The following is a 144,179-nucleotide window of genomic DNA, read 5'->3' on the forward strand; positions in this document are numbered from 1 at the left end:
TTTATAGAAGTGACACAGAGCAAGAACTTGCATTCAGTTGTCCAGAGATTTCCATAGACTATCTCATCTGAGTTTAGAAAGAATTATTATCTTGGTTTACAGATAGAAAAACTAAGCCTCAGAGGGATTAGGTAATTTTCCAAAGACAGCATATAAGCAGCTCTGGGATTCAAATTCAGATTTGTCCAAAGCTAGAGTCTTCTTCTGTCCACATTACTTTCCTTATGATAAGCAATATGAGGAAACCTCATTGTAGTAACCTAGTTGTAAGAATAGATGATTCATTTGATTAGGGTTTTAAGTGAACATATGGTGTTTATGATTAAGATCAGTATTTCCAAGGAGGACTACATTCCTTCCAGTGAAGAGTTTGGTCACATTTTGACAAGTGTTATTATTTTTTAGCTAACACAATTTAATACAACCAACCTTTTCTATGAAAAGCAGTGTTCTGATACAGACAAGGTGATCTTTCAAAGACAAATGAGACATTTTAATAATTTCAACATATTGTTTGCACTAAATAACAATATATTCTTGTGATAAAAAATTTCCCTGGATTTCTAGAAAAAAACAAGGAATACTACTATCCCTCATTATATAAACTGTGTGACTTTATGAAATAGAGACCAAGTCATGACATCAGTACTAATACCTTGACTTACATAGGGCACACCTTTCTAGCCAATCTCAGGATTCACACCCATTCATAAACAAGCTTTGATGTGTTACAAGAAAAATCATTAAACTCAGAATTGGAATACCTGGTGCTAGTTTTGGCTTTGTCACTTCCAGTCATTTTTATTTCTGAAAAAAATTTTTCCCACTTTCTCAATCTTACTGCCATCATCTGAAAACTGAGGGAACAAGATGCCCTTATTTCTAAAGTGTTTTTTGGCTCTGATATCTTAAGAACAAAAACAAAGATTAAGAAAACCTTCTGTGAATATAGTGAGGTGGGCACATTAATGCCAAAACTAAACCTTTTCCTGTGGCGTGCTTAGGCATATTAAAAAATAAGAGATACCTGATATAAAACAAGAACAAAACAGAACAACAATAATAACAAAATCTTACAAACAGATCAGATTTATCATTCAGAGTACATTGGAGGACTTTATAATGTATAATTAGACTAAGAGTTGCAAGTATGCAATTATTGCTATGTCTGTATCAATAGCTAATTATGTTACCTATTAGCTCTGTTTACCCATGAGTAAAGCTAATCTACTGATACCAGTCATGGTGAAGAAAAGTGCAGTGTTTACTGAAGGATGCCATGCAAGGGGTCCAATTCCCCACTGGATTAAAAGACTCAAATTCCCCAATGGATTTCAGGGAAAGGTGAGGGAAAGGGTTGTGGGGTGTGTGATCAGCTCACGGCCATTCTTCTGATTGGTTGGTAGTGAGGTAATAGGGAGTCAACGTCATTAACCTTCTGCTTCCAACCAGTCTGGGATCTACATGCTTGTGGACAGCATACAGTTAACTTCTTCCACCTGGTGAAGGTTTCAGTATCTCAAAACGGCTCAAAGGATATAACTCAGAATATTGTCCATAGCCCTTGTGCTAAGTCACTTCAGTCGTTTCTAACTCTGTGAGTCTATGGACCATAGACCACCAGGCTCCTCTGTCCATTGGGATTTTCCAGGCAAGAATACTGGAGTGGGTTGTCAAGCACCCTCCGGGACCTCTTCCCAACCCAGGGATCAAACCAGTGTCTCTTATGTCTCCTGCACTGGCAGATTGGTGCTTTACCACTAGCGCTGCCTGGGAAGCCCCTTGAGGAGGAACCAAAGGTCCCTGATTTTGTTCAATGGCTAAACTATTTGTCTTGCTTGACTGTTTTCCTTTCTTTCTCCATTTTCTTATTTCTCTGATTAAATTTATTCTTTAGAACTCTGGGAAGGCCTAGGAAGCTAAAGTTTTTCTAAAACAAGAGGCAGGCAGAGGTCATGTGGATGGGTGGTCTGTCCTGGGAAGGCCCCATAGGATCCTGCTCCATTAAAGTTATACCAGTATTTTCCAATCTTTTAACTTTTTGATGAATTTAGTAGTTTGTGTGTGTGTACACCTTGACTTACTTGTCATGAAAACAGCTGTGTTCCTAGTAACAAGGAAAGACTAGAAAAATTTAGTTATTTCATATATAGGATAATAATGTTTAGCCTCAATTTAGTTGAGACCTCACCTTAGTTTTTGTTTTTCACTATTTTTAGATATCTTACATATTTAAGGGCTTTTTTGGTGTGTGGCAAATCCGTATAATAAGACTTATCCCTTATAAGCTGAGACTTAAAGACACGGCATTGAAATGAGTAATCACCTGGGAAACTGCATAAACACTGGAAGAAGGAAAGCTGGGAAGGATGAGGGGATGACAGAAGGAAGGGAAAAAAAGATACAGGAACAGAAGATAGAAGGGTTCAGAAAAGGATAAGAAAAAAGAAAGGATGGAAGGAAAAGGAGAGATAGGATAGAGCAAAGAGAAAGGAGAAAGAAGAAAATAGAAAGAAGCATTATTTGGCAGGAAGGTGTAAGTATAATCTACAAGCAAAAATGTCAGCATCTAGAAACCTAAGTATCCCAGCCACATGCCTCTTTCCATTCTTCCCTGTGAATAAAGGAAGCTATAGGCTACAGTGCCTAATATCTAAGATATATAAAGAGCTTCTACAACTCAATAGCAAAAAAAAAAAAAATTCGGTTTTAAAAAATGGATAATGAACTTGAGTAGAACTTTCTCCAAAGAAAACATACGTACGGAGAAAATAATATCTTTGGAAAAGTGAATTTTCTCCCTCAGTTCTCACAAAGAAGTGTATTGAAAGCAGAGAAAACATAGGAAATCTTCAAAATTTTGTCTTAATTTGTTTATTAACCCATTTATTTCCACTGTGAAGACTGGAGTCCACTATCTGAGAATTTTGCATTTACCCAGAAATTTATCCCAACAAAGTTGTGATATGTGCCACCAAATACCCAACACCTTGGAAGCAAAATCTCCTATTCATAAAATTTACTTTATTTCTGTAGACAGACTCTTCTGAAACAAAACCATTCTTAGATTATTTACCTTCATTAAAATCTTATTCTCATTAGAAGAATAAATGACCAAGTGAATGTTTTTGTTAATTTTGTAGTTATGTTTTACTGAAGAACAAACTTAATCACATACCTGAGTTTATTGAGGTGTTATGCTTTAGGAAATATTATAAGATACTTTAGTATTAACAACTCTTTCTTCACTTTGGTGGTAGACTGACAGTTAAGATATAGGTTTTCTGTGGCTGTGCTGTAAGAATGCGCCATCAGGGATGTTAATAACTATTATGCATGGTTTAAGTTAGACACTGTGTGACATCACTGAATCCTCATGATTGCTTTGTTGAAAAGAAGTAACAGGCCCCAAATGGAGTCACTTGTGCTAAAGTGGCACATCAGCAAACCAAAATTTAATACCAAACCTAGTTGCAGTTTCAACCTATTTGGAGGATGTAGCTTAAACAGTCAGTCTGAATTTTCCTGGTCAGCAGGAGTGAAGTAATCTGCCTGACTGACCCCTTTCATCCACCAAAGAAGGATGAGGTAATCCACCTTTTCCTTATTCCTGCTAGCTTCTATATGTAAAAGCTTTCCATTCTGTATGACTCCTTAGAACTCTTTTTTTATTTGCTAGGTGGGATAGTTCCAGATTCACAAATTGTTGAATAAAACCAATTTGATCTTCAAATTTACTAGTTGAATTTTGTTTTAAATGACCTTTGATGTAGATACTCTTAGTTTTTTTTTTTTTTAGATTAAGAAATTATGGCATGAAAATTTTAGGTGATATATTTGAGATCACAAAAGTAAAAACTGCTGCAGCTGAATTTTGAAACCGCATTGTTTGATTTCAGAGTCTATCACTTAATCCCTATGATCATCATTAGCCATTCACAATTTAATCACTTTCCTAGAGCCCAGAATTGCCCTGACTCATTTGAATTAGGCCTAGACACATGACTTGTTCAGTCAAGGAAATGCAAGCAGCCGCGGCACGTGTCACTAGAGTGGTGGAAACTTGTTCATTTCCCTGGGGCATACTCTTCCTATTTTAATAGTGATCTTGGATAAAGGTTAAAATTTAGCTGCTGTCAACTCTGCTCCTTGAGTGACTATAATGGCTTATGTAGGGCAGGCAGCAGAGATGATAGATTAAATTTTTTTTTAAATTTTTTATTTTTACTTTATTTTACTTTATAATACTGATTGATTAAATTTTGTTGCAATAAGCCTCTGAAATTGTGAAGCTGTTTGTACCTTCCATATAGCCTTGTCCATCTTGACTGACCAAACCACTCTGCAACATGTTTTGTTAGAAGAAGAGGAGCTACCAGTAGGAACATCTTGGAGTCTGGAAGAAGAAAAAGTAACAGTGCCTCTCCAAAGGGCAAAGAGGAAGGGAGCACATAGAAATTGTGAGATGAGGAATAAGAAGAAAGATAAGGCAATTGTCAACAAAATGGAACTATGTTCCATTCCAATCTACTAAAATTAGTAGAAATTGCAGGGATCTGAAATCAAGTCAAATGATGAGAGTAGGCAGCTGATGAGGATTACCCTGTTCATGATATTTAGAAGGTGGCTAACAGGTTATAATTTCATAGGATAAATCTGAAACAATTGTGTGATGGGGGCTATATGTTAAACAGACTGTTTCATTCTGTGCAGGAAAAGAATAAAGTTAGAGTTTACAGGTGGGAATGGGTATATGAATAAAGTTTACTCAAAAATTTTAAATTTCGTTATAGAATTTAGATAACCAAACTAGTGTTTGGTATATTTGTGTCCACATGGGCTTATTCAATTTCCCTAACGTTTTAAAATGTAACTGCATAGAAGTTGCTTATCCTCATCTTTAGATATTCCCCTAAGTGCTAGTGAAGGAAGATTTGGACGTTGTGATTTGACATTTCATGAAATTAATCACCTGGAGAAATCATATAATTTAAGCATTTAAGTATTTAAGTTTAACAAGAAAACTCACCTGAAGAGGATAGTCATAGACAAATGTAGCATGTGCTTGAACATCAGATTAGATTGATTTTGCCTGTTGATTGTTGAGAAATCCTTGGGAACAGGGTTACAAATGAATTCACTTTTGTTACTAAGATGACCTTCTTAATGGGTGGTGGCTCAGAGGTTAAAAGGTCTGCCTGCAATGCGGGAGACCTGGGTTCAATCCCTGGGTTGGGAAGATCCCCTGGAGAAGGAAATGGCAGCCCACTACAGTATTCTTGCCTGGAGAATCCCATGGATGGAGGAGCCTGGTGGGCTACAGTCCACGGGGTCGCAAAGAGGTGGACATGACTGAGTGACTTCACTTTCATATAAACAAGACAGAGGACTGATTTATGGAGGGAAAAAACTGAGTATTATGAAAGAATGAAAAAAAATGCAGAACGGACTTTTGATTCTGACTTTGTTGCAAAGTCCAAACTTATTTCTGATCACTGCACAAAGCCCAATAAATTGGGAGATGTTTGCGGAAGGAATAAGGACTTTATTCAGAAATTCAGTAGACTAAGAAGATGGCAAACTAGTGTCCCAAAGAACCATCTTACCCTAGTCAGAATTTAGGCTTCTTTTCTACTAAAAAGGGGAGGGGAGGTGGTTGATCATTGCAGATTTCTTGGTGCAGGGATCCTTTGTTCTTAAAAGCTGTCCACATATGTTCCTACAAACCTCCAACAAGAGAAGTGGTTTTTTTGTTTGTTTGTTTGTTTGTTTTTTTCTGTTCTGAAACTTTTTATTTCTCTCTAAATGGATTTTTAAAAGTCAGAGCCCTGAGAATAGGCTATCCTGTGGTTTCAGGCTATATGCAACATTTTTTCACAAAATTTGTAGAGCCAGCATGACTAAACACAGCCACAGAGCACAAAGGTTAAAGTAAAAGGAACAGATCCAACATGGAGTCAGATTTTCTCTTCTCTGTTTCAATTTGGAAACAATTTACTTAAATTAAAAATGTTTTGATAAAACTCAAAATTAAAAAAAAAAATAGAAATTTGAAAAGCCTCCAGAGGTATGTTGGTCTCATGTAGCAGGTGTGAAATAACCATGGTTATCCATGTACACCCCCAGGAAGAGAGAGATGAAATGTTGACAAACGTGAGCTAAGAATCATTGGTGAACATAATTTTTGTGAATGATAACCAACTGTTTTGGAACTGTGCTTATAATACCCATAAGTGTAGTGCTGGGTTCAGACACAATAGAGAGAAGATGTCTCAGAAAATTTAGAAAGGTCTGGCATAGCGTGACATAATCCCAATGAAGGTCCTATCTGTCAGAAATACTGTATACCTGATCTCTCTGAATACCAGAATCTTACCTCTAATCTTACCTCTAATATTCAGGAAAGGCTCATTCATTGTATGTGCTTAGTGGCTAAGTTGTGTCCGACTCTGTGTGTAGCCCAGAGACTCATGGACTGTAGCCCGCCAGACAGCTCCTCTGTCTATGGGGATTCTCCGGGCAAGAATACTGGAATACTGGAGTGGGTTTCCATGTCCTTCTTCTGTACATTCATTTTATAGTGGTGTAAATTTGGAGAGGTTCTTAAGTTAGGGTTTTATAAAGGTAACTAGCATAGATTAAGAGTGGCTGAACCCTCCCTGTGACTGAAGAAATGAGCACAATTTATTTATACATGTGTTCATACAGTGAAATACAAGATAAATGGTGGGTTCTGAAATGAACCCCTATGGTCTTCTGTATGAAGAGCTAAGAATTCTTAACTACTGATGAATACTGAGTCTGGGTGAGAGTGCATTCTCTTTCTGGGCACTTTATGCTCTTCTTTTTCTGTGAACTGTTCTCTGGAACGTCATCATTTGTCTCATGGTCCTTAGTATTCTGTCTCCATCTTTGGGCTTGATCTATCAGCAACTGCCACATAGGAAATAGTTACAAATCTAAGTGGGTTTCAGAAATAAGTATTTATTTCCCATACATCTCAGAGTCATCTGGGGGAGATGAGCAAACTTCTATCATTGTTTTGTTAGGATTTTTCATCCATAAAGATGCCCTCTAAAAGCAAACTTCCCTCTTCACTTGTGAATGGAAATAGCTAGATGACTTCCCTCTTCACTTGTGAATGGAAATAGCTAGATGATTCTGCAGCTCTCTGTCTCTCTCTCATCTAAGTACTTGTGTCTATATTCTTTTCTTTGTAATAAGCAGTAGGTAATAAGCATGGATGACATTTAAAGTAATAGTTTTCCTCTTTCCTCTCCCTTAATTTACTTCCATCAAAATCTGAGTTCAGGTAAGGTATATGAACAGGTGTTACATATTAGTTACTCTGTATTACCATTTTAGGTGTCTAGAGTAGTGCCTCTGAAATCTTCAAACTAAATGAAATAAAATCATAAAATCACCTGGAATATTATTAAAATGGAAAGTCAGATTCAGTAGGTTGAGATTTGAGTCTGAATACTTTATAAGCATTTAGGTAATACGGATGCAGTCGGTTCACAGAACACAGTTTAAGAAACAAGGATGAAATTTCATTTCACAAAAAATTATAAAGAAATCTGGTTCTTCTGCTTGTCAGATTATCATTCATTTCAGTGTTATACTTTCAGTATATACTTCAGTATTTTAATGTGTCACAAACAAAAGACTCGAGTCCCTAAAAAAGTAATTAAATACTTAATGAGAATGAGTAAACATGTATTGGAGTATGTGCAGAGGAAGTAGTGTATCTATATGTCTCCTCGTTGTCCTCAAATTACAAAATATAGCATTCCTTTCTATTGTGCTTGAAGGAGTCTCTCTAGATGGAAAATACTACTCTCTGCCAGGGTACGATTTTATGAATGAAAAACAGTTGTTTCTACAAAATTTCATTAATTAACATTAGTGACAAAAATTTCTTCTCCTTGGTCATATAAATTGAGAAAACTTTGCATATTCTGCTAAATCTGCATAATTATCCTTTCTCAGAGGATTTCTCAGTTTGAGGTTCATTCTTGTCCTTAGTGAACATGATGTCTCTAGTTTGTTTTATACCTGTGCCCGTCAGAGATGTGGCTGCTCTTATTTCTCTTGTGTTTTCTGTGGTTTCTTCACCTTTTGCATATGACTTAATCTCAGGGTAAAGATAAATCAAAGGTGGGTATAAGACTCTTTGGGGCCTTTCAGATGGTATTTAGAAAATCTTCTCAGTGGAACAAAAAGATGTTTAAAGACTTCAAGGTCATGGCCCTAGAAATCTTATCCCTAAAATAACTATGAGTAAGTGTAGAGAAAACATAATACTTTAATAGAGGGGTATAATCTGATAGATAGAAAACCCACAAAGACTTACTGGCCCAGACTAAAAGGTACTGAGATAGTTCCAATTACATGGAGGTCTCTGGACTCCCAATTTTCTGTGGAATGAAGCAGACTGAGAAAACTACTTAGTGGCAATCATAGGCCATTTCTTACAGTAAAGAAAGAATATGTTAGAGGGAGAAATAAAGAATATTGGAGAACAATGGACTAGGGGGTACTGCCAAGCAGCAGAACAGGGCCCTAATCCAGTAACATTTTCTGCTTGTGGAAGAGGGTGATCCAGTAATGTGTCCAGGTGGAGTTCAGAAATTCCATGAACCAGTGATTTTCATATGCTTGTTATGCTTCTACTTTTAAATAAGCACATCTATTATCATTCTCTGTCTTACCACTGTCTTACCAAAGTATGCTGTTTGTATATCATATAATTTGCTCTGCTAAGTTTAAGGTCTCTGGATCATAGAAACTCTGACCACAGGGATGAAATTTTAGAATCCTTTATACATCTAGTCTGAGAAGATTAGATTCTAGATTTCAATTCTGATGTAGTAATGGGAAATGGCTTTTTGAGGTCCTGGAATAGGAGTGACTATACTTTACACATAGGAGGAATGTGAATAATTTGTGGCCATGAAATACACAGAACAACCAACCATTTAGCTCACAACCAAGAACAATGATGCTACCTGATAAGATAATATATTGTTTTTGTAATATCTCACATGTAGAGGTTGTTTATATGCAACAAGTATAATTACAATAATTTGCATATATCGTGTCTCTGTAACACCAACAAAATGTAAACTCATGGTTGGCATTTGGGAATTTAAAATTTTAAGAGGCATTAGAGTGTTTTACTCTAGTTTCCTTATTCAACTGATGCTTAGCATATTTAGGACCCCACTCCAGTACTCTTGCCTGGAAAATCCCATGGACGGAGGAGCCTGGTAGGCTGCAGTCCATGGGGTCGCTAAGAGTCAGACACAACTGAGCAACTTCACTTTCACTCTTCACTTTCATGCATTGGAGAAGGAAATGGCAACCCACTCCAGTATTCTTGCCTGGAGAATCCCAGGGACAGGGGAGCCTGGCGGGCTGCCGTCTATGGGGTCACAGAGTCGGACAGGACTGAAGTGACTTAGCAGCAGCAGCATATTTAGGGCTTCCCTCATAGCTCAGTTGGTAAAGAATCCACCTGCAATGCAGGAGACCCTGGTTTGATTCCTGGGTTGTGAAGATCTGCTGGAAAAGGGATAGGCTACCCACTCCAGTATTCCTGGGCTTCCCTTCTGGCTCAGCTGTTAAAGAATGTGCCTGCATGTGGGAGACCTGGGTTCAATCCATGGCTTGGAAAGATCCCCTGAAGAAGGGAAAGGCTACCCACTCCAGTGTTCTGACCTGGAGAATTCCATGGACTGTACTGGGTCACAAAGAGTTGGAGGTGGGAGGGGGGGTTCATGTTTGGGAACGCATGTACACCCGTGGTGGATTCATGTCAATGTATGGCAAAACCAATACAGTATTGTAAAGTAAAATAAAGTAAAAAAAAAAAAAAAAAAAAAAAGAGTCGGACATGGCTGAGCGACTTTCACTTTAGCTTGTTTAAATGATTGTTATGTTAATCTGTGTTTATAACAACACCAATGTGTTTAATTCTGAGCCCCATAACATTCTCTCCAACCATTTTCTCTCTCCATCCATCTGCTATCTCTCTAAAAGGCTTCTCTGAATAACAATATCAGAGTATATGAAGTTCATTTCAGAAACATGCTCCACCAAATGCTTACAATTATTTTATGGCAATAAAATTTTTAAACTCCAATGAATGTTTCAAATTTGTAAAAGTCTGGTGAGTAAAATGCTTCTTTATATATATGGTCAAAAGTTAAGACCATTTACCCTTGTAAATAAAACAATTTTCAGCAAAAGTGTATAGCATAATCTTTATTTTCCTACTTTGTAGAAGTTTAGTCTTTTCTTATCCTTTCTGTAAGTGGAAAAATACCATGATAATAGTTTCCTCCTTTAAAATATGAGAGGAACAGGCATTTGTGGGTAAACAGGTGAAAAAAAATATATAGAGTTTTTGAAAGAAGATGTAAATAGAAAGAGGGTTGTACAGTGGGAGGCCTGAAGAAAGATCCCAAGAAAGAAAACTGGGATAAGAGGCAAACAGAGAAAGTGATTCTGAGGGGGAGACCTCAGTTCAGTTGCTCAGTCTTGTCCGACTCTTTGCAACCCCATGGACTGCAGTACGCCAGGCTTTCCAGTCCATCACCAACTCCTAAAACTTGCTCAAACTCTTTCCATTGAGTGGGTGATGCCATCCAACCATCTCACCCCCTGTTGTCCCATTCTCCCACCTCCAATCTTTCCCAGCATCAGGGTCTTTTTCAATAAGTCAGCTCTTTGCATCAGGTGGCTAAAGTATTGGAGTTTCAGCTTCAGCATCAGTCCTTCCAATGAATTTTTAGGACTGATTTCCTTTAGGACTGACTGGTTGGACTCTCAAGAGTCTTCAACACCACAGTTCAAAAGCATCAGTTCTTTAGCACTCAGCTTTCATTATAGTTCAACTCTCACATCCATATATGACTACTGGAAAAACCATAGCCTTGACTATATGGACTTTTGTTGGCAAAGTAATGTCTCTGCTTTTTAATATGTTGTCTAAATTGGTCATAGCTTTTCTTCCAAGAGCAAGTGTCTTTTTAACTTCATAGCTACAGTCACCATTGCAGTGATTTTGGAGTCCCAAAAATGAAGTCTCTCATTGTTTCCATTGTTTGTCCATCTATTTGCCGTGATATGATGGGACTGGATACCATGATCTTAGTTTTCTGAATGTTGACTTTTAAGCCAACTTTTTCACTTTCATCTTTCACTTTCATCAAAAGGCTCTTTAGTTGTTCTTCACTTTCTGCCATAAGGGTGGTGTCATCTGCAAACCTGAGGTTATTGATATTTCTCCTGGCAATTTTGATTCCAGCTTGTGCTTCATCCAGCCCAGCATTTCACATTATATACTGTGCATATAAGTCAAATAAGCAGGGTGACAATATACAACCTTGACATACTCCTTTGGGATCAGTCTGCTGTTCCATGTCCAGTTCTAACTGTTGCTTCTTGACTTGCATACAGGTTTCTCAGGAGGCAGGTAAGGTGGTCTGGTATTCCCATCTCTTTCAGAATTTTCCACAGTTTATTGTGATCCACACAGTCAAAGGCTTTGGCATAGTCAATAAAGCAGAAGTAGATGATTTTCTGAAACTCCCTTGCTTTTTTGATGATCCAATGTATGTTGACAATTTGATCTCTGGTTTCTCTGCCTTTTCTAAATCTAGCTTGAACATCTGGAATTTCATGGTTTATGTACTGTCGAAGCCTTGCTTGGAGAATTTTGAGCATTACTTTACTAGCGTGTGAGATGAGTGCAATTGTGTGGTAGTTTGAACATTATTTGGCATTGCCTTTCTTTGGGATTGGAATGAAAACTGACCTTTTCCAGTCCTGAGGCCACTACTGAGTTTTCCAAATTTGCTGGCATATTGAGTACAGCACTTTTATAGCATCATCTTTCTGTATTTAAAATAGCTCAACTGGAATTCCATCGCCTCCACTAGCTTTGTAGTGATGATTCCTAAGGCCCACTTGACTTCACGTTCTAGAATGTCTGACTCTAGGTGAGTGACCACACCATCGTGGTTATCTGGGTCATTTAGAACTTTTTTGTATAGTTCTTCTGTGTTGCTTGCCACCTCTTCTTAATATCTTCTGGTTCTGTTAGGTCTATACCATTTCTGTCCTTTATTGAGCCCATCTTTGCATGAAATATTCCCTCGGTATTACTGATTTTCTTGAAGAGATCCCTAGCCCTTCCTATTCTATTGTTTTCCTCTCTTTCTTAGCATTGATCATTGAGGCTTTCTTATCTCTCCATGCTGTTCTTTGGAACTCTGCATTCAAATGGGTATATCTTTCCTTCTCTCCTTTGCCTTTAGCTGTTCTTTTCTCAGCTTTTTGTAAGGCCTCCTCAGAAAACCAGTTTGCCTTTCTTTTTCTTGGGGATGGTCTTCACTGCCTCCTGTACAGTGTCACAAACCTCCATCCATAATTCTTCAGGCACTCTGTCTATCAGATCTAATCCCTTGAATCTATTTGTCATGTCCACTGTATCTACCTGTCTTGAACCAAAGACGTTATATAGTTTGGGAAGAAATTTGATGCAGAGAGTAATTACTTCTGCGTGTTTTTATGTTATTTGGTCATTATAACGGGAACATTGATGAGAGAAAAATAAGTGTTATAAACATAGTTCAGATTATTTGTCTTCTGAAAACTACAGAAATTGTTTAGATATTGGGAGTTTCTATTCATAATATAAAAAAAAATCAGTTTCAGAAACATACAGATCCTAGGTACTGATGTAAATTACAGCCTTTAAAATTGTGACTAAACAGAAATGATCAGCTAATTGACACATATAAGAGCCATCAAGAATAAGGTAAAAATACTGCTTTTAAAGGCTGAAATAATTAAATATTATTGAGACCGATTTGCTTGACCTAGGACAGACAGATTCATTCTACACATCAGCACTTGGGTGAATACTATGTAATTGTGCTCTAGTTGGGACTCAAGGTGCCCATTTATTGTGGAAAGTGAAGGTGTTAGCTCAGTCATGTCCAGCTCTCTGTGAGCCCATGGGCTGTAGCTCACCAGTCTCCACTATTCATGCAGTTCTCCAGGCAAGAATATGGGCGTGGATTGCCATTTCCTTCTCCAGGGGACCTTCCCAACCCCGGGATCGAACTCAGGTCTCCCTCATTGCAGGCAGATTCTTTACCATCTGAGTCACATGTAGCTATTAATGAAAAGCTGAAGGTGCATCTTAAAATTAACAGGCTGGCCACATTCTTTTAGAGCCAAGTTTCAAGAGGCTGAAAGTTTTCTGCTGCTTAAAGATTATTCAAAGGAAGTGAACATTAAACATTACTGGGTTTTTACTCCCATTTTATCTCATTAATGTGTTATTTTAATAAGGATTAGATGTTGATTAGCTGTAATGACAGCTAATGATTTTATATACTAAATTTAGGCAGATGTTAAGGAATTTATTCTAAAAAATACCTTCCATTATAAATCTCAGGAGAAGCTAGTGAGAGAAAGTCAGAGCCTTCTGTGTTCACCATGATAATGAATTAATCGTGACCTGGAAAGGCAAAATGATATCTATTGCATATTATTGGCTCAAACACAGGATGGGAATAACAGGTGCTCAGAGCGCTTTAAAATTCTAATGAAAAATAATTTTAGAAGCACTGACAAACTTGAGATGAAAGTTTTCAGAGTGGAACAAAGCAGCCTTTGATTGCCATCATATATTTGTTTTAGAACTAGCAGTGCCTTCATAGATATATTAGTCCAACCCCACCCAGTGAAATTTTCAGCTGATCTGAAGTCACATAGAGCATGTTCAAACTAGATACCAAGTCTGTTTTTCTTTTCCAAATGGTCCGTTTGCTTGTGCAAATTTCTTGGATATTTAATTCAACAAATTCCATTTTGTACCACTTTATGTATTGAGGATTTATGTGAAAGCACAGTAGTGAGTACTGAACCGTAATCCATGTAAAGAAATTCCTTTGCCACTTTAAAAGTCTTCTGAAGACTGAAGTGGAAAACAAAATGGATGGTTAACCATCCAGTACAGGATCAATATTAATATCTTTGAATTTGAAGGTAGCAACAGATGGGGAAACAGTGGAAACAGTGTCAGACTTTATTTCTTTGGGCTCCAAAATCACTGCAGATGGTGACCGCAGCCATGAAATTAAAAGACACTTACTCCTTGGAAGAAAAGTTAGGACCAACCTAGATAGCATATTCAAAAGCAGAGACATTGCTTTGCTGACTAAGGTCCGTCTAGTCAAGGCTATGGTTTTTCCTGTGGTCATGTATGGATGTGAGAGTTGGACTGTGAAGGAGGCTGAGCACTGAAGAATTGATACTTTTAAACTGTGGTGTTGGAGAAGACTCTTGAGAGTCCCTTGGACTGCAAGGAGATCTAACCAGTCCATTCTGAAGGAGATCAGCCCTGGGATTTCTTTGGAAGGAATGATGCTAAAGCTGAAACTCCAGTACTTTGGCCACCTCATGTGAAGAGTTGACTCATTGGAAAAGACTGTGATGCTGGGAGGGATTGGGGGCAGGAGGAGAAGGGGATGACAGAGGATGAGATGGCTGGATGGCATCACTGACTCGATGGACGTGGGTCTGAGTGAACTCCGGGAGTTGGTGATGGACAGGGAGGCCTGGCGTGCTTTGATTCATGGGGTCGCAAAGACTCAGACACGACTGAGTGACTGAACTGAACTGAACTGAACACATATGGTATATCATAACCCCTGTATGGTGGGTCAACTATTGTGAGAAAACTCCAGATCTCCATTGTTTAACCAGTTAAGGCTCAATACTCATTCAGGTCCCATTCTCTGAGGGGTTTGGTGAGTAGTCTTCCTCAAAATGTCTTGCAGGCCCAGGTGCCTCAGTATAGTAGCTTTCCTAATCTACCAGTGTTCAGCATCCTCCACTGGATTAAATGTTGATTGCACACAATGGATAGTGATTTTGAGAGTCACAGAAAAGACTTTAAGGATCAGGGTGTATTACTAAAATACCTTACTTTCACATTCCACTGACTAGTAATTGATCGCATGGTCCCACTGAGCTATTGGGTTGGCCAAAAAATTCATTTGGGTTTTTCCACAGCATCTTACAGAAAAACCCGAATGAAATTTTGATGAACCCAGTACAAAGCAGGATGGGAAATACAGGCCTTTCATTTGATGAGGAAGTAAGTTAGATGGGAGTTTGTCCCTGCCAAATCCCTTTGTCCACTGTAAAAAAAAGTTATCTACTTCCAACGTTTCCCATGTTTCTAGATTCTATTAACACTCTATTGTTGTTGAGTCGCTAAGTTGTTTCCAAGTCTTTGTGATCCCATGGACTGCCCACCAGGCTCTTCTGTCCATGGGATTTCCCAGGCAAGAATACTAGAGTGGGTTGCCATTTGCTTCTCCAGGGGATCTTCCTGACCAAGGATGAAAACCTGAATCTCCTGTATTGGCAGGCAGATTCTTCTTTAATGATGAGCCACCAGGTAAACCCTTAACACTCTATTACTGTTCATGAAATTTTGAATAGTTCAACAGGGAATGTGGGTCATCCTCTTGATAGTAGTTCAGTTCAGTTCAGTGGCCCAGTTGTGTCCAACTCTTTGCGACCCCATGAATCGCAGCACTCCAGGCCTCCCAGTCCATCACCAACTCCCGGAGTTCACCCAAACTCATGTCCATTGAGTCAGTGATGCCATCCAGCCATCTCATCCTCTGTCGTCCCCTTCTCCTCCTGCCCCCAATCCCTCCCAGCATCAGAGTCTTTTCCAATGAGTCAACTCTTCGCATGAGGTGGCCAAAATACTGGAGTTTCAGCTTTAGCATCATTCCTTCCAAAGAAATCCCAGGGCTGATCTCCTTCAGAATGGACTGGTTGGATCTCCTTGCAGTCCAAGGGACTCTCAAGAGTCTTCTCCAACACCACAGTTCAAAAGCATCAATTCTTTGGCACTCAGCCTTCTTCACAGTCCAACTCTCACATCCATACATGACCACAGGAAAAACCATAGCCTTAACTAGACGGACCTTAGTCGGCAAAGTAATGTCTCTGCTTTTGAATATGCTATCTAGGTTGGTCATAACTTTTCTTCCAAGGAGTAAGCGTCTTTTAATTTCATGGCTGCAGTCACCATCTGCACTGATTTTGGAGCCCCCAAAAATAAAGTCTGACACTGTTTCCACTGTTTCCCCATCTATTTCCCATGAAGTGATGGGACCAGATGCCATGATCTTCGTTTTCTGAATGTTGAGCTTTAAGCCGGCTTTTTTGCTCTCCTCTTTCACTTTCATCAAGAGGCTTTTGAGTTCCTCTTCACTTTCTGCCATAAGGGTGGTGTCATCTGCATATCTGAGGTTCTTGATATTTCTCCTGGCAATCTTGATTCCAGCTTGTGTTTCTTCCAGCCCAGCGTTTCTCATGATGTACTCTGCATAGAAGTTAAATAAGCAGGGTGACAATATACAGCCTTGACAGACTCCTTTTCCTATTTGGAACCAGTCTGTTGTTCCATGTCCAGTTCTAACTGTTGCTTCCTGACCTGCATACAGATTTCTCAAGAGGCAGGTTAGGTGGTCTGGTATTCCCGTCTCTTTCAGAACTTTCCACAGTTTATTGTGATCCTCACAGTCAAAGGCTTTGGCATAGTCGATAAAGCAGAAAGAGATGTTTTTCTGGAACTCTCTTGCTTTTTCCATGATCCAGTGGATGTTGGCAATTTGATCTCTGGTTCCTCTGCCTTTTCTAAAACCAGCTTGAACATCAGGGAGTTCACGGTTCACGTATTGCTGAAGCCTGGCTTGGAGAATTTTGAGCATTACTTTACTAGCATGTGAGATGAGTGCAATTGTGTGGTAGTTTGAGCATTCTTTGGCATTGCCTTTCTTTGGGATTGGAATGAAAACTGACCTTTTCCAGTCCTGTGGCCACTGCTGAGTTTTCCAAATTTGCTGGCATATTGAGTGCAGCACTTTCACAGCATCATCTTTCAGGATTCGAAACAGCTCAATGGAAATTCCATCACCTCCCCTAGCTTTGTTCGTAGTGATGCTTTCTAAGGCCCACTTGACTTCACATTCCAGGATGTCTGGCTCTAGATTAGTGATCACATCATCATGATTATCTGGGTCGTGAAGATCTTTTTTGTACAGTTCTTCCGTGTATTCTTGCCACCTCTTCTTAATATCTTCTGCTTCTGTTAGGTCCAGACCATTTCTGTCCTTTATCAAGCCCATCTTTGCATGAAATGTTCCCTTTGTATCTCTAATTTTCTTGAAGAGATCTCTAGTCTTTCCCGTTCTGTTCTTTTCCTCTATTTCTTTGCATTGATCGCTGAAGAAGGCTTTCTGATCTCTTCTTGCTATTCTTTGGAACTCTGCTTTCAGATGCTTGTATCTTTCCTTTTCTCCTTTGCTTTTCACCTCTCTTCTTTTCACAGCTATTTGTAAGGCTTCCCCAGATAGCCATTTTGCTTTTTTGCATTTCTTTTCCATGGGGATGATCTTGATCCCTATCTCCTGTACAATGTCACGAACCTCATTCCATAGTTCATCAGGCACTCTATCTGTCAGATCTAGTCCCTTAAATCTATTTCTCACTTCCACTGTATAATCATAAGGGATTTGATTTAGGTCATACCTGAATGGTCTAGTGGTTTTCCCTACTTTCTTCAATTTGAGTCTGAATTTGGCAATAAGGAGTTCATGATCTGAGCCACAGTCAGCTCCTGGTCTTGTTTTTGTTGACTGTATAGAGCTTCCCCATCTTTGGCGGCAAGTATATAATCAACCTGATTTCGGTGTTGACCATCTGGTGATGTCCAAGTGTAGAGTCTTCTCTTGTGTTGTTGGAAGAGGTTGTTTGCTATGACCAGCACATTTTCTTGGCAAAACTCTATTAGTCTTTGCCCTGCTTCATTCCGCATTCCAAGGCCAAATTTGCCTGTTACTCCAGGTGTTTCTTGACTTCCTACTTTTGCATTCCAGTCCCCTATAATGAAAAGGACATCTTTTTTGGGTGTTAGTTCTAAAAGGTCTTGTAGGTCTTCATAAAACCGTTCAACTTCAGTTTCTTCAGCGTTACTGGTTGGGGGATAGACTTGGATAACTGTGATAGTGAATGGTTTGCCTTGGAGATGAACAAAGATCATTCTGTCATTTTTGAGATGCATCCAAGGACTTCATTTCGAACTCTTTTGTTGATCATGATGGTTACTCCATTTCTTCTGAGGGATTCCTGCCCACAGTAGTAGATATAATGGTCATCTGAGTTAAATTCACCCATTCCAGTCCATTTTAGTTCGCTGATTCCTAGAATGTCGACATTCACCCTTGCCATCTCTTGTTTGACCACTTCCAATTTGCCTTGATTCATGGACCTGACATTCCAGGTTGGGCAAAGATATTGTGTGTGTGTGTGTGTGTGTGTGTGTGTGTGTGTGTGTGTGTGTGTGTGTGCAGAAAGAGGAGCTGTTCAGAAGTCACAGGCCTTTAGCTCTAATTCAGCTGTACCACCTCTTGGCTGTATGATTTTGTGCTTTCATATCACCCCATGTGGAGATAATAACACCAGATCTATCAACCAGATGGCTTGATAATTTTTTTCACTTTTAATAGACTTTATAAGACTAATTTTCGGCTCATAAATAGATTGAGAGTAAAATGAGTTCTTCTGTATCCTCTGACACTCACTCTGCACATGCACACGCATGCGCACACGCACACACACACTCCATCACTATCAACATCTGCCACCAGAATGATACGTTTGTTATAATAGATGAATGTACACTGACACATCATAATCATCTAAAATCCATAGATTACATTAGAGTTCACTCTTGGTATTTTTTTCTATGAGTTTTGATTAACGTTTTGTGATATCTATCCATAATTGTAGAACGATACAGAATAGTTTCACTGCCCTAACGATCCTTTGCAGTCTGCGTATTCATACCTACCTCATCCCTAACTCCTGATCTTCTTTCTTAAGCTGTTCATAGTTTTCATTTCCAAAATGCTGTACGGTGTATTTATACAATATGTAGCCTTTTCGTGTTGACTTCTTTCATTTTGTAAAATGCTGTCAATTTCCTTGGTATCTTTTCATGGTTTGATAGCTCATTTCTTTTCAGTGCTGAATAATATTCCATCCATCACTATTTGTTGATTCATTTATCTACTGGAGGACATCTTGACCACTTACAAGTTTTGGCAATTATGAATAAATATCCATGTGCAGGCTTTTGTACAGATAAGATTTTAGCTGTCTTGAGGTAATATTGAGGAGTGTGATTGCTAGACTGTATAGTAAGATTATAATTAGTTTTGTAAGACACTGCCAAACTGTCTTCCAAGGTGATTGTATCACTTTGCATTCCCACCAGTAATGGATGGGAGTTTGTTTTTTAAGCAGTGATATTTTTCTGACCGCACTAGCAATTTTCTTCCCTTCTACTCCATTGTGTTCCTGCCTCAGATCTCTTTCACTTGAGTGCCCTGCTGTCTGGAAGATTATTTTCCCTAGTTCTTTACATAGTTAGGTTCCTCTCTGTGATGTCACCCTGTATATTTTCTTTGAAACATTTATCAAAGCATTAAAATAAAGTCTGCTAGAATGCAAGTTCTCTAATAAGGAGATAGATATATGGACACTGAATATATAATTTTTAAGTGAATTCATTGAAGGAATACAAACCCATAGCCAGAAGTGTATGTTACTGAAAATATTTGTTTGATCATGTGCAAATTTTGTCCCTTCTCTGGACATTCTCAATTATCAGGTGACGTACAGAGTCCTTCTAAATATAATGTGGTCCTTCTGCTCTTTGTAATTCCCAGGGATCACCTTGAGTAGGTAGGGCCTTTTCTTGTATGGTTTATATAAGAATCATGGGCATAGGTAGTAGCCTACTAAGGAGCCTCTTCAATGAATCTCTTATTAACTGCATTATCCGGGTTTTACTCAAACTTCTCATGAACAGTGGACAAACCAAGAGCTTTTATGTATACTGATGGCTGATTCATGTTGATATTTGGTGGAAACAAACAAAATTCTGTAAAAAATTATTCCTCAATTTAAAAATAAACAAATTTAAAATTAAAAACAAAAGAAATATGAGGCAAAGTTCTGAGGGGAAAAATTCTTTTCCATTATGATTTATTACAGAATTTAATATAGTCCCCTGTGCCATACAATAGGACCTTGTTGTTTATCCATTCTATATGTAATAATTTGCCAACTAAGAGGTTTTTCTTGAAAGAAGGTCAGCCTAACTAGGTGGTATTATGTCTACATCCTATGTTGCTTTGACTTTGACCAATGAGGGTTCACAATCACTCTCTGAAGGATTTGCCCACAAGTGCTACATCCCTGATGTGTATCATCTAATTTACAAATTAAAACCCAACTTACATCTAGGTAGACAAGTTTAAAGAAGTTCAGCTTAAGAAAACCTTAAAAAAAGGTGATTTTTTAAAAATCCATACTTTGTTCTAAAGAAAAGCATGATGAATGCTTTTCAGAGGGCAAAGAATTGTGAAAAAGCATTTGAAAATATTCATGGCATCAGAGAAAAATAGATATCATTTTCTTCTTTTAAGATGTAAATATTTGAGAATAAAGCATTAGAATGAGTGCTCAATATGATGTAATTAGAAAGCCTAGTATTCTTAGTGTCAGCTAAATCTGAGCCTCTGGTTTCCTGTCCTTGAATCCTAAGTGTACAAGGCTGAGGATAAAGGAATTCCTTCCATTTTAAGAGAGATAATACCTAAAATTCAGCAAGTAATTGTGCTAATGTCATAGGCTTATAATTTAGATAACATTGGACCTAATATTATAACTAAATAGAATGCAAAATGTTGAAGTAGCATAACTATTAAATGAGATCTAGTTCTCAAGCATAGATCTCTCTGACCTCAGAGCCTTCGATAGATTCTTCCATTCAATTGCTATCTGTACATTTCTTCTATAGATACATTATCTTATGGAAAGTGAAGTGAATTTATTTCCCTTATTTTGTGCTTGTGGCTTCTGAAGCTCAGAAGTGATGTAAAAACTCTAAGGTCACACTCAAACATAAGTGATTTAGAATTGATTACACTTAATGTCTTTTTCAGTTCAGTTCAGTCTGACTCTTTGCGACCCCATGAACTGCAGCATGCCAGGCCTCCCAGTCCATCACCAACTCCCGGAGTTCAGTCAGACCCACGTCCATCGAGTCAGTGATGCCATCCAGCCATCTCATCCTCGGTCGTCCCCTTCTCCTCCTGCCCCCAATCCCTCCCAGCATCAGAGTCTTTTCCAATGAGTCAACACTTCGCATGAGGTGGCCAAAGTACTGGAGTTTCAACTTTAGCATCATTCCTTCCAAAGAAATCCCAGGGCTGATCTCCTTCAGAATGGACTGGTTAGATCTCCTTGCAGTCCAAGGGACTCTCAAGAGTCTTCTCCAACACCACAGTTCAAAAGCATCAATTCTTCAGTGCTCAGCCTTCTTCACAGTCCAACTCTCACATCCATACATGACCACTGGAAAAACCATAGCTTTGACTAGACAGACCTTAGTCGGAAAAGTCATGTCTGCTTTTGAATATGCTATCTAGGTTAGTCATAACTTTTCTTCCAAGGAGTAAGCGTCTTTTAATTTCATGGCTGCAATCACCGTCTGCAGTGATTTTGGAGCCCCCCCAAAAATAAAGTCTGACACTGTTTCCACTGTTTCCCCATCTATTTCCCATGAAGTGATGGGACCAGATGCCATGATCTTCGTTTTCTGAATGTTGAGCTTTAAGCCACCTTTTTCACTCTCCCGTTTCACTGTCATCAAGAGGCTTTTTAGTTCCTCTTCACTTCCTGCCATAAGGGTGGTGTCATCTGCATATCTGAGGTTCTTGATATTTCTCCTGGCAATCTTGATTCCAGCTTGTGTTTCTTCCAGTCCAGCGTTTCTCATGATATACTCTTTTAAAAAACTTTTTATGTATGTCTTTTTAAAAACTTTTTTATTTGTACTGGGGTATAGCCAATTAGCCTTCCCTGGTGTCTCAGATGCTCATCTCCCATGTTAGCAAAGTAATGCTCAAAATTCTCCAAGCCAGGCTTCAACAGTACATGAAGCTTGAACTTCCAGATATTCAAGCTGGATTTAGAAAAGGCAGAGGAACCAGAGATCAGACTGCCAATATCTGTTGGATCATCAAGAAAGCAAGAGAGTTTGAGAAAAACATCTACTTCTGCTTTATTGACTATGCCAAAGTCTTTGACTGTGTGGATCACAAACTATGGAAAATTCTTGCAGAGACAGGAATACCAGACCACTTGACCTGCCTTGTGAAAAACCTGTATGCCGGTCAAGAAGCAACAGTTAGAACTGGACATGGGACAGCAGACTGGTTCCAAATCAGGAAAGGAGTACGTCAAGGTTGTATATTGTCATACTGTTTATTTAAGTGATATGCAGAGTACATCATGAGAAATGCCAGGCTGGATAAAGCACAAGCTGGAATCAAGACACCAGGAGAAATATCAATAACCTCGGATATGCAGAAGATGCCACCCCTATGGCAGAAAGCAAAGAACTAAAGAGCCTCTTAATGAAAGTGAAAGAGGAGAGTGAAAAAGTTGGCTTAAATCTCAACATTCAGAAAACGAAGATCATGGCATCTGGTCCCATCACTTCATGGGAAATAGATGGGGAAACAATGGAAACAGTGACAGACTTAATTTTTGGGGCTCCAAAATCACTGCAGATGGTGACTGCAGCCATGAAATTAAAAGACACTTACTCCTTGGAAGAAAAACTATGACCAACCTAGACAGCATATTAAAAAGTGGAGACATTACTTTGCCAACAAAGGTCTGTCTAGTGAAAGCTATGGTTTTTCCAGTAGTCATGTATGGATGTGAGAGTTGGAGTATAAGGAAAGCTGAGCACCGAAGAATTGATGCTTTTGAACTGTGATGTTGGAGAAGACTCTTGAGAGTCCCTTGGACTGCAAGGAGATCTAACCAGTCCATCCTAAAGGAGATAAGTCCTGAATATTCATTGGTAGGACTGATGCTGAAGCTGAAACTCCAATACTTTGGCCACCTGATGTGAAGAACTGAGTCATTTGAAAAGACCTTGATGCTGGGAAAGATTGAAAGTGAGAGGAGAAGGGGACGACAGAGGATGAGATGGTTGGATGGCATGACTGACTCGATGAACATGAGTTTGAGTAAGCTCCAGGTGTTGGTGATGGACAGGGAGGCCTGGCGTGCTGCAGTCCATGGTCACAAAGAGTCGGACACAACTGAGTGACTGAACTGGTAGCTCAGATGGTAAGGAATCAGCCTGCAATGAAGGCAACCTGGATTTGAGCCCTGATTTGAAAGACTCCTGGACAAAAGAATGGCTAGCCATTTCATTATTCTTGCCTAGAGAATTCCATGAACAGAAAGCCTGATGGGCTATAGCCCATAGGGTCAGAAAGAGTCGGACATAGCTGAGCAACTAACACTAGTAACTATAGTCAATTGACAATGTTGTGATAGGTTTACGTGGACAGCAAAGGGTTCACCATATCTATACATGTATCCATTCTTCCCCAAACTCCCCTCCCATTCAGGCTGCCATATAACATTGCACAGAGTTCCCTGTGCTACACAGTAGGTCATCCATTTTTAATAGAGCATTGTGTATATATCCATCCCAAAGTCCCTAAAGCTCATGGCTTTGTTTCCATATTTCAGAATGTTTATCTGTAGGTTTGTACCAGATAAAATTCAAAAGGGAATTTTATCTTATCAATTCTCTTCACATGTCTATGAAGACCAGGATCAAGTCTTTAGTTAGTTTTTATAGTGTTTTGTTCATATTATTCTAAAATAGTTGTTTCAAATATTTTTCCATAATAATTAAGAAAAATGAGTTTCACATTAAGAAAAACATTTTTTGTCTTCACAGATTCTATTTCAGTAGTTGTGGATTAGGACCCATAAATCTGCATATTTAACAAGCAGGTGCTTCTGAAATAAGAGGTCTGCAGATGAAATTCTGGGAAGCACTGTTTTTTTAATGCTTGCTATAATATAATTTATGGATTTCATTACAAAATTTCCATTAACTTTAGTTTCTCACTCACTCAGTGAGTCAGTTCTCATTGAAAGTCTCACACAATCATGCTGGATAATGACATTGATAAAATATGTCCTTTATGTTATTGATAATGTTACAAGTTATACTAAATCTTGCTTTATTTTCAACTATTGAATAACTTCCTTCCCAAAGGGAGGGACTACAGGAGCAGAAGCCTTGTGAATTGTGTTGACTCCTGACAATTTAAGTCACTTTTTCAATTTTTGGTTTCTCAGGTAGCTTATATCAAACTCATTCCAGATTTATCTCACTATTTGGTCAAAGGCTTCATCTCCATACAACTGGGCTCCTTATATGTTTCCATTTTTGCAGCCTATTCTTTGACACAGTCATCTATATAACAAGGCTGTTCGAGTCTGATATGTCCTACTTAATTCAAAAAATATCTCAAAAAATATATTAAAAAAGAGTAGAGAATATTTATCTTTTGTTTCTTCTTGACCAAAAACTCTAATGACTTTTTTTGGCTTCAGTAGTTTAATTTGGAAACTGAAACACTATTAAAATAAATGGACATGTCACAGCAGACTTCAAGTTGACTATTGGTTATAACACCTCCAAGGCCATAACTAGGATAACAAGAATTCTACTACTTGTTCCTTGATGTAGTCATTCAATGGATATTTCTGTAATACTCACAATGTTAAGAACGAAAGTAGACATAGAAGAATGAATAGTACCTTTTTTCATAACATTTATAATCTAATGAAGAGATGGATGTTAAACAAGTAATTATAAAAAGTGAAGAGAATATTTGACTCTACAGAAGAACTGACACAACATACACCTCACTGCATAGTCCCAAACATTCTTTCAGACGAAGTGATGGGGAGCTGATGACTGAAGAACTAGGGAGAAATCATCTAGGCAGACAGCATGACGTGGCCTGCAGAACAACTCTGACAGTCTGAGAGGAGAAAGGGTCTACTGTAACTGAAAGAATGGAAGCATTTCTATTTGGTTGAAAGAACTTGAGCAATAAGAGGGAACATTGAATGGAATAGTATCTGATCAAGAAAGGCTATGATAAGGGGCTTGCATTTCATCTAAAGGCCAAGAAGTAACAATTTTTTTTAACAGGACTGTCAACATACACAGATTAACATCCTGGAGAAATCATTTTCAGTGTTCTTTGGAGATGCAATCTGATCAGATTAACAGTGGGGTAGGAGACCATTTACCAGGCTGTGGCAATTGCCCAGGCAGGTTTGGTGGCTGCCTGACCTTGGATATGGCTGGGGAGGCTGGGGAGGAATGGGAGGAGTTGGGACTTACTAAGGGAGTGGAATCTGTAGGATATGGTGTTTGAATGAGTGTTGAGGTGAGGAAGATGGAGTTGCAGTTGCTGGGCTTCCGGTTCTTTAAGGGAAGTATTAACTTGTGCTTATTCTTGCTATTTCAGAAAGACAAGCAAAGTTAAGTCACTCATTCTTCCTGTTTCTCTATCTTCTACCTTAGAGGGCAAGCAAAGCTTTGAATCTTGTCAATCATAACACAAAATCTTCTTTTGAAAAGAGTAGAAGTGTCGGGGAGGAGTTCTGAAACCTGGACAATAGGCCTAAGTTTCCTGAGCCTGAAAATAGCTCTCTTTTCATGGTGGAAAGGGGTAGGTGTTGAATGGATGGAAGTATTCATTTTCCTGTCCCATAGGCACTTAGATGGTGAGGGCTACAGATAACCTGGTAGTCTCTGAAAGATATCCAGGCTAAATCTAGCACACAGTAATAAATATCACTGGAATAGACTCCAAAACTTTCATAAGGGATACATTGCAAACCATTTTTCCCCCCCAGGCAGACATTATATAAGTCTATTGATGACTCTGAGATTCTAGGGTGGAGGAAGAATCTAAAACAATAGCTGCAATGAAACATTTTGCCACCTAATCATGCCTAAAACCAGATTTTTCAAAGGACTTAAAAAGTATAGTCTTGAGGTTTAAAAAGAAGTTAGAAAGGACATTAAACAGTTTGGACTCTGGTTATATTGAAAGGCTAGATATAAAGGCTGTTAGTGCCCACTAGGTACCAGCTCAAGGCTCTGTGCAGTGATTTGACTCTGAGAGCTTCATTCTTTCCATTTGGCAAATAAGCCAAGTGAGGCTCAAAGGTGTTGGATGACTTGGTGCATGGCCACATGCTGGCCGTGGGAGAACACATTTAATGCCAAGTCACTGCGTAATGGCTTTTGAAATGCTTCTCAAAACTAGTGGGGCCTCATCATCAACACCTCTTGACCCAGGGAACAAACCTCCACACAGCAACTGCTCCTCCTTTTAACTTCAGCGCTATGGAGCACTGGTCCAAACTACCCAGTTAATAACCATAACTCTCTGTTGTAATTACCCACACAGTTGGGTGCCTCTTGATAGCCTGTCTCTTATTTTTAAGCCAAAGATTTATCTTCTGTGATATTAAACACAGTTTGCTGGTTAAAGGTAATTCAGTTTCCCTCACAAAAAGCTTCCTTTTATTGTTCAATAAATATTGTGCTTGATTTTCTCCTTTCACATTGGAGAACACATTTCCCCAGGCATTCAAAAGTCAAATGTGTGTTACTTTCTCTGCTGCATTGGTGACTTTATAGACTGTAAGGAGTATGGCTGCTTCTCTAAAGGGCTGGGTTTATACCTATTGGACAGGGTATGCATGGCCCCCGAAATATTTTTATGAGGCCTAGTTCTGTTAATATAAACAGTGTGATTTAAAAATATAATGCAGAATTCATAGGGCCATGTTGAATATAGTGATTTATCAATGAAAAGTGAACGTGAATGTGTAGAGAAGAAATACTTATATGTATATTTTTATGGTCCATTGAATGCATTTAAAGATTCTTCACAGTTCCTGCATCCCTTCTTATTCAGGTCCAAGACCTGTCTTTCTGTTTTTTATTGTCAAATGTGTCATCCCTGGCTAATTTCATCTCTTACCATAAGAAAATGGTAGCAACGCTATAATTACTCAAAATGTCATGGCTCTTCAGGACTTATTTTCTTAAAATAATGTAGATTTAATTTGTGTTTCAGTTCCCTAATTCCTTAAAAAAAAAAAATTGTCCACACCATGTCTTAGTTGTGACATGCGGGATCTTTCAGTTGCAGAATCTTTAGTTGTGGTATGTGAACACTTAGTTGTGGCATGTGGGATCTAGTTCCCTGCCCAGGAATTGAACCCAGGCCCCTTGCATTGGGAACCTGGAGTCTTAGGCACTGACCACCAGGATGCATGTGTGTGAAGTTACTCAGTCGTGTCCAACTCTTTGTGACCCTATGGGCCATAGCCTGCCAGGCTCTTCTGTCCATGGGATTCTCCAGGCAATAATACTGGAGTGGGTTGCCATTTCCACCTCCAGGGGACCTTCCCAACTCAGGGATGGAACCTGCACAGCTCAAGTCTCATGCACTTGGCAGACTGATTCTTTACCACTAGCGCCACCTAGGACTACCAGGAAAATCCCCCTAATTCCTCTTATTTGTTGGTTACACCATTATTCATCATGCTTCATCATCTACCACATTCATTACTCATTGTGCTGCCTCTGAATATTGGCCTAGAGAGTCTCAAAAATTGCTTCTGTGCCTCACTGATGGTGAGCACAAGTGCAAGTCTTACCCAGAGTATACAGTGCCTGTGAATCATAATTAGTTTTCTGATCACGTTAAGCATGTTATTTGGTACTTTATAGTATAACTGTAGAGAAAATTCTTCCAATTGTGTCTCCAGTTGAACTCTGATTTTACTGAATTCTTACATAGATTGTGTTCTGATAGCTCAGTTGGTAAAGAATCTGCCTGCAATGCAATCAAACCAGAAACCCTGGTTCAATTCCTGGGTCAGGAAGATCCGCTGGAGAATGGATAGGCTGCCCACTCCAGTATTCTCGGGGTTCCCTTGTGGCTCAGATGGTAAAGAATCCTTCTGCAATGCAGGAGACCTGGGTTTGATCCCTGGGTTGCGAAGATCTCCTGGAGAAGGGAAAGGCTACCCACTCTAGTATTCTGGGCTGGAGAATTCCAAGGACTCTATAGTCCATGGGGTCCCAAAGAGTTGGACATGACTGAGTGATTTTCACTTTCACTCACTCTCTTGTTCAGTGTTAACTATAATGCTACTTTCTGCATACTGATACCAGTGGGGCAGATAGGCAAGAGTCTGCAGGAGAACAAGAAAAGTGGTCCTAATTGAGCAAGAAATACCTGCCACTCCCTCATTTGACAAAGCATAAGACCAAATTGGGAGAGCAGCTCCCCACAGAATAAATTGGAAGAGAGAATGTTAATCAGAAGAGCCAGTTGACTCTGCTGAGAAGATAGGTGGAGTTATCTTCAGAAACCTGATAGACATGTGGCCTGGAGCCTACTGAGGAAGCATGGCAACCACCTGGGTGCCTATGGCAGGGCACATGCAAGGTGAAAGGAATCCTGGACACAATGCCTGCCACTGCTGGGTGCTATAGACCAGGGGCAACACTGCAGTCAGAATTCAGACCACTGAGAGAGAGTCCTACACAGCACAGGGGGCTTGATCAAGTTCAAGGGCCACATGTGGACCACAAGATGGGACCTGGGAATCTGCATGCTGAATAAGCAGGTGTTTCTGAAATACAGGGTCTTTAGACCACACTGTGGGAAGTACTGTCTTTTAGCACTTACTGGTTTAGAATTTATTCATTTCCTTTCTGTATTTTCCATTTGCCTGATCTTCTCACCAAATCAGTGGCAGACAGTGAGACAAATAAAACATGTTCTCTCATATTTATAGAAAATATTACAACGACTAACAAGTCTGGACTCATTTTCCATTGTGGAGTTGTTTCCTTGGGCTACGTAGCACGGAAAGGGATTGCTGGATCAAAAGGCTTGGGCATTATATTGAATCTCTTACATTTTTGACTTTTCAAAACTGGTTGACCCTATGCTTAAAGGTGGACATAGAAAGTCAGATGAAAAACCTTGGGATCAAGTGGTCCCAGGCTCATGGTGTTCTACCCTGATGGCACTGCCAGCCCCAACTGGTCTTATATCTAAAAGTAGGATCTAGAGAATTTCAAGGAAGGTACCGAAATTGTGAGACCAAAATGGCAATATTGTCCAGGGTATTGAAATTTATTCCAGCCTTCAAAATAATCTACTTTGTGAAATTAGGTAAAGTGTCTTACCTCTCTGAACTATAGATTTCAACACAGCTAAGGAAAGAAAAAAAAATCTTTGACAGTTGTTGAGAAAGGTAAAATGAAATTATCAGTTCAGTTCAGTCACTCAGTCGTGTCCGACACTTTGCGACCCCATGAATCCCAGCACTCCAGGCCTCCCTGTCCATCACCATCTCCCGGAGTTCACTCAGACTCACGTCCATCGAGTCAGTGATACCATCCAGCCATTTCATCCTCGGTCGTCCCCTTATCCTCCTGCCCCTAATCCCTCCCAGCATCAGAGTCTTTTCCAATGAGTCAACACTTCGCATGAGGTGGCCAAAATACTGGAGTTTCAGCTTCAGCATTATTCCTTCCAAAGAAATCCCAGGGCTGATCTCCTTCAGAATGGACTGGTTGGATCTCCTTGCAGTCCAAGGGACTCTCAAGAGTCTTCTCCAACACCACAGTTCAAAAGCATCAATTCTTCAGTGCTCAGCCTTCTTCACAGTCCAACTCTCACATCCATACATGACCACAGGAAAAACCATAGCCTTGACTAGATGGACCTTAGTCGGCAAAGTAATGTCTCTACTTTTGAATATGCTCTCTAGGTTGGTCATAACTGTTCTTCCAAGGAGTAAGCGTCTTTTAATTTCATGGCTGCAGTCACCATCTGCAGTGATTTTGGAGCCCCCCAAAATAAAGTCTGACACTGTTTCCACTGTTTCCCCATCTGTTTCCCATGAAGTGATGGGACCAGATGCCATGATCTTCATTTTCTGAATGTTAAGCTTTAAGCCAACTTTTTCACTCTCCCATTTCACTGTCATCAAGAGGCTTTTTAGTTCCTCTTCACTTTCTGCCATAAGGGTGGTGTCATCTGCATATCTGAGGTTATTGATATTTCTCCCAGCAATCTTGATTCCAGCTTGTGCTTCTTCCAGTCAAGAGTTTCTCATGATGTACTCTGCATAGAAGTTAAATAAGCAGGGTGACAGCCTTGACGTACTCCTTTTCCTATTTGGAACCAGTCTGTTGTTCCATGTCCAGTTCTAACTGTTGCTTCCTGACCTGCATATAGGTCAGGTGGTTTGGTATTCCTATCTCTTTCAGAATTTTCCACAGTTTATTTTGATCCACACAGTCAAAGGCTTTGACATAGTCAATAAAGCAGAAATAGATGTTTTTCTCTAATTCTCTTGCTTTTTCCATGATCCAGCAGATGTTGACAATTTGATCTCTGGTTCCTCTGCCTTTTCTAAAACCAGCTTGAACATCAGGGAGTTCACGGTTCACGTACTGCTGAAGCCTGGCTTGGAGAATTTTGAGCATTACTTTACTCCTTCCTATGTATTCAAAATGTTATTTTCTTCTTACCTAGAAAGCCAAATTCCTTTTTACTTTCTTAGAATCTTTTTCAGTTTTTTTTAATAGTGGAAAAATGATGTCAAGGAAAACTTTGAAGATGAATTTTTGTGCCTCTGGCTTCCTGTTTTTCATTCCCTTTTCTCTTTGGTTCACTGTGCTTTATGTTCTGTTCACTTTTCACCTCAAAATGTGTTCCTTGGGAAGATCCTGAATAATTTATTCACATACTACTATGAAGATGTGCCACTATATTTGCATACACAAGTAACTGATTTGTCACGTGAAGTAAGTGTTTACTGAGTTCCTCTTTACCAGGTATTGTGGTAGACCCTGGATATAAAGTGACAACAGGGCCAGCTTCATGTTCTTTGTGATCTGACCCATCACACAGGGTTCTGTCCTCAAGGGATGCCATGCTTATTTCAGTGTTGAATGCTTGAGATCCTTAATATGTTTTTAATAAGGGACTACATTTTCATTTTGCATTTGACACCACAAATTATGACGTGAATGCTAAGTGTTGATTCCCCAAAGAATCACACTTCTTGCCCTCTAGAAACTTATACAATACACACATATTTAAGATTATAGATCACCAAGAAGTAGACAATATACATATAAAGTTCTAAAAAGGAAGGTATATTATTTGGAATAGATTAAGAGGGCAAAATTAATTTAGACCAAGGAAATTATGAAAGTCTCTCTCAGCATGTAAGCTGAAACTTCAAGAATGAATAAGAATCAGCTATATTAGCAGCTAAAGAAAAAGAGAGAGAGAGAAAGAAAGAAAAAACAACAAACCAACATGTTTACCAGCCTGAGGCTGATAAGAGCTTGACACTTCATGAAACAAATTAATCTGAGATGAGTTTGGAGGAGGACGTAGTGGGTAGATCACACAGAGGTTTTTAGTCCAAAGCTCAGATTTAATGTTTTATGCCAAGAAGAGAAACAAGAGAACGGTATATGTGTGTGTGCACACATATGCATAAGTATGCATGCACACACTGCTGTGAAGTCAGTGCTATGATTCTCAGTGATTCCCTAATGCTATCCTGAATATGGACATGGCTGGATCAGAAGGACCAGTAGGAAGCTGTTGATGTTCTCTGTAAAAGAGGATTCAGAAAAACAGCAGAGTTGTTTAGGAAGACAGCTTGAGATTTCTGCTTTAAAATGAAGCATTGACAATTTTCAAGATTTACTCCTAAACATATGTGTGTTTTAGTTTATTCCTAGGAATCTTTAACGCATCTCTTGTTCTTGATATATGTATCACCTCACCAGGAAGAGTGATATTATAACTCATTTTTAATGCATCCACTAGAATAATGCACTGGTCTAATCTTTATTTTTCCCAATTCTCATAGAATACAGAAAGGAAAAAGATAGTTGTGATAGCTAATTTGTGAGCTTGACCAGGATAAGGGACGCTTAGATAGTTGGTAAAAAAATATTTCTAGGTGTGTCTTAGAGGGTTATTTTTTGAAAGAGATTCAGCATTTGATTCAGTACACTGAGTAAAGAGATCTTCCTCAACAATGTGGGCAGCTATCACGTAATCTGTTGAAGGGCCAGGTAGAACAAAAAGGCAAACAAAGGCCAAATTTCCCCTCTCCATCTTCTTGAACTGAGCCATCTTTTCCTGCTCTTGGACATTGGAGCTCCTGGTTTTCAGGCCTTGGCCCCAGATTGTGAGTTACACCATTGTCTTTCCTGGTTCTTAGGCTTTCTGACACATACTAAATTACATTATCAATTTACCTGGTTCTCCAGCTTGCAGAGGGCACTTCTAATTCTCCATTAGTGAGTGAGCAAATTCCTATAATAAATTTCCACACATATCACCTATTGATTCTATTTCTCCAGAGAACCCTGATTAATGCAACAGAAGAGATAATAGCACATTATCAGAAAGATGTTGAAGTATTTCTCCACTCAAAAATTGAGTAGATGGAAAAGTAACATATAAAACAGCCTCAATTAAAGGTTAAAGACAGTTAAAGGATTCATGTTAGTTAATACCAGGCAAACACATACTTTGGATATTGTATAAGCATATAAATTTATTAGCAGTTAACGTATATGCATATAATCACTATGTGACTTTAAGAAATTTATTCAATCCTTCAAGTATAGGTTACTCAAGTGAAAATTCACATACAAATATTAATATCTTCTTGGGCTCTTTTACTTTGGTAATCTTATCCTTCAGCTCAGCAAGATTTCCTTGGAAGCCACTGATCTTCCTGTGCCTAGCTTATGTGCTACTTCTATTTACCTTTGTAGAGTTCTGGGCTTCCTTCTGAAGAGTTTTGTTTTGCTGTTTTGAAATAACCTGTTTACTAGTCTGCCTCCTCCTCAAGAGTAGATTTCTTGAGGGCTAAGTCAACCAGTAATGCTGAAGGAGCTGACGTTGAAAGGTTCTATGAAGACCTACAAGACCTTTCAGAACTAACACCCAAAGAAGATGTCCTTCTCATTATAGGGGACTGGAAGGCAAAAGTAGGAAGTCAAGAAACACCTGGAGTAACAGGCAAATTGTGAGACTACAGAATGAAGCAGGGCAAAGGCTAATAGAGTTTTGCCAAGAGAACGCACTGGTCATAGAAAACACACTCTTCCAACAACACAAGAGAAGACTCTATACTTGGACATCACCAGATGGTCAACACTGAAATCTGATTATATTCTTTGCAGCCAAAGTTGGAAAAGCTCTATACAGTCAGCAAAAACAAGACCGGGAGCTGACTGTGGCTCAGAGCATGAAATCCTTATTGCCAAATCTAGACTTAAATTGAAGAAAGTAGGGAAAACCACTAGACCATTCAGGTATGACCTAAATCAAATCCCTTATGATTATACAGTGGAAGTGAGAAATAGATTTAAGGGACTAGATTTGATACACAGAGTTCCTGATGAATTATGAATGGAGGTTCGTGACATTGTACAGGAGACAGGGATCAGGACCATCCCCAAGAAAAAGAAATACAAAAAAGCAAAATGGCTGTCTGAGGAGGGCTTACAAATAGCTGTGAAAAGGAGAGAGGTGAAAAGCAAAGGAGAAAAGGAAAGATACAAGCATCTGAATGCAGAGTTCCAAAGAATAGCAAGGAGAGATAAGAAAGACTTCCCCAGTGATCAATGCAAAGAAATAGAGGAAAAGAACAGAATGGGAAAGACTAGAGATCTCTTCAGGAAAATGAGAGATACCAAGGGGACATTTCATGCAAAGATGGGCTCGATAAAGGACAGAAAGGTATGGACCTAACAGAAGCAGAAGATATTAAGAAGAGGTGGCAAGAATACACAGAAGAAATGTACAAGAAAGATCTTCACGACCCAGATAATCACGATGGTGTGATCACTCACCTAGAGCCAGACATCCTGGAATGTGAAGTCAAGTGGGCCTTAGAAAACATCACTACAAACAAAGCTAGTGGAGGTGACGGAATTCCAGTTGAGCTATTTCGAATCCTGAAAGATGATGCTGTGAAAGTGCTGCACTCAATATGCCAGCAAATTTGGAAAACTCAGCAGTGGCCACAGGACTGGAAAAGGTCAGTTTTCATTCCAATCTCAAAAAAAGGCAATGCCAAAGAATGCTCAAACTACCTCACAATTGCACTCATCTCACATGCTAGTAAAGTAATGCTCAAAATTCTCCTAGCCAAGCTTCAGTGATATGTGAATGGTGAACTTCCAGATATTCAAACTGGTTTTAGAAAAGGCAGAGAAACCAGAGATCAAATTGTCAACGTCTGCTGGATCATGGAAAAAGCAAGAGAGTTCCAGAAAAACACCTCTTTCTGCTTTATTGACTATGCCAAAGCCTTTGACTGTGTGGATCACAATAAACTGTGGAAAATTCTGAAAGAGATAGGAATACCAGACCATCTGACCTGCGTCTTGAAAAACCTATATGCAGGTCAGGAAGCAACAGTTAGAACTGGACATGGAACAACAGACTGGTTCCAAATAGGAAAAGGAGAGTGTCAAGGCTGTATATTGTCACCCTGCTTATTTAACTTATATGTAGAGTACATCATGAGAAACGCTGGACTGGAAGAAGCACAAGCTGGAATCAAGATTGCCGGGAGAAATATCAATCACCTCAGATATGCAGATGGCACCACCCTAATGGCAGAAAGTGAAGAGGAACTAAAGAGCCTCTTGATGAAAGTGAAAGAGAGTGAAAAAGTTGGCTTAAAGCTCAATATTCAGAAAACGAAGATCATGGCATCTGGTCCCATCACTTCATGGGAAATAGATGGGGAAACTGGAAACAGTGTCAGACTTTATTTTGGGGGGCTCCAAAATCACTGCAGATGGTGACTGCAGCCATGAAATTAAAAGATGCTTACTCCTTGGAAGAAAAGTTATGACCAACCTAGATAGCATATTCAAAAGCAGAGACATTACTTTGCCAACAAATGTCCATCTAGTCAAGGCTATGGTTTTTCCAGTGGTCATTTGTGGATGTGAGAGTTGGACTGTGAAGAAAGCTGAGCGCCAAAGAATTGATGTGAATAATATCATTGGAAGGACTGATGCTGAAGCTGAAACTCCAGTACTTTGGCCACCTCATGTGAAGAGTTGACTCATTGGAAAAGACCCTGATGCTGGGAGGGATTAGGGGCTGGAGGAGAAGGGGACGACAGAGGATGAGATGGCTGGATGGCATCACCGACTCTATGGACATGAGTTTGAGTAAACTCCAGTAGTGGTGATGGACAGGGAGGCCTGGCATGCTGCGATTCATGGGGTCGCGAAGAGTCAGACACGACTGAGTGACTGAAATGAACTGAATGGAACTTAATCTCTGGATCTAGTACCTTGGACAGTGCCCCATAGTAGCTCTTTATCAACTTGAAGATACTTTGCTCAGTTCAGTTCAGTTCAGTTCAGTCGCTCAGTTGTGTCTGAGTCTTTGCGACCCCATGAATCGCAGCACGCCAGGCACCCCTGTCCATCACCAACTCCCAGAGCTCACCCAGACTCGCGTCCATTGAGTCAGTGATGCCATCCAGCCATCTCATCCTCGGTCGTCCCCTTCTCCTCCTGTCCCCAATCCCTCCCAGCATCAAAGTCTTTTCCAATGAGCCAACTGTTCGCATCAAGTGGCCAAAATACTGGAGTCAGCTTTAGCATCATTCCTTCCAAAGAAATCCCAGGGCTGATCTCCTTCAGAATGGACTGGTTGGATCTCCTTGCAGTCCAAGGGACTCTCAAGAGTCTTCTCCAACACCACAGTTCAAAAGCATCAATTCTTTGGCGCTCAGCCTTCTTCACAGTCTAACTCTCACATCCATACATGACCACTGGAAAAACCATAGCCTTGACTAGACAGACGTCATGTCTAACTCTTTATGACCCCCATGGGCTATAGCCTGCCACCCTCCTCTGTCCGTGAAATTCTCCAGGCAAGAATAGTGGAGTGGGTAGCCATTCCCTTTCCAGTGGATTTCCCAACCCCAGAATTAAACCCAGGGCTTCCACATTGCAGGCAGAGTCTTTCTTTACTGTCTGAGCCACCAGCTATTGCTGAGTGAATGAATGAATGACTTATTTCTACACTGAGGCATTATGCAAATTTTAAATCAGGTAATACACATAAAGATACTCAGAACAGTATCTCAATGACTGTAGTCAATAAATGGCAGTTGATATGGAATGTACACTTCTTAAGCTCTTTATTGCTTTGATTCTGTGTAAGAAGGCTGATTGTAAATCCAAAGAAGTAAAGACTGCACCAATCCATGACACCGAAGTCTGCCAGGAAAGCTGTTCTAAGGAAGGGACATGATTTACGGGACTTAATCCTTTGTAAATATTTATTTCATTGATTTTATCCTCCTTCTGAGTCTCTTAAAAACATGTCCATCAGAGGAGTTGCACATAAGAAACCTTTTATAAGGGTTTCTCAGTCTCTTTGAAAATGGGTAGGATTCTTTGTTGTTTTTACAGATTTTTTTGTCTGAAGAAATTATTAAATGATGAAGCCTACTTCTAATAGGATTCAAAAATATTATTTTTAGTAACATTTTGTTTCTTTTTTATGAATGGAGTATGTTTTAGATTATTCATATAAGAGCAAGGGGAGCATATTTTCTTCCTAGTTGCATTGCTGACTTATTTTACAATCGTAAGCATACTGTGAGCTGCTTCATCTCTCTGGTTCTATAAGCATCTTTACACACATCAAGAAATTTTAATTCTCTTTCTTTCTCTTTTTCTTTTCCCTCTTTTTAGTTATAGTAATGAAGATGAGAATTACAAGACACATTTAAGTTACATTTTAGAGCACTATACTTCTATTTCAGCAATGATAAAATATCTGAGAAAAATATTTATATTGCTTTCTAGAAATTTTTAAGAATTTTATATTTACAACAAAGATCCTTTCTAAATTTCAACCTCTTGGTTAAAAGTTTTTATAACACCCTTTCAAGGCCATTAATGGAGTAATAATACCATTTATTAACTATTTTACTGACAAAATATCAATGAATAAACGTCACATCAGAAGAGCTAAATTTCAAAAAGTTGCATTGGTCTGCAATCTTTTTATTGGCAAAGTGACTTATTTCTTTTTTTGGTCCCATTTAATTTAATGGTAGAATGAAATTTTTTAAAAGTCAACTTAACTTGGAAAGATAGATCAAGATGTAAGGACCCCCTAAAATGTTAAATGTGGATAATACAATTTGATGTCTTATCTTCTTGTCTGCCCCACTAAAGAGCTTCCACGGACGCACAATTCTATATATAATCCATAACAAATGCTCTCTCACAAGGTCAAATCCTAAACAGCCAGTTTTTCACAGCTCACCTCTGCCTATCTGGAAAGGAAAATAGGAAAAATAGCTTTTCTATAATCTAGTTTCTGAGATATTTTCCGTGTGTTTCCCTCTTGGGTTGACTACAATTCTAACTCCATTGTGTGTGAAAATATCTCCATTAGAAGCAGATGTTTCTTTGTAGCCATGGATTCTCTTGCTACCACTATTGAGAATATGACTGCCTGAGGGCTTCAGTGTGGCATCCTGGAGGAAAATCAAAGTTCAAGGCATCATCTCCCAAATCCAACTGTCTTTCCTATTTCATGCCAGTTTTCTTTCCATCACTTTTGAATTAATCAAACTCAAAGGGAACCCTTTATCCATCCTGTGTCTCCGTGATCTCCAGCAATTCTAGATGGGACATTGACGCTAAATTTAACACCATTCCTTGGACAGCTCTAGTACTGGATTTAATACTAGGAAAAGTAAAGCTGGTGGAAACAAGCGTGGAAACCTGCCCTCTACCTCAGAACATGCCATAGTGGGATTAGTATATTTCACAGGGAAAATCCTATTTCAGGGAAGGAGATATTTTGTTTTGTTCATTCTAAAAATTTTTATCATTTATTTATTGAAATATAGTGGATTTACAATATTAGTTTCAGGTATACAGCATACTGATTTTTTTTTTTTACAGTGTATACTCCATTAAAAGCTATTACATGATAATGGATATAATTCCCTATGCTACATAATATATCCTTTTTTTAAAATAAATTTTTATTTTTACTTTATTTTGCTTTACAATACTGTATTGGTTTTGCCATACTTTGACATGAATCAGCCATGGGTGTACATGAGTTTGCAATCCTGAAACCCCCTCCCGCCTCCCACCCCATATCATCTCTCTGGGTATTCCCCATGCACCAGCCTCAAGCATCCTGTATCGAACATAGACTGCTGATTCGTTTCTTACCTGATATTATACATGTTTCAATGCCATTCTCCCAAATCATCCCACCCTCTTCCTCTCCCACAGAGTCCAAAAGTACATTCTATACATCTGTGTCTCTTTTGCTGTCCTGCATACAGGGTTATCATTACCATCTTTCTAAATCCCATATATATGTGTTAGTATACTGTATTGGTGTTTTTCTTTCTGGCTTACTTCACTCTGTATAATCAGCTCCAGTTTCATCCACCTCATTAGAACTGATTCAAATGTATTCTTTTTAATGGCTCAATAATACTCCATTGTGTATATGTACCACTGCTTTCTTATCCATTCATCTGCTGATGGACATCTAGGGTGCTTCCATGTCCTGGCTATTATAAACAGTGCTGCGATGAACATTGGGGTACACGTGTCTCTTTCAATTCTGGTTTCCTCAGTGTGTATGCACAGCAGTGGGATTGCTGGGTCATAAGGCAGTTCTATTTCCAGTTTTTTAAGGAACCTCCACACTGTTCTCCATAGTGTCTGTACTAGTTTGCATTCCCACCAACAGTGGAAGAGGGTTCCCTTTTCTCCACACGCTCTCCAGCATTTATTGCTTGTAGACTTTTGGATCGCTACCATTCTGACTGGTGTGAAATGGTCCCTCATTGTGGTTTTGATTTGCATTTCTCTGATAATGAGTGATGTTGAGCATCTTTTCATGTGTTTGTTAGCCATCCATATGTCTTCTTTGGAGAAATGTCTATTTAGTTCTTTGGCCCATTTTTTGATTGGGTCATTTATTTTTCTGGAATTGAGCTGCATAAGTTGCTTGTATATTTTTGAGATTAGTTGTTTCTCAGTTGCTTCATTTGCTATTATTTTCTCCCATTCAGAAGGCTGTCTTTTCACCTCGCTTATAGTTTCCTTTGTTGTGCAGAAGCTTTTAATTTTAATTAGATCCCATTTGTTTATTTTTGCTCTTATTTCCAGCATTCTGGGAGGTGGGTCATAGAGGATCCTGCTGTGATGTATGTCAGAGAGTGTTTTGCCTATGTTCTCCTCTAGGAGTTTTATAGTTTCTGGTCTTATGGTTAGATCTTTAATCCATTTTGAATTTATTTGTGTGTATGGTGTTAGAAAGTGATCTAGTTTCATTCCTTTACAAGTAGTTGACCAGTTTTCCCAGCACCGCTTGTTAAAGAGATTGTCTTTTCTCCATTGTAGATTCTTGCCTCCTTTGCCGAAGATAAGGTGTCCATATGTGTGTGGATTTATCTCTGGGCTTTCTATTTTGTTCCATTGATCTATATTTCTGTCTTTGTGTCAGTACCATACTGTCTTGATGACTGTGGCTTTGTAGTAGAGCCTGAAGTCAGGCAGGTTGATTCTTCCAGTTCCATTCTTCTTTCTCAAGATTACTTTGGCTATTCGAGGTTTTTTGTATTTCCATACAAATTGTGAAATTATTTGTTCTAGCTCTGTGAAAAATACTGCTGGAAGCTTGATAGGGATTGCATTGAATCTGTAGATTGCTTTGTGTTGTATGCTCATTTTCACTATATTGATTCTTCTGATCCATGAACATGGTATATTTCTCCATCTATTAATGTCCTCTTTGATTTCTTTCACCAGTGTTTTATAATTTTCTATATATAGGTTTTTAGTTTCTTTAGGTAGGTATATTCCTAAGTATTTTATTATTTTCGTTGCAATGGTGGATGGAATTGTTTCCTTAATTTCTTTTTCTACTTTCTCATTATTAGTATATAGGAATGCCAGGGATTTCTGTGCCTTGATTTGATATCCTGCAACTTTACTGTATTCATTGATTAGCTCTAGTAATTTTCTGGTGGAGTCTTTAGGGTTTTCTATGTAGAGGATCATGTCATCTGCAAACAGTGAGAGTTTTACTTCTTCTTTTCCAATTTGGATTCCTTTTATTTCTTTTTCTGCTCTGATTGCTGTGGTCAAAACTTCCAGAACTATGTTGAATAGTAGTGGTGAAAGTGGGCACCCTTGTCTTGTTCCTGACTTTAGGGGAAATGCTTTCAATTTTTTACCATTGAGGATAATGTTTGCTGTGGGTTTGTCATATATAGCTTTTATTATGTTGAGGTACGTTCCTCCTATTCCTGCTTTCTGGAGAGTTTTTTTTTATCATAAATGGATGTTGAATTTTGTTAAAGGCTTTCTCTGCATCTATTGAGATAATCATATGGCTTTTATATTTCAATTTGTTAATGTGGTGAATTACATTGATTGATTTGCAGATATTGAAGAATCCTTGCATCCCTGGAATAAAGCCCACTTGGTCATGGTGTATGATCTTTTTAATGTGTTGTTGGATTCTGATTGCTAGAATTTTGTTAAGGATTTTTGCATCTATGTTCATCAGTGATATTGGCCTGTGGTTTTCTTTTTTTGTGGCATCTTTGTCAGGTTTTAGTATTAGGGTGATGGTGGGCTCATAGAATGAGTTTGGAAGTTTACCTTCCTCTGCAATTTTCTGGAAGAGTTTGAGTAGGATAGGTGTTAGCTCTTCTCTAAATTTTTGGGAGAATGCAGCTGTGAAGCCATCTGGACCTGGGCTTTTGTTTGCTGGAAGATTTCTGATTACAGTTTCAATTTCTGTGCTTGTGATGGGTATGTTAAGTTTTTCTATTTCTTCCAGGTTCAGTTTTGGAAATTTGTACTTTTCTAATAATTTGTCCATTTCTTCCACGTTGTCGATTTTATTGGCATATAATTGCTGATAGTAGTCTCTTATGATCCTTTGTATTTCTGTGTTGTCTGTTGTGATCTCTCCATTTTCATTTCTAATTTTATTGATTTGATTTTTCTCCCTTTGTTTCTTGATGAGCCTGTTTAATGGCTTGTCAATTTTATTTATCCTTTCAAAGAACCAGCTTTTGGCTTTGTTGATTTTTGCTATGGTCTCTTTTGTTTCTTTTGCATTTATTTCTGCCCTAATTTTTAAGATTTCTTTCCTTCTGCTAACTCTGGGGTTCTCCATTTCTTCCTTTTCTAGTTGCTTTAGGTGTAGAAGTAGGTTATTTATTTGACTTTTTTCTTATTTCTTGAGGTATGCTTGTATTGCTGTGAACTTTCCCCTTAGCACTGTTTTTACAGTGTCCCACAGGTTTTGGGTTGTTGTGTTTTCATTCTCATTCATTTCTATGCATATTTTGATTTCTTTTTTGATTTCTTCTGTGATTTGTTGGTTATTCAGAAGCGTGTTGTTCAGCCCCCATATGTTGGAATTTTTAATAGTTTTTCTCCTGTAATTGAGATCTAAACTTAATGCATTATGGTCAGAAAATATGCTTGGAATGATTTCAATGTTTTTGAATTTATCAAGGTTAGATTTATGGCCAGGATGTGATCTATCCTGGAGAAGGTTCCATGAGCACTTGAGAAAAAGGTGAAATTCATTGTTTTGGGGTGAAATGTCCTATAGATATCAATTAGGTCTAACTGGTTTATTGTATCATTTAAAGTTTGCATTCTTTGTTAATTTTCGGTTTAGTTGATCTGTCCATAGATGTGAGTGGGGTATTAAAGTCTCCCACTATTATTGTGTTATTGTTAATTTCCCCATTCATCAGTTCAGTTCAGTCGCTCAGTCGTGTCCGACTCTTTGCGACCCCATGAATCACAGCACGCCAGGCCTCCCTGTCCATCACCAACTCCCGGAGTTCACTCAGACTCATGTCCATTGAGTCAGTGATGCCATCCAGCCATCTTATCCTCTGTCGTCCCCTTCTCCTCCTGCCCCCAATCCCTCCAAGCGTCAGAGTCTTTTCCAATGAGTCAACTCTATGCATGAGGTGGCCAAAGTACTGGAGCTTCAGCTTTAGCATCATTCCTTCCAAAGAAATCCCAGGATTGATCTTCTTCAGAGTGGACTGGTTGGATGTCTTTGCAGGCCAAGGGACTCTCAAGAGTCTTCTCCAACACCACAGTTCAAAAGCATCAATTCTTCGGTGCTCAGCCTTCTTCACAGTCCAACTCTCTCATCCATACATGACTACTGGAAAAACCATAGCCTTGACTAGACGGACCTTAGTCAGCAAAGTAATGTCTCTGCTTTTGAATATGCTATCTAGGTTGGTCATAACTTTTCTTTCAAGGAGTAGGCATCTTTTAATTTTGTGGCTGCAATCACTGTCTGCAGTGATTTTGGAGCCCCCCAAAATAAAGTCTGACACTGATTCCACTGTTTCTCCATCTATTTCCCATGGAATGATGGGGTGGGATGCCATGATCTTCGTTTTCTGAATGTTAAGCTTTAAGCCAACTTTTTCACTCTCCTCTTTTACTTTCATCAAGAGGCTTTTTAGTCCCTCTTCACTTTCTGCCATAAAGGTGGTGTCATCTACATATCTGAGGTTATTGATAGTTCACCCGGCAATCTTGATTCCAGCTTGTGTTTCTTCCAGCCCAGCATTTCTCATGATGTACTCTGCATATAAATTAAATAAGTAGGGTGACAATATACAGCCTTGACATACTCCTTTTCCTATTTGGAACCAGTCTGTTGTTCCATGTCCAGTTCTAACTGTTGCTTCCTGACCTGCATACAGATTTCTCAAGAGGCAGGTTAGGTGGTGTGGTATTCCCATCTCTTTCAGAATTTTCTACAGTTTATTGTGATCCACACAGTCAAAGGCTTTGGCATAATCAATAAAGCAGAAAGAAATATTTTTCTGGAACTCTCTTGCCTTTTCCATGATCCAACGGATGTTGGCAATTTGATCTCTGGTTTCTCTGCCTTTTCTAAAACCAGCTTGGACATCAGCAAGTTTACGGTTCATGTATTTCTGAATCCTAATTTGGAGAATTTTGAGCATTCCTTTACTAGCGTGTGAGATGAGTGCAATTGTGCGGTAGTTTGAGCATTCTTTAGCATTGCCTTTCTTTGGGATTGAAATGAAAACTGACCTTTTCCAGTCCTCCAGCCACTGCTGAGTTTTCCAAATTTGCTGGCATATTGAGTGCAGCACTTTCACAGCATCATCTTTCAGGATTTGAAATAGCTCAACTGGAATTCCGTCACCTCCACTAGCTTTGTTTGTAGTGATGTTTTCTAAGGCCCACTTGACTTCACATTTCAAGATGTCTGGTTCTAGATAAGTGATCACACCATCATGATTATCTGGGTCATGTAGATCCTTTTTATACAGTTCTTCTGTGTATTCTTGCCATCTCTTCTTAATATCTTCTGCTTCTGTTAGGTCCATACCATTTCTGTCTTTTATCAAGCCCATCTTTGCATGAAATGTTCCCTTGATATCTCTAATTTTCTTGATGTGATCTCTAGTCTTTCCCATTCTGTTGTTTTCTTCTATTTCTTTGCACTGATTACTGAAAAAGTCTTTCTTACCTCTTCTTGCTATTCTTTGGAACTCTGCATTCAGATTCTTATATCTTTCTTTTTCTCCTTACTTGTTAGCATTTTTCTTACATATTGCAGTGCTCCTATGTTGGGTGCATATATATTTATAATTGTTATATCTTCTTCTTGGATTGATCGTTTAATCATTATGTAGTGGCCTTCTTTGTCGCTTTTCACAGCCTTTGTTTAAAGTCTATTTTATCGAATATGAGTATTGCTACTCCTGCTTTCTTTTGGTCTCTATTTGCATGGAATATCTTTTTCCAGCCCTTCACTTTCAGTCTGAATGTGTCCCTTGTTTTGAGGTGGGTCTCTTGTAGGCAGCATATATAGGGGTCTTGTTTTTGTATCCATTCAGCCAGTCTTTGTCTTTTTGTTAGGGCATTCAGCCCATTTACGTTTAAGATAATTATTGATAAGTATGATCCCGTTGCCATTTACTTTATTGTTTTGGGTTTGGTTTTATACACACCCTTTTTGTGTTTCTTGTCTAGAGAATTTCCTTTAGCATTTGTTGGAGAGCTGGTTTGGTGGTGCTGAATTCTCTCAGATTTTGCTGGTCTAGAAAGCTTTTGCTTTCTCCTTCATATTTGAATGAGATCCTTGCTGCGTACAGTAATCTGGGCTTTGGGTTATTTTCTTTCATCACTTTAAGTATGTCTTGCCATTCCCTCCTGGCCTGAAGAGTTTCTATTAAAAGATCAGCTGTTATCCTTATGGGAATCCCCTTGATGTGTTATTTGTTGTTTTCCCTTGCTGCTTTTAATATTTGTTCTTTGTGTTTGATTTTTGTTAATTTGTTTAATATGCGTCTTGGGGGTATTTCGCCTTGGGTTTATCCTGTTTGGAACTCTCTGGGTTTCTTGAACTTGGGCGATTATTTCCTTCCCCGTGTTAGGGAAGTTTTAAACTATTATCTCCTCAAGGATTTTCTCATGGTCTTTCTTTTTGTCTTCTTCTTCTGGGACTCCTCTAATTCGAATGTTGGAGCATTTCATATTGTCCTGGAGGTCTCTGAGATTGTCCTCATTTCTTTTAATTCGTTTTTCTTGTTTCCTCTCTGATTCATTTATTTCTACCATTCTATCTTCTATTTCACTAATCCTATCTTCTGCCTCAGTTATTCTACTATTTGTTGCCTCCAGAGTGTTTCTGATCTCATTTATTGCATTATTCATTATATATTGACTCTTTTTCATTTCTTCTAGGTCCTTGTTAAACCTTTCTTGCATCTTCTCAATCCTTGTCTCCAGGCTATTTATCTGCGATTCCATTTTGATTTCAAGATTTTGGATCATTTTCATTATCATTATTCGGAATTCTTTCTCAGGTAGATTGCCTATCTCTTCCTCTTCGGTTTGGTTTGGTGGGCATTTCTCCTGTTCCTTTACCTGCTGAGTATTCCTCTGTCTCTTCATATTGGTTATATTGGTGCGTTTGGGGTGGCCTTTCTGTATTCTGAGAATTTGTGGAGTTCTCTTTATTATGGAGTTTCCTCGCTGTGGGTGGGATTGTATCAGTGGCTTGTCAAGGTTTCTTGGTTAGGGAAGCTTGTGTCGGAGTTCTGGTGGGTGGAGCTGGATTTCTTCTCTCTGGAGTGCAATGAAGTGTCCTGTAATGAGTTATGAGACATCTATGGTTTTGGAGTAACTTGAGCTGCCTCTATATTGAAGCTCAGGGCTGTGTTCCTGTGTTGCTGGAGAATTTGCATGGTATGTCTTGCTCTGGAACTTGTTGGCCCTTGGGTGGTGCTTGGTTTCAGTGTATGTATGGAGGTGTTTGATGAGTTCCTATTGATTAATGTTTCCTGGATTCAGGAGTTTTTTGATGTCCTCAGGCTTTGGACTTAAGCCTCCTGCTTCTGGTTTTCAATTTTTACAGTAGCCTCCAGAGTTCTCCATCTATATAGCACTGATGATAAAACATCTAGGTTAAAGATGAAAAGTTTCTCCACATTGAGGGACACCCAGAGATGTTCACTGAGTTACATGGAGAAGAGAAGAGGGAGGGGGTAGTTTGAGATGACTGGAATGAGATGAGGTGGGATCAAAAGAGGAGCGAGCAAGCTAGCCAGTAATCACTTCCTTATGCACATGCCACAGTCTGGACTGCTCAGAGATGTTCACGGAGTTATACAGGGAAGAGGAGAGGGAGGAAGTAGACAGAGGTGGCCAGGAGGATAAAATAGGGAAATGAAAAGGAGAGAGACAGATCCAGCCAGTAACCAGTTCCCTAAGTGTTCTCCATCATCTGGAACACACAGAGATTTACAGAGTAGGGTAGAGAAGATAAAGGGGAGGGAGGAGACAGAGACAACCTGGTGGAGAAATAGGAGAGTCCAAAGGAGGAGGGAGTGGTCAAGCCAGTAATCTCGCTCTCAGGTAAAATTGGGTACTGAAGATTGGCTTTTTAAATGTACAACATTGACAACAAATACCAAAAAGCAAAGATTAAGAATCTAGAGTAGAGGTTGGATTTTCAAAAATACAATATTAAAGAAAAGAAGAAGAACAAGAAGAAAAAAAAAAGTCATGAGAATTAAACAACAACAACGACAACCACACACAAAAATATATATACGGCATTTGCTTTAAAAATAGGGGTTTTTTTTGAAAAGTAATAGTAGGTTATAAAAATTAAAATTAAAGGAGAAATAGAGGACTTAAAAATTTAAAAAAGTTTTAAGAAAAAGAAAACAGGAAAAAAATCAAACAACATCAAGAACAACAACAAAAAAGAAAATGGTCATAAAAATAGTAAAGATATATCTGGGACTTTCTCTGGTGTTGTGGGCCGTGTGGGGTCACTTCCAAGGCGGTTCCCTCTGTTTAGCTTCTTCTGTTTGCTGGTCTCGTCAGTGTCTGATTTCTGCCCTGACACAAGTGGGGCGGTGGTGGACAATTTTTTTTTTTTTTTTAGGCTCACTTGTTCAGTCGCGCTGTGGGGAGGGAGGGATGCTGCAAACAAATAACACTGGCGTGTGCTCGCAGTGTCTCAACAATGCTGGGCATGCCCCTGTACATGGCGCACAGCACTCAGGCTCTACGTTGCTCTGCTGGGAACCGTCTGAGGCCGGCCCTAGGCTGCATGCACTTCCCCAGTCTAAGCTGCTCAGGCTCGGCTCTCAGGCAGCCCTCACAGACTCAGATTTGCTTGGACCTGCGTTTTGTGCCCTTCCCAGGACCGAGTAGCTCAGGTGTTTTGTGAGTGCGGTCACTGCGACTTATCGCCTTTCCCATCCCTGCTGCTCAGTTTTCTGGGTGTACCGCTGGCGCCCCTTGTCAGGCAGATGGTGAATGTCCAGGACCCCAGGAAGTCTTAGCAAAGAAGCCTGCTTGCAGTTTGGTAGGTAAAGTCTCTCTGGGGCTGCGATTGGCCCCTTCCAGCCCTTACAGCTCTGGCTGCCTGTCACCGGAGAGGGATGGTCTGCAGCCGGTTATTTCTGTTCTGTCCTTTGTTCTGTGCGTGGTCCTGGTGGTGTCTTATGTTAGAGCTTTTCACGTGGTAGCTATCCCACAGTCTGGTATGCTAGCCGAAGTTAGTTCGCTCTGGTTACACTTGGGGCATTCCGGCCAGATTCTTAAAAAGCACTGCAGCCCGTGCCTCCCTGCCCAGCCCCCACTTGCTAGTGGCAGATGCAGGCATCTGCGCTGCTTCTCTGCTGGGAGAGTTACCGTTCAGCTCGTAATCTGTTGGTTTTAATTATTTTTCTCCCCTGTTATGTTGCCCTCTGTGCTTCCAAGGCTCACCACAGACTCGGCAGCGAGAGTGTTTCCTGGTGTTTGGAAACTTCTCTCTTTTTAAGACTCCCTTCCCAGGACGGGACTCCCTTCCTGGGACAGAGCTCCCTCCCTACCTCCCTTGTCTCTTTTTTCATCTTTTATATTTTTCCTACCTGTTTTTGAAGACAATGATCTGTTTTTCTGGGTGCCTGGTGTCCTCTGCCAGCATTCCGAAATTGTTTTGTAGAATTTACTCAGCGTTGAAATGTTCTTTTGATGAATTTGTGGGGGAGAAAGTGGTCTCCCCATCCTATTCCTCCACCATCTTCCATAATATATCCTTGTTGCTATCTATTTTATACACAGTAGTTTGTATCTCTTAATCCCATAACCCTCCTCCCTTTCTTTTCCCCACTAGTAACCACTGGTTTGTTTTTTTCATAGTGTGTCTGTTTCTATCTTACTATGTACATTTGTTTGTATTATTTTTTTACATTCCAAATTGAAATGATCTCACACAGTATTTGTCTTTGTTTGACTTATTTCACTAAGCATAGTATTCTCTAGGCCATTCTTTTTTAATGGGTGAGTAATAATATTTCAGTGTGTGTGTGTGTGTGTGTGTGTGTGTGTGTGGTCTTCTTTATCCACGTGGCTTTTTATAAACAATTTAAGTTGCTTTTATATCTTGGATACTGTAACAGTGCTGCTATGGACATTGGGGTATGTGTATCTTTTTGAATTAGTCTTTTCATTTTTTATTTCTGGATATATACCCTGGAGCGGGTTTGCTGGGTCATATGGTAGTTCTATTTTCAGATTTTGAGGAACTGCCATACTATTTTCTGTATTGGCTGCACCAAATTTACCCTCCCGCTAAGAATGTACATGTGGTACACTTTCTCCACAATATTGTTCTGTACCTGTCTCCAAAGGCAAAACAAATGAATACAAAGATTAACAAATGGGACCTAATTAAACAAGCCTTTTATGCAGCAAAGACAACCTATGGAATAGGAGAATATATTTACAAATAATATGAAGAACAAGAGCTTGATATATAAAATATATAAATTGTTTATACAACTCCAAATAAACTAACAAATACCACAGTTAAAAAATGAGCAGATGACCTAAATAGGCATTTTTCCAAAGAAGACATACAGATGGCCAAGAGGCACATGAAAAGATGCTCAACATCACTAATTATTAGAGATATGTAAATCAAAACTACAATGAGATATCAGCTCACATCAGCAAGAATGACCACCATCAAAAATCTACAAACATTAGATGTTGGAGAGGGTGTGGAGAAAAGGGAACCCTGTTACACTGTTAGTGGGAATGTAAGCTGGTACAGTCATTATAGAGAATAGTATGGAGGTTCTTTAAAAAAGTAAAAATAGAGCTACCATATGATCCATCAACCCACTCATGGCATATATCCTGAGAAAAACATGAGTTGGAAGGATATGTACATCCCAATGTTCATTGCAGCACTTTTATAACAGCTAAGATGTGTAAGCACCTAAATATATATCAACAGATGAATGGATAAAGAATATGTGATACATATATCCAAGAGAATATTACTCAACCATTGAAAAAAAAATAATACCATTTGCAGCAACATGGAGGGACCTGGAGATTATCATACTAGTTCGAGTAAGTCAGACAGACAATAAGTATGATATGGTATTTCTTATATATTGGCTCTAAAAAAAGATACAAATGAACTTTTTAAAAAACAGAAACAACAGAAACAGACTCACAGTCTTAAAGAATGAATTTGTAGTTATGGGGAGTGGGAAAGGAGGGATTGATTGGGAGTTTGATATTGACATGTACACACTGCTATATTATATATTTTACTTTTGGCTGTGCTGGGTCATCATTGCTGTGTACAAGCTTTCCCTAGTTGTGGTAGGTAGGGGCTACTCTTTAGTTGCAGCATGAGCTTTTCTTTGCAGTGCCTTGTCCTGTTGTGGAGCAGGGGTTTCGGGCACACAGGCTTTATTAATTGCAGCACGCAGGCTAAGTAGTTGTGGCTCGCAAGCTTGGGAGTTGTGGCACGTGGGCCAAGTAGTTGTGGTAGGGGGTTTAGTTGCCCTGAGGCATGTGGGTTCTTCCTGGACCAGGGATTGAGCCTCTGTCCCCTGCATTGGGAGGTGGATTTTTAACCACTGGACCACCAGGGAAGTCTCCACACTGCTATATTTAAAATAATCAACAAGGACCTACTGTAAAGAAATAATAATAATAATAGATAAAGGAAAGAAGTCTACAAATAACAAATTTTGGCCAGAGAGAGATACTTTATTTTAAAATTTTATTTATTGAATTATAGTTGATTTACAATGTTGTGTCAATTTCTATTGTACAGAAAAGTGATTCAGTTAAATATATATATACATACACACACACACAATATTTTTCATTATCTTTTCCATTATGGTTTATCACAGGATACTGAATATAGTCCCTGTGCTATACAGTGGGGCCTTGTTGTTTATCCATTCTGTATGTAATAGTTTATATCTGTTAATTGCCAACTCCCAATTCATCTTGCCCCAGCCTCCTTGCCCTCTTGATAACCTCAAGACTCTTTATGTCTCTGGGTCTGTTTCTGCTCTGTAGATACATTCATTGGTGTCATATTTTAGATCCCACATAGAAGGGAAATCATATGATATCTGTTTTTCTCTTCCATATTTACTTGATAATCTCCAAGTCTATCCATGTTCCTGCATACGGCATTATTCCATTCTTTTGATGGCTGAGTGGTATTCCATTGTATATATGTACAACATCTCCTTTATCCATCAATCCATTGATAGAAATTTGGGTTGCTTCCATATCTTGGCTATTGTACACACTGCTGCCATGAACATTAAGGGTGGATGTATCTTTTCAAATTACAGTTTGTTTGGATATAGGCCCAGGAGTGGAATTGCAGGATCATGTCAACTCTATTTTTAGTTTTTTATGGAACCTCTGTACTGCTCCTCATAATAGCTGTACCAATTTACATTCTTATCAAAAGTGTAGGAGGATTCCCATTTCTCTACATCCTCTCTAGCACTTATTGTTTACAGAATTTAAATGATGCCATTTTGACCAGTGTGAGGTGGTATATCGTTGTAGTTTTTAAAAATATTTATTTAAATAAATAAATTTAAATAAGTTTATTTAAAATAAATATGGGTCTTCTTTGCTGAGTGTGGGCTTTCTTTCGTTGCTGCGAGCAGGGGCTACCCTCTAGGTGTGGTGCACAGGCTTCTCATTGCAATGGCTTCTCTTGCTGGGAAGCACAGGCTCTAGGGTGCTTGAGCTTTAGCAGTTGTGGCTCGTGGCTTCTTGAGCACAGGCTTAGTATTTGTGGTACACTGGCTTAGTTGCTTGGCGCCATGTGGGATCTTCTGGGATGAGAGATCGAACCTGTTTCACCTGCATTGGCAGGCAGATTCTTAACCACTGGACCATCAGGAAGGTCCTCTCATTGTAGTTTCGATTTGCATTTCTCTGATAGCAAGGTTGAGCATCTTTTCATGTGTTTCTTGGTCATCTGTATGTCTTCTTTGGAGAAATGTTTATTTTAGTTTTCTATCCATTTCTTTTTCTTTTTTTGTTAATTTTTGCAATATCGTATTTGTTTCTTCCATACAACAACGTGAAATAGCCATATGATACATATATCCCTTCCCTCCGCTCCCCCCATTCTACCCCTCCAGGTCATCACAGAGTGCCAGACTGGGCTCGTTGTGCTACACAGCAACTTACCAGCCATCCATCTTACACAGAATAATGCATATATGTTGACGCAGCTTTCTCCATTCATCCCACTCTCTCCCTCCCCTGCTGTGTCCACAAGTCAATTCTCTACATCTGCGTCTCCACTCCTTCCCTGCAAATACGTTCATCAATACCATTTTTCCACACTCCATATGTGTGCATGCCAAGTTTCCTCAGTCATGTCTGACTCTGTGTAGCCTGCTAGGCTCTTCTGTCCATGGGATTCTACAGGCAAGAATACTGCAGTGAAGCCATGGCCCCCCTTCAGGGGATCTTCCCAACCCAGGGATCAAACCTGCATCTCTTTTGTCTCCTGCACTGGCAGGTGGGTTCTTTACCACTAGTGCCACCTGGGAAGCCCAATGGCAAGATTCCATATATCTGTGTTAATATACTATATTAATTTTTCTCTTACTGACTGACTTCACTCTGTATAACAGGCTCTGGGTTCATCCACCTCACTAGTTCAGTTCAGTTCAGTCACTCAGTCATGAGTTAGATGGCCATCTGTTAATGGACATCTAGGTTGGTTCCATGTCTTGTACATGTGTCCTTTAGAGTTGTGGTTTTCTCAGGGTATATGCCAGTAGCAGGGTTTCTGGGTCCTATGCTAGATGTATTCCTAGTTTTTCCAGAAATGTCCACACTGTCCTCTATAGTGCATGTTAAGTCGCTTCAGTTCAGCTCAGTTCAGTCAGTCGTGTCCGACTCCTTGCGACCCCATGAACTGCAGCACACCAGGCCTTCCTGTCCATCACCAACTCCCAGAGTTCACCCAAACCCACGTCCATTGAGTCGGTGATGCCATCCAGCCATCTCATCCTCTGTTGTCCCCTTCTCCTCCTGCCCCCAATCCCTACCAGCATCAGAATCTTTTCCAATGAGTAAGCTCTTCGCATGAGGTGGCCAAAGTACTGGAGTTTCAGCTTCAGCATCATTCCTTCCAAAGAACATCCAGGACTGACCTCCTTTAGAATGGACTGGTTGGATCTCCTTGCAGTCCAAGGGGCTCTCAAGAATCTTCTCCAACACCACAGTTCAAAAGCATCAATTCTTCGGTGCTCAGCCTTCTTCACAGTCCAACTCTCACATCCATACATCACCACTGGAAAAACCATAGCCTTGACTAGACGGACCTTAGTCGGCAAAGTAATGTCTCTGCTTTTGAATATGCTATCTAGGTTGGTCATAACTTTTTTCCAAGGAGTAAGCGTCTTTTAATTTCATGGCTGCAATCACCATCTGCAGTGATTTGGGAGCCCCCCCAAAATAAAGTCTGACACTGTTTCCACTGTTTCCCCATCTATTTCCCATGAAATGATGGGTAAGTCACTTCACTCATGTCCAAATCTTTGTGACCCTATGGACTGTAACCCATCAGGCTCCTCTGTCCATTGGATTCTCCAGGCAAGAATACTGGAGTGGGTTGCCATTTCCTTCTCCAGGGATCTTCCCAACCCAGGGATTGAACCCATATCTCTTACATCCCTGGCATTAGCAGGCAGGTTCTTTACCACTAGTGCCACCTGGGAATCCCGTCCTCTATAGTGACTGTATCAATTTACATTCCCACCAACATTGCAAGAGGGTTCCCTTTTCTCCACACCCTCTCCAGAATTTATTGTTTGTAGATTTTTTTGATGATGGTCATTCTGACTGGTGTGAGGTAATAGCTCATTGTAGTGTTGATTTCCATTTCTCTATAACTAGTGACGTTGAGCATCTTGTTTACATGTTTATAGGCCATATGTATGTCTTCTTTGGATTCTGTCCATTTTTCAATTGAATTATTATTATTCTTTTGTAGCTGAGTTGTATGGGTTATATGTATATTTCAGGAATAAATGCTTATTGGTCACAACTTTTGCAAACATTTTGTCCCATTCTCTGGGTTGTCTTTCTAGTTTACTTAGCAGTTGGTATTTTCCTCTTTATCTACTTATTCTTTTACTTACCTCTTTTTCTGCTCTTGTATTCTTATGTATTCCCTAGATTGTAAGCTCAGATTTGGGATGCTCAGACTGTCGCAGATTTGGCCAGTGGGAGCTTCTTCAACCTGGCTCTTATTTCTTTTAGATATGTCTTTCTGATTATTTGAAGATTTTCTGTTACCCACAGGAAGATCACGATTCATCCTTCAACAGTCTCAGTTCTGGAATTAACTATTTCTCCAGAGTCTTTGTTTCTGTGTCTAATTTCTAATAGAGATTTTAGATTAGGAATGGTGATTTTGTACCTGGTGGTCTCATTGTTATGTTGACACTGCTCCCAGTTTCAACAGAGACAGGCATAGACGTACACACATACACCCCACACACGTTTCTATGCATCTATCTGTATATCTCTTTGCTGCTGCTGCTGCTAAGTCACTTCAGTCATATCTGACTCTGCGCGACCCCATAGACGGCAGCCCACCAGGCTCCCCCGTCCCTGGGAGTCTCCAGGCAAGAACACTGGAGTGGGTTGCCATTTCCTTCTCCAATGCATGAAAGTGAAAGTGAAGTCACTCAGTCATGTCTGACTCTTAGCGACCCCATGGACTGCAGCTCACCAAGCTCCCCCGTCCATGGGATTTTCCAGGCAAGGGTACTGGAGTGGGCTGTCATTGCCTTCTCCGGTATATCTCTTTACCTTTCTACATTTCAAAACTGCCTATGCTGGTACCTCCAATTCCATTCCAGCACCACAGAATTCATTCTTCTCTTCTCCTTTTCAAATTGTAACACCTTTCCCCAGCAGTGAGAAACCTAAAGCTATACTTGTTACTAGATAATTTCTTATTTTATCAGTCTTGAACACACAAAAAGTAGTTTCAGAATTGCTTACACGTACCACTGAGAAAAACAACTCCGACAAGCATTCACAATTTATTTAGTTCTTTTTGCCTTCAGCCTGAGGGTATGAAATCAAAATACTGGGTACAAAACAGTAATCACTTTTTTCCTTTATCATTTTTTACCTTTGTAATGGGGTTATTGATTTACAATATGCAAGGTTTATGTTTGGATACTATTTTAAAGTTTACCCCCTCTTTGATTTGATTGACTGAATAATTGATCAGACTGTGGGAAATCTTAGCCTCATGCCAAAAGTCATAACTATACAATGAGGTGTATATGCAGAGCCATGCCACTCTCCTCTCTATTATGTACCATTTTCATCCTATTCCTAACATCCCTCCTGTAAGTAACCAGTCTCATTAGTTTCTGACCTATCCTGTTTATTTATTTTGTATAAATGAGCAGATATGTGAAGAAGTCATTTTGACTGTACATTCAGCACTGTTATTTCCATGACTTTCTTCCCCAAGGACATATGATTCTATAGAATTAGTATAGCATTTTATTCATGTGTGAGTTCACTTTGATTCTATACTCTCTTAAGGTATTATAAGCTCTTTTTAATAATTCATGCACAAGTCAACACACTATATATATGTGTGTGCATATTATATATATGATATATGAATATACATATGTATATGATCGCTGAGTTCATGATCATTCTCATCAGCCTGCTTTATTCCTCATTTATTGCATTATTTCTGCCTCATTTTCTAAGCTGATTTGTTTGCTGTGCTTTTACTTCTCTGTGATTGGCATTAGACTGTGTACATTAATAGCAGAGTGCCTTCAGACTCACTCATTGACATTTTTTAACACTGTTTTAAAGTTCAGAAGATACCTATCTTAATCAAAGAGACTGGTATTTCTATTGTACTCTTTTCTCATTTAGAATTGTACTAATCTAGAAAATGCACAATATTTAGGAATGGCTACTCTTTGCATATTTCTCTGATGTCTGTCTTTGACTGCCCTCTGCAACATGCCTACTGGTTTGAGGAAGATTAGAATGGAAAGGGAATAAACTGATAACTGACAGAGCTTCCAGTTTTTTGACCAGAGTTTGTAACCCAGGAATGTTTTTAAGCATATGTGGGCCTTCAACATGAGTAAACGGAGGCTCAGAGAGGAGGGAAATTTCTTCTGGGGTGTTTGTCTTTGTTTGCCAGTTGCTGTTAATCTTGGATGGCATGGACGACATGAATGGTGAAGTGTAACATAAGAGGCAGGGAGGGGAGACACCACAGATTTCCTCCTTGGCCATGTATTGATAGTTCAGATTCCTAGGGCAGGAAAGGAGGAGCTAGGATGGCGCTGGGGGTGAGCAGTGGCAGAGCGTCTGCTGAATTACTTGACTCTCTACTGTTTGACGGACACTATCACCAATTTGTACATCACTGTTCCCTTTATCCAGAATGTTCCCTTCTGGCAGCTGCCTGAGAGATTGTGATGTAATTCCCCCAAACTTGCTGAGAACCTCATCTACAGTCTCAAACTGTGGCAGATTCCTCCACAACAGTAAATAACTCCTTCTTTAATAACATGTCAAATAAAATCTATGACTGTTTTCTTTTAGCAGATGTGAGCAGTATGACTCAAAAAGGTTTATGACTTCTTTAGTCTACAAACTTTATAATGGCTTGGCCAGGATTCACACAGTCACCTTTCTGACTTGACCCTGTTTCACATTAATTGGGACACCTCTATTAGTATCGAATGCATTTTAATTATATGATTTCTCTCCCATCTTCTGTATTATTCTGTAAGCTCCAAAACTTTGGGCTTAATAACTTTTCAAACTGAACAATGTTTCTGAAGCTCCTGAAAGGCTAAGGTGAATCTCCTAACAGTGGTTAGTTTTAAAATGTTTTAGAAACCATTGCTTTCCTTTTCATTATGTCATTTTAAAAAGTTGGAATGCTCAGTTTTCTCTAGTTGATTTCTTCAAGTGTCCTGTGAAAACTATTTACAGAGATTTCAGAAACTCTGTACAAAATTCCTACGACTCTGAATTTACCTCCTGTGTCTGATTGTGTGGGGGCAACATCTTTATTCTCTCTGTCAATCACATTCACCCAACACAATAATCATAAATTTCTTTTTTTAGATTGCCCTCTGCTGTGTATCTGTGTGTGCGTGTATGTGTGTTTCTCTCAAACTGACCATCAAGGTGAAAGTGAAGGTGCGCAGTCGTGTCTGACTCTTTCGACCCAATGGACTGTGCCTACCAGGCTCTTCCGTCCATGGGATTCTCCAGGCAAGAATACTGGAGTGAGTTGCCATTTCCTTCTCCAGGAGATCTTCCCGACTTAGGGATTGAACCCAGGTCTCCCGCATTGTAGGCAGACACTTTACTGTCTGAGCCACCAGGGAAGTATGACCATGGGATACTGACAGTTAGTCTTTGCATCTGACCTTTTACCTGCTGTGCAAAACTTTGGAACAGCTTGATGGCTCCACTCACTGACTACATGGCCTCATGAATTATGGTAATTTGGTAGATTATGAGATGCCTCATGATATATAGTCATTCTTTAAGGGGAAATTCTGGGCACTTCTTCTTGGTTAATTTGGAAATGGAGACCGCATAACTCATGTGGACTTCTTCATTAGGACCAAGACAATGAAAAAGCAGGTGATAAGTAAGAAGTAGGCTGATGCAGTGAAAAGAGCACTGGAATGTGAGCGAAAGGAACTGTATTTCAGCCGGCGTTTTTGTGCTTACCTGGTAGGTAACCTTGACCAGTTTCTACAACGCATCCTATATTTTATTTCTTATCCACAAAATAGAAAAACCTCTACTTTTCCTTCTCCTCACAGATGATGTAAATGTCAAATGAGGTAATACCCAGCAATTTATCATTAACTCATCTATCCATTCTTTCATTTATCCTATGCACATTTATTGAATATCAGCTAAATTCTAGGGCTACTAAAATTTATGAAAAGCCCCTAATCTCAAAATGGAGGAGAAAAAAACAAGTATCAGTAATGTAATAACAGTTTGAACAATTCTATGTAAAAAAGCACTTTTTAAATTTTACTGGCAAATAAATAGAGGTAGTCCCTCTTTTCTTAGAAAATAAAATCACCTCTTATTCAGGCCTACAAGCTGGAAAACTTCAGGGTCATTTTCCTCTCCCTTCTTCCTTATAAACTTTCACACCATCAAATAAGGAAGTCCTATTGAATATTCTTCCTTAACCATTTAAAAGTATATCAGTTTGAGGAGCTTTGGCCTTTCTAGAAACAAGTTTTACTTTTCTCCAAAAGTCCTTCAAAGAGCTGTATTTTGTCTTTGAAATAAAATGTAAGCATTTAAACAGGAATTAAAATCATTTTTGTCTCCCTTCTGTGTGCTGTCAGAGTATCCTATATTTCCTCATCTATTTCTATTGCTTCATCCCCAAATAATATGTAAGCTCTTTGAGGGAACATGCCTGTATTTTTATTGTTGCATTTCTGACAACCAGCCTCTTTTTGTACTGTAGTATATATTTACTAAATCCTTGTTGCAAGAATGAGTCCCCCGCCACTTTTTTTCAGTCAAAATGTTCCTGAGGTGTGTTGGATTAACGTGACTTCCTATTCTGTCGTCACCCTATTACATCTCTCTTGGTGGCTGGAATTCAACCCCTGGGAAGAATAACATGGTTCAGTGATACGTTATTTTAAATAGCTTGATACTTTCAGGTACATAATCTGTATATTGCTATCATACCAACCAGGAGATGAGACATCTTTTATAAGGTTTTATATACCTTATATGATGTGTATGTGTGCGCTCAGTCGTGTCCAACTCTTTGCAACCGCATGGACTGTAGTTCGCCAGGCTCCTCTCTCCATGGGATTTTTCAGTCAAGAATACAGGAGTGGTTGTTGCCATTTGCTTCTCCAGGGGATCGTCCCCACCCAGAGATGGACCGCTCATCTCTTGCATTGACAGACGGATTCTTTACCACTAGCGCCACCAGGTGGACAGCTTGAAGAAGATTAATTTGTGAAAGTACATTAGCTTTCAAAGGCTATGAAATTTTAAGGCTCTATGATGAGATACTTTGTTCATGTGATATATGTTAGAAATATGACTCAAATGTGACCCATAGAATTTGTTCACCTAGTGATTTTTGTCAATTTTACATTTGTCCATGTCCATATTGTCTGATTCCATGGTTTTATTCCCAGATATTCTTCTAATATATGTAAAAATATGCATTGCTAATCTAAACAAGGACATGATGAGTCAGGATATACAATAACTTTATTGATTTTTTAAGGTGTTGCTCTGTAATGTATTTTACAATTTAAAAGCACCTTGCCACCACATGCTAAGCCAGCTGCCCTATGCCAATAAAGACCAAGTTAAGAAAATTGAACAGAATTATTAAACTGCTGAAATATGCAAGGGCAATATCACTACGCTGTCTTTGTGCTGCATTAAGTGAAGTGTAGCTATTTTCAATGTCTAGAACTGTTTGGCTTTCAGTCATTGTGAACCATCCCAAATGATTAAGCATTTCTTTTGCTAACTGGGTGATATCGGAGAGGGAAACTTTAGTTTTTTCCTTCCCTTTTTCTACTTTTTAAAGTCAGTACCTCTTCTTAGGATCCTTGTTTCTTGGTAACACTCTTCCTCTTGTAACCTTGCCACCTGAGTGACTTGAGTCTTTCTCTGTCCTTTCATTTACCCTCGGCATTTTGTTACCATAAGACTTGCTGTGTTTATGGAATTATTTAACTGCCACTCTTTATCACTAGAACGCTAGGTCCTTGAGGGTAGGCAATGTATCTTTCTCAGTTTTATTTATTTATAGCAAATTCAGTGTATTGCTCAGTGAAAGTCATTGTGAGATTTGGGGCATGGAGAGAGCAGCAGATTATCATTTGGGGGACCCTACAAAATCTGAACAAAATGCATCGAATTGTTTACTTGTCAACATTGTTTGACACACAAATGATACAGTGATTATTAAAATAGAATAAATGCAGGTTAATTATTTTTCCAAGTTGATGCTTATCTTTTGAAGAAGATAGTTACATTTTATGTCATATTGCTTTTGTGTCAATATTAATAAAAAACACGTTTTGTGTTTTTTAACACATAGGAAGTTCACACAATAGTGTGATTTAGCCACTTACTAACTGTGCAATCTGGAGACAATAAATTTATCATCATCCCACCCTCTGAGAGATTATCTTAAGGCCAATTTGCAAATAAAAATAAATAGCAATAGAGAAATATTTATGCTGTTATAATTAGAGCTTGGGCAACATTTCTTATATAAATAATTTAACTTAAGCTTCACAACAAGCTCATGATTTTGGTATTATTCACATTTTAAAGGTATCTAAACTGAACTATAGAACAGTTAGGTGACTTTCCTGGATATAAACAGCAAGTGGCAGTCAGGATGAGACCTTGCTGTGTGACTTCACAATCATTAGCTCTGACCTACATGTCAAGTAAGTAAACTACATTGTAGATTATTAATAAATGGTGACCAATAGTATGGGATTCCCAGGTAAAGAATCCTCCTGCCAATACAGGAGTCATGGGTTCGATCCCTGGGACGGGAAGATCCTATGGAGGAAGAAATGGCACTCCACTCCCATATTCTTGCCTGGGAAATCCCATGGACAGAGGAGCCTCGCGTGCTACAGTCCATGGGGTCGCAAAGAGGCAGACACTACTGAGCACACACACACACACACAATATTATTACTGTACATCTATAGCTGTTGAAAAGTAGACAATATTTTCACTGGCTTTACCTTTAGCCATAAGCCATTACTTACAGGTTTTAAGTAAAAATCCACTATCTCCTATGAACTTCCTTCATCAACTGGTGAGATGCATGGGTAAAGAGTGATATCATTCTAAAGATATTGGAGTGAAATCAGAGGTTACAGGGTTTTTGACTGATTCTACCAAAAATTCCTGAATTTTTATCCAGTCCACTGACTCAAGGCAGAAAATGCATTGTATTGAAATTAGTCATCCATCAGTGTGGGAATATTCATGTTTGAATTGTTCTGAGGCACAAAATCCTTTGTCCTTCTTTTCAACCTCATTTTACATGCTTGAACATAAGCCATTTTTGTTGACAGAATTCAGAGCTCTTATGGCAACTGCCTAATTATTCAAGGTAGATGACCTTGACATTGATCAATATCCAATGAGTTATTAAAAACTAAGCAATGATTGGTGACAGAAAGGGCAACTATAATTTACACTTAAGATATCTGAATTATAAATGCAATTGCAGTGACTTGGCATCATTCCTTAAGTTCTTAGGAGGAGTGTTAAAGGATATGTTAAAGATTAGCCTATAAAGGTTTACACGCATGTGAGCTTGAGGGATCCAAGAGATATTAAAGAAGTTTGCATTTTTTGCACTTAACCCAAACTCTCAAATCAGTTATGAAAAGCAGGTAGTGTATGACTTTCAAATAAGTAGCATCGTGGCTTGTCATTTTTCACTGATCAAGTTCAACTCTTGCAGCATGGACAAACACATGAACTAAGAGAGAGGAGATACCGGTTTAATTTTGTGATCTAGCCACATGTATGTGACTTTGGACAAGTTAATTCTTTTGTAGATAACTAGTCCCTTCTGAGAAGTGAAGTTATTTTCTGGATGTTCAGGATCTTTTTATTCTGTAGCAAAATTTGCAAATCTCTCAAGTCTTGTAGGAAGGGTAGAAGCAAACTTTCATCTCTTGTTTCCAGACAAATACATCCTATGATGTCCAGGGTAGAATTGAGCTCATTGTTAAGTGTTCCCTCTTAATGAGGAACACTTTTGAAAGCTTAGGGACACTTTGCAGATAAATTGTTTAGCCAAGCATATTGTACATAATGGGGGATTCCCTTTGTCACAGGAGAGACATGATGAACGCAAATTGAACTCAATGAACGAATAGTGATTGAAGACAGTTAACTATATCACATTCTCGCTCAGACTGGATATTCCCAACACTGAAAGAGAGAATTGAAATGGAAAGACAGAAACAATCTCTCTTTGAAAGAGATAAAAAATCTATTGAAAGAGAGAAACAACTGGATTGCTTCCTATTTCACACCAACCACATGAGGTCAGTTTTTTTATTCCACTTTATGAATAAGGAACCCAATGGTCAGAGATTCAGTTATATTTCTGTGGTTTGTAACTCTTGAGACAAAAACTCAATCTTCTGAAACCAATTCCAGTACTTTTCCTAAAGTACTATACTGTATTTTTCTTCCTACTATTTCTATTATCATTTAAATATTGAGAGAGCTTCCTGGCATATTCTAGCCACTTCATAATTAACATAGTTATTAGTTCACTGAAGTACGCTCATAAGTAAAGTCATTCCTTACAGTTCCTTTATAATTTAAAGAGAATCTTTTTAAAAAAATTCCCACATCTATTTCTGATATTCATGGAGAAGATATGTCTGTCACTATTTCCATTGTTTCCCCATCTATTTGCCATGAAGTGATAGATTACTTTTTTAAAGCTAAACAAATAATTTTCATTACAGTTCTGGTTAAAAATAAGCAGTGGTCTAATTTTCTAGATCATATCTTTTCTCTCTTCCCTTTCCTACATTGTCTCATTTTAGATTCGAGATTCTTCCAATATAGTCCTGAGGTATTTATACTCTCTTGAATTTGGGCAATGTAGTTGCCAACTATGTGTAAATTTAATAAAAAGAGCCAGTAGATTTCTTTAGATTTGGGAGAGCCCTTCCATTTTATCTGCATGTATATTTATTAAGTAAAGTTTTATTTCATTATGTTTTTAACTTTTGTTTCTGTTACAATTATTCTTGTTTCCATTTGAGAAGAAAACAAGAAATCTTATGTTGGCTCTTCACTTTCAGTTTTTTTATTGTTCTTTATTTTCATACTCAATCATTTTAAGAGTTTATTATAAGTATTAAATCTATCCTTCACATTCTGATTTAATTTTCAACCCAATTACCTTTGGTATTTACTAACTTTAATGCAGATTTTCATCTTGATATTTGAGTTTGACTTTTAAAAATTTCCCATTCATCCTTTTAATCTCTTCATATCCCCTTTCACCTCCACCTGCTGACTTTTTAAAATCCAGCTTTTTATTTGCTTATGAATTTCTGTATGTTACAGTTGTAATAAATAACTTTCAATGGTTTGTTTTTCATCTGAACCTGTAGGCTATTTCCTTTCTCTTTATTTACACCTTTTTTTTTTTCACTAGTTACATATAACTAAGAGCAAGCAAACACAGTCCCAAGTAGATGTCCCTATAGACCTAGGTTTGACAAAACATGAACCTTGTAAGTTGCCCTTGACCCCATGTTTGCGTCGTATCCCATTCTCAAGTAGAAAGATGAATGATAAGACATAGGGCTTCTAGCCCCAAGTTTAATGTTTTGCATACAGACGAGCTTTTATGTAGTCAAATAGTGTGAGTTAAAAGACATAATTAACAATAACCTCTAGTGTTAACAGTAAGCATTTAGTATGCCTCTATCATTAACTGCCAATCTGAGATTTGTCTATTAAGTTGAAGGCAGAGATGTGGAAAAGATTGAACAATGAATTATCTCTTGAATAGTAGTTCTGGAAGATAACTCTGCTATCAATATATAACAGTAAATACTTAGGCTTTCATTGCTACCTTTGTTGCCCTTTCAATTATAAATGTCTTCCTTTGTGATTATTACTAAGTAGATCGCCCTTCAGAAATAATGTAAATAGGGTTGACAAGACTTATGCAAAGTTGTTTTCCCTCAAGTAGAACACTCTACCATATGTCTCCGAGATAACAGCTATTGAAATGTACATAAGTTAATTGACTATGGGCTTTGTCCTCATGGCTAATTTGCAGACACACAGATGAGACAAAGTTTTCAATTTTGCCTGAAAGTTAAAGTCACTCAGTTGTGTTCAACTCTTTGCAACCCCATGGCCTATAGAGTCCATGGAGTTCTCCAGGCCAGAATACTGGAGTGGGTAGCCTTTCCCTTCTCCAGGGGATCTTCCCAACACAGGAATCGAACCCCGGTCTCCTGCATTGTAGACTGATTCTTTACCAGCTGAGCCACAAGGGAATTTTGCCTAAACTCACATAATTAGTCCACCTAAAATGACAGTGTCTATTTCCTTAAGGGAGATACTTGTCAAAAATCCCTTGATACTAAATCTACATTTATATCCCATAGTTAAAATCTTTTAAGATCTCTTATGCAAGAAAAAGGAAGCAATATATTTTTTCTAAAATTCTCCTAAAGGTAGATTTCAATTATCTTTACTATCTAAGTCTTATCACAATATATTCATCCTTTTGTCAATTAGAACTTGTTAGGTAAAAGACACCAAAGACCAGGTACACCAAAAAATGTTTAACGGGCTTTAATGGCGAAGCGCTCCCGGGAGGGGTTCCTGGTCCCAAACGGGGCAGGTCGAGGAAATCCGCGCCCTGACCACGATGGAAGTTTGTTTATACATGCACGTTGCGAGGGATGGCTGGGCTAGCGGATGGGCGTTGGGATACGCTGCTGGTTCATGGCGTCGCGAGCTGATAGGTTTCTCTATGCGGCTGGGGCGGGGCGGCTTTAGCTGGTGGAGTGAGCTGTCATTGGTCCCTGGCATCTGGGAGGATCCTCTGTTAGGGACTTTCTCGCCGGCGGGAGGGAGAGGAGGGGCGGCCCATCATGGCCCCCAGGGTCCGACCTTACAGAACTTAGTTACAATCTTGAGAAATGGCTACTTTTCATAGCTACTTTTAAAATCTAGGAAATCTCTGAATTATAAACAGGGTAATGTAGCAGAAAGAATCCAGACTTTAGAATCACTCAGATTATGTTAGATAGGTTCAAATAAGACTTCTGCTATTTATCTATTTTTTGAGATTTTTGAACTTCTGCTATTTATTAGCTCTGAAGTCTTGGTCAAACCATTGAACATCTCTGGGACTTAGTTACTTTGCATTGTAGAAGAAGAAGAAGGAAAAAGGAGGAGAAAGAAGATGAGAAAGAGGAGGAGGGAGGAGATAGGAGGGAAAGAGAAATAATTCAAATTTCAGGATAGTGGTTATTGGAAATTGTATGTGAAAAGAGACTGGCACACGGAGTAGTTTCTTATTTTAATAAAAAGCAGCACAGAGAAAACACATCTGCATGATTCTTAAGGCAACACAGTGGAGCAGTTCAGACCACTTGAATCAGAATCCCACTTTCCCATGTAATAGTGTGACTTTGGGCAAGACACTCAAACACTCTCCACTCAAACACTCTTTTATACAAATGAGGAGAGTCACAATAACTATCTTGTTGCATCAGGAAGCTGGATTAATTTTTGGTGAAACACATAGTAGGTCTTCCTTAAATCTTTACTAATTTTTCCTAACAGTGAGAAATTCCTTTCTATACTAGGCAGAGATAAAAAGTGTCAATCAGATCATTGATTTCTTATCTTAGGAAACTAATATTTGTCACTTAGGTGGTGTTTTCCAAAATTGCAGATCACTAGCAGAAAAGTTTTAAAACATATACTTCAGTATGAGCTCGTTTTAGGATTTTTTTTTTTTTTCCCCTAGGTTCTGTCTTATGAACTGTATGACATTTTGAACAAGTTGCTTAACCTTAGACGCAGTCTCGTTTCCCAGAATGGTCTCAATGACAGTACTCACGTCACAGAACTGCTTTTGAGGATAAAGGAATACAATGGAGTTAACCTAGTATGGGCAGTGTTGCGCTATAGAACACTCATAAAATGAGACTAACAACAATACAAAGGATGAGATTAACAGGGGGAAAATGTCATAGATTATTATTCCTATTTTATTTTCCTAACAGTAAAACTATACGTTGGGTCCAATGAACTGATTTGCTTAAAATCAAATGAGTGGTGGATTATAGTAGAAATGGAACGCCTCTTTGTCACACTTTAAGACTCTACGCAACCTCTTAGTTTTAGTAAAAAATAAGTATAACCACCGTAAAAAGTAGTTTTGAAGACTAAAGTAATCACATTTTCCAAAGCTGGATAAAATAGCTGGAAAAAGACCAGCAGTGTATCATTGTTAAAGTCGTTCTAATGATATTTTGAGATACAATTAGCCTTCCGTGACAATTTTATAAGACACCAGACATGACATTTATCCTTTTATATTCTTAACAGTGATAGAAATAGACAAGTCTGCTCTTGTTTCTGATGTTTCTCTATCATAATGAGGAAGAAACTGAGGCTCAGAGAGTTTAAGAAACTTCCTTAGCAAAGTCAGATCTACCTGACTCAGAACTCCAGAATGTCTCCACTATTTAATCCTCATGCAAGATTAAAAATAAGTAAATTCAGTTAGCCTCCCTTCCAGGTCTAGCAAAAAAAGATCACTTTGAAATGGTTCCTGAGTGTTTCTCCCCCCCGCCCCCTCCCCCATTAAGGATTCTAAGGGATATAATGGTTTGAAACCCCTTTGTCACTTAACATTTCGAATACACTAACAGATGGCTTCTCCCAACTCTAGGCAGATGATGGTTCAGAAATAAGTGGTATTGGGAGATTTCTTGGGAACGCTCAGGGACAGGAAAGACAGCTGTCACGGAATATCTTAATTACAGCATTTACAAAGTTCTAATTAATGTAATGGTACTTTTATGATTATATTAATGTTATGACCATCAGGGTGTTTGTTGCTGAACTCATTTGGCAAGATATTTTGGAACTCATTACATATTTTAAGGCTAACAACTGTTATATGAGCTTGAGGATCTTTTGCTTGCCAATAGAAAGAAAAAAACAAAAATTACTTTATAGCTAACTATATAACTGAAAAATGTATTTTTTAAAGTGTTTTGCTTAAAATATTTGAAAAGGATAGACATTTATATATTACACAATTAAAAAAAAAACATGATAGAATATATTGGAGAAAGAACAGTGCCTTTAGAGGCTAGATGCTTGTGCCATATACTGGCTGTATGACACTGGGCAAGTCATTTCATTTTCCTGGGTTTGTTTCTTTTACAATGAAATGGGGATGATACCAAAATTATCTACTTTTATTGGTTGTTATAAGAACAATTTATAATGTTTAATTTGTAGGGATTTTTTATATAAGGAGTTGTAAATTCTATCTGAATCTCTCAGTGGAAGCTAGATGAAACTAAAATGAACATTTTGAATACCAAATGCCTCTTCTACTCACACAAATACATTATGGCTTTTTAAAAAAAAAATTGTTGCTTTTTTTGTTGTTATTTGTGATACATATATGAGGTGAATAAGAAGAGTCTTAAATTACAGTTGAATTTGAAACCTGCCTCTGGTATGCAACGTGATCCAGGACAGGCAGATTTCCTATCCTCTCTGAATGATAATTCCTTTTTAGAAAAGTGATTTGCCTAACTGCCAGATATAGGGCACTATTGTGAAAACAAAATGAGTTAAGCAGGTGATAAAGCATCTACACATAGATACATTCTCTCTTTCAGATACATTTTAACAGATGTTGTTTAGTTGCTAAGTCTTGTTTGATTCTTTTGTGATTCCGTGGACTACAGCCCACCAAGCTCCTGTGTCCATGGCATTTCCCAGGCAAGAATACTGGAATGGGTTGCCATTCCCTTTTCCAGGGGATCTTCCTGACCTGGGGGTTGCACCTGGACCTCCTGCCTTGCAGACAGATTATTTTTTGTTCAGTCACCAGGGAAACCCTGGGCTGAGAAAAACCTGACTGATTTAGGAAACTAAATACTATAGCTTCCATCATGAAGCTCAAGAGCTTTTGGAAGGTGGCAGGTGATGAAGTTAGGGATGATTCTTGTAAGACTTTGAATCTCTTACTAATGAAATAAATAAAGGATTTGTAGCTGGGAAGTTTTGGATATTGTTTAATTGCTGTTTTTACGAAAAGTCTGTCTGCTGTTGGAAATAGGTGTGAATGAGGAGATCAAGACCGGGTAAGAATACAGAACTTCCTCAGGTTAAGATGGAATCATATCCTAATAAATTCAACAAAAGTTGTAAATATAGTAAGTTTAAAATTTCTTTTAACACACCTAACCTGCCAAACATGATAGCTTACCCTGGTCTACCTTAAACGTACTCAGAACACATTATTCTGCGGTTGGGCAAAATTATCTAATACAAAGACTATGTAGGTCATAACAAAGGGTTGACTATGTTGTATAATCTATTGACTACTGTACTGGATGTGAAAAATAACATTGTTATATGGGTACAGAGTGGTTGTAAATGTGTTGGATGTTTCCTGGCATGAGGGTGTGACTGGGGAGCTGTGGCTGCCGTCGCTGCCCACCATCGTGGGAGAGGGCTGTACTGCACATTGGTAGCCTGGAGAAAGATCCAAACTCAAATCCTGTGAAGCACGGTTTCTACTGAAAGTGCACTGCTTTTACACTATCATAAAGTCAAAAAATTATGTCAAATTTTATTGATGACTATATTGAAGAGTCCAGAGTAGAGATTGTGTTGGCAGATTTAAGTTATAGACAGAGGGAAGGAATAGGAAAGAATTTATGAAATAAAGGAATGTAGTTGATAGGATGGGGTTACTGATAAGATGGAAAATGATACAAAAGAGGAACAGTATAAAGTGCCTCCTAAGGGACAAGGTGTCATTTTACAAAGAGAGCAAATAGTGCTTTAAATAGAAGGACACTGTATGTGCAAAAGCACCCATTTGAAGGGACACATGTAAATAAGAGTAACTTGGATCACTATTGATCAGCTCAGCCACATGTTCCAGTCAGGTACCATCATGCAAAGTGGGTTATGTTTCATTCATCTGGAATTTTTCCATTGAACCACTTGCCTGTATTGATGGGTATGGGGCTTCCCCTGGTGGCTCAGATGGTAAATAACCTGCCTGCAATTCAGGAGACCTGGCTTTGATCCCTGGATTGGGATCCTCTGGAGAAGGGAATGGCAACCCACTCCAGTATTCTTGCCTGGAGAATCCCACTGACAGAGGAGCCTGGTGGGCTGTACAGTCCATGGGGTCACAGTCAAACACGACTGAGCAAATAATACTAGAGGATTGATGAGTTATAATCAATCATCATAATGCCGCATGAGTGTTTCTCCCCCCTTTCCGTGCCTGACTCGTCTCCACACTTGGGGGCAGTGGCTGAGTCACTCCGTGTTTCTGTTGGCCCCCGCCTGCTCTGTGGTAAGAGCATTCACTGAGCTCCAGAAATACTGTTTCCTTTTCTCGCCCATTCGACATCATACCTCTTTGACAAGATTGACCTCTCTAAGTCCTGAACCCTCCTCTATAAATTGCTTCTTCATAAAATTTTCTCCAAAGAGACCCTTTTAAGTGAAATTCAGTTTGAAACTAAGCCTCAAATAACAATTGTTATGTATTGAAGTCCCTCTATTTGGTATCATGCTAATGACTCTCATACACTACATCTCAATCTTTACATTATCACTGAGAATGCGAAAAGTTCACTCCATGTTTACTGATGGAGAAACGTAAGTTCAAACAAATCTTTTCCAATGTTCAATAGATAGGAATCAGGTAAGACACATTACCACCCAGAGTACCAGTTCTCTCTATGTAGTGTGTATATCTTTTTATAGAATCACCCTATACATTTCATAATATGAGATTATAGCTGGTGGTGTTTTTTAATTGTGATTGTTCACTGCTAGTATGCTGCTGCTGCTGCTGCTGCTGCTGCTGCTGCTGCGTCTCTTCAGTCATGTCCGACTCTGTGCGACCCCATAGACGGCAGCCCACCAGGCTTCTCCGTCCCTGGGATTATCCAGGCAAGAATACTGGAGTGGGGTGCCATTTCCTTCTCCAATGCATGAAAATGAAAAGTGAAAGTGAAGTCACTCAAGTTGAGCCTGACTCTTAGCGACCCCATGGACTGCAGCCTACCAGGCTCCTCCGTCCATGGGGTTTTCCAGGCAAGAGTACTGGAGTGGGGTGCCATTGCCTTCTCCACACTGCTAGTTTACAGAAATATAATTGCCATATATTGTTCTTATATTTTGCAACTGTGTAAAATCTTTTAGAAGGTTTTCCTGTAAATTTCATAGGATTATACACACAGGGATTATGCCATCTTTCTTTACAATCTGGATAGTATTTGTATTTATTTCCTTGCCTATTGGCAGTGGCTAACCTTTAGTACAAATTTGAATAAACAGAAGTGGTGAGGACAAGCATCATTGATTTGCGAGAGAAAGTAACTCAGTCTTTGGCTATGGGGATTTTTTTTTTTTTAATAAATTCCTTTTAGGAAGTTAAGGAAGCCCCACTGTATTCATAATGAGGTGTTGTTAGGAGTAGATGATGGATTTTGCAAATACATTTTCTGCATCTATTGAGATGACCATATTGTTTCTCCTTGTAGTTCTATCAGGTTTCTTCCCATGTATTTCACAGCTGTGTTATCAGTTGTCTAATCTAGCCCATTCTCATATTGATGAATTCGGCTAATACTAGCCAAATTATATATATAAGTAAAAGAATAATGCTGAATTATTATGATGAAGTTTGTTTTTTTCCCCAGGAATACAAGAGTAGTTTAACAGTGGAAAGTCAATCAACGTAATTTACCATATTATCAGAATAAAGGAGAAAAGGTTTTGATTACTATATCTCAATAACTACAGGAAAAGCAGTTGCTAAAATTTAACTCATGTTCATAATAGAAATTATTAAGAAAATACAAGTAGACAATTTTTAAAATTTGTATGTCAGGTATCTATAGAAAAAATTCTAACATTAAATATTATATTTAAATATACTGAGATTTTCTCCCTTGGATCAATAATAAAATGTGGAAGCCCACTATTGCCATTTCTATTCAATAGGATACAGGATAGCCTATCCAGAACTAAGATTAAAAAGTAACTAAAAGGCAAAATGATTATAAAGGGAGAAGTAGATAAAACTCCTGTCATTCAAAAATGCTACTATTATATATGTGGAAAACACAATACAGTTTATAGACATCCAAGTGATTAAGAAAAATCTCCATCAGCAAGTCTTATAAATATCCTTCAATTTTTATATGCAATGAACAATTAAAAAATAAAATGTAAGATACAAGTTTTAATAATGAAAAATATCAAATGTATACTAATAAAGCTAATTAATAATATGCAAACTAGTTTCATAGATTACTACATATAATTGAAAGAAAATAGAGAAGGCATAAAAGGAATGGTTGAGAGAAGGCCTAAAAGAAAAGAAAGAACAATTCCATGTTGATAGATTGGCATATTATACCATAAAAATGCTAGTCTGCCCAAATTTATTTATGTGCTTGATGAAATCTTAGCTAAAATCCTAGCAGGAATCTGTGTGTGTGTGTGTAGGGGAATAGAGAATTCTAACATGTAAATGAAAATGCAGAAGGCTGAAAAAAACTCCATGTAGACTTGGATATGAACAAATTTGGATGACTTATTTTCAGTTAGCAAGACTTTAAAAAGTACTATTGATTTAAATTGTATAGGATTGGCACAAAGTAAGAAAAAATAGCAAAGAAAAGAAAGTTCAAAAAGAGACATATAGAAACATTTGATATATGGCAAAGGTAAACTGGAAAAGAGATGGAGGGGGAGTAGCCTTTTCAATAAGTGACGTGTCCATTTGAATACCCACATGAAAAGAAATGAAACTGGATTCATGTCATGCTGTATGCAAAGATATATCTAAGTGGATTGAAAGAATATCTTCAGTAGCTTGGGACAGCCAGATAAATCTCAAACAGTACACACAATGAACCATATAGGAAAGACTGATAAACTGAACTACATTAGAATTAAGAACTTCTTTTTATCAAAATATTCCATTAAGAAAAGAAAAGGAAAATCACCCATTGGGATACAGCCTTTGGAATGTTTAATTTCTTTTCAAAATTACAAAGAACTTATGCAAATTAATAAGAAAAGACTGTTGTATTAATTTTCTTTCATGACCATAACAACTTGCCACAAACTTAAGGGTTTAAAACAATAGTATTGTATTATGCTGCAGTTCTGCAAGTAGGAAATCTGTTACAGGTCTCACTGGGCTGAAACCAAAGTGTTAGCAGGGTTGCATTCCTTTCTGCAGGCCCCAAGGACAAATCTATTTCCTTGCCTATTCAGATGTTGGAATTCAGTTCCATGCAGTTGTAGGGCTAAGATCTCCTCATCATTGCCGTCAACTGGAGACTGCCCTCAGCTCCTAGAGACAGCTCTCAGAATCAGCAACAAAATGTCAACTCATTCTCACACTGTCACCACTCTGATTTATCTTCCTTCTACTTACACTTTTTAGATTTCATATGAGATCTGAGGCTTCCCAGGTGTCTCGGTGGTAAGGAATCTGCCTGCCAATGCAGGAGACGCGAATTCGATCTCCGGGTTGGGAAGATCCCCTGGAGAAGGAAATGGCACCCTACTCCAGTATTCTTGCCTGGAGAATCCCTGGTCAGAGGAGTCTGGTGGGCGGAAGCGTCAGACACGGCTGAGACTGAATGACAATAACAATGAGATCTTAACCTGGACCTACATAAATAATTCAGGATACCTTTCCCATCTCAAGGTCCTTAACCTTAAGCACATCTGTTTTTTTCCATGTAAGGTAACATATTTACATATTTACAAGTTCTGACATCAAGATGTGGTCATTTTGGAGTCCCTTTTTCTGCCTATCACAACAGTCAACCCAGTTAGAAAAATGAGACAGTGATTCGAACAAGAGCCTCACAAATGAGGATATCCCAATAGTTACTTACTGTGTAAAAAATGAATCATTCTCTTTAGTGATAAGGAAAATGCAAATTAAAATCACAAATCAATGCTACTCTACAGCCATCAGAATGACGAATATTAAAAAGACCAAAAGTATTGTGTTGCTGAGAATACAACCGAAACTCTGATCCGGTGTTTGTGAGTCTGTATGATTGTAGGGCCATTTTGGAACACTACTGTCTGTATTCAGTGAAGTTGAAGATGTCTATCCAAGAGTCCACCTATTCACATTCCAGACATATTTTCAAAAGTTCACAAAATATGTACAAAATTTTCATGATAGTATTATTTGTAAAACAATAAATATCTGGAAATAACACATTTCTACTAATAGAACTCATAATAAAATATTGGTATAGTCTTACAGTGGAGTAATATGCAGTAATGAGAGTGAATACACTGCCCCATTTTACAAAAGGAAGGGACCACATAATATTGCGTATAAGACAGCAGAAGGAGAAGAGTGTGTACATATATATATATAATATATATATATAATATAAGTCTCAAGAGGCAGGTCAGGTGGTCTGATATTCCCATCTCTCTCAGAATTTTCTTCAGTTTATTGTGATCCACACAGTCAAAGGTTTTGGCATAGTCAATAAAGCAGAAACAGATGTTTTTCTGGAACTCTCTTGCTTTTTCAATGATCCAGCAGATGTTGGCAATTTGATCTCTGGTTCCTCTGTCTTTTCTAAAACCAGCTGAACATCAGGAAGTTCACAATTCACGTATTGCTGAAGCCTGGCTTGGAGAATTTTGAGCATTACTTTACTAGCATGTGAGATGAGTGCAATTGTGCAGTAGTTTGAGCATTCTTTGGCATTGCCTTTCTTTGGAATTGGAATGAAAACTGACCTTTTCCAGTGCTGTGGCCATTGCTGAGTTCCAAATTTGCTGGCATATTGAGTGCAGCACTTTCACAGCATCATCTTTCAGGATTTGAAACAGCTCAACTGGAATTCCATCACCTCCACTAGCATTGTTCGTAGTGATGCTTTCTAAGACCCACTTCTGGGATTTCTTTGGAAGGAATGATGCTAAAGCTGAAGCTCCAGTACTTTGGCCACCTCATGAGAAGAGTTGGCTCATTGGAAAAGACTCTGATGCTGGGAGGGATTGGGGGCAGGAGGAGAAGGGGACGACCGAGGATGAGATGGCTGGATGGCATCACGGACTCGATGGATGTGAGTCTGAGTGAACTCCAGGAGTTGGTGATGGACAGGGAGGCCTGGTGTGCTGCGATTCATGGGGTCGCAAAGAGTCGAACACGAGTGAGCAACTGAACTGAACTGAATATAAGTCTCATGTTTATATATTTAAAGAATAGCACAATTTATCTATGGTGTCAGGTATTAGAATAGTGAATACTTTCCAGAAGGAGGATAGCATATTCTTGAGGTGTTTTTAGTATTTTATCTGTGGTGTATATAAAGTTTACATGGATATATGCTCATATTGTCAAAATTCATCAAACTCTACCTTTATGATTTATTTTCCTTTCCTGTATCAGTTATATTCTTAAACGTTTGAAGGGCCTACATACCTGGGAAATGGGTGGAGAGAAGCATAGACTAGAGCTATTTCTCTTCAGCTTTAGTAATATTCATACTCATTTAAATTAAAAATACATCTGGTAAATAAATCCTTCATGTTCTGTGTGTCCAGAGCAAACAGCTTCAGATTCAGTGATTCTAATATTCTGCAAAACAAGGAGACAAAAACAGAACTGAGTAGAGAAGCAGGAGCCTGTGCACTGGGGCTTGAGGGATGGGGGAGATGAGGATCAGAATAATTGATCCAAAAGGACATGGGCAGTTTTCTTATGCCTTGATCTAACTCCAGTACTTGCGTTTTTAGTGTGTGGCAAGTACAAATGAATGGCCCGACTGTATTTATATTGCTAGAGATAAAATAAAATACAGATAAAATAAAATAGAGATATATTGCTGTAGTTCATGAGGTCGCAAAGAGTCAGACACGACTGAACAGCAACAACAAAGAGATAAAATGTACCTTTTAGATTGGGATCTACTGTCCGGAATGCTTTTGTGCCTTTTATGGGAGTTCCAGGCTGGTGAGAATCAGTTATGGGTACAAAATAAGGCTAACTGATAATAACTCATCTGTTTGTTTAAACACAGAAGAGTAGGTTTTGAAAAGTATGAGCTAATTCCTGGTTTTACACTTGTGTTCAGTTCAGTTCAGTCGCTCAGTCGTGTCTGACTCTTTGCGACCCCATGAATCGCAGCATGCCAGGCCTCCCTGTCCATCACCATCTCACAGAGTTCACTCAGGCTCATGTCCATCAGGTCAGTGATGGCATCTAGCCATCTCATCCTCTGTCGTCCCCTTCTCCTCCTGCCCCCAATCCCTCCCAGCATCAGAGTCTTTTCCAATGAGTCAACTCTTCACATGCGGTAGCCAAAGTACTGGAGCTTCAGCTGTAGCATCATTCCTTCCAAAGATATCCCAGGGCTGATCTCCTTCAGAATGGACTCGTTGGATCTCCTTGCAGTCCAAGGGACTCTCAAGAGTCTTCTCCAACACCACACTTCAAAAGCATCAATTCTTCGGTGCTCAGCCTTCTTCACAGTCCAACTCTCACATCCATACATGACCACAGGAAAAACCATATCCTTGACTAGACAGACCTTAGTTGGAAAAGTCATGTCTTTGCTTTTGAATATGCTATCTAGGTTGGTCATAACTTTTCTTCTAAGGAGTAAGCGTCTTTTAATTTCATGGCTGCAGTCACCATCTGCAGTGATTTTGGAGCACAAAAAAATAAAGTCTGACACTATTTCCCCATCTATTTCCCATGAAGAGATGGGACCAGATGCCATGATCTTTGTTTTCTGAATGTTGAGCTTTAAGCCAACTTCTTCGCTCTCCTCTTTCACTTTCATCAAGAGGCTTTTTAGTTCCTCTTCTCTTTCTGCCATAAGGGTGGTGTCATCTGCATATCTGAGGTTATTGATATTTCTCCCAGCAATCTTGATTCCAGCTTGTGTTTCTTCCAGTCCAGCATTTCTCATGATGTACTCTGCATATAAGTTAAATAAGCAGGGTGACAATATACAGCCTTCATGTACTCCTTTTCCTATTTGGAACCAGTCTGTTGTTCCATGTCCAGTTCTAACTGTTGCTTCCTGACCTGCATACAGATTTCTCAAGAGGCAGGTTAGGTGGTCTGGTATTCCCATCTCTTTCAGAATTTTCCACAGTTTATTGTGATCCACACAGTCAAAGGCTTTGGCATAGTCAATAAAGCAGAAATAGATGTTTTTCTGCAACCCTCTTGCTTGTGTAATACTATATAAAGATGGGGAAATAGTGGAAACAGTGTCAGACTTTATTTTTTTTAGGCTCCAAAATCACTGCAGATGGTGAGTGCAGCCATGAAATTAAAAGACGCTTACTCCTTGGAAGAAAAGTTAGGACCCACCTAGATAGCATATTCAAAAGCAGAGACATTATTTTGCTAACAAAGGTCCATCTAGTCAAGGCTATGGTTTTTCCTGTGGTCATGTATGGATGTGAAAGTTGGACTGTGAAGAAAGCTGAGCACCAAAGAATTGATGCTTTTGAACTGTGGTGTTGGAGAAGACACTTGAAGAGTCCCTTGGACTGCAAGGAGATCCAACCAGTCCATTCTGAAGGAGATCAGCCCTGGGATTTCTTTGGAAGGAATGATGCTAAAGCTGAAGCTCCAGTACTTTGGCCACCTCATGTGAAGCGTTGACTCATTGGAAGACTCTGATGCTGGGAGGGATTGGGGGCAGGAGGAGAAGGGGACGACAGAGGATGAGATGGCTGGATGGCATCACTGACTTGATGGCTGTGAGTCTGAGTTAACTCCGGGAGTTGGTGATGGACATGGAGGCCTGGTGTGCTGTGATTCATGGGGTCGCAAAGAGTCGGACACGACTGAGCGACTGAACTGAACTGAATACTATATAAAAACAACAACTAGCGTTTAGATGTAGACAGTTAGGATCAGCCCTCCCATATACTGTTGTACTTATTCTTAACAATAGCCCTTTAAATGCATATAATTATCTTTATTTACCATTTATAAAGATACATTTCTCAAGCATTGTCTTTTTTTTTTCCCCAGAAGCCTCTTCTCCTGAAATAAAATTGATGACTCTTTTTAATGGTTCCTCTCCTTTCACCTCCACACCATTTTACTCCAGTATGGGACAGCTTATGACCTTTACTGCAAATTCAATTCAGTTACCTGTCTTTAAAGTAGGAACTGTGTTGGGAAGGAATTCTATGTAGCTCATTTCCCACAGTCTTACCCAGGTGACTAACATGTAGGAAGTTCTCAATAAATTATTTGCTGAAAAAGTGAAAAAGATATAGACACAAGAAGTGAGAGAGGCCTGCGTCATAGAGGGCAAAAACTATCCATATCAAATGAGAACCCATTTCTTCCTAATTCCAAGCCTTCCTATTATTGTGCTGTGCTAAGTCATGTCAGTCGTGTCCGACTCTGCAACCCCATGGACTGCAGCCCACCAGGCTCCTCTGTCCATGGGATTCTCCAGGCAAGGATCCTAGAGGCGGTTGCCATGCCCTCCTCCAGGGGATCTTCCCATCCCAGGGATCGAACCCAGATTCTTTACCATCTGTGATCACACTAAATGGACATCAAATCTCAAAGCATGTGTCGGTTTCTGATACTGACAATGAAAACTGCTTCTGTCTCTGATACTTTTCCCTCACATCCACATTTGGATTTGCATGGGGCTTTCAGGTGCCAGCCAAGGTTCTTGCTGCCCAGGAAATAATGCACATGGGTAAATGCCAGTTTCATATAATTTAGAAGAAAGAACTGCTTTTGAGGTGATTTACATAAAAATAAAATTTGTGCTCGTCTCTACTGCATAGGCTCTGGTCAGCAAAGCACAAGTCAATCTGTTTGCTCCTAAACTTAAATTTCCATAAGTCATTACATAGTTGATAATCGTATTGATGTAACTGAATTGAATTTGCAGAGATTATTCTGGGTGAGAAGGGACTTTCAAGCTATTTAAACGGCTGCTATTCAGTAGATAAGGCCTCTCAAGTCTGACCTCTGTTTTACATTAAATTTGTGGCCTAATTTTCATTTCTCTTTGAGTTCTCAATTTCTCAGACTAAGAGGTCCCATATGCTTTCACACCTGCCGCTTTCATATTGGCAGATGCAGAGAGAGGAGTGAAGGAGGAAGTGCATGTAGGGTTGATGGAAGGGGGCGTGGTAGCAAATTGGTTAATCAAATGAACTTTGAGGTCATTCATTCCTAGCTTTGAATATGGATTCCCACACATAATAATTATTTGTCTTTGGACAAGTTGCTGAGCCTTTCTAAGCTTCAATTTTCCCCTGTCTATTGTATAGATAAATTAGAATCTACCTCACATAATTGTAAGAATTAAGTACCTTAACCAGTGTCTGTTAAATAGTAAGTACTCCATGCTAGCCACTACTGTTCTTATATATATGGCTATTAGAAATTTGGATTATTAGTTTTAAATGAAACACACACAGGTGTAGAACAGGGTAATTCAGGAAAAATCTAGGTAAAATACTGAGCATTAAGTTTCAGCTATTTGCCTTCATGATTTACATTTTCTGAGCACCTTACAAACTTTAACACTTTCCTTTAATGTATTTCATTAGATATCTCAGAGCTATCTTTGGTTAAAAATAGATCATACTATTCTTCCAGCTGAATATCTTGAATAGACTAGGAAACCAAGAATAAGAAGTTAAATAAATTCTGTGATATAGTTAGTAAACTGGGACCAAAGCTGCTGCTGCTGCTGCTGCTGCTAAGTCGCTTCAGTCGTGTCCAACTCTGTGCGACCCCAAAGACGGCAGCCCACCAGGCTACTCAGTCCCTGGGATTCTCCAGGCAAGAACACTGGAGTGGGTTGCCATTTCCTTCTCCAATGCATGAAAGTGAAAAGTGAAAGTGAAGTCGCTCAGTCGTGTCTGACTCCTAGCGACCCCATGGACTGCAGCCTACCAGGCGCCTCCGTCCATGGGATTTGGCAGGCAGGAGTACTGGAGTGGGTTGCCATTGCCTTCTCCGGGGACCAAAGCTAGAGTGTTCTAAATCTCAAGGCATCTTACTGTAAATGAGCTTTGCACTGCTAGCCATTTGAATAAGTGAACAAAAGTGAAAAGGTCATATTAGCCTTAAAATTGCGATTCTAGGGACTGACCAAGAGTGAAACTGGGGAGGAAGAATTTTGGGAATGTATCAAATGTGACACAAAATAGGCAATAATTGATGTAGTTTTCAGGCCCCTATATAATTTCTTATGGAATAATATATAACTCCTTCTTCATTGATATTGCATTTCAGTGCAAAATTTCTGAAGCACTTTGTGCCAGACACTTATTACACTACCTGCTACAAATTATAAAATAAGTGAACTCATTTATTAAGTTCTTTAATTCTGAAGAGTTAGGCAAAATTAAAATTAAAAACTCAAAATTAGCAAAAGGAAAGTTTTACATAGCAAAGGCAGGAATTTATGGGAGACCTATTTCAGGAATCGAGAGCTCTCCTTGGATTATGATGTTATGAAGTCATTATGGGTTCAAGAATAATATTTATAATTTTCAGTTCAGTTCAGTCGCTCAGTCATGTCCAAATCTTTGCGACCCCACGATTCGCAGCACGCCAGGCCTCCCTGTCCATCAGCATAACCTGGAGTTCACTCAGGCTCACGTCCATCGAGTCTGTGATGCCATCTAGCCATCTCATCCTCGGTCGTCCCCTTCTCCTCCTGCCCCCAATCCCTCCCAGCATCAGAGTCTTTTCCAGTGAGTCAACTCTTCGCATGAGGTGGCCAAAGTACTGGAGTTTCAGCTTTGGCATCGTTCCTTCCAAAGAAATCCCAGGGTTGATCTCCTTCAGAATGGACTCGTTGGATCTCCTTGCAGTCCAAGGGACTCTCAAGAGTCTTCTCCAACACCACAGTTCAAAAGCATCAATTCTTCGGCGCTCAGCCTTCTTCACAGTCCAACTCTCACATCCATACATGACCACAGGAAAAACCATAGCCTTGACTAGATGGACCTTAGTCGGCAAAGTCAGGTCTCTGCTTTTGAATATGCTCTCTAGGTTGGTCATAACTTTTCTTCCAAGGAATAAGCGTATTTTAATTTCATGGCTGCAATCACCATCTCCAGTGATTTTGGAGCCCCAAAAAATAAAGTCTGACACTTTCCCCATCTATTTCCCATGAAGTGGTGGGACCAGATGCCATGATCTTCGTTTTATGAATGTTGAGCTTTAAGCCAACTTTTTCACTCTCCTCTTTCACTTTCATCAAGAGGCCTTTTAGCTCCTCTTCACTTTCTACCATAAGGGTGGTGTCATCTGCATATCTGAGGTTATTGATATTTCTCCCAGCAATCTTGATTCCAGCTTGTGTTTCTTCCAGTCCAGCGTTTCTCATGATGTACTCTGCATATAAGTTGAATAAGCAGGGTGATGATATACAGCCTTGACGTACTCCTTTTCCTATTTGGAACCAGTCTGTTGTTCCATGTCCAGTTCTAACTCTTGCTTCCTGACGTGCATACAGATTTCTCAAGAGGCAGGTTAGGTGGTCTGGTATTCCCATCTCTTTCAGAATTTTCCACAGTTTATTGTGATCCACACAGTCAAAGGCTTTGGCATAGTCAATAAAGCAGAAAGAGATGTTTTTCTGGAACTCTCTTGCTTTTTCCATGATCCAGCGGATGTTGGCAATTTGATCTCTGGTTCCTCTGCCTTTTCTAAAACTAGCTTGAACATCAGGGAGTTCGTGGTTCACGTATTGCTGAATCCTGGCTTGGAGAATTTTGAGGATTACTTTACTAGCATGTGAGATGAGTGCAATTGTTTTTGAGCATTCTTTTGCATTGCCTTTCTTTGGGATTGGGATGAAAACTGACCTTTTCCAGTCCTGTGGCCACTGCTGAGTTTTCCAAATTTGCTGGCATATTGAGTGCAGCACTTTCACAGCATCATCTTTCAGGATTTGAAACAGCTCAACTGGAATTCCATCACCTCCACTAGCTTTGTTCGTAGTGATGCTTTCTAAGGCCCACTTGACTTCACATTCCAGGATGTCTGGCTCTAGATTAGTGATCACATCATCATGATTATCTGGGTCGTGAAGATCTTTTTTGTACAGTTCTTCCATGTATTCTTGCCACCTCTTCTTAATATCTTCTGCTTCTGTTAGGTCCAGACCATTTCTGTCCTTTATTGAGCCCATCTTTGCATGAAATGTTCCCTTGGTATCTCTAATTTTCTTGAAGAGATCTCTAGTCTTTCCCATTCTATTGTTTCCCTCTATGTCTTTGCATTGATTGCTGAAGAAGGCATTCTTATCTGTTCTTGCTATTCTTTGGAACTCTGCATTCAGATGCTTATATCTTTCCTTTTCTCCTTTGCTTTTCACCTCTTTTCTTTTCACAGCTATTTGTAAGGCTTCCCCAGACAGCCATTTTGCTTTTTTGCATTTCTTTTCCTTGGGGATGGTCTTGATCCCTATCTCCTGTACAACGTCACAAACCTCATTCCATAGTTCATCAGGCACTCTATCTATCAGATCTAGTCCCTTAAATCTATTTCTCACTTTCACTGTATAATCATAAGGGATTTGATTTAGGTCATACCTGAATGGTCTAGCGGTTTTCCCTGCTTTCTTCAATTTAAGTCTGAATTTGGCAATAAGGAGTTCATGGTCTGAGCCAATGTCAGCTCCTGGTCTTGTTTTTATTGACTGTTTATAATTTTACTTGATTGCTTTCTTCTATAAATGAGATGGATATGCCAGATCCTATCCAATGCTGATCAGTTCTTAAAGTAAATTAAGAATCACTGTATTTCCTAAATATTGCCAGAAAAAAAACATAGAAATATCTGTTAGGTACTTAGGAATGCTGAACCCATTCTAATATTTCAAAATGGAAAGATTGCTAAAGGTTGGGAAAATGGATTATTTAGGTCTAGGAAATATAATTGTCAGCTAGGCAAGCTGCTAGGATTTGGATAAAAGCGACAGAACTGGAACTTTTGAGAGGTTTTCCACTCAAACAGTGATGAAAACTCCTGCTTGCCTGTGAGCATTGCTTGCCACTTTGACTGCATAGTGAGAGCCATGAATAGGAATCGATGTACACACGTGCATGCGACTCTGTGTGTTTTCCAATTAATATGTCCATTGAAAGTATAATTAATTCCCCTGTAACTCTTACTGATATCTACGCTGAGATCTCATATTTATAAAAATAATGTTGGCTTCTAACTTGACAATATTAACAGGGATACCAGGACAACATCTAGCCAAGGATCGAATGCCAAAGTAGGTAATGTAGATTGCAGAATGAATGACAATAATAAACACAACTGAGAAAGAAATGGACAAAGGCATCTAAGAACCATTCCCAGCAATCCTGAGGCTCTTTCATACTCTGATAATGCAAGGAGGATGGTTAATTTCAGAGCTGTATCATAGGTAACCATTTGTGGTTGAGCTGTGTGTATGTATATGTTTTCTGTCAGCTGCTAAAAAGCAATGGTTAAGAAAGGAATCTCTGAATTTTGACTACCTGAATTTGTCTGTGGACTCTGTCTCTGGCTAGCCGAGTGAATTTGGGTAAATTACTTAACGTCTCTGTGCCTAAAATCCTAATCTTTAAAATGAGAATAATGAGAGGAGTACCTGCGAGTTTCTTGAAGATTGAGATAATAAACGTAAAGTACTTAGGATAATTTCTAGGACCTATTAAGAACTTAGTAAATGTTGCTACATTAATGATAATACCGCTATATTAGTTGTTATTTTAGATAATAAGCCATTCTTCAACCACAACAGGCTTTACAACTGTGAATCCTACAAGCTGATTCGCTTCACAAGTACTGAGAAGTACTTGTGCCCTTCTAACCTCACCTCACCCCTCTATCCTCAGGTAAAATGATGAAAGTATACATGATAAAAGCCACCTTATTTTCAGACTTTTGGTTTCAACAATTTCATTGCTGAAACATATCCCAAGGAATTAATCCGACATATGTAAAAGCTTTTCGATCCAACATGTTAATTGCAGGATTGGCACATTATGCGGCCATTAAAATCAAATATTTAAACTCCAATATGTAAAACAAAACAAAAACACTAAAGGGAAGTGCAAAGATGTGTAACAGGAATTATATTTTAAAGGATGAATATGAAATACTTTTTCACCAGTCAACTATTATTTTTAGAAATTTCTTAGTCACTTCTTTATATGTATATGTCATATATATATACACACACACACACACACACACGTATGTGTATGTTTCTGTGGGTATCTATCCAAATAGAAACCTCAAATGCAGTATCTAAATGAACTTTAAAAGACCTGCACCTAACTTGGGACAAACTGAAGTCTCACAATAGGGGGAGAATATTTAATTATCTTAAGTGCTACAAACACTATATTTCAGGCTCTGATTATATCTTGATTAGCTGTTTTTCTCAGAGTGCATTTCATATTATACTAGGCCTAGAGAATTTTCTGTGATCAGATAAGTTTGGCAAATACTGCAAATTCTATTTCCTTATTGGGGATTCACAGCACATATTAGCATAATAAAGGTTTTGCATTTTTCTGCAGTTAAACATACACAGGCATTTTAACCTTGCTGAAACCTGGGTTTCCCAAATGTATCAATATTTGACTATGGAAACTTGAAAAATATGTATATATTAGGTATGAACATTCTGTACTCTTAACTTCCTGAATTTTACCAAGAATATAGACATTTATCAGAAACATGATGTACACACCTAACAGCTAATTTGCATGTCTCAGCACAACTTCTCTTGGTCTTTAAGAAGGTGGAGAGGAGAGAAAAGGGAGGCCTGCAGTGGGAGACCTATGGCCTATGACACCACACAAGAAAGGCAGTACTTCCTCAGGTCTGAAAGTGCATACCTTCTGGGGCCGCACTTTTTAATTCTCTAAATTAGTGTTACCATTCTTGAAGAGTGTAACCAATTACCTTATGAACTTTAGTGTATGGGAATGTGTACAAACCTCAAACTGTCCTAGTTCATAAACAATCCAGGTAACAGCAAGATCAGCTCCTCCTCCAGGGGAATAAAGCAATGTCAGGGTCAAGTGACTTAAACAACATCTCTACCATTAGCTTTTCATCATTCTAGAGAGCCTGTGGCTTCACACAGGAGAAGTCCCATTCTGGGGTGACTTAGGAATGTGCTGTCCTAATCTATTAAAATAGACTGAAGCGGTTCTTTTCTCCTCCTATTCCAGACCATCCCCCACAGTACTAATGTTTTAAAGATGAAGAAACTGAGATATAGAAATGACTTTGCAAATATTCAACTGGAAGACAGGACACTAGAACTCTCTCATCTTTCACTAAATGTTAATTGAGCCCCTGCTACATACAGAGTACTACGTATTCAAGATGAATTCAATAAGACTACTTACATTATGGTGCTCACTATGTAGTGGGGTTCAAAAAAGGAAACAATCAGCTATAATGCAATCGGTTAAGTGCTACAAAGAAGCAGTTCATGTTTTTTTTTCAAATTTGTTCAACACATATTCATTAAATGCCCACTACTGGTTCCAAATAGGAAAAGGGGTACGTCAAGGCTGTATATTGTCACCCTGCTTATTTAACTTCTATGCAGAGTACATCATGAGAAATGCTGGACTGGAAGAAACACAAGCTGGAATCAAGATTGCTGGGAGAAATATCAATAACCTCAGATATGCAGATGACACCACCCTTATGGCAGAAAGTGAAGATGAACTAAAAAGTCTCTTGATGAAAGTGAAAGTGGAGAGTGAAAAAGTTGGCTTAAAGCTCAACATTCAGAAAACAAAGATCATGGCATCTGGTCCCATCACTTCATGGGAAAGAGATGGGGAAACAGTAGAAACAGTGTCAGACTTTATTTTTTTGTGCTCCAAAATCACTGCAGATGGTGACTGCAGCCATAAAATTAAAAGACGCTTACTCCTTGGAAGAAAAGTTATGATCAACCTAGACAGTATATTCAAAAGCAGAGACATTACTTTGCCAACTAAGGTCCATCTAGTCAAGGCTATGGTTTTTCCTGTAGTCATGTATGGATGTGAGAGTTGGACTGTGAAGAAGGCTGAGCACCGAAGAATTGATGCTTTTGAAGTGTGGTGTTGGAGAAGACTCTTGAGAGTCCCTTGGACTGCAAGGAGATCCAACGAGTCCATTCGGAAGGAGATCAGCCCTGGGATTTCTTTGGAAGGAATGATGCTAAAGCTGAAGCTCCAGTACTTTGGCCACCTCATGAGAAGAGTTGACTCATTGGAAAAGACTCTGATGCTGGGAGGGACTGGGGGCAGGAGGAGAAGGGGACAACAGAGGATAAGATGGCTAGATGGCATCACGGACTTGATGGACATGAGTCTGAGTGAACTCCAGGAGTTGGTGATGGACAGGGAGGCCTGGCGTGCTGCGATTCATGGGGTCGCAAAGAGTCGGACACGACTGAGCGACTGAACTGAACTGATGCACTTAGCCCTGTGTCTTCCCTGGTGGCTCAGATGGTAAAGCGTCTGCCTGCAATGCATGAGTCCTGGGTTTGTTCCCTGGGTTGGGAAGATCCCTTGGAGAAGGAAACGGCAACCCACTCCAGTACTCTTGCCTGGAAAATTCCATGGACTGAGGAGCCTGGTAGGCTATAGTCCATGGGGTTGCAAAGAGTCGGACATGACTGAGCGACTTCACTTTCATTTTCATGCACTTAGCCCAGCTGGGTGTTGTCACAGTAAAAGTAAGATACAGTCTATCCTTGCAGGTGCTTATGGTTTAATGGGGAAGGGTCATATAAACTGATCGGTTCAATACACTATGGTAATAATGAAAACAGCTAGTAGTTTTGAGTTCTAACTGCTTGTTAAGTACTATTCTAACCACTTTGCATATATTATTTGATCCTCATAACAAAATATTAAGGCCAATACTATTTTTCTCCCTAGAGTGTAGAAAGGGTTAGTAGAGCAGAGAGTGATTAAATTGTCCGAAGTTACACAGCTGGAAAGCAGTAAGCTGGAATTTGGATGCAAAAGTTCTGACTCTGAAACTTATACTAATGCCAAATTGCTCTAAGACTTCTTAGACTAAAGGAATAAAAAAGAAGGAATTTGCCAACAACATGAATGGACTTGTAGGGTTATGCTTAGTGAAATAAATCAGACAGAGAAGATAAATACTGTATAATATCATATATATCCAGAAAAATAAAACAAACTAGTAAGTATAACAAAAAAGAAGAGACTCACAGAGAGCAGACTAGTGATTACCCGTCGGGGGAGAGAGAGGGGGTGAGGGGAGCCAATGAGGGCCAGGGGATTAAGAGTTGCAATGACTATGTATAAATAAGTTATTAATACAAGGGTATATTGGACAGCACAGGGAATATAGCTAATGTTTTATAATAATTATAAATGGAGTATAACCTTTTTTAAAAAAGACTTTTTGTAAAAGTTAAATGCTGACTAGGTCTAACTCTCATAAAAGCATTCTACAATACTTAGAACTCAGTATTGTCATTTAGGTGTAATGATAAAAATTTTAGTTGCATAGGTCAGCCCCTTCTTACATCTAGTATTTGGATATTCAGCCTAGCCTTTTTCTCAGGTCCTAAATTTATTTCAACAAAGCATCACCACAGAGGCTGCATTAAAATTACCCAGGATGCTTGGATAGTCTTTGAATTGTTAGTTCAGAGCCTGCCATGATATGATATAATGGTGTGTAAAATACATGGGCAGCCTATGGAATTCTCAGCCTTACACATGATTAAATTTGAAAGATGACCCCAAATAGCCTTTCTTTTCCTGAACCTTTCTAGAGACAGGGCAATTTTAAAGGACAGTGAGCAGACCACAGAGGATAAAAATGGTGCACATTAAGAAAGCGGACACTGGAGACAGCCAGCCCCTCCTAGTCTCACTTAGTGGTATCTGATGGTTCCGACTTTGATGGACACATAGTGTCCTGGACCAGGGATCATGAGAGTCAAAGGTTACCAATCAGTAGCTTAACTGAGAAATATGAAAAAAATACAGGTTAATAAAAGTTAAATATGTCAGGAAATTGAGGCTGAGCCATGCTGCTATAACTGAGCCATGCACTGTAACCTGGATGTTACAGTGATTTTGTCAGTCATTGAATGACTTACGTTTGTAACCATTTTATTACTTGATAGCACTATCACAATTTTAAATAAATCTTTTCAGCAGTAATTAGCTTGCAAAGGCAAAATAATTTGTGTTAAGAATTTAAAATTCCTTTCAAAAACCCAATAATGAAATATAATTTTGACAAAATATTTTGAGATCCTAAATTGCTACCATAGGGTTGTACTAATAATACCAATGGCCACATGAAAGCCAGAAGACCTAGCTAGCACTGCTAAAGAAGTGTTAGCATTTACTTTACAATTTGTTTTTAGTTTAGAATTTTTTTTTAAATTTGTTTTGTGTTTGAAAACACCAGTTTAATACAGACCATGGCAGAAGGTGCCTTTACACATCACTCTGTGAGGTATAATGCTCAGTGACCTCAATTGTTTTTCTAAATTAATTTTGCTCATTTTTGTTTTCAGTATTCTTGTGGATGTATATAAGCTGAAACTCCAGTACTTTTGCCACCTCATATGAAGAGTTGATTCACTGGAAAAGACTCGGATGCTGGGAGGGATTGGGGGCAGGAGGAGAAGGGGACGACCCAGGATGAGATGGCTGGATGGCATCACCAACTCAATGGACGTGAGTCTGAATAAACTCCGGGAGTTGGTGATGGACAGGGAGGCCTGGCGTGCTGCAATTCATGGGGCTGCAAAGAGTCAGACACGACTGAGCGACTGAACTGAACTGAAGAGCTAGTAATCCATTGGTTCTATTTTCAGACGAACTTCACACATAGTTAAACATAATGTCAGTTTTATATCAATTGTGTCCAAGGTTTCAAATAGAAAATGAATGAATCTGTTACCAGTCATAATTTTTTATCCAGTTATGGAATTAACACAATGTTTTGGAAATTCATTCTATTAAAAGGGAAAGTCCTGCTATTATTTTGAATTTTTCTATAAATTCAGTTAAGAAGTTAAAACATGAAGATAAAAATTTTTCCGCAGTGATATTTCATATAAAGCTCCTTTGAGCATCGCTAAACTACTAAGTTTGGAAACCTGGAGACTAGATTCCACTGGCCACTAAATTATTAAATTTAAAACCTTAAGCAAAAGGTATGTACTCATAACTGGTGTTGGTACGCAATTTGTCAGCTTTTGTTAGAGATATTATGTACATCACAATGTTGAAGCAGTTATTTAAACTTCTGTAAATATGGCAGCTTGATCAGATTTTATTTATTTATTTTTTAAAATTTTACTTTACAATACTTTATTGGTTTTGCCATACATTGACATGAATCTGCCACGGGTGTACATGAGTTCCCAATCCTGAACCCCCCTCCCACCTCCCACCTCCCACCGTATATCATCTCTCTGGATCATCCCCGTGCACCAGCCCTGATCAGATTTTAAAAAGCTGATAAAAGTATAAACTGGGGGTGTCAAAACTTAAAATGTTTATATATAAATCAACAATGATTTTATATTAAGTTGGAATTATAAAACTTAAGTTGGTATTAAGGGGAAGTTTGTTTCTTAAATTGGATATCCTATTTTAATTGTATATGTTTATACTTTTGGCTAGAATGTAAGAAAGATTAAGAAAAAAAGCCTAAAATTTAAAGGTTTAAATTTGACAAAACATTAAAAACAATTATAAAGAATACTTATATGGTTCTTGTAGCTATGACAGTACAAAGCCTTTACGTGAAGGCAAAAATAACTGAATATGTTTGAGCAAATATATTTATACATTTCAATTAGCAAAATTTTAAAACTAGAACATCTACTTAGCAGAACTTTCAGTTGACTTTGTAACTCGGCACCCACAGAAAGAATATTTTTCAATGAAAATTGTTATTTAAATAGATAGATGTTAAATAAACATAAGGTTATATTAATATTTAAACAAAAATGTTAATATGAGTAAGTTGAAATACTATAAAATGCAATGATAAAGATTGTAGGAAAGTTTACAATAAAGTTTCAATTAATAAGATTGTCTTATTAAAAAGCATTCCCTTAGGAGCATTGAAACATATATACTACCATATCTAAACTAAATAGCTAGTGGGAAGTTGCTGTATCACACAGGAAGCTCAACCCTGTGCTCTGTGACAACCTAAAGGGTGAGATGATATGGGGGAAGGGAGGGAGTTTCAAAAGAGAGGGGACATATGTATACCTATGCTGATTCACATTGTTGTATGGCAGAAACCAACGCAGCACTGTAAAGCAGTTATCCTCCAATTAAAAAGAAAAAAAAAATCCTTTTTATTCCAGAAAAAAAACTATTGCTGAGTATTAAAAATAGATGTGATTAAGAAAATGATTAAAGTATATGAATGAATATATATCGAGATAATTATCCCTTTGCCATTACTTTTATCTAGGTAAGAAACTTAAGGGAGTTTGAAATATATATTTGCTTTAATTTATATGAATTTATTATTTTTTAGAAACATTTAGTTATGAAAATGGCTTACAAGTCAAATACAAAATTGTATCACACTTCTTACAAAATGTTTTGCTTTGGAAGAGAGATTACAGGGTTATACTAGGTGTAGAAAACAGAAGGTGCTCAGGAACTGAGGCAAAGATTTCAACATATTCTGGGATATTTTATGATAGTTTCATGTACAATTGAAGTGAAAATTTCACACTTTCTGAAAATGTGGGGATATTTTGCTAAGACTAAAATGTGTTTTTCTTTTACTTATATTTTAAAGAAATCTTCCTTATTTCTCACTAAACATATGCTCTCACAATTCAGCGGGTCTAGGCTGGACCCATTTTGTAATAAACCTAGAATTATTATTTAATATGGAATCTGTCCTCTAATCTTTTTTTTTAAATGAAGTATAGCTAATTTACAATGTTGTATTAGTTTCAGGCATACAGCAAAGTGATTATATATATATATATATATATTTATATTCTTTTTCAAATTCTTTTTCATTAGAGGTTACTATAAGATATTGAATATAGTTCCCTGAGCTATAGAGTAGGACCTTTGTTATTGTCTGTCCTCCAATCTTATTACAGGACTGGATAGAAATCAAAGGAGCAGGGAGAGAATAGCATTCTACTTCAAACAATAACACACCCAATACTATAATATGCCATTGCACAGGAATGAGATTTGGATATATTGTTTTTGGCAACTGGCTTCTGTCCTCAGCTGAGTCCTGTTTTCAAGTGTTTGGAGTCATTCCTAACTCGGGGTCAGCAGGTGGAAGGTCTTTGAGACTCTGATAAGGAAAGATCATGAAGTTGGAAGGCAAAGGGTCCATCCTAGAATCCCTAGTACTCTCCTAACACAATCTCCCTGGTGAACCTAACAGGTGCTAAGTCCTTGGGAGATGTGTGGAAGTCTCTGGAATGCCTGATCATTTAGGTGACAAATCAAGACTCAGTGCATTTGAGGGAGAATCATCTGGAGATGGTATGTGTTGCTTTTGAGACTGACACATGGCAGGAGCAAATTACTGCAAGAGTGCATTTTGTGAAGTGCCTTACAATATACAAAGCAGGATCTGTTTATAATCCTATGAATTGGGAAAGTAACTTTAAAACTACAGGGCCACAAAGAGTTGGACACGACTGAAGTGACTTAGCATGCACTCACTTCTATCTACACCTAGATTCACACCTATTGTGTATTAACTACTATTTTTCAATAAGTTGTCAAATACTGGATTTACCAGATAAATATGCGTTTTTTCAGAAAAGTCTAGTATATTCATTAGGTTGACTTTGAACCTAGATGTTTCATATAGTTAATGCTCTTTCCTCTATACTGAGGTAGGCATTAGATATAAAAGTCAGAATCTTTACATGTTTTCAACAAAATGTAGCTATTTTATCTCAAAAATCATCCTGTCAATCAACATGTTTTGTTTTTCTCCATGATATCAAGTAACCAGCTTGACTTTTTCCCTCACTGATTTGAATAAATTGAATTTAAATAAATTGAATTTAAATAAATTTGAATACACTGGAGTGGTTTTCAATCACAACTTTATTTTGTCAATAGATGCTCTCATTTTAAAAATTTTCAGTAAACAAGAGCATATGATTTGGACTCAAGCACAAAGGTAACTAGTTTGTGGATAAAAGGGAATTATCTGATTTAAATAGATGTGTGAATATAATTAAAACATTTTATTAGTGCATTTACATAGCTACAGAGTTTTTAAGTCAATATTTTTAACCTCAAGTTTGTAAGTAATTATGTATAATTGGTTTAGCTTCTATTAAAATAATTAATTACAGTGATGCAATTTTGAATGTGTGTATGTTTGGCATTAATTTTTAGCAATTAGCTTTCTCATAGATTCTATCAGCATTATAATTTGAATTTTCCTTCCAGAAAATTACTAATGACACAGGTTTAGGAGCTCTAGCTCTGATAGATTCTATCAGCATTATAACTTGAATTTTCCTCCCAGAAAATTACTAATAACACAGGTTTAGGAGCTCTCACTCTGTGGTTTGAATTACTCTGTTAGATGGCGAACACCACAATCTACAGCTGAAACAGCTGATAAACTGTAACCTGGACCACACTGAAATGTATCTTTTAAACATCTAATATCAAAATATAACTGACCTATTGAATTATTATGCTGTACACCTGAAACAACAATATCAATTTTATTTCAAAAAATGGGGGGCAGGAGGGTATGTTTTGGGGTAATAGAAATATTCTATACCATGATTGTCTTGGTGATTCTTCCACTGTAACTATACACCTGTCAAAACTCATTGAATTATGCACTTAAAATTGGAGAAATTTATATGCACTGTATCTCTATGAAATTTTAAAAAGATGAAATATTTTAGTCATTCAAAAATAATGAAGAAAAATTAATGAAAATCCATAGAAAGTAAAAGTGTCCCCTTCAAAATTGATATAATGATGATAATTCCAACTGGATTTACATATTGACATGATAGAATAAATCACTCTTGGTTTTGTGCCCTTACTGTGTTTGTACAGTCTTTTGTCTTTTCTAATTTTACATGCCAACTTCCTGTTAGAAGTCTACAATAACCTTTAGGGTGGTTTGGCTCAAGCTTATCTCAGTGTGTTTAACCATAGCACAGGTCATGGCCATACTTTTTTACACATAACACTAAAGACTGCATTTCCTTCTTGATGGCAAATAATTGTTGTTTCCATTCTTTTTTCATTTTGCCTAATTTCCTTCTTATTCATTTTTTCTCCATTTCCTTCATATTTTATTTGACCATCAACCTTTTTTGCTAAGTACTGTATGGAGGACTTTCAGAAATATATCCTGTATTTGGGAATTTGCAGCTTGAGCTAAATGAAGGTACAAAACCATTCTGTCAGTCCTTTTCAACCCACGCAAGTGCATACATGCACATATGACACACACACACAATGCCATGCCACACCATATCATACCAAGTTTAATAAAAAAGCAAAAAATTGACTGCCTTAGTTTCTATTTTTTAGATTAAATATGCCTTATAAAGGTTTGAGGTAAGACAGATGTCAAGATTCCCAACTCAAAAACTCTTATTAGTCATACATAAGTATGGATTTTATATATTTGCATAATATCAAAGGATTAGGGATAATTATTTTATCCCTACATATATGTAGTCCTCAATTAGCTATCCCTACTTTCCTACTTAGCTACACTTTTCCGTGTTCCTTGAAATGTTCTCTCCACTATCGGTTGAACACTCTCATGATTTCTTTTATAATTTTTGTGTTTCTTCTTACATTTTTAGTCCTCTTCCTATGCAATTTTGTTTGGTTTAATATAGGAAAACAGTAAAGGAAAATGGCTCTCCTGACCTTCAGACTTAAGTGTCTTAGTTCCACTTTATACTTATTTTTGTAAAATTCACTCTAATTCTCTAGGTGTCTAGTCATCGTCCTTACACTCAGAATGACAACGCTGTCTACCTCACACTGAAGATGTGAAGGTTAGATCAGGCAATGGACTTGGCATCGGTGAGTGAACTGACTTTAGACATGCCTTCCTTCCACTGTGCAGTCTTGCCTCTTTCATAGATTTAGCTGTTAGCTGTGCGTGAATGCTCAGTCGTGTTTGATTGACTCTGTGACCCCATGGACTGTAGCCTGCCAGCTTCCTCTGTCATGGGATTTCCCAGGCAAGCATACTGGAGTGGGTTGCCATGCCCTCCTCCAGGGGATCTTCCTAACCCAGGGATTGAACCTATGCTTCTTACATCTCCTGCACTGTCAGGTAGATCCTATACCATTGTATCACCTCCACCTGGAAAGCCTCTTTCATAGATTAGTACCCTTTTTAATGTGGGTTGGCTACATTAATTCTATCGTGGTATAACTACCTTTGACTCAGCAAATATTCATTGGAGCTTTATTCTGTGCCAGCTGCCACTTTAGATGTTGAAGATATAGTAGTGAACAAAGAAAAACGTCTGTTTTGCTTCTGTTGAAAAACAAAATTCAACTGAGTAAAGTTTGAAGATCACATTGGCTTCATTCAGTGGTTGATGAATTAGGCAGCATACAGTCTAGCAGACAGAAAGGAACTCAAAAGAGAGGTACAAGGCAAGGCATTTTATAGACAGAAAGGAACAGGAACAAGGAAGAGGACTAGGTGAAAGCAGAGTGATTATTGTAGGGTCACTATCCTTACAGAGAATAGGACAGGTTTATCAGGCAGATTGCCTAGCTATGGCTAATCAAGAGATTCCTGATTGACTGGTAAGATTCCATTTCTAGGACAGCTGAAACTGTAATTAAGTCTTGGTTTGGTGACATGGGTTTTAGCATAAATAACTCCATTTGGAAACTCTTATCTTTAGCACTTGGAGCATCAAAGTAGAAGTGAAGAAGCAACAGTGAATGTGTAGCAGAATAAAAAGGTAATTCCGTGTAGTGATAAGTACTATGTGGACACGGTAGCAGGTGATGTGATAGCACCTTGAACGAAGCGGAGCTAGAATACTACCCTGAGATATTGACAGTCCTGTAGTGTAACCTAAAGTTAATCTTCGGAAAATTTTTCATTGTTGTTTGTTAAATAAATCTTTTGTTTCCTTTAACTTATTAAAGGTGAATGTTGGCATAGTGTCAGATTTTTTAAAATTGTTGTTTATTGATATTTCTATGTAGGATTAGGAAAGTCCACTTAAAACATTCTCTAAAGATTGATCGTCTCATTCCCATTAAAACTCTGCTATTAAAACTCTCAGATTTTCTATTTATACATTTGGAAAAACTGTAACTGGCAAAATGCCTAGCAAGAAACAAATATATGACAAAGATTTGTTTCCTTCATTTTACGTCCTTCAATTTCATGGGTCTCTAAAATTTTTTATTCGTTCATTTTCACAGGTCCCTAACATTCTATGATATATAATGACAAGCCCTATCTAATATATGAATCCATCCTAAAATCTTCCTTTTAACTCCAAAATCATGTCACTCGTAGCCAATCAATCTGTTTTAATATATGCATGGATAAAAGAAACTACATTTCTTATAACTTCTATTAGTGGTCCATTGAGTCTTGTTTGAGACTGGAAATAGGCAAAGCATCATATAGATTAGAATTCTCATTAATTGAAGGAGGATATATTATTAATATATTATTACTAGAATTTATGCTGTACCAGGGAGGCCTGGTGTGCTGCGATTCATGGGGTTGCAAAGAGTCGGACACGACTGAGTGACTAAACTGAACTGATGAACATAAAGTATTATATTATTAAAATACTAATTGAAATGATTTTACAGGTTTGTATTATTGTTTTCCAATTCTTTATGTGACATTTTCCATTAGTTAAAGAGACAAGCATTTCTGATGGGATTAGTGGTGAAACACAGGTAAGAAGCTAAGGAGAAAAGAAACTCATTTCTCTGTGAAAATCTATTGTTTTAGTAACTGCTGTATTTGAAACCCCTGACAGCCAGTTCTGTTACTCAAGAACATTTATTCCCATATGTTCTGCTGTCCCACAGCATAAAAATTACCTATTGGAAGACTTATTGCTTCAGGCAATAATGAGACCATAAATCTGTTAGCCTCCGTTAAGGTCCCTGGAAATACATGAGAACTTTTGGGACTGTTGTTTCCCTGAAAAGTGTAAAATCATCATTTTTGTTGATATTCATTTAAATCAGGCAAGCTTCTCCACTTGGGGCAGAATTGTTTTGATAGCAACTAAATCATGATGCCTCCCATCCACAGTGGTTGGGACACTTTGATTGAATAAAGCAATTATGTTCTAGAAAATAAGAGTGCTTGACAAAGAGCATCCAGAATGCCTAATTAGATGGAGTTTGCATCTGGAGATCACTGCACCCTAGGCAAGCGATGATACTCTGACTGGGGAAACTCTAGAAGAGATTATGTGGAAGACAGACAGTGGTGGTGTACATGTCTCCTTGCTGCTTCTAAATTTCTCTAATAAGGGCAGCATTTTCCCCTTTATTAAATGGGAAAACTTACAACTCCACAAGCAGGAATAGAAATATAGGGAATTAAATTGATTAATAATGCTGCACCATATTGGAGACAGCATTTGACTTGGAATTAGAATACCTGGGCTCAGATTTGCTTTCTAACCTATATGAGGATAACCCTGAGTAAGAATGAGCCCTTGCAGCTGACTGGCCATCTCTGGAGTCCAGTTGTAACTCTTCACTGAGTCTCCCAGCCATCAGATTGTGGACTTACCAAGCTCCCACAAACTCATGAACCAGTGCCAGTTCTGAAGGCTGCATGTCGGAGCCTTGTCCAAGGTAAGGAGCAGTGGCTGTGCTTTGCTGGAGCAGCCATGAAGAGATACCCATGTCCAGGGTAAGAGAAACCCAAGTAAGATGGTAGGTATTGCGAGAGGGCATCAGAGGGCAGACACATTGAAACCATAATCACAGAACACTAGTCAATCTAATCACACGAACCACAGCCTTGTCTAATTCAATGAAACCAAGCCATGCCGTGTGGGAACACCCAAGATGGGCAGGTCATGGTGGAGAGGTCTGACAGAATGTGGTCCACTGGAGAAGGGAATGGCAAACCACTTCAGTATTCTTGCCTTGAGAACCCCATGAACAGTATGAAAAGGCAAAATAATAGGATACTGAAAGAGGAACTCCCCAGGTCGGTAGGTGTCCAATATGCTACTGGAGATCAATGGAGAAATAACTCCAGAAAGAATGAAGGGATGGAGCCAAAGCAAAAACAATACCCAGCTGTGGATGTGACTGGTGATAGAAGCAAGGTCCGATGCTATAAAGAACAATATTGCATAGGAACCTGGATATTAGGTCCATGAATCAAGGCAAATTGGAAGTGGTCAAACAGGAGATGGCAAGAGTGAATGTTGACATTCTAGGAATCAGCGAACTAAAATGGACTGGAGTGGGTGACTTTAACTCAGATGACCATTATATCTACTACTGTGGGCAGGAATCCCTTAGAAGAAATGGAATAGCCACCATGGTTAACAAAAGACTCCGAAATGCAATACTTGGATGCAATCTCAAAAATGACAGAATGATCTCTGTTTGTTTCCAAGGAAAACCATTCAATATCACAGTAATCCAAGCCTATACCCCAACCAGTAACACTGAAGAAGCTGAAGTTGAATAGTTCTGTGAAGACCTACAAGACGTTTGAGAACTAACACCCCAAAAAGATGTTGTTTTCATTATAGGGGACTGGAATGCAAAAGTAGGACGTCAAGAAACACCTGGACTAACAGGCAAATTTGGCCTTGGAATATGGAATGAAGCAGGGCAAAGACAAATAGAGTTTTGCCAAGAGAATGCACTGGCCATATAAAACACCCTCTTCCAACAACACAAGAGAAGACTCTACACATGGACATCACCAGATGGTCAACACCAAAATCAGATTGATTATATTCTTTGCAGCCAAAGATGGAGAAGCTCTAATACAGTCAGCAAAAACAAGACCAGGAGCTATGGCTCAGATCATGAACTCCTTATTGCCAAATTCAGACTGAAACTGAAGAAGTAGGGAAAATCACTAGACCTAAATCAAATTCCTTATGATTAAACAGTGGAAGTGAGAAATAGATTTAAGGTACTAGATCTGATAGACAGAGTGACTGATGAACTATGGAATGAGGTTCGTGACATTGTACAGAAGACAGGGATCAAGACCATCCCCATGGAAAAGAAATGCAAAAAAGCAAAATGGCTGTCTGGGGAGACCTTACAAATAGCTGTGAAAGAAGAGAAGTGAAAAGCAAAGGAGAAAAGGAGAGATATAAGCATCTGAATGCAGAGTTCCAAAGAATAGCAAGGAGAGATAAAAAAGCCTTCCTCAGCAATCAATGCAAAGAAATAGAGGAAAAGAACAGAACGGGAAAGACTAGAGATCTCTTCAAGAAAATTAGAGATACCAAGGAAACATTTCATGCAAAGATGGGTTTGATAAAGAACAGGAATGGTATGGACCTAACAGAAGCAAAAGATATTAAGAAGAGGCAGCAGAAATACACAGAAAAACTGTACAAAAGAGATCTTCATGACCCAGATAATCATGATGGTGTCATCACTCACCTAGAGCCAGACATCCTGGAATGTGAAGTCAAGTGGGCCTTGGAAAGCATCACTACGAACAAAGCTAGTAGAGGTGATGGAATTCCAGTGGAGCTATTTCAAATCCTGAAACATGATGCTGTGAAAGTGCTGCACTCAATATGCCAGCAAATTTGGAAAACTCGGCAGTGGCCACAGGACTGGAAAAGGTCATTTTCATTCCAATCCCAAAGAAAGACAATGCCAGACAATGCTCAAAGTGAAGGTGAAGTGGCTCAGTTGTGTCCAACTCTTTGTGACCTGTGGACTGTAGCCCACCAAGCTCCTCCGTCCATGGGATTCTCCAGGCAAGAATACTGGAGTGGGTTGCCATTTCCTTCTCCAGAGAAGGCTCAAACTACCACACAATTGCACCTATCTCACATGCTAGTACAGTAATGCTTAAAATTTTCCAAGCCAGGCTTCAGCATATGTGAACCGTGAACTTCCAGATATTAAAGCTGGTTTTAGAAAAGGCAGAGGAACCAGAGATCAAATTGCCAACATCCGCTGGATCATGGAAAAAGCAAGAGAGTTCCAGAAAAATAGCTATTTCTGCTTTATTGAGTATGCCAAAGCCTTTCACTGTGTGGATCATAATAAACTGTGGAAAATTCTGAAAGAGATGGGAATACCAGACTACCTGACCTGCCTCTTGAGAAACCTGTATGCAGGTCAGGAAGCAACAATTAGAACTAGACATGGAAAAACAGACTGGTTCTAAATAGGAAAAGGAGTCTGTCAAGGCTGTATATTGTCACCCTGCTTATTTAACTTCTATGCAGAGTACATCATGAAAAACGCTAGGCTGGAAGAAACACAAGCTGGAATCAAGATTGCCAGGAGAAATATCAATAAGCTCAGGTATGCAGAAGACACCATCCTTACGGCTGAAAGTGAAGAGGAACTAAAAAGCCTCTTGATGAACATGAAAGAAGAGAGTGAAAAAGTTGGCTTAAAGCTCAATATTCAGAAAACGAAGATCATGGCATCTGGTCCCATCACTTCATGGGAAATAGACGGGGAAACGGTGGAAACAGTGTCAGACTTTATTTTTGGGGGCTCCAAAATCACTACAGATGGTGACTGCAGCCATGAAATTAAAAGACACTTACTCCTTGAAAAGAAAGTTATGACCAACCTATATAGCATATTCAAAAGCAGAGACATTACTTTGCCAACTAAGGTCCGTCTAGTCAAGGCTATGATTTTTGCAGTAGTCATGTATGGATGTGAGAGTTGGACTGTGAAGAAGGCTGAGCACCGAAGAATTGATGCTTTTGAACTGTGGTGTTGGAGAAGACTCTTGAGAGTCCCTTGGATTGCAAGGAGATCCAACCAGTCCATCCTAAAGGAGATCAGTCCTGGGTGTTCTTTGGAAGGACTAATGCTGAAGCTGAAACTCCAGTAGTTTGGCCACCTCATGCGAAGAGTTGACTAATTGGAAAAGACTGATGCTGGGAGGGATTGGGGGCAGGAGGAGAAGGGGACGACAGAGGATGAGATGGCTGGATGGCATCAACGACGGGATGGACATGAGTCTGAGTGAACTCTGGGAGATGGTGATGGACAGGGAGGCCTGGTGTGCTGCGATTCATGGGGTTGCAAAGACTCAGACACGACTGAGCAACTGAACTGAACAGAACAGAACATATATGAGCTATGGGATACTCTGGCTTGTCTAAGCCTGCTTACTCATCTATGAAAAAAACAAAAGTAATAATCACCTTTAACCAATGGGAGAATTGCTAGATCACTGCTCATTGTTTCTTTTGTATCTAGACTCTGAAGGCAGCACAAGAAGCCTAAGAAGACGTCTTCCTGGATAGTGCTTAGCCTATGTGTATTACAATTTTGAGTCTACTTTTACTTTTCTGTCCTTTTGAGTGTTTATCAATAGTTGTTTATAAAATATTGCAAAGAATGCTCAAAGCCCCTCTTTAAATGAGCCTATCTGAAATAAGAATAATTTTAAAGATATTCTGTTACTAGTCGTGACAGAGGTACAAGGGGCGATAAATGATGGAAACAGTAAACACGAGTTTATCAGGTCAGAAGAGATTTGACATTTACTGAGTATCTACCATATCTGTACCTCTCTTAACTCTTTCCTAGTGGCTCAGCTGGTAAAGAATCTGCCTGCAATGCAGGAGACCTGGGTTCCATTCCCTGGATTGGGAAGATACCCTGGGGAGGAAAGAGAATGGTAACTCACTCCAGCATTCTTGCCTGGAGGATCCCATGGACAAAGTGACCTGACAGGCTGCAGTCCATGAAGTCACAAAAAGTTTGACATAATTGAGCACCTATCACTAAGAGGATTAGGTGACTTGTCTAAGGTAAGACATACATATTTGACAGGTGAATTTGAATTCAAGTTTTTCTGAAGCCAAAGACCAGGCCTGTTATATTATACCAGGCTATTCAACAGGAATGGCCATTTCATGGCCCTTTGTAATTTCATTTACTTTTTATGGCTCCCTTTATTAATTCAGATGACCTTGTATTCTTTTGTTCCTCAGGGTAGCAGTCAATTAGATTGCTAATCTTTTCTCTAGATCTGAATGAACTATTCCTTCTGTATTTCTACTCCCAAGCCTGTGGTTCATCAGAATGGTGCAAAGTAAAATACTGGAAAAAGGGCAGACCTCATTGGACCTTTGATTCTGGCATTTACTAACTTAAAGTTTGGGATCACCTGCTGAATCACTTGTTGTGCTGTTTTCTTATCCATAAACTTCTGACAATATTTAGCTTGCAAGAGTTTTCACCATTATTAAGTGAACATAAATTATTATAGTGTACATAAATTATTTACTAGCATTGGGAGTATGCCCAAATGGGAACACATCCAGGTGTGAGAACTTGCCCTTGTTTAATTTTAACATAAAAAGAAAATTATGGAATTTGAATTCCTCTCTTCCATAGTTGTCACTTGCTTCTGAGAGAAATTTGGATGGCTCATTGACATGATCTTAGCTGTATCTCGGTCATTTATATGTTTTAGGTGTGTTATTTCAGTCTTGTGCTGGAGATTTAAGCTTGAATTTACAAAATTTAAAAATGTCTTCCTTAGATGCACATAAATCCCTTAAGAAAACAATTTGAAAGTGAAAGTTTGGTACGCTTTTATTCTTCCTCAAGACTCTGTATGGTTACAGTTTCCAGAATTAGTTTAAAAGGTAATTCCACAAATAATGAGTCCCCTTGAAATCGACAAGATGGGGACAACATCTACATTGGCTTCATTCACTATTCCAAATACTGTATATATCAGTTAGGATCCAGACAGGTTACATCATACAAGTTATTTTACCAGAGAAATTTTAACATATGCAATTGGATAGGCTAGTATGGTAAACTAACAGGGCAAAAATGACTAGGGAAAACTGAGGTTTGTCCAAGCCCCAATTTTCTCATCTTTGAAAAGAAAGTATTAATAGCTCCTCTCTTCTCATTGTAAGGCTGCTCATTGGCTTCTTATGTATTAAGTATCTGAAACCTTTATGCTCATGACAGTCCACGCATGAATACCTCTTACTTTGTACTGCTGCTGCTGCTGCTGCTAAGTCACTTCAGTCGTGTCCGACTCTGGGCGACCCCATAGACGGCAGCCCACCAGGCGCCCCCGTCCCTGGGACTCTCCAGGCAAGAACACTGGAGTGGGTTGCCATTTCCTTCTCCAATGCATGAAAGTGAAAAGTGAAAGTGAAGTCGCTCAGTCATGTCCGAGTCTTAGCGACCCCATGGACTGCAGCCTACCAGGTTCCTCCGTCCATGGAATTTTCCAGACAAGAGCACTGGAGTGGGGTGCCATTGCCTTCTCCGCTCACTTTGTACAGGTCATAAAAACTCAGCCTCCATCCATAACCTCTTGGAATCGGCTTCCACTTTTCTGTTTTCTAAATGCCTTTTCATGAGATAACACAGAGGTAATAAATTGATGAGGCAACTACCACCTCTAAGGCGTGTGAAACAATGGGAAAGGTTAGGATTATTAGGACTTTAAAGCTTATGTCATGTATTTCTGAGGTTGGAGTGCTTCCTAGTTGTTGGTCTTTAAGGATTTGAAAATTGCCTGCTTACCCTCATAAAATTGTTCTGTGAAAGCTGTGTTACTTTTTAGAAAGTTAAAAAAGAACAAGACTTGGGGTAGGCATGGAAAATTTTACAAAGGAGAAGATCTTGAATTGGGAAAATTTATAAATAGAGAATTAAGGGTGGACAAGTAATAGCAAAGCCATGGGACTGGGAGTGAGCATGATATGGCGGAGATGCAAATAGATGGATATGATTGAAATGAGATTGAGTGAACTGAGTGGAAACAGACTAAGGAAGGGTTGGAAACCCCAGTATCTTTTACATCCTGGGTTCCATGAACTACAAGAGATGTCCAAGAGGGAATATGGTTTGTCTAGATAACTTACATGTCTTAGTTTTACTGGCTTTATGGAACTTAACTAATCAGTCTGGGTCATGTGGACACAGGATCATAGGAAACTGTCTTAACAGGCTATGAAAGTGTTAATCACTCAGCCAGGTCTGACCCTATGACCCCATGGACTGTAGGCTCCTCTGTCCATTGGAATCTCTAGACAAAAATACTGGCGTGTGTTGCATTTCCATCTCCAGGGGATCTTCCCAACCCAGGGGTAAAATCCAGGTCTCTCACATTGTGGGCAGATTATTTATCATCTGAGCCACCAGGGAAGCCCATTAATAGACTGTACAGAAGACTGGCCATTCACTGGGAAGAACCTGCGATGCAGCACAAGGGATTCTGGTTTAGGAGATTTCAAATGTTGCTTTATCTTTTATCTATGTCACTAAGGGTGGAAGTATAAAGTTTCATATTTTACTAGTCTCCTTTTGTCCGAGAAATAAATGATTATCACTTTGATTGGATAAAAATCCAAACAAAAAGTTCACTGAAATGATGACATAAGGGAAACCTGTATGTTTAAGAGGTAGCTAATTATTTAATAGTCAGACTTAATTATTTAAAGGGTTTCCATGGTGGCTCAGTTGGTAAAGAATCCACCTGCAATACAGGAGACCCAAGTTCTTTTGATCCCTGGGTCAGGAAGATCCTCTGGAGAAGGAAATGCCAACTCACTCCGGTATTCTGGCCTGGGAAATTCCATGGACAGAGGAGCCTGGTGGGCTACAGTCCTAAATTATACTTCCATGTCCCAGCTGCCTCACCAACCAGAGAGGCTAAGTGGTCTGAAGGTAGCTCCAGGTGTTATGGAGATCACTCTGGGTAGAATCTTAGAAGCTTAAGGGGCTCAGTGGCTAAAGAAGGGCACTTTTCCATGCATCCTTTAATGAATCCTTTTTAAAGATAGTACATCTAGTGAGCAACGTTATTACTCATATAACTCATAAGTTTAAACATCAACTGTATAAATCAAAATCCCTTAAACATTTATATATTAAATATAAAATTAGATCTCAAAACAATTCAATAAAGTCATAAATCTAGCGTATCAAATTATTTTAAATGCTCAAAATACCTTATTTATACAAAGCATTACAGTTATTTAAAATTATTAGCATATCTACTTCAAAATGTTAATCCTGTGGGTCTGTCTCTATTATCTATATACTCATATGATTTTATATATTCCTGGGGTTATGGTTTTATTCATTTATGCACAGTAATTTTATCAGCCTGAAAATCAAACATTATAAAATAGCTCATATTTCAGATTTTATTTCATTAACCTCTTCATTCCTCATGGTGTCAAGGGATCTGGTTATATCTAGTAGATTGAAACATGAGTCAGTGTTTATTGGGCTGGGCCTCTTCTCAGATGAAAATTTACATGTTAAATAAGAGGCATTGTACTTTCCAAGTTTACACTTTAGAGTGTGGTATTGATCGAGCTTTGTTTTCATGCTATTTGATATACTGGTTACAGAGTGATCCACCTCCAATTCTTTTTACTTGAATGTGCCCTATTATCATTTCATGATTAGTAGGATATCCAGAAGTTTTATGCCTCAGGAGATTAGGGACTGAGTTTATATATACAACTTTCTATTAGGGTCAGGCAGATCATCTATCATTTTGTCACAGGTTGTTGGATTCTATGTGACTTACTGTTCTCTGAAATCACCCCTTTTGTTAAAACATATAAAAATGCATACAATAATTTTTAAATATGACATGTATTTAAATGAAATCACCATTTCCCTAATTATAAGCCTAATCGAATACTTATCATGGTTTAGTGTACTCGCCCTACTTAAATTTTCACACTCTAAATTTTAAAGTTTATATACTTAATTACAATCTCATGTTTTTTCACATTTGCATTCAATTTTATTAATTATAACTATTTTTTAGATATACAAATTATTACAGTGTACCTATTAGAAACCACAGTTAGTTAAATGCTTTGCCTTTTAAGATACCACTCAGAAAACTTTAAAAGCATCTTTGACTTCTGGCAACAACAAGCTATTTCATCTCAATTTTCCCCCCTATTTCAATGGATGAGATCATCTCCAAAAAGTCTCAGTTCCTTTGAATGGAATATGCTTTTAAAGATCAACGTCAGGATACTATAAAAATGTATTCTACATATGCCAGACTTTACTGAGAGTTCTAGAAAACAGTGATCATTAAGATCATGAGTTCATACTGATTTTCTAGTTAAACTACAAAATTAGTATTATTTTTCAAAAACTTACTCTAACATGAATATACATCACTGCGTTCTCTCTGTCATCTTCTAGGTTCAGAATACTGCTTTTGCCAGCACAGTGAACAAAGCCATCCTACTGGGGCTGATTCCCAGTCACTAAGCTCATAATCCCACAAAAAAATCCAAGTAAAGAAGTCAGTATGAATGGGCACTGGCCCATGCAGACAGACATAAGAATGGAAGCTAGAGTGAAACAGAAGTCTCTTTGGTGAGTATGAAATCAAAATGAGCATAATGAGTTCTCTTAGATCTTTCAGGACAACATGTATTCGTGAACCCACAGCAGAGCAGGTTGTCCCAAGTCAAGTACCCTAGATAAGTGCGTGGAAGTAAGACTACAGACTTTTAGACACGTCTAGAATGCGCACTGCCAAAATCAGTAGAGGAAGCAAGAGTCAGTAGCCAAGAGGAGCTGATATATACTTGATAATGTAACAATGAGGAATGTGTAAAAGGAAAAAAAAGTACAGTATAATTCAAAACATAAGGCAGATAACCAACAAGGATCAACTACATAGCACAGGGGACTCAGTATTTTATAATAACCTGTAAGGAAAAAGAATCTGAAAAAAACAGATATGCTTGTATAACTGAATCACTTTGCTTTACACCTGAAACTAACACAATATTGTAAATCAACTCTAATTTAATAACAACAAAGGAAGAGAGACAGACAAGAAGACGAAATGTGATTCAACAATTTCTCTATAACCTGGCCCCAACACAAGAAACATGTTTATCCTAGCACTTAGGGAAAAAGTTCTTAAATGAGTCTGCATGATCAAGAAGAAATCTAGTTATAGGGTACATGTGAATGGAATCTTAAAGATCTTGGAGTTTATCATATTTGGCTGAAAGTATGCCATTCACTTTAAAAATCCAGAGAGAAAAACAGACATGTTCTGGACAAGTCACATTTATTAAAAAGCCCCATCATTATTGTTTTTTTTTTTTTTTCATTTCAGATGCATGAGTTTATCACAACAATAAAATCAGCAGTTAGGGGAAAAGTAAAAGATATGAAGGTTGCTAAACTGTGACCAAGAAGTAGATAGGCCCACTTAATGTCATTTTAAAATTATTTATTCAGTGAATAAGGTAATTATCAATTATCACATTTTCATTTGTTCATTGGCATTTAGTCACTTGTATAAATAAGGCATGAGGTATTTCTTTAATGAGATCCCAAGTTGGGAAGGATGAATTCAATGATGAATGCTCCATCATAGGTTGGATAATAGGAGAAAGGCACAAACATATACCTATCTTGTAAAAAGAATGAATAAATTACTAAAAAGGGTAAATGAGTTAGAGCAAGTTTCACAGAATAGTGGATATTTGAGTTGCAACTTGAAAGAAAATTAGCAGTTAGCCAGTAAGGCAAAAAGGAAGGAGAATTCCAGAGATGGAAACAAACTACGGCACAATGGAGTGAATGTAAATTTTGATTGGAATGCGTAGTTGTGTATAGAAAGAGGGAGAGGAAGCTGCAGCGGAAGACAGGACTAAGGGTTAGACTTAGCGGAGTATACTGATGATCAATAGTTAAAAACTATCCAAACTTGTAAAGTTTCCAATGATATAGACCACGGAGCCAAGACAAAAGTACTAAATATTTACACAGTGTTCATCTCATGAATGACAGAGAGGCGTTGACATGTCATAACTTTATCTATTAGATGAAGCAATTGTTGCCCAGATTCAAGGGAGATATTCAACTTTGTATGGTGAGAGGGTGACCCATAAAAATTGTTCAGATCATCTGAGACTAGGGCCTAGAACTGCTGCCACGTTAGTACTAGTGTACCCACCACCGCCACCTGAGGGGTCTTGAGAGTTTAGAAAAATTATTTTATGTTTTCATACAAATGTAAACATTTCTTGTTCTAGATTTGTGACAAATGCCACTGGTAATTTGATAGGGATTGCATTGAGTCTATTCATTGCCTTGCAATCCCTATCAGTTACTAATGGCATTTCTCAGAACTAGAACAAAACAATTTTAAATCTGTATGGAAACATAAAAACACAGAATAGCCAAAACAATCCTGAGGAAGAGTTTGAGGAATTAGGCTCCCTGACTTCATACAATACGAAGTCACCAAAACAGTATGATACTAGCACAAAACAGAAATATAGAAAATGGAACAGGTTAGAAAACTCAGAAATAAGCCCACGCACCTATGGTCAATTATGGTCAATTAATCTATGACAAAGGAGGCAAGAATAGACAATGGAGAAAAGAGTCTCTTCAATAAGCAGTGCTAGGAAAATTGGACAGATACACATAAAAAAAATAAAATTAGAACATTCTTTCGGTTCAGTCACTCAGTCATGTCCGACTCTTTGCGACCCCGTGAATTGCAGCACGCCAGGCCTCCCTATCACCATCTCCTGGAGTTCACCCAAACTCATGTGCATCGAGTCGGTGATGCCATCCAGCCATTTCATCCTCTGTCGTCCCCCTCTCCTCCTGCTCCCAATCCTTCCCAGCATCAGAGTTTTTTTCCAATGAGTCAACTCTTCGCATGAGGTGGCCAAAGTATTGGAGTTTCAGCTTTAGCATCATTCCTTCCAATGAACACCCAGGACTGATCTCCTTTAGGATGGACTGGTTGGATCTCCTTGCAGTCCAAGGCACTCTCAAGAGTCTTCTCCAACACCACAGTTCAATTGCATCAATTCTTTGGTGCTCAGCCTTCTTCACAGTGCAACTCTCACATCCATACATGACCATCCATACATGACTAGATGGACCTTGGTTGGCAAAGTAATATCTCTGCTTTTTAATATGCAATCTAGGTTGGTCATAACTTTCCTTCCAAGGAGTAAGCGTCTTTTAATTTCATGGCTGCAGTCACCATCTGCAGTGATTTTGGAGCCCCCCCAAAATAAAGTCTGACACTGTTTCCACTGTTCCCTATGTGTATATATATATATACATAAAACTGAAAACTTTGCTTTATATATACCTAAAACATTGTAAATCAACTATACTTAAATAAAAATATAAGCAAGCTACAAGGCTATGTTGTACGAGAGGGAAATAGCTGATTGTTTATAAGAAGCACAAATGGAGTATAACCTTTAAAAATTGTTAATCACTGTGCTATACACCTAAAGCATACAATATTGCATGTTGACTATAACTCCAAAAAATTATAAAGAGCATATTGCAGAGCTTCCTACTTTTTACAGCACCTTTTATACAGATACATTTCCATACTTCTGCCACAAAAAAACCTTCTAACTTTTTTTCTGTTAATTTAGTTCTTTCAATTATATTGCCATCTTCTAATGATGTCTCTAACATTAAAGCTTTTTGAACAGCATTTTACTCTGTATCAAGTTGCTACCACACAGTCATGAATTTAAAAGGAAAACTTCTAAAATGCCAAAAGGTTTTATATACAAATATGTTCAATAAAATGTTATTTATAATCACTGAAATTAGAAAACAGTGTTACTGGTTCATCTCTGCTCAATAAATATTTTACTTTGAATGAGAAGTTTTTATAGCACAGAAAATTCCTACTTGTGGATTATTTATAGTGAGTACTCCATACCTTCTTAAAAAGCCAATGATGATTATGCTGTGATCTTTGAATCATCCATCAACTACCACACTCATGTAGGCATGCGTGATAATATACTATAGGTAACTAAAACTACAGTATATTTTTTATGTCTTCTTACAAGGAAAAGATACTTGATTCTTGGAAGAAAAGCTATCACAAACCTAGACAGCATCTTGTAAAGCAGAGATATCATTTTGCCGACAGAGGTCCATATAGTCAAAGCTATGGTTTTTCCTGTAGTCAGGTATGGATACAAGAGTTGGACCATAAAGAAGGCTGAGCACTGAAGAACTGATGCTTTCCAACTGTGGTGTTGGAGAAGACTCTTGAGAATCCCTTGGGCTGAAAGGAGATCCAACCAGTCCATCCTAAAGGAAATCAGTCCTGAATGCTCATTGGAAGGACTGATGATGAAGCTGAAGTTCCAATACTTTGGCCCCTGATGCAAAGAACCAGTGATTGGAAAAAACCCTGATGCTGGTAAAGATAGAAAGCAGGAGGAGAACAGCAAAACAGATGAGATGATTGGATGGCATCACCAACTCAATGGACATGAGTGTGAGCAAGCTCTGGGAGATGGTGAAGGACAGGGAAGCCTGACATGCTGCACTCCATGGGGTGGCAAAGAGTCAGACATGACACACGGCAGTGAGTCAGACATGCAGAGCAACTGAACAACAACAACAAAGGCAAGCACATTTAGAATTTTTGGTCCACAAGACAAAGTTTTGCAACAAGAAAATCTAAATTTAAATTGTGGCTCTACTTCTGAAACGCTTTTGTTCTTATGTAAGTCATTTAACCTTCTTGGACTCTGCTGGCTTGGTAAAGTTATAATAATAATAATAATAATAATAATAATAATAATAATAATTCTTCAAAATGTTTCTGAAAGTAAAAACAAGCTTTTGATGGTTGCACTACTATGTGAATATACTAACACCCACTGCATTGTACACTTTAAATGGGCAAATTGTATTTTATGTGAACTATATTTCAATAAAGTACTTTAAGAAATGAAGCCACATGTGATCCTCATGGTTGCTTTTAAGCAGTGCACATTGTATTCATTACCCACGTTGTACACTGGAGGAAACAGTTTAGAGGAAGTAAAAAGTCTTCCCTATCTGAAACCTAAGCCTGGCCTCTCCTCTTTTCCACTAAATTTCTGTTCTACTCAACTCTGTACATATTTTAAGAAATGTAGGAATGCATACTTAATTAGATAAATTTTTGGTTAGCTACAGAATGGCAAAATGGATCACAGTTATAATTTCATTCTTCCAAAGTGCCAGTCTTAACTATGTAAGAGTTTTGTGGCTGAACCTTCTTCAGCGATTATGAATTGCTACCCTTTCTGGGCTCCCCAGGTGGTGCTAGTGATGAATAATCTGCTTTGCAGGAGACACAAGAGGTGCTGTTTTGATTCATGGGTTGGAATAATCCTCTGGAATAGGAAATGGAAACCCACTCCAGTATTCTTGCCTGGAAAATCCCATGGGCAGAGGAGCCTGGTGGGCTACAGTCCATGGGGCCACACAGAGTCAGACACAACCAAGCACACACTGATTTTCCATAGCAGTGTACCTGGGACAGACTGCTGTGCTCTGTGGCCCTCTTTTCAACCTCACAACTTAGCCCTCTCCAAAGCTGACCCTGTACAACTACCACTGAATTACACATGGTTCCCTTGGCTCAACATCTGGTTTCATACCTCCAGGCTTTGATGCTGGCTATTAGCTTCCCAGGTTGTCTAATGGATGAACACCTACAGGCTTGAGCACCAAGATGGGACATCTCTTCCTGGTAAGTTATCTTAGAAATAATGTATATAATGTTTATGGGATGGAGGTTTGGATACAAACATATATGGTCCCCAGTACTTATTAGTTGTACAAATGGGTTTATTGTCACTTCTCTTGATCATTTATAAAAATGGAAAGAGTCCCTAATATATAGGATATAGTTAGGATTATATGAAATAATGACTACACTAAAGGCTTTGACAATGTAGATCACAACAAACGGTGGAAAATTCTTAAAGAGATGGGAATACCAGACCACCTTACCTGCCTCCTGAGAAACCTATATTCAGGTCAAGAAGCAACAGTTACAACTGGACATGGAACAACGGACTGGTTCCAAATTGGGAAAGGAGTATGGCAAGGTTATATATTGTCACCATGCTTTTTAACCTTATATACAGAGTACATAATGAGAAATGCCAGGCTGGATGAATCACAAAATGGAATCAAGATTGCCGGGAGAAATATCAACAACCTCAGATATGCAGATAAGACCACTCTAATGACATAAAGAGAAGAAGAACGAAAGAGCCTCTTGATGAAAGTGAAAGAGGAGCATGAAAGAGCTGACTTAACGTTCAACATTCAAAAAAGTAAGGTCATGGCAACTGGTTCCATTACTTCATGGCAAATAGATGGGGAAAAAATGGAAACAGTGGCAGATTTTATTTTCGTGGGCTCCAAAATCACTGCAGATGGTGACTGCAGCTATGAAATTAAAAGGTGCTTACTCCCTGGAAGGAAAGCTATGACAAATCTAAACAGCAAAGGTCCATATAGTCAAAGCTACTGTTTTTCAACATGTATAGATGTGAGAGTTCGACCATAAGGAAAGCTGAATGCCAAAGAACTGATGCTCTTGAACTGTTATGCTGGAGCAGACTCTTGAGAGTCCCTTGGACAGCAAGGAGATGAAAAGGAAATCAATACTAAATATTCATTTGAAAGATTTATGCTGAAGCTGAAGCTCCAATACTTTGGCCACCTCATATAAATAGCCAACTCATTGGAAAAGACCCTGTTGCTGGGGAAGATTGAGGACAGGGGGAGAAGGGAACAACAGATGATGAGATGATTGGATGGCATCACCATTTCAATGGACATGAGTTTGGGCAATCTCAGGGAGATAGTGAAGGACAGGGAAGCCTAGTAAGCTAAAGTCCATGGGGCTGGAAGGAGTCAGACATGTCTTAGTGACAGAACAACAACAACAATGCCTGTAAAGAACTCTACATTATATTAAACACCCATTATTAAAAATAAGCTATTGTTTTTGATACTCTAAGTTATTTATTTTCATGTAATTCATTTCATTTCTCAATTACCTAATCTTCTATTTAATCTATCATACATTATTGGCACTATCAATTCTATCCCCATAATAAGATGAGTTCTTTGAAAAGCAAGGCTATGTCTTTTTGATTTGTATATTCCAAAAACCCACCATAGAACCTGGCACATAGTTGAATATCAATAAATTTACTGAATTGATAGTTAAATGGACAAAGTAAAAGATTCCAAAGTTGGAATTAATTAGATTTTGTTTGACTCACAGTTGTCACTTACTAGTGTGGCAATCTCTTCAACTTCTCCAAGTTTCAGTCTCCTTACTTAAAATATAAATTAAGACATTGATACTTAATGTGGCTATTGTATCCTTTCCAAGACATAGATTCTAACTATGGGGCATGTTTTGTGAATTGTATTGCTCTGCAGAAATAATAATTGACAGTATTTTAATGTTTTATTTGATGATCTTTTCTGTTTTCAATACTTTTTCTAGAGCTATAGACTGTTCAGTTGAATTTTATAAAAATATTGCCATTATAGAGTAAAAATATGAGAATGTACAATTAAGAGGAAGAAAAAGTCCAGCAACTTTTCTTGGCCTGGAGAGATTTTGCATGTCACAGAACCTGTCAGAGGTGTTGGTTAAGTTCTGAAATCTGTAAGCATAGAGGTAGTTGGTTCTCACAGGGGATTCTTTAACACACCTGCCTAAAAAAAAGGCTTGTTCCACAAGCTCCCTGTCAAATTTACTTCCAATTACTCTGGTTCCTCTAGGGCAGCTATTCAAACTTGTGGAACTTTTGAAGCAAAGTGCAAGGGTCTTGTCTCAGCCCTAATTTTGTGTATATTGTGGGCTACTACTACCCTAGTGTCCTGACTCTCTATTCATCCTGGATGAGTCAGAATCCAGAAAGTTTCTTTTTAGCATCTGAGATCCATTTTGTGAGATTTCATTTCTTTTCCAATTGTGTGGCTATTTCAGGGATTTGACCAATTTAAGACTTCTATTATGATTCATGAAAATAATTACAAGGCTAAAGGCAGATGGAAATAGATTATAGCCCATGGAAGGGGAAGTAAAAAAAAAAATTAAACATGTGTTAAGTTCTAAGTACTGTGTTTTATATATTTTCATAATTTCATTTATCCCTCAGAGTAGCTCTAAAGAAAGCCAAAAACTTTTGACAAAGAAAATAAGTTCAGAGATTTTAAGAAATTGGTCCAAAAGTATATATTAAATCAGAGGGAAGGTTGGAATTCAGACCCATCTGAATCGAGTCTAAACTTTAAATGCATTAGCTTTCCTCAACTTCTATGGGGTCTAACTCATTGAAGTATTTCATACAGCCTCTCAGCTTAGTTGATGATTTGCTACTTGGTTAGACACAACAGTTTGGTCTTTGTAAGTATTTATATTATCTAAGAAAGTAAAATATAATGGGGATATATATATATATATATATATATGGGTGGGTATATATATATGGGTGTATATATATATATGGGTGTGTGTATTAAAACTCCCTTATATTCTTCAAATGATTGCTCAATTCTATCAAACATATATTTATCAAGCTCTAACAGTCAATTTGACTTGCCCAAGGAGAATAACACGTCTGCATAAAGCATGTTTCTTACTAATGCAGATTTCATTCCTCAGAAAATAAGCCCCTTAGGTAAATAAGCTGCCTTGACTTTGATTAGAGAAAAATTGTACTTTGTGACTTAAAGTTGGCTTCGGTTGCCTAAACTCTGTTTTGAAAATAGTCATTTAGAAGGAAATGCATTGATTTGCATAAAGAGGCCAAAGTTTCCTGGGAAGTGAAAGATCAACAATCTTTCCCCCAAATATTTTTCTCTTCTTTTATTAGGTGGATATTGTGAAGACTTGATCATCCCAATTCAATCTGAAATTGAGCATCTCTAGGCTAGCTCCTGAATCTCTAAAACTCTGAATCACTAAAGTAATGACTAATAAGTACTTTCTGTAAAGGACCAAATAGAAAGATTTTAGGATTTGAGGGTCAGACAATCTGTCATAATGACTAAACTCTCTCCTTAGCATAAAAGCATAGAAAATATGTAACTAATAGGTTTTCTAGTGAAACTTTATCAATATTAAAACATGAATGTCATCATTTAATCAGCAAGTTATTCTCATTTTGATGTTTTTTCAACTACTTAAAAAAATAAAACCCATTTTTAGGTCATCAGTCATCTAAAAGCAGATGATAAAAGAAATTGGCCTTTGACACCCTGACTTAAAGAATGGCAGAACCACGTGATATAAGTATGAATAGTTTTGGTACCAGAATTACCATGAAAAATTTCAAATCTAAATGCCTGTATAAGCCTTCCTCAAAAAATAATAAATATCTCAAATAAACAACCTAACCTACCACTTAGAATAATTAGAAAACAACAACAACAAACAAAACCTAATGTCAGAAGGAAGGAAATGATAAAAATCAGAGAGGAAATAAAATTGAGATTAAAAGGCAATTGAGAAATCAGTAAATCAAGAGCTGTTTTTTCCAAAGGATAAACAAAACCTCTAGCTAGGTTCACCAAGAAGAGAACTCACATAAAGTAAGAAATAAAAGAGGAGAATAAGAACTGATACTGCTGAAATACAAAAAGTCATGAGAGTACTATGAACATTTATATACCAATGCATTGGACAATCTAAGAATTGGATGGGTATTCAGAAAAATACAGCTCATCAAAACTGAATCAAGAAGAAATAATTTGACTAGATCAATCACTACAAGTGAAACAGAATCTCTAATAATAATAATAAAACCTCCCAGCAAATAGAAACCCAGGGCCAAGTGACTTCAGTGGTGAATTCTACCAAACATACAAAGAACTTGAACCAATCCTTGTTACACTTCCAAAACACTGAGAAGGAGAGAACACTCCCAAAGGCATTCTATGAAACCACCATCATGCTGATACCAAAGCTAGATAAAGACACTACCGAAAAAGAAAGTTGCAAGTTAATGTCTTTGATAAATGTAGATGCAAAAATCCTCAACAAAATATTAGCAAACAAAATACAACAACAGATAAAATGGATCATACACCATGATCATATTGAATTCATCCCAGAGTCACAAAGATGATTCAGTGCGTGCAAAGTAACCTGATGCACCACATCAACAAAAGACAAAAACTTCATGAACACCTCAATAAATACAGAAAAAGGATTTGAGAAAATTCATCATCATTTCCTAATAAAAACTCTTACCAAAGTGGGTAAGCTGCTGGTGCTGCTGCTAAGTCATTTCAGTCATGTCTGACTCTGTGCAACCCCAGAGATGGCAGCCCACTAGGCTCCCCCGTCCCTGGGATTCTCCAGGCAAGAACACTGGAGTGGGTTGCCATTTCCTTCTCCAATGCATGAAAGTGAAAAGTGAAAGTGAAGTCGCTCAGTCGTGCCCGACTCTTAGCGACCCCATGGACTGCTGCCTACCAGGTTCCTCCATCCATGGGATTTTCCAGGCAAGATTTCTGGAGTGGGGTGTCATTGCCTTCTCCAAAGTGGGTATAGAGGGGACATATCTCAACCTAATAAAAGCTATTTATAACAAACCCATGGCCAATATAATACTCAACAATGAAAAACTGAAAGCATTAAATCCGGAACAAGACAAAGAGGCCCACTTTTGCCACATCTTTCAACATAATATTGGAAATCCTAGCCACAACATTCAGACAAGACAAAGAAAACATATCTAAATTGGAAGAGAAGAGGTGATATTGTCATTATATGCAGATGACATGAGACAGAAAACCCTGAAGACTCCACACAAAATCTGCTAGAACAGATAAGTGACTTCAGCAAGGTAGCAGGATACCAGATTAACATACAGAAACTGGTTGCATTTCTTTATAATACAATAATATATCAGAAAGGGAAATAAAAATTCCTTTAACATCATATCAAGGAATAAAATACTTAGAATAAATATGACCAAGGAGGTGAAGACTTAACTACTCAAGACTATAAAACATTGATAAGGGAAATTAAAGATAATCCAAAGAAATGGAAAGATATCCCATGCTCTTGGATTGGAAGAATTAATATTGTTAGAATGGCCATATTACCCAAAGATATATACAGATTTAATGCAATCCCTATCAAATTATATATCAATACTTCTACATAAACATTAAAAATTCCTAGAAGAAAACAGATATAACATTCTGTAACATCAATTGTAGCAATGTTTTCTTAAATAAGTCTCCCAATAGAATAGAAATAAAGCAAAAATTAAAAAAATGGGACATGATCAAACTTACAAACTTATACATAACAAAGGAAATCATAAATAATATTGAAAAGACAACTTATGGAATGAGAGAAAATATTTGCAAACAACGTAACTGACAATGGCTTAATTTTATACAAACAGCTCACAGTTCAGTATCAAACAAAACAAAACACATACACACAAATCCAACAAAAGAGGAATCCAGTCAAAAAATTCACAGAAGACCTAAATAGACATTTCTACAAAGACAACATGTAGATGGCCAATAAGAACATGAAAATAAGCCCAACATCAATAATTATTAGAGAAATGTAAATCAGCATTACAATGAGGTATCACCTGAAACTGGTCAGAATGGCCATCATCAAAAAGTCTATAAATAATTTCTGGGGAGGGTGTGGAGAAAAGAGAACCCTCTTACATTGTTGGTAGGAATACAGACCCTATAGGAAACAGTATGGAGGAATTTCCTTAAAAAACCAAAAACAGAGAAAAGCTATTATCTAGCCATCCCACTCCATATATGTATCCAGAGGAAAGTATAACTAGAAAAGATACTGCATTCCAATGTTCACTATAAGACATGGAAGAAACCTAAGTATCTGTTGACAGATGAGTGGATAAAGAAGATGTGTACATTTACACAGTGGAATATTCAGTTCAGTTCAGTTCAGTTGCTCAGTCGTATCCGACTCTTTGTGACCCCATGAATCGCAGTATGCCAGGCCTCCCTGTCCATCACCAACTCCCGGAGTTCACTCAGACTCATGTCCATCGAGTCAGTGATGCCATCCAGCCATCTCATCCTCTGTTGTCCCCTTCTCCTCCTGCCCCCAATCCCTCCCAGCATCAGAGTCTTTTCCAATGAGTCAACTCTTTGCATGAGGTGGCCAAAGTACTGGAGTTTCAGTTTCAGCATCATTCCCTTCAAAGAAATCCCAGGGCTGATCTCCTTCAGAATGGACTGGTTGGATCTCCTTTAAGTCCATATTAATCAGCCATTAAAAGGAATGAAATAATGCCATTTGAAGCAACAAGGATAGTTCTAGAAATCACTTATTAAGTAAGTCTGACAATATGATATTGCCTATATATGGAATCTGAAAACTGTGATACAAATGATCTTATACTAAACAGAAATAGACTCACAGAGAAAACAAAGTTATGGTTACCAAAGGGAAAAGCAGAGGGAAATATAAAGGAGAAATGTGAGATTACAGATACAAACTACTATATATAAACATGAGAACATACGTGGTATAATCTGCTGTACATCAGTAACTAACACAACATTTACAATCAACTACACTTCAACAGAACTTCCCTGGTGACACAGCTGGTAAAGAATCGGCCTGCAATGCAGGAGATCTGGTTTGATTCCTGGGTTGGGCAGTTCCCCTGAAAGAGGGCACGGCAACCCACTCTAGTATTCTTGCCTGGAGAATCCCCATAGACAGAGGAGCCTGGCAGGCTACAGTCCATGGGGTCACAAAGAGTTGGACATGACTGAGCGACTAAGCACTTACCTCAATAAAAAATAACAGTATGACACTGGATAAAGACAAATGTATTGATTAATGGAATAGAATAGAGAGCCCATAAATAAGACCCCAAATGATCAAATGTTCAAATGATCTTTGTAAAGAGTACCAAGGCTACACATTGGGGAAAGGACAGTCTCTATGTAATAAAAAAAAGAATGATACTGGATCTTTACTGGATAAAAGAGTTCACTCAAAATGGATGAGACCTACATGTAATAGTGGCGCAGATTGTAAAGAATCTGCCTGCAGTGAAGGAGACCCAGGTTCAATCTCTGGTTCAGGAAGATCCTCTGGAGAAGGGAATGGCTACCCACTCCAATATTCTTGCCTGGAGAATTCCATGGACAGACGAGCCTGGCAGGCTACAGTCCATGGGGTCACAAAGAGTTGGACACAACTGAGCGACACTAACATACAACTCTTAGAATGTAACAGAGGGGAGAGGCCTCCTGACATTAAATTCGACATTGATTGCTTGGATACAACACCTAAAGCACAGGCAGTAAAACAAAGCAGACTAATGAGATTTTATCAAATTAAAAGCTGCACAGAAAAGGAAACAATCAACAGAATAAAGAGACAACTTATGACACTGTAGGAAATATTTAGAAATTGTATACATGATACAGGGGTTGATATCCAGAACACATAAAGAACACTTACAACTCAACAACAACAAAATAATCTGATTGAAAAATGGGCAAAAGACTTGATTAGACATTTCTTGAAAGATATGACCAATGAATATATGAAAAGATATTAAACAGTATTAATCATTAGGAAAATGCATCTCAAGACCACAATGAGACAAAAACCTATACTCTTAAGATGGCCATTATGAAAGAAGGTAAGTATTGACAAGGATAGAGAGAAATTGGAACCCTTGTATGGTGCCAGTGGGGTTTTAAATGGTGCAACCATTATGAGAAACAATACGTATGTTCCTCCAAAAAATAAAATAGAACTACCATATGACCAAAAAAAAAAAAAAAATCTCACTTTTCAGTACACATTCAAAAGAACTGAAAAGAGGATCTTAAAGAGATATTTGCTTATCCATGTTCAATCTAGTATGCGTAATAGGAAAAAAAAAGTGACTATATTGGATCTATTTCTTTTACTTTAGAAGAGATAAGAAAGCCTTCCTCAGTGATCAATGCAAAGATATAGAGGAAAACAATAGAATGGGAAAGACTAGAGATCTCTTCAAGAAAGTTAAAGATACCAAGGGAACATTTCATGCAAAATTGGGCACAATAAAGAACAGAAATTGTGTGGACCTATCAGAAGCAGAAGATATTAAGAAGAGAAGGCAAGAATACATATAAGAACTATACAAAACAGATCTTCATGACCTGTGTAATCATGACGGTGTGATCACTCACCTAGAGTCAGACATCCTGGAATGCAAAGTCAAGTGGACCTTAGGAAGCATCACTACAAACAAAGCCAGTGGTGGTGATGGAATCTAGTTGAGCTATTTCAAATCCTAAAAGATGATGCTGTGAAATGGCTGCACTCAATATGCCAGCAAATTTGGAAGACTCAGCAGTGGCTACAGGACTGGAAAAGCTCAGTTTTCATTCCAATCCCAAAGAAAGGCAATGCCAAAGAATGCTCAAACTACTGCACAATTGCACTCATCTCACACGCTAGCAAAGTAATGCTCAAAATTCTCCAAGCCAGGCTTCAACAGTACATGAACCATGAACTTCCAGATGTTCAAGCTGGATTTAGAAAAGGCAAAGAAACCAGAGATCAAATTGCCAATATCCGTTGGATCATCAAAAAAGCAAGAGAGGTCAGAAAAACATCTATTTCTGCTTTATTGAGTATGCCAAAGCCTTTGACTGTGTGGACCACAACAAACTATGGAAAATTCTGAAAGAGATGGGAATACCAGACCACCTGAACTCCTTCCTGAGAAATCTGTTCAAGAAGCAATAGTTAGAACTGGACATGGAACAACAGACCGGTTCCAAATCGGGAAAGGAGTATGTGAAGACTGTATATCGTCACCCTGCTTATTTAACTTGTATGCAGAGTACATCATGAGAAATGCTGGACTGAATGAAGCACAAGTTGGAATCAGGATTGCTGGGAGAAATATCAATAACCTCAGATACGCGGATGATAGCACCCTTATGTCAGAAAGTGAATAAGAACTAAAGAGCCTCTTCATGAAAGCGAGAGAGTGAAAAAATTGGCTTAAAACTCAACATTCACAAAACTAAGATCATGGCATCTGGTCCCATAACTTCATGGCAAATAGGTGGGGAAACAATGGAGAAACAGTGAGAGATGATTTTTTTGATCTCCAAAATCACTGCAGATGGTGACTGCATCCATGAAATTTAAGAGATGCTTGGAAGAAAAGTCATGACCAACCTAGACAGCATATTAAAAAGCAGAGACAGTACTTTGCCAGCAAGTTCCGTCTAGTCAAAGCTATGGTTTTTCCAGTAGTCATGTATGGATGTGAGAGTTGGAGTATAAAGAAAGCTGAGTGCCAAAGAACTGATGCTTTTGAACCACAGTGTTGGAGAAGACTCTTAAGCATCCCTTGGACAGCAAGGAGGTCCAACCAGTCCATCCTAAAGGAAATCAGTCCTGAATATTCATCAGAAGGACTGATGCTGAAGATGAAACTTCAATACTTAGGCCATCTGATGGGAAGAACTGACTCATTTGAAAAGACCCTAATGCTGGGAAAGATTGAAGGCTGGAGGAGAAGGGAACAACAGAGGATGAGATGGCTGGATGGCATCACCGACTCAATGGACATGAGTCTGAGTAAGCTCCAGGAGTTAGTGATGGACAGGGAAGCCTGGTGTGTAACTGATGTATTCTAATGTTTCTGCTATAAGTTAATCACTGAACAGATATTGCCTGAGTGTTAAAGTAAAATGCTGCTGTTGCTGCTAAGTTGCTTCAGTCGTGTCCAACTTTGTGCAACCCCATAGATGGCAGCCCACCAGGCTCCCCCATCCCTGGGATTCTCCAGGCAAGAACACTGGAGTGGGTTGCCATTTCCTTCTCCAATGCATGAAAGTGAAAAGTGAAAGTGAAGTCGCTCAGTCGTGTCTGACTCTTCGCGACCCCATGGACTGCAGCCTACCAGACTCCTCCGTCCATGGGATTTTCCAGGCAAGAGTACTGGAGTGGGGTGCCATTGCCTTCTACGTTAAAGTAAAATACCTTTGTTTAAACGCATAGGAAACATCATGACAAGGCCCACCTAAGAATGGCTGCAGGAAAGAAGAAATTAACATATCCCCTTGAGAAACTGGCCAGAACCAGTAAAACATACTCAAAGCTGGGGAGTGGGGTGGGGGTGGGGGTGCGGAGGGTAGGAGGGGGGGAGCGGGCGGTGTGTGTTACAACAATTGCAATAAGTTAAGGCCTTTTTAACTTCTCCTCATCTCCCACTTCTTTGATTATACGGAAAGAAAAGGAAAATGAAAGTGAAAGTCGCTCAGCTGTGTCTGAACTCTTTGCCACCCCATGCACTATTCAGTCTATGGAATTCTCCAGGCCAGTATACTGGAGTAGGTAGCCTTTCCCTTCTCCAGGGGATCTTCCCAACCCAGGTCTCCTGCATTGCAGGTGGATTCTCTACCAGCTGAGCCACAAGGGAAGCCCAAGAATACTGGAGTGGGTAGCCTATCCTTTCTCCAGCAGATCTTCCCAACCCAGGAATCAAACTGGGGCCTCCCACATTGCAGGCAGATCTTTACCAACTGAGCTATCAGAGAGGCCCTTTATAATAGAAACTATCATCCAAACTCTGGCAGGATGGTTCTTGGGACACTGGTCCACCATTTTCTCATGTAGCTGCTTTCCAAATAAAGTTTCTTTGCCTAGCTTATTATGTAGGAAACAGGAGGAGCTTGGACTCAGTAACACCAGATTAATAATAACGGTGAGATGAAAGCAAAATAATTGTCCATCTATGGGAAAAAGATTAAAGAATATATGATATATCATACAATGGAATATTATTTAACTTTACAAAGTAAACTAGTCATACGCTATATTCATGAAGCTCGAGTCCATTAATGCTAAGTGAAATAGTTCAGTTGCTCAGTCGTGTCCAACTCTTTGTGCCCCCATGAATCGCAGCGCGCCAGGCCTCCCTGTCCATCACCATCTCCCGGAGTTCACTCAGACTCACGTCCATCGTCAGTGATGCCATCCAGCCATCTCATCCTCTGTCGTCCCCTTCTCCTCCTGCCCCCAATCCCTCCCAGCATCAGAGTCTTTTCCAATGAGTCAACTCTTCGCATGAGGTGGCCAAAGTATTGGAGTTTCAGCTTTACTATCATTCCTTCCAAAGAAATCCCAGGGCTGATCTTCAGAATGGACTGGTTGGATCTCCTTGCAGTCCAAGGGACTCTCAAGAGTCTTCTCCAACACCACACTTCAAAAGAATCAATTCTTTGGTGCTCAGCCTTCTTCACAGTCCAACTCTCACATCCATACCTGACCACTGGAAAAACCATAGCCTTGACTAGACAGACCTTAGTTGGCAAAGTCATGTCTCTGCTTTTGAATATGCTATTTAGGTTGGTCATAACTTTTCTTCCAAGGAGTAAGCATCTTTTAATTTCATGGCTGCACTCACCATCTGCAGTGATTTTGGAGCCCCCCCAAAATAAAGTCTGACACTGTTTCCACCGTTTCCCCATCTATTTCCCATGAAGTGATGGGACCAGATGCCATGATCTTCGTTTTCTGAATGTTGAGCTTTAAGCCAACTTTTTCACTCTCCACTTTCACTTTCATCAAGAGGCTTTTTAAGCCAGTCACAAAAAAGAAAAATACTGCATGATTCCAATTTTATGAGGGTCTTAGAGAAATCATATTCTCAGAAAGGAAGAAGTATAATGATTTCCAGGAGCTGGAGGAAGATAAAAAGGGAAGTTGTTGTTCAATGGATATAGAAGTTCAGTTCTGCAACGTGAAAAAATTGTAGAGACCTGTTATACAACAGTGTGCATATAGGAACACTACCATACTGTACACTTGAAGTTATTAAGATGTTACCTTTTATGTCATGTGTTTTTTAATACCAATAAAAATAAACATTTTGAATCTAAAGAACCTAAAATTGTTTTGATACCAAGCACTGAAATAAAGATTTCATTATTTTGTCTTTAAAAAGGTCAGGAGGAAAGCAATATAAGCACAGAAAGAAAAAGATATGATACACATAAATAAGGAAACAAGTGACAGCACACAGGAACTAATCATAATGTCCTCCTTGATGGTAATTGCATAAGACAAGAAATAAGCACAAGCTCAATGCAAACTGAGGCCAGTGCAGACAGCGTCAATGTGATCAAAAGACAGCCAAGTTGTGGAACAGGCTTAGTGAGCACCTGCTCCTGAGAAGAGAATCTTTAAGAGGAAAGTCTCTAATAGAAAATAGGAAATGACAGATTACATAATAAGACTGACTGAGTGGAAAATTGTACCGAGAGGCTTTAGCACACACAGAAGGAGGACAAACAAAATAGGCAAGTAAATAAGAAGGCAAGTACTTGCTTTCCCCAAGACAAAAAGGAAATATAATCAAATAAACTACATTGCTCAATTTATGAATAATCCTCCATAAGGATAACCTTGTAAATACCACCTACATGATATAAACTTAAAAAAAATTATAATGATATTGGGACAATGGAGAAGGGAAACAAAAAGGATACAGTTTTAACAGAGATAAATTCACATTTACTTTAATAGGAATTGAAAAGATAATTTCTAAAGTCTGAGTGTGTAAAGAATCCACCTACAATTCAGGAGATGCAGGTTCAATTCCTAGGTCAGGAAGATCTCCTGGAGGGCATTGCAGCCCCCTCCAGTATTATTGCCTGAAAAGTCCCATGAACAGAGGAGCCTGGTGGGCCATAGTCCATGGGGTAGCAAGGAGTCAGACACAACTGAAGCGAATGAGCACACACACACAAGCACATTACTATAAAAGAATTGAAAGAGCTTGACTTTGGCAGAGCTAATCAGAGGGCTAGGAAGATAGAGGTCCGAAAACAGTTGCATATTTTACAACCATTTGGATCATTTGATTTACAAATACATACTTTAGCTTTTTAGAAAGTCAATTTTAAATAGTTTGATCTGAAATTTTATGTAGCCATTTAATGCATAAATTATTTTTAAAAAGTTATAGAACTTTATATATATAAATACCTCCTACAGTTATGTGCACAATAATACATTCAAGTTTCTAATCAAAATGTGAAACTAACTTTTTATATTACTTTATTTTCTGTTCCTGTTAAAAAATCAAGTCCCATGTAGATGCCCTCAAACTCCTTCCAGTTTTCTCAAATATGTTACATAAATATTGGTTTTTTCTATGTGCCACAATGTGAACATGCTTGAGAAGCACTGTCCTAAATTATTCTTTGTCCAATTCTAGTGATTATAAAATTATAACAGTATTTGCCACAGTTAGTAAGTGTTGTTTTCCTAGTCCTTTCCTCTCTTGAAATTAAAGAAAAAAAATCTGAGATATTGGATAACTATTCCAAGCTAGACTGTAAAGCCTATTTAATCCATTCTACAGCTGAAAAGTATATAATTGTTTTTGCTCTTAATGACTTTATATTTTCTATGGCCAGAGTTTCTCTCTCACCTCTATTTATCTCACCTAGGATTGTGTTTGCAACAGTAAAAGACTAATGTTTAAACCAAAGACAACATTTCAGCTATGCTACAGGATACATAAACTTTGGTCGGCTGGCTTGAATGTTTACTGATTACTTCAATCATAAATCTTTCTCTGTATCACTAGTATATATTTTTAAGCTTCTTTGTAATTTACTATTATTATAATAAGATAAAGCTAATATCTATCTCCAAAGGCTTCAGTTAATAGTCAAGTGTTTTAATGGCCAGGACAGTATGAATATTATCCAATTTGAATGGCTACCCTATTGATGAATATTCATGATTTAAATATTAAAACATTTCATGCAAAGATGGGTGCAATAAAGGACAGAAATGGCAAGGACCTTACAGAAGCATGAGATTAAGAAATGATAAGAATACAGAGAACTGTACAAAAATGTCTTAATGACCCAGATAGCCACAATGATGTGGTCAGTCTTCTAGAGCAAGACATTCTGGAGTGTGAAGTCAAGTGGACCTTAGGAAGCATTACTATGAACAAAGCTAGTGGAGGTGATGGAATTCCAGCTGAGCTATTTCAAACCCTAAAAGTGCTGCACTCAATATGCCAGCAAATTTGGAAAACTCAGCAGTGGCCACAGGACTAAAAAAATAAAAAGGTCAGTTTTGATAACAAACCCAAAGAAAGATAATGTCAGAGAATGTTCAAATTACTGTATAGTTACATTCACTTCACATGCTCAAAATCCTTCAAGCTAGGGTTCAGCAGTACATGAACTGAGAACTTCCAAATATTCAAATTGGATTTAGAAAAGGCAGGGGAAGCAGAGATCAAATTGTCAACATCTGCTGTATCATAGAAAAACAAGAGAATTCCCCCCCAAAATATCTGCTTCTGCTTCATTGACTATGCTAAAGCCTCTGACTGTGTAGATCACAACAAACAGTGGAAAATTCAAGAGATGGGAATACCAGACCACTTTACCTGCCTCCCGAAAATCCTGTAGGCAGGTCAAGAAACAACCATTAGAATCAGATGTGGAACAACAGGACTGGTTCATATTTGAGAAAGATGTCAAGGCTGCATATTGTCACCCTTCTTATTTAACTTATATGCAAAGTACATCATGTGGAATGCTGGGCTGGATGAAGCACAAGCTTGAATCAAGATTGCCAGGAGAAATATCAATAACCTCAGATATGCAGATGATATCACCCTTATGGCAGAAAGTGAAGAGGAACTAAAGAGACTCTTGATGAAAGTGAAAGAGGAGAGTAAAAATGCTGGTTTAAAACTCAACATTCAAAAAATGAAGATCATGGCATCCAGTCCCATCACTTCATGGCAGATAGATGGGAATCAGTGAAAACCATGACAGAATTTATTTACTTGGGTTCCAAAATCACTACAGATGTTCGCTGCAGCCATAAAATTAAAAGATGCTTGCTCCTTGGAAGAAAAGATATGACAAACCTAGACAGCATTTTAAAAAGCAGAGACATCACTTTGCCAACAAAGGTCCATCTAGTCAAAGCTATGGTTTTTCCAGTCATTATGTATAGATGTGAGAGTTGGACTATAAAGAAGCCTGAGAGCCCAAGAATTGATGCTTTTGAACTGTAGTACTGGAGAAGACTCTTGACAGTCCCTTGGACAGCAAGAGGATCAAACCAGTCAATCCTAAAGGAAACCAACCCTGAATATTCACTGGAAGGACTGATGCTGAAGCTGAAGTTTTAGCTCTTTGGCCTCCTCAAAGAGGAGGACTCTTTAAGAGCTGACTCTTTGGAAGACTCTGATGCTGGGAAAGATTGAGGGCAAAAGGAGAATGGGATGACAGAGAATGAGATGCTTGGATGGCATCAGTGATTCAATGGATATGAGTTTGAACAAACTCTGGGAGATAGTGAAGGACAGGGAAGCCTGGCATGCTGCAATTCATGGGGTCATAAAGTCGGACATGACCAAGCAACTGCACAACAACAAAGTATTAAAAAGATTAAAATAGTACCAGTAGTGTCAATAGCTCAGACCAATGCATATTGTAAGTGCTAAATGCTAATTTTCTCTTTTTTGGAGAAAACTGTGTTTCCAACTCTAAACTGTCACCTTATAAAAATACTACAGTTAAAACCTAGTTGGAACTCTTGGTTATTTTGTATAAGGCTTGTGAATTTTACGTTCAAAAACAAATTCTTCCAAGGAGGTCTTAGTTTCTTTGAGCAAGTTGTAGCTAGAGAGAGTAAAAGTTGTCTGAGCTACTGAATCAGCTGAACAGAAAAGAGCACATTCAGTAGCATTAGTGCAGTGTGTGATGTGTCTTATCACTTTTGAGTGAAGAGCCAGGAAATTATAGACCCAGACAAGATGATGAGGTGTTGGGAATTGTATCATATAAGCCTTTTCACTTTAGTGATGGCTATAATCTTAGCTCAGTGTCACTGTACTCATCGGCTTCAACGTACTATACATTTTCAACTGAATGCTCAATTTGTATTTCTATCATTCTATAATTATAAAGAAAGAGAAATGACTTAAGTACATTTTGGGGGCAGGGGTTCTATAACTTGGTTCCACATTAGCTACGTGAACACCTCTCCTAATTCTCCCAGTCTTGCCATACCTTTCATCCCTGACACAACAGCTTTCTCTACCAGCATTCTGAATTGTACCACCACTATCACCCCACCCTACCATAGTATCACAATTATTCTCTACCATTCAGCCTTTACCATCACCATTCTGTGCCATAAAATAGAATAAATTACTAAGGTGACAGCAGGCCTGAGGTAACAGGAAGCCCAATCTCAGAAGAATTTATAAAAAGTCAGTAAGAAATACTGACTTCTGTTGACAAAAAAAATTAAGCAATCTAAGAACAAAATGGAAAATTTTATTAGAGCCAAAGCGAGGATTATAAACTAGAAGCAGCATCTCAGAAAGCTCTGAGAACTGTTCCAGCCATTAGAAGCAACACACAGTTACATAAGTTTTTTGAGACTAAACATTGTCATTAGATGATGTACTGACAGTTTATATAGTCATAAGCATCATTGTGTCCCCTGTAAAGGATCAAGAAGGAATCTTATCTTTTAGGGAGTTGTCTTATTGGTCTTTTTTCTTTCTTTTTTTAAATTTATTATTATTATTTTTACTTTACAATATTGTATTGGTTTTGCCACACATCAACATGAATCTGCCACGGGTGTTTAAGATAATATTTTTCTTTATGGTTCAGCAGGTATTGTTTCCTGATATGGATGGTTTGGCTGATGCATAATTCAGCTACATAGTGCAGAGTAGATGGGGAAAGGAGGAAAAAGGGCATAGAAAAAATTTTGTTTAAACATTTCTTGTCTTGCCATCAAATATGAATTTTATTTCATATCTTCTACCCAGAAATATTTCCCCCTATGTCAGCTACTAAGAATATTCCCTCTTGGTTTTATGACACTTTTCTTATCAGTAACCTTATATCATCTTTCTCAAGGTCCCTATTTTAATTCCTGTTCCTTTTCTGGTTCCAAACTCAGTATTAGTTTTATCATTTCCTTCCCTGATCATAGCCTTGGGTAACTCAACATAGTTCCCATCATCAATGTTGTCATGACCATCTTCTTTCTTTATTGCTTGCATAATAATTTTAGTTTTCAAAGTGCTTTTACTATGTTACTTTTTTTTTTTTTTTTTTACAGCCCTGGTTATACATGCATGCGTGGACTTTGCTCTTCTTACCCCAATTTATTGAATTCTGCACTTCCTTCAGTTTGGATATTTTTCCCATAAAGCCATCTGTGTCAAGAAAGGTTCCAAAGAGAAACATATGGCACACTTGAAATTGGATTATTTGAGGAGTGTTTATTTAAAGGGGATTATTTACAGGATTTGAGTGTTGGGAATACTGCAAAAATATTGTAGTGCAAAGGATTTACCAACTTTGGGCCTAAAGGGATAAGTATAAGTTATTGCTACCAGTATTCAGGAAGAAAGCCATGTAAAATCATCTGCTTAGATAAATCCATCTGGAAGGCAGAGAAACATGGAGCAGGTGGCAACATGAGAAGAGAGGAGAGCAGATCTTGAGAGCCAATTGCAAGATGTATGGTGCACCATCCCTACTTCAATAAAGAGCATGTATACACTATCATTTTTCCTTCTCTCTGATGATGTGATTCTTAAAATCCATCATTAATTTCTAAGGCCCTATTTCCGATATTGAGATAAAATTCAGTTATTTATACTTCCTAGATTTTCCATCTTTCCTAAGTTACTGTTAACTATCTCAATATCATCTCCTCTATAAAGATTTTTTCCTATAAGTTTTCAATCAAATTTGGGCTCTCCTTGAGAGCCCAACAAACCTGAGTCTCATCAATGTCTTATGTTACCTTCATATTGCCATAAATATACTAACTTTTGTTATATTATTTTGCCTCTAATTGAAACATCATTAGAAAGTCATTAGAATAAAGATTTGAAACAGAAAGATATGAGTTAGAACCCAAGCTCCTTCATTCACTATCTACCACATTAAAAAAAACTATTTCACTGTTCTGTCCTTTATTTTTCTGTTAAATTTTGGATCTTCTGAGGAGGAAATGAAAAGTCTATAAAATGATTAAAAGACTGTCTGGTACAGGGTAGTTATATATTCATTGACCTTTACTCATATTATTCAAAGAGGCTACCATTATTTATGAGCACAGTAGACACTGAATAAATATCTCTAAAAATAAAACAAAATTGAAATTGTCAAATAAAACTTTGCTTTCAATGCCTATAGAAATTTTAAAAATCCTCTTATTTTCTATATTCATCATAATTCTTTATCATGTTCCCTTGTTGTCTCACTCAGATTAAAAAATTTTTAAATCATCTTATATTCTATAGCCATCATAATTCTTTATCATGTTCCCTTGTTATCTCACTTAGGTTAAAAGTATAAAATTTCTTGGGTTTGGCATGTCAATTTGTTGACCACCTACAAAGTAGTTCACTAATTTGTAGAATTTAAAGTATACAACAAACAGATCAATAAAATAGATAAAATGCTAGCTAGGGTAATGAAGATATAAAGAGAGAAGATGCAAAACACCAATATGACAAATGAATGAGAGGGATTTCTACTGATACCATGACCACTAATAGAATTATAAATAAATACCTGGGACAGTGCTATGCCACCAGATTTCATAACTTAGAATAAAACATATCAAAGTTTCAAAAGACACAAACTACCAGAATTTACATGAGGAAAATAGTTAGAAAATAATTAATGAACTGACAGTAGTGATGGAATTCCAGTTATTTCAAATCCTAAAAGAAGATGCTGTGAAAGTGCTGCACTCAATATGCCAGCAAATCTGTAATACTCAGCAGTGGCCACAGGACTGGAAAAGGTCAGTTTTCATTCCAATCCCAAAGAAAGGCAATACCTAGAATGTTCAAACTACCACACAATTGCACTCATCTCACACACTAGCAAAGTAATGCTCAAAATTCTCCAAGTCAGGCTTCAACAGTATGTAAACCTAGAACATCCAGATGTTCAAGCTGGATTTAGAAAAGGCAGAGAAGCCAGAGATCAAATTGCCAACACCCGCTGGATCATCGTAAAAGCAGAGAGTTCCAGAAAAACATCTACTTCTGCTTTATTGACTATACCAGAGCCTTTGACTGTGTGGATCACAATAAACTATGGAAAACTCTGAAAGAGATGGGAATACCAGACCACCTGACCTGCCTTCTAAGAAATCTATATTCAGGTCAAGAAGCAACAGTTAGAACTGGACATGGAACAACAGACTGGTTCCAAAGCTCAACATTCAGAAAACTAAGATCAGGGGGTGGTCCTAGATGGCAGAGGAATAGGACAGGGAGACCACTTTCTCCCACACAAATTCATCAAAAGAACATTTAAATGCTGAGTAAATTCCACAAAACAACTTCTGAATGCTGGCAGAGGACATCAGGCACCCAGAAAAGCAGCCCATTGTCTTCGAAAGGAGATGTTTTATCAATGGTGCTGTAGAGAAGGAGAAGCCTTGAGACTACTGTAAAAATAAGACTGAAAACCAGAAGCAGGAGGCTTAAGTCCAAATCCTGAGAACACCAGAGAACTCCTGACTCCAGGGAACATTAATCAACAAGAGCTCATCAAACGCCTCCATACCTACACTGAAACCAAGCACCACCCAAGGGCCAACTAGTTCCAGAGCAAGACATACCATGCAAATTCTCCAGCAACACAGGAACACAGCCCTGAGCTTCAACATACAGCCTGCCCAAAGTTACTCAAAAACCATTGACATCTCATAACTCATTACTGGACACTTCATTGCACTCCAGAGAGAAGAAATACAGCTCCACCCACCAGAACACCGACACAAGCTTCCCTAACCAAGAAACCTTGACAAGTCACCCGTACAACCCCACCCACAGTGAGGAAACTCCACAATAAAGAGAACTCTACAAACTGCCAGAATACAGAAAGGCCACCCCAATATCAGCAATATAAACAAGATGAAGAGACAGAGGAATTCCCAGCAGGCAAAGGAACAGGATAAATGCCCACCAAACCAAACAAAAGAGGAAGAGATAGGGAATCTACCTGAGAAAGAATTCTGGATAATGATAGTGAAAATGATCCAAAATCTTGAAATCAAAATGGAATCGCAGATAAATAACCTGGAGACAAGGATTGAGAAGATGCAAGAAAAGTTTAACAAGGACCTAGAAGAAATAAAAAAGAGTCAATAAACGATATCAAAAATACTCTGGAGGCAACAAATAGAATAATGGAGGCAGAAGATAGGATTAGTGAAGTAGAAGATAGAATGGTAAAAATAAATGAATCAGAGAGGAAAAAAGAAAAACAAATTAAAAGAAATGAGGACAATCTCAGAGACCTCCAGGACAATATGAAACACTCCAACATTCGAATTATAGGAGTCCCAGAAGAAGAAGACAAATACTTGAGAAAATACTTGTGGAGATAATAGTTGAAAACTTCCCTAAAATGGGGAAGGAAATAATCACCCAAGTCCAAGAAACCCAGAGAGTCTCAAACAGGACAAACCCAAGGAGAAACACCCCAAGATACATATTAATCAAGTTGGCAAAGATGAAACACAAAGAACAAATATTAAAAGCAGCAAGGGAAAAACAACAAATACCACACAAGGGGATTCCCATAAGGATAACAGATGGTCTTTCAATAGAAACTCTTCAAGCCAGGAGGGAATGGCAAGACATACTTAAAGTGATGAAAGAAAATAACCTACAGCCCAGATTACTGTACCCAGCAAGGATCTCATTCAAATATGAAGGAGAAATCAAAAGCTTTACAGACAAGTAAAAGCTCAGAGAATTCTGCACCACCAAACCAGCTCTCCAACAAATGTTAAAGGATATTCTCTAGACAGGAAACACAAAAAGGGTGTATAAACTCGAACCCAAAACAATAAAGTAAATGGCAACGGGATCATACTTATCAATAATTATCTTAAACGTAAATGGGTTGAATGCCCCGACCAAAAGATGAAGACTGGCTGAATGGATACAAAAACAAGACCCCTATATATGTTGTCTACAAGAGACCCCCTCAGGGGACACATACAGACTGAAAGTGAAGGGTTGGAAAAATATAATCCATGCAATTAGAGACCAAAAGAAAGCAAGAGTAGCAATACTTGTATCAGATAAAATAGACTTTAAAACAAAGGCTGTGAAAGGAGACAAAGAAGGACAGTACATAACGATCAAAGGATCAATCCAAGAAGAAGATATAACAATTATAAACATATATGCACCCAACATAGGAGCACCACAATATGTAAGACAAATACTAACAAGTATGAAAGGGGAAATTAACAATAACACAATAATAGTGGGAGACTTTAATATCCCACTCACACCTTTGGATATATCAACTAAACAGAAAATTAACAAGGAAACACAAACTTTAAATGATACAATAGACCAGTTAGACCTAATTGATATCTATAGGACATTTCATCCCCAAACAATGAATTTCACCTTTTTCTCAAGCACAAACGGAACCTTCTCCAGGATAGATCACATCCTGGGCCATAAATCTAGCCTTGGTAAATTAAAAAAAAACTGAAATCATTCCAAGCATCTTTTCTGACCACAATGCAGTATATCTCAATTACAAGAAAAAAACTATTAAAAATTCCAACATATGGAGGCTGAACAACATGCTGCTGAATAACCAAAAAATCACAGAAGAAATCAAAAAAGAAATAAAAATATGCATATAAATGAATGAAAATGAAAACACAGCAACCCAAAACCTGTGGGACACTGTAAAAGCAGTGCTAAGGGGAAAGTTCATAGCAATACAGGCACACCTCAAGAAACAAGAAAAAAGTCAAATAAATAACCTAACTCTACACCTAAAGCAACTAGAAAAGGAAGAAATGGAGAACCCCAGGGTTAGTAGAAGGAAAGAAATCTTAAAAACTAGGGCAGAAATAAATGCAAAAGAAACAAAAGAGACTATTGCAAAAATCAACAAAGCCAAAAGCTGGTTCTTTGAAAGGATAAATAAAATTGACAAACCATTAGCCAGAGTCATCAAGAAACAAAGGGAGAAAAATCAAATCAATAAAATTGGAAATGAAAATGGAGAGATCACAACAGACAACACAGAAATACAAAGGATCATAAGACACTACTATCAGCAATTATATGCCAATTGGTGATTATGTTGACCTTGAATGAAGAACCCATACACTTAGTCCTTTAAGGGGAGATTTGGGGCTTTAGAACTATATTGTTACGTGGGTTTAATTAAACCAATCAAATGGTGAACACTTGCATTAAAAATAAATAAATAAATAAAATAAAATAAAATGGACAATGTGGAACAAATGGACAAATTCTTGGAAAACTACAACTTTCCAAAACTGAACCAGGAAGAAACAGAAAATCATAAGACCCATCACAAGCATGGAAATTGAAACTGTAATCAGAAATCTTCCAGCAAACAAAAGCCCAGGTCCAGACGGCTTCACAGCTGAATTCTCCCAAAAATTTAGAGAAGAGCTAACACCTATCCTACTCAAACTCTTCCAGAAAATTGCAGAGGAAGGTAAACTTACAAACTCATTCTATGAGGCCACCATCACCCTAATACTAGAACCTGACAAAGAGGCCACAAAAAAAGAAAACCACAGGCCAATATCACTGATGAACATGGATGCAAAAATACTCAACAAAATTCTAGCAATCAGAATCCAACAACACATTAAAAAGATCATACACCATGACCAAGTGGGCTTTATCCCAGGGATGCAAGGATTCTTCAATATCTGCAAATCAATCAATGTAATTCACCACATTAACAAATTGAAAAATAAAAGCCATATGATTATCTCAATAGATGCAGAGAAAGCCTTTGACAAAATTCAATATCCATTTATGATAAAACCCCCCCAGAAAGCAGGAAGAGGAGGAACGTACCTCAACATAATAAAAGCTATATATGACAAACCCACGGCAAACATTATCCTCAATGGTGAAAAATTGAAAGCATTTCGCCTAAAGTCAGGAACAAGACAAGAGTGCCCACTTTCACCACTACTTTTCAACATAGTTCTGGAAGTTTTGGCCACAGCAATCAGAGCAGAAAAAGAAATAAAAGGAATCCAAATTGGAAAACAAGAAGTAAAACTCTCACTGTTTGCAGATGAAAGGATCCTCTACATAGAAAACCCTAAAGACTCCACCAGAAAATTACTAGGGCTAATCAATGACTATAGTAAAGTTGTAGGATATAAAATCAACACTCAGAAATCCCTTGCATTCCTATACACTAATAACGAGAAAATAGAAAGAGAAATTAAAGAAACAATTCCATCCACCATTGCAATGAAAAGAATAAAATACTTAGGAATATATCTACCTAAAGAAACTAAAGACCTGTATATAGAAAACTATAAAACACTGGTGAAAGAAATCAAAGAGGACACTAATAGATGGAGAAATATACCATGTTCATGGATCAGAAGAATCAATATAGTGAAAATGAGTCGACTACCCAAAGCAATCTATAGATTCAATGCAATCCCTATCAAGCTACCAGCGGTATATTTTCACAGAGCTAGAACATATAATTTCACAATTAGTATGGAAATACAAAAAACCTTGAATAGCCAAAGCAATCTTGAGAAAGAAGAATGGAACTGGAGGAATCAACCTGCCTGACTTCAGGCTCTACTACAAAGCCACAGTCATCAAGACTGTATGGTACAGGCACAAAGACAGAAATATAGATCAATGGAACAAAATAGAAAGCCCAGAGATAAACCACGCACCTATGGACACCTTAACTTTGACAACGGAGACAAGAATATACAATGGATTAAAGACAATCTCTTTAACAAACTGTGCTGGGTAAACTGGTTAACCACTTGTAAAAGAATGAAACTAGAACACTTTCTAACACCATACACAAAAATAAACACAAAATGGATTAAAGATCTAAGCATAAGATCAGAAACTATAAAACTCCTAGAGAAGAACATAGGCAAAACACTCTCCGATATACATCACAGCAGGATCCTCTATGACCCACCTCCCAGAATACTGGAAATAAGAGCAAAAATAAACAAATGGGATCTAATTAAAATTAAAAGCTTCTGCACAACAAAGGAAACTATAAGCGAGGTGAAAAGACAGCCTTCGGGACAGGAGAAAATAATAGCAAATGAAGCAACTGACAAGCAACTGATCTCAAAAATATAGAAGTAACTCCTGAAGCTCAATTTCAGAAAAATAAATGAGCCAATCAAAAACTGGGCCAAATAACTAAATAGACATTTCTCCAAAGAAGACATACAGATGGCTACAAACACATGAAAAGATGCTCAACATCACTCATTATCAGAGAAATGCAAATCAAGACCACAATGAGGTACCATTTCACAGCAGTCAGAATGGCAGCAATCCAAAAGTCTACAAGCAATAAATGCTGGAGAGGGTGTGGAGAAAAGGGAACCCTCTTCCACTGTTGGTGGGAATGCAAACTAGTACAGCCACTATGGAGAACTGTCTGGAGATTCCTTAAAAAACTGGAAATAGAACTGCCTTATGACCCAGCAATCCCATTGCTATGTATACACACCGAGGAAACCAGAATTGAAAGAGACATGTGTACCCCAATGTTCATCACAGCCCTGTTTATAATAGCCAGGACATGGAAGCAACCTAGATGTCCATCAGCCGATGAATGGATAAGAAAGCAGTGGTACATATACACAATGGAATATTACTGAGCCATTGAAAAGAATACATTTGAATCAGTTCTAATGAGGTGGATGAAACTGGAGCCGATTAAACAGAGTGAAGTAAGCCAGAAAGGAAAACACCAATATAGTATACTAACACATATATAGGAAAAGGAGTATGTCAAGGCTGTATATTGTAACCCTGCTTATTTAACTTCTATGCAGAGTACATCTTGAGAAACGCTGGACTGGAAGAAACACAAGCTGGAGTCAAGATTGCCAGGAGAAATATCAATAACCTCACATATGCAGATGACACCACCCTTACGGCAGAAAGTGAAGAGGAACTAAAAAGCCTCTTAATGAAAGCAAAAGAGGAGAGTGAAAAAGTTGGCTTAAAGCTCAACATTCAGAAAAAGAAGATCATGGCATCTGGTCCCATCACTTCATGGGAAATAGATGGAGAAACAGTGGAAACAGTCAGACTTAATTTTGGGGGCTCCAAAATCACTGCAGATGGTGATTGCAGCCATGAAATTAAAAGACACTTACTCCTTGGAAGAAAAGTTATGACCAACCTAGACAGCATATTCAAAAGCAGAGACATTACTTTGTCAACTAAGGTCCATCTAGTCAAGGCTATGGTTTTTCCAGTAGTCATGTATGGATGTGAGAGTTGGACTGTGAAGAAGGCTGAGCACCGAAGAATTGATGCTTTTGAACTGTGGTGTTGGAGAAGACTCCTGAGAGCCCTTGGACTGCAAGAAGTTCCAACCAGTCCATTCTGAAGGAAACCAACCCTGGGATTTCTTTGGAAGGAATGATGCTAAAGCTGAAACTCCAGTACTTTGGCCATCTCATGCGAAGAGTTGACTCATTGGAAAAGACTTTGATGCTGGGAGGGATTGGGGGCAGGAGGAGAAGGGGATGACCGAGGATGAGATGGCTGGATGGCATTACTGACTCAATGAACGTGAGTCTGAGTGAACTCCGTGAGTTGGTGATGGACAGGGAGCCTTGGTGTGCTGCTATTCATGGGGTTGCAAATGGTCGGACATGATTCAGTGACTGAACTGAACTGAACACATATATATGGAATTTAGAAAGATGGTAACAATAACCCTGTATGCGAGACAACAAAAGAGACACAGATGCATAGAACAGTCTTTGGAACTCTGTGGGAGAGGCAGAGGGTGGGATGATTTGGGAGAATGGCATTGAATCATGTATAATATCATATAAGAAATGAATTTCCACTCTAGGTTCGATGCAGGATAGAGGATGCTCGGGGCTAGTGCACTGGGATAACCCAGAGGGATGGTACGGGGAGGGAAGAGGGAGGGGGGTTCAGGATGGGGAACACATGTAAAGCCATGGCAGAATCATGTTGATGTATGGCAAAACCAATACAATATTGTAAAGTAAAAAAAAAAGAAGAAGAAGAAAGAAAACCAAGATTATGGCATCCCGTCCCTTCACTTCATGGCAAATAGATGCAGAAACAGTGGAAACAGGGGCTGACTTTATTTTGGGGAGGGCTCCAAAATCACTGCAGATGATGATTGCAGCCATGAAAATAAAAGACACTTACTCCTTGAAAGGAAAGTTATGACCAACCTAGATAGCATATTCAAAAGCAGAGACATTACTTTGTCAACAAATGTCCATCTAGTCAAGAGTTTTTTTTCTTTTTTCCCAGTAGTCATGTATGGGTTTGAGAGTGGACTATAAAGAAAGCTGAGCACCGAAGAATTGATGCTTTTGAACTGTGGTTTTGGAGAAGACTCTTGAGAGTCCCTTGGGCTGCAAGGAGATCCAACCAGTCCATTCTAAAGGAAATCAGTCTGGGGTGTTCATTGGAAGGACTGATGCTGATGGTGAAACTCCAATACTTTGGCCACCTGATGAGAAGAGCTGACTCTTGAAAAGACTGTGATGTTCAGAAAGATTGAGGGCAGGAGGAGTAATGGACGACAGGGGTTTAGATGGTTAGATGGCAGCAACGACTCAATGGACATGAGTTTGGGTAAACTCCCAGAGTTGGTGATGGACAGGGAGGCCTGGCATGCTGCGGTTCATGGGGTCGCAAGGAGTTGGCAATGACTGAGTGATTGAACTACACTGAACTGATGCCATCCAACCATCTCATCCTCTGTTATCCCCTTCTCCTCCTGCCTTCAATCTTTCCCAGCATCAGGGTCTTTTCAAATAAGTCAACTCTTCACATAAGTTGGACAAAGTATTAGAGTTTCAGCTTCAACATCAGTCCTTCCAATGAATATTCCTTCCAATGAATCTTAAGCATATGTAATAAAAGTGTATCTTAAGAAGCTAAATGCTCTGCAATTCCAGGTATATGACAAAATGGAACAGATAAAAGTCCAGAGATAGTAAATAGATGAATGAATGCTAGGAGATTGAGGTTGGGTGGGGGAGTGGAGGAGGAAGTACTGAAGCACAGGGAATTTTGGGGGGTTGCAAATTTTGATCCTGTAATGGTAGATGTGAGACTTTATAAATTTCTCAAAACACACAGAACTTATTGTACAAAAGTGTGGATCTTAATATTTGCACAGCAAAAAAAAAAAATAATTAGAAGACTGAGGGATCACAAAATGTGATACAGAAGGTGACAGAACAATCTGAATGAATTGTAAATGCATGAAGAACTTAAGTGGATGGAGGAAAGATGTCCAATTACATTTGTCAATGAAAGGAATCTGTAAAACTAAAAGCAAAAGGAACTGTACATCAGGACTGTACTCCAGTTACTAAAATTTACCCGGGAGGGGTACATGTTAACAATTTGGGACTGTTATACTGAAAATAAAAAAAATAAGTAAGAATATGGTGGATTCTGGCAGTGAAAGTTCTCATTTTGAGAGTAACAATTTTTATAGATAAGGAAGGGGAGAAGGCTAGAGTGAACTCTGCCATAATGGATTAGAAATGGAGGTGTCAGTGTGATCTTATATTTTAGCTTAATACACATGTAGTTAGTCACACAAATATTTATAGATGTGTGAATATAAGGATACACATGTATAAATATACACAAATATTTACTTATCTTTCAAATGGCAGTGCCTAGAAGTAATGGTGCTCCAGGCTAAGTAAAAGACATATAATGCTACAATCTTAGTTTCTGACATCATTCTCCAGTAAAGACAGACAGGGATCCTTGGAGAAGTGGCTGACTCTAAGCCTGGGGAAAGGAATATATGGGATGAGTCTGAAGCAAAATAAGGAACTGCTCAACACAAACAAACACACACACATACACACAAACAATGATGAAATGTTTCAAAGAAACTCAGAAACTAGTTAAGAGTAAAATTTCCTAATATAACAGTTCCTAATAACCAGAGAGGAGGAACTTTAAGCAACAATAGAAAGTAGCATAGGATATAACCCAAAGTGTAAGATAAACATCCACTGCTGCTGCTAAGTCACTTCAGTCGTGTCCGACTCTGTGCGACCCCATAGACAGCAGCCCACCAGGCTCCCCCGTCCCTGGGATTCTCCAGGCAAGAACACTGGAGTGGGTTGCCATTTCCTTCTCCAATGCATGAAAGTGAAAAATGAAAGTGAAGTTGCTCAGTCGTGTCTGACGATTAGTGACCCCATGGACTGCAGCCTACCAGGCTCCTCCACCCGTGGGATTTTCCAGGCAAGAGTACTGGAGTGGGGTGCCATTGCTAAACATCCACTAGTCCATACTAATATAAACAAATGATTGAATAAATAAATAAAAGTGGGAGAATGAGACACAACTTTTCAGAAAAGTCCTATTAATTTAACTCTATTTTTCAGGAAGTGGACTATAACTCACCATTCCTACATGTATGCTGTACAAGAGGACTTCCTTTCAGAGTGTACAATACAGAGAGAGGAAAAGAGGTACCATAAACGGGTGAAATCTGAAAAACGCTACCTCAGCCAGGTGATCCAGACTAATATCAATGGTCAAAAGTCATGCTGACAGTATATACCCTTGATGTATATGATAGGAGTAACACTTTATTTCTATGACCTTCACCCTACACCCATAACTCCACTCTAATCATGACATGACATCAGACAAATCTCAGTTGAGAGACAGTTTATAAATTCCTGACTGGTATCTTCAAAACTGTCAAGGTTATCAAAGACAAGGAAGGTCTATGAAACTGTCACAGCCTACAGAATCTTCCTTGGTGGCTTAGCTGGTAAAGAATCCACCTGCAGTGCGGGAGACCTGGGTTCAATCCCTGGGTTGGGAAGATCCCTTGGAGAGGGAATGGTTACCCACTCTAGTATTCTGGCCTGGAGAATTGCATGGACTGTATAGTCCATGGGGTTGCAAAGAGTTGGAAACTGCCTCACTAATTGTGATAAATGCACCACAATAATGACACCTACTAATAATCTGGGAACCTGCATTTGAGTATGTAAAACCTGTACTATCTTCACAATTATTCAGTCATTATAAAACTATTTTAAAATTAAAACTATATTTTTGTTAAAAATGTACATGTAAGTTTGTTTTTATCACTCCATAGCCTTTGTGCAATTTGAGTTATTCTTAGCCATGGATAAAAGTACCCATTTTACCATTCACCACTTTTAAAATGTTAACAATCTAAGTAGAAAAAAATTACATCTTAGTCTAATTTTATTTGCATTTTCCTACTTTCCAGAGATATTGTAAAATATTAAAATCTACTTTTATACCCCTTTAATGTCTGATCATGTGTTTTTGCCAGTTTTTCTATTGTATCTGTAATATTTCCTTAGTTTATATACTAGTGTTAGTAGATTATAACATGTGATACATATTAGAAATATGTCCTAGATGTTAATTGTGTTTTAATTTTGTTTTTAACCACAAAAGTTTTTATTTTTAAATTTTTACTGTGTCAAATATTTAATTGTATTGCATCTGGATTTTGAATCTTAAAAACCTTTACCTGCACTTAGGTAAATGGTGTTTTTAAAATTAATATCCAATGTGTTCTGAAGCATTGATAACATTTGTTATATCAATCTTTGAAAATATTTTAGTATTTATTATGTAGATGGGGTCACGTGGACATCAGAGAAAGATAACTTTACTTATTTCTTTCCAGTCCTCCTGTACTATATTACTTTTTCTTGCTAGGAGCTCCAGTACAATGTTGAACACAGGTTTAAGAAGTAGACATCTTGGCTTTATCCCTAATTGTAGGAGGAAGGATTCAGTCTTTGTCCATTAAGTATGATGTAAGCTGTCAGACTTCTGCAGATGTTCTTAAATTGGGTTGACTTGTGGACTATTTGAGAGAAGGAACACAGCGACTGGCCGTGTGCTGAGCCTGTGCACTGGAGGGGGACCCTCTCACTCCTCTGGCCCCACTTCCAGTCTTTTCCAGTGAGCATTTTTGGAGATCCATGAAAAGGAAATGTTGAGAGGATGCAGACTGCCATTCTGTCTGGGGCTCTAGGGATGCTGAACCAGCGCACTAAGCCAGCAATGGCACTTCAGGAATTTGTTTAAATTTCAATGTTCTTACTCCTTTTATGAATGCCTTTTATGAATTGCCACTGAAGACAAAATCAGTTTGTGGGTCTTTTCTGTCCTCAAAGAGAACTGTCATATTTTAGAATCCTGGCTGTCTTATAATCTCAGATCTCTGATGACTTAAAACAATGATTTTGTACACTGTATGGCTTTTTCATCATTCCTCCTTTGGGAGGAATATTCTTTTCTACTTGCCCATGTCCTAAATGGGAAGAGAAGTGGCATCAATTATTTATGCTACAAATATTTTTGAGCCCCCACCATGTGCCAAGTCTTATGCTAACTGGAATTTTGTGATCTGAATAAAATTATTATATCTCTCCACTTAGAGTAAGGAGCCTGAGGCCTGATTATAACTGTACCTCTCACTTGCTGTAAACTGATTCAGTTATAGAGCCATTCTCTGCTTCCATTTTCTTCTCTACAAAATGATGGTTACTGTGTTGTGAATATCAAATATAAAGTTGTTTAAAACCTCTTAATTTGGAAATATAATAAAATTATATTTGTAAAGCTATCTTTCAGAGTAATTTAAGGCTCCATGACCTGACTACTGTCACAAATTTACCAAGAATAACAATTTTTAAAAGGGTATTAAAATATTAAAGAATTAGAAATAATTTTTAAATGTCCAGTAACATGCCTCACATTTTGGATTCCTATGAACACTTTCAGAACCAGTGAAATTGGGTTGAAATTGCCCTGTCATTGTATATTATTTATACATAGAAAGAGAATCCCACATATGAAACAAAGGTAATGGAATTTTCTTCCTGACACAAATCCTCTTGAAAAAAAATCAAAACATGTAGTATAAAGGTTTATTGAACTGAGTTGTTAGATTAGAAACATAATTTAAAAACAAGAGAAAGCTTTTATTGCAAAACTCATATTTTTGCAGGTGAGAAATCAAAAGCCCAGAGAGGTTAAGTGATATGCTCAAGGATACACAGAGAAATTACTGCATGACAGGGATAATTCCACAAGTCTCCTCACTTCTAGTCCAGGGATCTTGCCACTAAATTACTATACATTGCATTTCAATAATACAACAGGCTTCATTGCCTTATTGCTAAATAACCTTTTAGTTTTAGAACTATTTTAAAGATAAATTTAAATAGTAATAGAGTATACACTATGTTCAGCTTTCCTTATTATTCACATCTTACATTAGTCTGATATATTTATTAAAATTAAGTTACCAATATTGATACATTTTTATGAAGTACATAGTTTATTAAGGTTTACTTTTTCTGATCCTGTCTAAGTTATCACATTTTATTACATTTAGTCGCTGTGTCTCCTTAGGATCCTGTTAGCTGTGAAAATTTGTCAGATTTGCTTTTAATGACCTTGACAGTTTTAGGAAATACTGGTCAGATAAATTGCAGAATATTACTGTTGATATTGACCTAAATGCCCAGCAGAGTTAGTGTTTGTCAGACTCTAATCATCTGATGTCTTTTCCACGATACCTAAATTGCTCCAGCTTTGGCTAGAGTTCTTCAACAGTTTTGTACCTCTTTGACATACCCCCATTATTGTGTGTGTGTCTGTGTGTGTGTGTGTGTGTGTGTGCACATGCACGTCTTAGCTTTTTGCCTCTACAAGATGTTTTAGACCCCTTTTGTCTATTTTCTGCTATAGTCCTAGAAGCAGTCATTACCCCAATAATCCCTCCTATTACATATTGTTAATCTGAGCACTGTGTATACTCATTGCTACTGGGTGTCACTATTTCTAGGCCCTCTTAGCTGATGGAACAAGGAAAGCAAGGGGACTGTATGTGTGTACATTAACTGGTGTACCTTCACTTACCTATAAATATTCCTACATGTAGCTCTCTGTATCAGTATTGATTCAGTATATCACACTGAAACCCCCAAGTCATTACTATGTGGTTCATTCTAGCCTCCACTCCTTTCTTATCTATAACCTTGCACTTCAATAATGAAAATCCAGGCTCCTACCATATGCCATCACATTATTTAATTGTCCAATTCCAGTATACTTGTCTAATGATATCAGAATTATAAATCAGGGGCTTCCCTGGTGGTTCAGCTGTTAAGAATCTATCTGCAAATGCAGGGTACATGGGTTCAAATCCTGGTCCAGGAAGATCCCACACACTATAGGGTAACTAAGCCCTTTGCCACAACTACTGAGCCTGCTTCCTACAACTACTAAAGCCCACACCACATACCTAGGGTCCATGCTCTGCAATAAGAGAAGCCACTCCAAGGAGAAGCCCTCACACTGCAACTAAAGAGTAGTCCCCACTTGTCACAACTAGAAAAATCCCACACATAGCGACTAAGACACAACGTAGCCAAAAAATATAAATAAAATTTCTTAAAAAGAATTATTAATTAATATTTACTTGGAAAATAACTTTATCCACTAGAGTACTTTGTTTGTCTTTTGTCATACAGATTCTTTTCCAAAGGTAGTTGGAACAGCAATTTTTACTTCATCCCTTTCAGTGAGGTTGTTTCACAATTAAAAAAAAATTCATTTAGATATTTTTCACATTATTAATTTTATCCTGGGATATCTTGACCTCCTAAATGACTTTTTAAAATTTTGCCTAAGTCCTTTCCTTTGTGCTGTATAGTTAATAGGTATTAAAAATGAATGGTGGTATGAATTCAACTTTGTGGTAAGCAGCCTTTTCAGACTGGCTTCTTTCACTTAGCAATGTAGATTTAAATTTCCTCCATGTCTTTTTATGGCTTCTTAGTCATTTATTTTAATCACTGAATAGATCCCATTGTATAGATATGCCATCGTTCGTTTACCTGTTCACCTGTGAAGTACATTTTTTTTTTTTTTTTTTGCCTCCAGTTTCCAGTGTATGAGTAAAGCTATAATAAACATTGTGTGAATATAGTTTTCAATGTGTTTGGGTAAATACCTAGGAACATGATTTCTGAATTGTATGGTAAGACTATATTAAGCTTTGTAAACTACTGCCAAATTGTCTTCCAAATGAAAGTGAAAGTCACTCAGTCGTGTCCGACTCTGCAGCCCCATGGACTATACAGTTCATGGAACTCTCCAGATCAGAATACTAGAGTGGGTAGCTGTTCCCTTCTCCAGGGGATCTTCCCAACCCAGGGATCTAACCCAGGTCTCGGGCATTGCAGGCTAGCTCAGCTGCTAAAGAATCTGCCTGCAGCTCAGGAGAACCCCTGCTAGATTCCTGGGTCGGGATGATCTGGAGAAGGGAATGGCTACCCACTCGTGTTCTTGCCTGGAGAATTCCATGAACAGAGGAGCCGGTCAGGCTATAGTCCATGGATTTGCAAAGAGGTGGACATGATCAAGTGACAAATACATACACACGCACACACACACATACACATACACACATGCATAGGCCTCATAGAATGAAAAAGAAAGTCTTCTCGCTGTAATTTTTTAGAAGGGCTTGTGTGGAATTGATATTATTTTTTCCCTAAATATTTGGTAGAATTCACTAACAGAACCATCTGGTCCTAGTGCTTTCTTTTTTAGATTATTATTGATTCATTTTATATTTTAGATTTTAAAAGAAACTAAAAATAGAGCTATCAGATGATTCTGCAATCCCACCTTGGGCATATATGCAGAGAAAACTATAATTAGAAAAGATACAGGCACCCCAATGTACAGAGCAACACTATTTACAATAGCCAATACATGGAAGCAACCTAAATGTCCATCAACAGAGAAATGGATAAAGGAGAAGGGCTACATATACACAATGGAATACTATTCGGCCATAAGAAAGAAAGAAACAATGCCATTTGGAGCAACATGGATAGACCTAGAGATGATCATATCTCTGAAGTATCTCTGAAGTAAGTCAGAAAGAGAAAGACAAATATCATATGATATTGTTTATAGGTGGAATCTAAAAAAATGAAACAAATGAACTTATTTATAAAACAAATAGACCTGTAGACACAGAAAATAAACTTATGGTTACTAAAGGGAATAGCAAGGAGGGCTGGTAAATTAGGAGTTTTGGATTAACATACATACACTGTATATAAAATATACCCTGTACATAACATATACACTGCTGCTGCTGCTGCTAAGTCACTTCAGTCGTGTCTGACTCTGTGCGACCCCATAGATGGCAGCCCACCAGGCTCCCCTGTCCCTGGGATTCTCCAGGCAAGAACACTGGAGTGGGTTGCCATTTCCTTCTCCAATGCAGGAAAGTGAAAAGTGAAAGTGAAGTCTCTCAGTCTTGTCCGACTCTTCAAGACCCCACGGACTGCAGCCTACCAGGCTCTTCCATCCATGGGATTTTCCAGGCAAGAGTACTGGAGTGGGGTGCCATTGCCTTTTCCAAACATATACACTACTTGATATAAAATAGCTTAGCAACAAGGACCTACTGTATAGCACACAACTATACTCTCTTGTTATAACCTATAATGGAAAAGAATCTGAAAAAGGAAAAATATATGTGTAAAAAAGTATTGATTCATTTTATTTAATAGATATAGACCTATTTAGATTATGTATTTGTGTGAGATGTGGTTATTTGTATCTTTCAATGCTTTGGTACATTTAAGTTATAAATTTATGAGTATAACATTATGTATAGTATTTCTTAATTATCCTTTTAAGATCCACATGATCAATAATCATGGCCCTGATTCCTGATATTGATAACATTTCTTTTTTGTCTTTTTTCTTTATTAGTTGGGTGAGATATTTACAAAATTTATTGACATTTTTCCAAAGATGCAGCTATTGATTTGTGAATTTTACTAGTTGTCTATTTTTTAAATTATTGCTATCTGCTATAATTTTTACTATTTCTTTTCATCTACTCCAAGCTTAAATTACTTTTCTTTCTGTGGTTTATT

Source organism: Budorcas taxicolor, chromosome 25, assembly GCF_023091745.1.
Source record: "Budorcas taxicolor isolate Tak-1 chromosome 25, Takin1.1, whole genome shotgun sequence".
In the NCBI taxonomy this organism is placed as follows: Eukaryota; Metazoa; Chordata; class Mammalia; order Artiodactyla; family Bovidae; genus Budorcas; species Budorcas taxicolor.